The sequence below is a fragment of the Brachypodium distachyon genome, chromosome 2 (assembly GCF_000005505.3).
Source record: "Brachypodium distachyon strain Bd21 chromosome 2, Brachypodium_distachyon_v3.0, whole genome shotgun sequence".
NCBI classification, from domain to species: Eukaryota; Viridiplantae; Streptophyta; class Magnoliopsida; order Poales; family Poaceae; genus Brachypodium; species Brachypodium distachyon.
The window spans coordinates 49,291,156-49,403,412 of record NC_016132.3 but is presented as its reverse complement, the minus strand read 5'-3'; the positions used below and the strand labels follow the sequence as shown (position 1 = coordinate 49,403,412).

General features: G+C 46.1%; 13 protein-coding genes and 1 pseudogene across 30 annotated transcripts; 7 read left to right on the top strand and 7 right to left on the bottom strand.

The window, feature by feature from the left end:
* Positions 1-1,442: 1,442 nt before the first annotated feature.
* LOC100828495 (pseudo histidine-containing phosphotransfer protein 1) lies at positions 1,443-6,992 on the bottom strand. 2 transcript variants are annotated; one of them, XM_010234007.3, is made up of 7 exons: positions 6,500-6,992; positions 5,061-5,215; positions 3,093-3,223; positions 2,903-2,971; positions 2,279-2,350; positions 2,011-2,083; positions 1,443-1,910 (listed from the first exon to the last, which is right to left on the bottom strand). In XM_010234007.3, the coding sequence occupies exons 2-7, from the start codon at positions 5,139-5,141 to the stop codon at positions 1,860-1,862; spliced, it is 477 nt and encodes a 158-aa protein (XP_010232309.1). In that variant the 5' UTR covers positions 5,142-5,215; positions 6,500-6,992; the 3' UTR covers positions 1,443-1,859. The 2 variants fall into 2 exon arrangements, with proteins under 2 accessions (XP_010232309.1, XP_024314032.1); XM_024458264.1 differs by lacking the exons at positions 5,061-5,215; positions 6,500-6,992 and adding exons at positions 3,398-3,542; positions 3,643-5,037.
* A 203-nt stretch (positions 6,993-7,195) lies between these two features.
* Positions 7,196-12,634, top strand: LOC100828195 (protein cereblon). 4 transcript variants are annotated; one of them, XM_010234006.3, is made up of 11 exons: positions 7,196-7,498; positions 8,070-8,155; positions 8,263-8,340; positions 8,622-8,734; positions 8,805-8,870; positions 9,679-9,780; positions 9,906-9,984; positions 10,123-10,386; positions 10,554-10,759; positions 11,716-11,879; positions 12,246-12,634. In XM_010234006.3, the coding sequence occupies exons 1-11, from the start codon at positions 7,368-7,370 to the stop codon at positions 12,403-12,405; spliced, it is 1,449 nt and encodes a 482-aa protein (XP_010232308.1). In that variant the 5' UTR covers positions 7,196-7,367; the 3' UTR covers positions 12,406-12,634. The 4 variants fall into 4 exon arrangements, with proteins under 4 accessions (XP_010232308.1, XP_010232307.1, XP_003569786.1 ...); XM_010234005.3 differs by having other exon boundaries at positions 10,117-10,386; XM_003569738.4 differs by having other exon boundaries at positions 9,906-10,386.
* Positions 12,635-12,701: 67 nt separating this feature from the next.
* On the bottom strand, positions 12,702-16,901 carry LOC100827888 (NADP-dependent malic enzyme). The gene is made up of 18 exons (XM_003569737.4): positions 16,580-16,901; positions 16,288-16,483; positions 16,026-16,177; positions 15,800-15,905; positions 15,651-15,716; positions 15,469-15,564; positions 15,304-15,375; positions 15,120-15,203; positions 14,883-14,981; positions 14,468-14,515; positions 14,327-14,380; positions 14,144-14,242; positions 13,963-14,052; positions 13,777-13,854; positions 13,564-13,638; positions 13,383-13,473; positions 13,154-13,282; positions 12,702-13,020 (listed from the first exon to the last, which is right to left on the bottom strand). Exons 1-18 carry the CDS (start codon positions 16,843-16,845, stop codon positions 12,932-12,934), a joined length of 1,890 nt encoding a protein of 629 aa, XP_003569785.2. The 5' UTR covers positions 16,846-16,901; the 3' UTR covers positions 12,702-12,931.
* A 505-nt stretch (positions 16,902-17,406) lies between these two features.
* Positions 17,407-21,779, bottom strand: LOC100845894 (annotated as a pseudogene).
* Positions 21,780-21,906: 127 nt separating this feature from the next.
* LOC100826862 (tryptophan--tRNA ligase, chloroplastic/mitochondrial) lies at positions 21,907-27,116 on the top strand. The gene is made up of 15 exons (XM_003569734.4): positions 21,907-22,067; positions 22,190-22,312; positions 23,041-23,128; positions 23,400-23,441; positions 23,940-24,029; positions 24,124-24,246; positions 25,104-25,175; positions 25,323-25,435; positions 25,514-25,535; positions 25,640-25,705; positions 25,921-25,977; positions 26,088-26,134; positions 26,224-26,305; positions 26,476-26,565; positions 26,747-27,116. Exons 1-15 carry the CDS (start codon positions 22,018-22,020, stop codon positions 26,879-26,881), a joined length of 1,200 nt encoding a protein of 399 aa, XP_003569782.1. The 5' UTR covers positions 21,907-22,017; the 3' UTR covers positions 26,882-27,116.
* An 868-nt stretch (positions 27,117-27,984) lies between these two features.
* On the bottom strand, positions 27,985-37,443 carry LOC100825924 (probable glutamate carboxypeptidase LAMP1). Of its 2 annotated transcripts, XM_003569729.4 has the most exons (12): positions 36,318-37,442; positions 36,151-36,218; positions 35,012-35,093; positions 34,857-34,949; positions 34,614-34,766; positions 33,293-33,361; positions 33,016-33,103; positions 30,764-30,847; positions 28,999-29,087; positions 28,761-28,877; positions 28,535-28,675; positions 27,985-28,457 (listed from the first exon to the last, which is right to left on the bottom strand). In XM_003569729.4, exons 1-12 carry the CDS (start codon positions 37,323-37,325, stop codon positions 28,275-28,277), a joined length of 2,175 nt encoding a protein of 724 aa, XP_003569777.1. In that variant the 5' UTR covers positions 37,326-37,442; the 3' UTR covers positions 27,985-28,274. The 2 variants fall into 2 exon arrangements, with proteins under 2 accessions (XP_003569777.1, XP_024315416.1); XM_024459648.1 differs by lacking the exon at positions 30,764-30,847 and having other exon boundaries at positions 36,318-37,443.
* Positions 37,444-43,345: 5,902 nt separating this feature from the next.
* Positions 43,346-53,143, top strand: LOC100845585 (probable pectinesterase 53). Of its 2 annotated transcripts, XM_003567056.4 has the most exons (5): positions 43,358-43,998; positions 44,101-44,293; positions 44,418-44,624; positions 52,031-52,266; positions 52,859-53,143. In XM_003567056.4, the coding sequence occupies exons 1-5, from the start codon at positions 43,613-43,615 to the stop codon at positions 53,004-53,006; spliced, it is 1,170 nt and encodes a 389-aa protein (XP_003567104.1). In that variant the 5' UTR covers positions 43,358-43,612; the 3' UTR covers positions 53,007-53,143. The 2 variants fall into 2 exon arrangements, with proteins under 2 accessions (XP_024314006.1, XP_003567104.1); XM_024458238.1 differs by lacking the exon at positions 52,031-52,266 and having other exon boundaries at positions 43,346-43,998.
* A 3,782-nt stretch (positions 53,144-56,925) lies between these two features.
* On the bottom strand, positions 56,926-59,677 carry LOC100825609 (protein IQ-DOMAIN 14). Of its 6 annotated transcripts, none has more exons than XM_010233999.2 (5): positions 59,476-59,630; positions 59,218-59,340; positions 58,709-59,036; positions 57,938-58,111; positions 56,926-57,827 (listed from the first exon to the last, which is right to left on the bottom strand). In XM_010233999.2, the coding sequence occupies exons 1-5, from the start codon at positions 59,541-59,543 to the stop codon at positions 57,138-57,140; spliced, it is 1,383 nt and encodes a 460-aa protein (XP_010232301.1). In that variant the 5' UTR covers positions 59,544-59,630; the 3' UTR covers positions 56,926-57,137. The 6 variants fall into 6 exon arrangements, with proteins under 6 accessions (XP_010232301.1, XP_010232304.1, XP_024315961.1 ...); XM_010234002.3 differs by having other exon boundaries at positions 59,456-59,576; XM_024460193.1 differs by lacking the exons at positions 59,218-59,340; positions 59,476-59,630 and adding an exon at positions 59,659-59,677.
* An 8,457-nt stretch (positions 59,678-68,134) lies between these two features.
* Positions 68,135-70,098, top strand: LOC100824998. The gene is made up of 3 exons (XM_003569727.4): positions 68,135-68,289; positions 69,336-69,399; positions 69,502-70,098. Exons 1-3 carry the CDS (start codon positions 68,144-68,146, stop codon positions 69,685-69,687), a joined length of 396 nt encoding a protein of 131 aa, XP_003569775.2. The 5' UTR covers positions 68,135-68,143; the 3' UTR covers positions 69,688-70,098.
* An 807-nt stretch (positions 70,099-70,905) lies between these two features.
* Positions 70,906-77,544, top strand: LOC100824391 (hexokinase-6). Its single transcript, XM_003569725.4, has 9 exons — positions 70,906-71,414; positions 72,981-73,128; positions 73,223-73,405; positions 74,607-74,681; positions 74,913-75,068; positions 75,221-75,319; positions 75,390-75,520; positions 76,597-76,678; positions 76,772-77,544. The coding sequence occupies exons 1-9, from the start codon at positions 71,119-71,121 to the stop codon at positions 77,117-77,119; spliced, it is 1,518 nt and encodes a 505-aa protein (XP_003569773.1). The 5' UTR covers positions 70,906-71,118; the 3' UTR covers positions 77,120-77,544.
* On the bottom strand, positions 77,507-82,271 carry LOC100845283 (receptor-like protein kinase 5). Its single transcript, XM_010233998.3, has 2 exons — positions 78,268-82,271; positions 77,507-78,182 (listed from the first exon to the last, which is right to left on the bottom strand). The coding sequence occupies exons 1-2, from the start codon at positions 80,981-80,983 to the stop codon at positions 77,725-77,727; spliced, it is 3,174 nt and encodes a 1,057-aa protein (XP_010232300.1). The 5' UTR covers positions 80,984-82,271; the 3' UTR covers positions 77,507-77,724.
* A 2,472-nt stretch (positions 82,272-84,743) lies between these two features.
* LOC100824695 (probable 3-hydroxyisobutyrate dehydrogenase-like 1, mitochondrial) lies at positions 84,744-86,173 on the top strand. Its single transcript, XM_003569726.4, has one exon. The coding sequence runs from the start codon at positions 84,802-84,804 to the stop codon at positions 85,828-85,830; it is 1,029 nt and encodes a 342-aa protein (XP_003569774.1). The 5' UTR covers positions 84,744-84,801; the 3' UTR covers positions 85,831-86,173.
* Positions 86,174-87,644: 1,471 nt separating this feature from the next.
* LOC100825303 (rRNA methyltransferase 1, mitochondrial) lies at positions 87,645-89,424 on the top strand. Its single transcript, XM_010233997.3, has one exon. It carries the CDS (start codon positions 87,789-87,791, stop codon positions 89,307-89,309), a length of 1,521 nt encoding a protein of 506 aa, XP_010232299.1. The 5' UTR covers positions 87,645-87,788; the 3' UTR covers positions 89,310-89,424.
* A 5,548-nt stretch (positions 89,425-94,972) lies between these two features.
* LOC100823769 (auxin-responsive protein IAA6) lies at positions 94,973-98,484 on the bottom strand. 7 transcript variants are annotated; one of them, XM_024459129.1, is made up of 7 exons: positions 98,021-98,484; positions 97,120-97,579; positions 96,867-97,041; positions 96,012-96,274; positions 95,740-95,908; positions 95,580-95,643; positions 94,973-95,402 (listed from the first exon to the last, which is right to left on the bottom strand). In XM_024459129.1, exons 2-7 carry the CDS (start codon positions 97,451-97,453, stop codon positions 95,367-95,369), a joined length of 1,041 nt encoding a protein of 346 aa, XP_024314897.1. In that variant the 5' UTR covers positions 97,454-97,579; positions 98,021-98,484; the 3' UTR covers positions 94,973-95,366. The 7 variants fall into 7 exon arrangements, with proteins under 7 accessions (XP_024314897.1, XP_024314896.1, XP_024314898.1 ...); XM_024459128.1 differs by having other exon boundaries at positions 97,120-97,510; XM_024459130.1 differs by having other exon boundaries at positions 97,120-97,501; positions 98,151-98,484.
* Positions 98,485-112,257: the final 13,773 nt, after the last annotated feature.

The window sequence follows — 112,257 nt, the reverse complement described above, 5'->3', positions numbered from 1 at the left end:
AGGAGTCAGTTTGTACTATTAGTTTTTTTGGCAGGTTTGTACTACTAGTAGAATCACAAAGACGTCAATGGGCTACCCGGTCTACGGCCAAAGCTCTTTCGGACGCCGATGGAACGTGGCCTTTGTAGCTTTCTTGGGAGTGGGGACTTGATGCCCGAGCAGGAAGAAGGGCCTCGTGGTCCGAGAAGAAATTCCGGTCCGCGGACATGACGACATGTCAAGGTTTTGTGTGTAGCAGTGTTTTTCTCGGGATTTCAAACTTTATATTTCTAGCGGTACTGTCATTTTCCCGATTTTGATGCGTGAGCACATGGAAATGGGATTTGCCAACGCGTGGCTTTGGCTTGGTAGATGTCTCGCATGTGCGGGCGGGGCTTAATCGATTCATCGTGCTCACGCCTGCCAAGATCACAGTTCAGCCATGCCCATCGTCTGTATGGGCACCACGTTACTCCGTAGTCTGATCAAGGCCGATTCAAACGACTAATTCAATAAATGCCTGTTCCAACTCCACCAAAATATCACTACAAAAACCTACTTCGTACGTAGGCGGATAAAATCATGCACGCATATTAACGCAAGGCTAAGATTTTAATGAACCGCACAGCTAATCTTTCGCATGCAACTAGAATATAGCCACGGTTATGCAGCTACATGCAATCACACGATATGCATAAGTGAGTTTCCGATTTTTCTGGTCGTTCGGTGGACTCGAGTGGCCTGTAGAGATTCTCGCGCCTTACATTTAGAAAACCAAAAGAAATTTTTACACGCCCTACGTAAAAAAACCGGAGAGAGTACTTGTGAAAAAAATACCACTCCAGCTTTTGAGTACCTTAGAAATACCATACGGTCCAGCTCAGAAAAAGAAAAGAAAACGAAATACCAAACGGTCGTACCACTCGTCTATTTGAGCTTCGCATTTTCGCAGGGACAAAAAATGCATTTTGGTCCTTGATTCCGATCTCCCTAAAAAAATCTGGTTTCCCAATAGCTCAATCGATTCTTCCTGTTGTTCGCCTCTTCTACATGCTTGCCCGTCCCATGCAGGCACGATCCGACTACCCTTTTTTCACATGGCAGTGACTACACGTCACCTTGTTGCACGCCAGAGGATTCTAGTCCAAAATAGTTTCATGTAATCCCAGTTTTCTATGGATGCTATGTTTGGATTTGTAGAGTTTTGTTGGGCTGTCGACATGTTTCCTTGATGCCTCCTGAGTGTGATGTAAGAACAACTGTTTATGAGTTTCAGGAATGAAATTGGGAGCTGTGAACTCCTTAAGACAAAAAAAAGTCAGATTCAGAAACCAAGTGTTTTAGCATCCACGTCATGACGGGCATAGACGGAACTATTTCAGCATCCACGTCAAGACGGCAGAATAGAATCGATCCAATGCAAGCGCTGTGCAGATTATCGGGGATCAGCACTACTGCAGAAGAGCCATGCAAACATATAATATAGCTGTTCCCCCATGACTATGAGTATGACATGGCATTTCTGACCACCAATAAACACGGTACATCCAAAACAGAGGACATGATTTGCAGAAGAGCTCAGTACGCTGGATCTTTTAGAAACAAGAAAAATGATCTCATGTTTCATTCTCGTATTTACTTGCCGCTCAGCAGGACTCTCACACCTCTTATTACTTTTTATCATATATGTGAGCACAATATCTAGGGGTGCTATCTATTGTTGATTTGTTGTAGAAGCACAGGGTTCCGGGCGACGGACTGGACCTTTGTATGCTGGCCTAGTTACTCCAGCAGGACCAGCATTGTTGTAGAGGCTGGGAACCCTATTTCCAGAGTACCTCCATAATTAGTGTGCTTGCGAATGCGAAAAGTCGGTTCGCTTACATGACAGGCCTAGTGGCCGCTCCAGCAGGACCAGCTTGCCGTAGCAGCTGCATGGTAACCATATATCAATCAATACATGCATAGGTATAGGAGGGGAAGATCAGTTCTCATGATGCAACAATGGATTAGGTGGTGCGTGAATGTTACCTGGAAATAGGATTCTAGTTTCTGCCTCAGGAGAGCATGCTCCCTCTTCAATTTCTGGAGAGACCCCATGCAACTGCATACCAAAATGTAGCAGATGTATAAATAACGGCAGTTTTCATGGTGCATTTTGGTTTACGAGAATGATAATTGTGTGAAAAATGGCAAAGATTGACAAGCCAAAAATATATTTTCAATGCTAGAGATGAAGTCTACAAAGAACTAAACATAATATGGAGAGAGAGAGAGAGGGAGGGAGGGAGGGAGAGACCCTTCAACATTTCCTTGCCCACAGTTATCCCTAAATGACAGGCATTCGATCTTCATCCTAGAAGCACCGATACTGCATCAAGTTGTGAAATATCAATGATAAATCAAATACACATAAAAATTTAACTGTTCAGACTTCACAGTCATGCTTTCTTGTATCATGCCAAATGATCTCATAAACTTGAGATTTTGTGAAATGTTGATGGCTACACACTTTGAGCTTTTGGTTCGGAATGGCATGCACATTTAGTGGTCAATTATCCAAATAAAGCAAGATGAGTTTCTTGCATAATAATGCCTCCTTGAAGCAAGTAATTGTTTTACATGCATGTGGGTCCTTTTAGTAGAAAGGCATTCAACTGAGGTGTTTCACAAAAACTAACAGTGCTTAAGATGGAGAAGTAAAGACAAAATTCACTGCCAGCCTTCATCTGAAGAACAAAAAAAATGGTTCTTTTAAGGGTGTGTCAGCTTCCCTACATGCTTAGCTGATCTCATAGTCCCGCCAGTTCTCATGTTATGGTAACAATGAGCCAAAGGCCTACTTTCGTCAATCTTTCACACTGCATGTTTTTTCTCATCATATGCTAGTGTCAAACATATCTACAAGCAATTGTTGAACTACCTGGAACAGCTGCCTTTTAACTGCTGCATGTATGCATCCCACCTGTTGAAATCTCTGGGGTACTTCTCCCTGCAGTGTTTTCAAATCTTATTTAGTCAGGTCTAAATATCTAACATTACTGCTTGCCTGATCTAAATATGTTTCATTTTCATTCAGAGAAAGGAGCTCTCATTTCTATACTTGGACTTACAGAGCTTGCTCAAGGTTTGACATTAGCTTGGCCGAGTCTTTAAAAAATAACACAACAACTTCTTCCACAAAATTAGGACTAGCTTCATCCTGCAAATCTTCCACCTGACGAAATTGCTCATCAAGGTAACCCTGTCATAACAATATTACTTGCTGAATCAACATCCGATGTATCAAATACCGACAAATGGGACAAAATAATAGGAGGCTTCCTGAATAAGCATAAGCCATAATATGGTTGAAAGCTCCCCAAGCAAACATAAGATGTATTAGTGGGAGAGAAACAGCAGAGACTCGAGTACATGCCTGATCAAAGAGGCCCCTTTTCATGGATGCAGCTTGTCGCCGCAAATTAGAATAATCCATTTATATGAATGAACGAGTGAAAGTGGCAATGTGAAGTTGATACTGGTTGGAGCAAGCTTCAGAATGCACATATAACTTGTGGGAGCTACGGATACAAGAAAGTTGAACATGAGATGCATTTATATAGCCAAGGAGGCTGTTACCATTTGTCCACCAAACAGATGTGAAAACGCAGATATTCTAACCTCTTGATAGCAAAGGTTAGCATCTTGCATGCGTAGGTGATTTGGTTGCCACGGTGTGCAAAAGCTATCCACATTTTGGAGAGTGACTTGTATATATGCGGATTCTCGTGGGTTGTAGGCTTGTATCTCTTGATAAGATGTACGGCAGTTTAGGTAAAATAAATGTGAATAAACCATTAGGAGTTCAAATTTGAACCACTTTCTGTATTAGTTTTATCATTTCGACATCTCAAAGCATAAAAAAAAACATTGCCCTGTTTCATGGCATAAGGACTATCTTCCCAACAAACAAATCCAAACATATCTCAAAAAGTTAGCAGGAAGCACCTTTAACTGTACAGTAACATAGCATATTCACACCTAAAGCATGATATCTTATTGTTTTTGTGCTCCTCTACATGCAGTAAATAACATTTGATTACAGAGTGGAATTCAAACTTCCAATTTTAAAGCCTCTATTGCTATAGTTTCTCATGTTGAATTGCTAAGTCAGGAGAAAACATACCAATGTGTATTCAAAAAGAGAAGCCCCAAGTCACAACAGAAACAACACTTTAAACTTTCATTTGCCAACAATCTAGTAGCCCAACACAGGACCAACTCCCTATATGTCCTTGAAGATTTGGTACACGCAATTACTAAACTCACACATGAAAATCAGACAGTCAAAACTAAATATAGGGTAAACAGAACGTTCTTATTCGATCAACATCAAACTGGTGTTCAACTAATATCAACTGGGCAAGCCAACTAACATGAAAACCTGATTGACTCACATCAGTTCAGCATTTGATTAACTGCTTTGTGTGTAAATAATAGCAGAATGCTGTTACCTTCAGGTGAAAAGCTATCCTAAGATTTCGGGAAAAACTCTTTGTGCCTGACAAATTATGGGAGGTCATAATGCTACAGGACAACGGGGGAGAAGATAGAACAAGATATCTTTTTGTTCCCCTCAAAGTTCAAACATAATGTGGCGATAAAATCTGAGAGGACGACGCAGAATTAGAACATGTCCACAAGATGCTTACTTTCAGCCTCAGCCAAAGAAAAGTAGGACAAATAAATTGGAATAGTCCCTTCCAACTGTTATAGATAAAAACTCTCTCAACACACTGGACCACGTGGCAAACAAATAACTTTTTTGCAAAAGGAGTAAACTAGATTCATTCAATGATTGATCTGATGATTGCTTTTCACCCCTAGTCAACATCACAACTTGATAGGAGAATCTGACATGGATTTAAAAAAAAACAGAAGGCCTATACAGGGAATAGCTCAGAAAAATAATAATCTGGATTGATCATTGCCATGACTGCAAATGAATGAATTGCAAATATTGTCTACATGCAAGCTACGCAGTCAGTACCTTCCCTGAATGATGCTTACATTTACAAAAGTATAAGTTTCTTATATACCACTCGAACTTCTGCAAGTCCCTCATCGTGATGGGTCAAGATAGGTCCGAGGAGATCCCAAAGCAGTGTCTCACTATCCATCCCTTTCCCTTTCTCCAGTGAACATTCTTTTCACAACTTTTTTCCTTGTACAGGACCATAGCTCACCATGCTCACTGCAATGTTAACAAACAATCAAACGACATCTTGATTTTACTATCAATTACCACATCAGAAAGCACCTTCTTTTTTAAAATGCACACCGACGATTGCGCGCTTTTATGATAATATGGCATTGTTCATGACAACACTTTATACAATACATTTACCAAACATGTTAAATGTCCACAAAACATACATCAGGCGACTACTTTTTATGAGAAGACATACATTTAGGCAGGTACTCCCTAATTGACATCTATCTTCTTGCATACCATGTATGCCCTTACCTATGAGGAAAAACACTAGAACTTATACCTCTATAATCCATCAAATATATATATCATTAAATTCTATTAGTCTTTATGTTGGGTAATACCATGTATATCATGTTCATGTACAGATAGCTTACAGTTAAAGAAAAAATAAAACTTGCCACTCTGGCATTTTACCGAGCATATAGATGGGTGAACTGCAGTACAGATCTCAAGACAAAGCAATATGTAGAGTAAAACAATTGGAGGAAAAGAAACTTCTTATGCTGTAGTGTTTGCTACAAATGTTGAGCTTACATTCTGAGGTCTTTAGAAAATAGAATTAGCAAACAGAAAGCATGCAGGAAAAATGTAGATATCTCTGCACATCACATATATGATATATCTGCTTCCACGTATCAAGGTTATCCACCCTCTATGGTTTATGTGCAAGCAAGCCGTCAGAAATCCCTTTATAGCATCGACGTATGCACAGTTCATAGTCTAAAAGAAGCACACGTGTAGCACAACATGACCTAGATTTGTGCCAGTACCTTCAAAAGTGTGTTTATGTCTTTATCATCTATGGTCCATTGGCCTCCAAAAGGAGATGCTTTGTTGGTTTTGTTTTGCATATATCATCAGTTGCTTTTGAACCTCAGCTCATTTCTGTTCTAGGCTTCTCGGCTATGATTGTGTTGATTTGCCTCATTATCCTCTCACATTCAAAATCTACATTTATTTTAAGTTTTGTTTTTCCTGTATGGACAGTGAACTATGCTAACCTAGCAATGCACATCTTCCCTTGGCTCAAACAAATCTAGAGGCAAGCTTTGAGTTGAGACTATAATCTGAGGTCACCAAATCAACCAAACAGTTCCCTTGCTTTAATGATGCGTAATCAGAACGCCACAAGCAAAGCTACTCCTCTACATACATATATGTGTGTGAAAGATGGAACCCAATAACTTAATACGAGTAGAAGTTTAACCAAATATCTAAATGTGTGCGACCATTTTCATTCCAGTAGTGGAAAATAAAGCTCACCCGGTTGTTAGCCATCTTGCGTATTGCCGTTGATTGATTCAGTGTCACATACGAACCGATTCCTTCATGGCGACATCCATGAGGGGGCACAACTGGGCAAGCAAAGAAAAGCTCTGCACTGTGCGACGGGGAGCCTAGAGATCGACACGTTGATTCCTCGACAGCAACTTCGACGGTCGCTGCTGGCATCCAATCACGACCGGATGAGCGCGCCGACCCGCTCGACGCCAGTCGGAGCGCAGCCGCAGGTTCCTCATCCGGAATTGGCAAAAGCGGGGGTAGCAAGGGTAAAAACGACGCTCAGAAAAAGCGGCGACAGCGCGAGTGCTGTCGCTTATGCCCGGCTAGGGTCTGGGGGAGATGATTCGTGCAGATGGTGGAGCAGTTAGTGAGTTACCGCCGGCGGATGATTTGATGGCTCTTGCGGCGGGTGGTGCTGTGGAGGCTGGCGCACCGGCGGTGAGATGTCGGCGCGGTGGCAACAGGCGGCCGAAAGGGCAAGAAGGCACAGGGAAGGCCGCTTCGATTTGGGCTGGCTGTGTACTGAGCTAGGCCGGTCATTTGCGGGCTCGCATTTTTCGGGCCCATGTGCCACGAAACGGGCAGCCCACTGGAATGAATTCATTTGGGCTCCATCTCCCTCTGGGCTCTAGCCAGTACTCCATGAAATCCGCTTACCAGCCCTTCTTCGCCAGTTCCCCTCAAAAAAAAAAAGCCCTTCTTCGCCAGTCAGATCGAGTCTCCTTGCTGGCGACTCAACACAGGGCGCGGAGAAAACCAGCAAGCCTGAGAGGGGGAGAAGTGGAGAGCGCGGCGGAACTCATCGCCGTCGCTCCCACACCCTGAGGCCTCAGGCGGCGGTAGCCGAATGGCGGAGCAGCCGGCCTGGATGCGGAGGCAGATGGAGCAGATCCTGGAGCTGGACATGGAGGAGCTCGAAGTCGAAGAGGTCGACGACTCCGCCTCGTCCTCCTCCTCTGACGTCTCCACCTTCCTCAGGTCCCAGCACACCCCTCGCCCCTCGTCTACCACTTCCTTGTGCTCGATGCTTAAATTGGGTACTATTCATTCCATATTAGGTTGTGGAGAGGGTCTGTAATTATTGTTGGAAACACGTGTTTGCGTGTTGTACCTTATGCTTTTCTCAACATTCTGAACGGACGCGGTGGAATTGAGGTTGGGGGAAAGTTGGCCATATGCTTGAAATTAGGCTCGATTTTAGAATAGTTTAGAATAACTGAACTTTGGTTTGAGCAACGAATTGTTATCCTCATGCTTTTGCTTGTTCGGGGAATGGAACGAATTGGTGCATTACCAGTTCACCACACCAACCGTCATAGAATAAGACTAGTAAGACAATGGGGAATGCTGGAATAGGTCATCCCACTAAAAACATGGTATGAATAGGACGCAGTTTTTCAACAAACACACAATACATTATAGTCCACTGAAATTTTAGCTTGTTGTTCCGATTCTCTGGTGAATGGTAGAAGTAAATTGGGATCAGTTAGCTTCATCTGACATTTACAAGGAACCTTGCTTTGTTCTTTTTCCAATTCTTCTATCACAGAAATACTCACGGAGGTGGAGAGACTGGTACCTCTGAAGAGGTTACAATTAATACCTCTCGTGCTTCCCTGCACACATATGTTGGTGGTAAATACAATTAACGCTCATCTTAGCATGCCTTGCCTTTTTATATAATGTCTGCAGACTGCGTTTATCATGCTAGCTCAGAGTTTTGAAGTCTGTTTGTGTGACAGAGGTTGTTGATACCCGGAGCAGATTTGCTTTCTTGAATGGTGGTGAAGTCCTCAATTTACCTATGCTTTATCTTCAAGGTAGCATTCTTTCTTACTCTTCATTCGAATATACTAGGATATAGTGCTTATCTCAATTAATCTGGCTACACGGCCAGTAAGTTTCAAGGTGTTGTCTTTGTGAATAGCTGATCCATTTGTGCCTACCATTAACTGCATAACTTACTACATTATCTCATCTATTACAAATCAACAAAGTACAGTTCAAGATACCCACCTTGTCATCCTTCCACTTGTCGCTACAAAGTCACTCAACGACTGGCATGGCAATTTTATTCAATTTTGCGGGGATACTTTTGCAGGATTTGTTTTGTTTCCTGAAGCTACCCTGACTCTTAGAGTAATTCAGCCTAGATTTTTAGCAACTGTTGACAAGGCTATTAATCACGTTGACGCTCCATGTATGATAGGTGTGGTGAGTGCTACTCCCTGTTGTTCCACCGTGTCTTATTATAGTTTTATTGCTGACAGTTCTCCAACTTTAGGTTCACGTGTACCGACACATAAATGATGGACTTCATTCTGTTGCTTCAATTGGCACAACGGCAGAGGTGTTGTTTCTTTTTTCACTGAACCTCATTCGGTCTAGAGTCATAAGTTTTATATTAAGATCTAGTCTTTCATATTTGCTCGTTTCTGACTTTCTGTTATTTGTGTTATCTTTGATTTGCAAGTTTATCAGTTCATCAAACATATATTCTTATTGTTTTTTTTGTTGGTGAACTATTTTTCTGGAAGCACCCAGCTAAGCTATTCAATTAATGCTTCCATGTATAAATATTATACATGTCTACTCTTTTCTAAACGGCAACGCCAAGTCTTAGTTGCTGCATTCGTGGATACCCATGGCCCCATGCCATCTACAAGATATACATCAAATTAGCAAAAGGAAATGATGAATTGTCATAGGGCACATCCATTCATTACTCCCTCCTTCCCAGTTTAAACGTCGCCTTAGTTTTAACTCGAATACCAAGGAATCGTCGGGCGCGTGAAAAAAGGCTGAACAAATATTAATTGACTGACCCACATCGATTGAACCTACTAGATATCCCACATGGTAATGTAACAGTAACAGAGTTGACTGTACTCGCAAATGCCTTACTGGAGTATCATGTCATCACTAAATTTCAATCTGATTTGTGGGATTGTGTCGATCCGATGTTACCCAACATTCTCAAGTACAAGTATGCTCACATCAATACATCATTTTTTGTATAAAATTCCTTACCTTGTATTTATTAAAAAAAATCAAGCCAGAAAATTGTAGTACAAAATGCTATATTTTGTTGGGGTTAACTGTAATGTGATAGTTCTTCTGAATAATCAGGTCTCCTTATGCTTTATTTGCTAATGTAGATACATCAAGTTAGACAATCGGGTGATGGCACATCAAATGTTTCAACTAGAGGCCAGCAACGGTTTCGCCTTAGACGCAGTTGGATTGACGCTGATGAAGTAGTAAGTTTTTGACATTTACATATAAAACTGGTTATTCTGTAATGCTGAACCAGTGCCAAGAAGGTGCAACTTCTTTTTATTTTTATCCATTTTTTGACCGGATTTCTATTTTTATCCATTGGCAGCCATGGGGTGAAGTCCAAATCATTGAAGAAGATACACCTTCAAGAACTCCAAGAAATGCATTTGTACAGTTAGCTGCAAGTAATACTTTCAAGCAATGTGATTCATCAGTGTCCAGTTTTTGTGTGTCTTCTTTGAAGCAAAAAGATCTTATGGATTCTGATCTTGATTTGGATTCTCTATCATCCACTAGTAATCTAAGTGACCATTCAGTAACAGATACAGGAATGTGCTATTTCTCAAATGAAGACGAAGATCTGATGCGTGAACTGTCTTGGCAGAACCATGATTGTATAAACGAATTTGACGCGTCCGTCAATAAGACAAACATGGGAGACGACGATGATCTTCGCTTTGCAGAACGACAGAGACAGTACCGTGCCGCTTGTAATTCAAAGATGGCACTGGAGGCTCCACTATCATTTTGGCCTCGATGGGCTTACAAAATGTATGATTCATATTCCCTTGCGCGGAGAGCTGCAGGTACTGAGTTATTTCACCTCTTCTTTGTTGTCATGTAGTAAACCGTGTCTCTATTGTTCTATGTTCATATAAATTAACCAAATTGTACCCTTTTCCAATTTTTGTTAGTATGTTAACCTGTGATGAAAGTGGGCTGTATGCATGACCTTAGCTTATCTCCATGACAGATTTGTGGAGGCAGATAGTCGCAAACCCAAGCATGGATGATCATGTGAGGAAACCAGATCTGTTGTCGTTTTGTATTGGAAGCAAATTGCCCATATCAGGATCTGCGAGACAGGAATTGCTTGAGATTGATGGAATATCATACCGGCTACAGCGAGAGATTCAGCTACTCAAGGCCTTTAATCTCATGCGATGTAGAAATTGCCTGGTAATGCTTTGTTATCTTTATTTTGGTGGAGCTCTTCATCATAGTTTGACCTTCTTTTTCCAATTCTGTCTGATGTTCTGGTGTCTCAATCTTTGTTTCTTTAGTTCTGCTCATGTGGTTTCTTAATTTTCACTGCTAAGGTCATGCTTACATGACTTGGATTGTTGTTGAAGCAAGTTCATTTTACCCTCCTCAACTTATCACGAAGTCCAAAAACCACCTTGAACTTCAATTTTGTCTGGCTGGTTTGGTTCAGAGGTTGCCATGGTGGCGTGTTTGACTCCCTTGATCGCCACCTAAGCTGCCATGCTGGAGGCATGCCACCATGCATCCTCTGAACCGGGTTTCAGAGTTGAGATTTTTGTTTTGACCGATATTGAAGTTTAGGGTGTTTTTTGGACTTTGCGATAAGTTGAGGGGGGTAAAATTGACTTCATTGTTGTTTGGGCCTGTCCCTGGTTTGCAGTTACAACCACATGGTAGAGTTGCATCTAGCATGTTGCAGCATGCCGCAGCTGCATGATAAGAAACAGCGGCGACTTAAAACCAAGTTGTGTAGGTATCTGTTGGTTGTGGCCAGGGTTTTTGACAACCTTGCCGCCAAATTTGCTTTCTATAGATTCAATGTTTTGTCACCATGTAAAGACTGGGAAACAGTTGGTTCTTAAAACAAAAAAGAAGACTGGGAAACAGTTTCTGAACCACTGTTTTCTCTATCTATTCTCTAAATAACTAAAACTTGCTGGTTTGGATTTTCCTTAGTTAATTTTTGGAGTTAGCTTTGAAAATCCAGCCTGGTTGGAACCACTTAGTTCTTGTTCCTGGAATGATCTTGGGACCTTTAGACACTGGCAATCAAGTTGAGCAAAATGCATAACTAAACTTGATTGAGAAAAACAAGGTAGTTTTAACATTTAACTGATATGGTGATTTGACAAGTTGATTTCTTGTCGCAGGTTCTCATCGCAAGACGTAGTGACATGGTGGTGATCTCTAATGGTTGCCCAGTTGGTGCTTATGTCAAGCCTTTCGACGGCGCGCAGGAGATGATAACAGTGTACAATGCATCTGGGCTTGCACTTTATGGCAATCCTTCTGAAGTTCACAGCTGGTTCCCAGGGTATGATCTGATATGTCATGCTTGTATGCTACTACCTCGTTCCAAAGTATAAGATTTTCTAGCTTTGTCCCAAGTCAAATTTCTCAAAGTTTGATCAGTTTATAGAAAAATGTACTCATATTTACAATACTTATCAAATAAGTACAATATGAGCGTTATTGGTGTTGATAGACTTTTCCATAAACTTGGTCACACTTCTAGAAGTTTGACTTACACAAAGCTAAAATATCTTAGTAGTATTTGTTTTCAGTTTCTACCTAGCTTGAACCGGAAAACACAGCAGCCTCTACAGCCTATGCGCCTCTTGTAGATGCAACTTGCATGGCTGTGCTTTGTTTTCTTGTTACTGACTCTATTTTTTTGCAGATATACTTGGACGATTGCACTGTGTGCTGCCTGTGAGTCCAACATTGGCTGGCTGTTCAGCGCAGCCAAGAAGAATCTTGTTCCAAAATCCTTCTGGGGTATACGCAGTTCCCAAATTTTAGACGATACACAATCAGCACAGGACCGATCGTCCATGTAGGTCGTGGTCGCCTTTTGGAATGCAATTCTCATCACCCTTCTAACCTGACTTTTCTTCTAGAATCGACTTCTCTCATTCTGTAGTTTTGCCTCGGACAACTCCCAGTTGTGTTGGCATAGTAGTATCACCATAAAAGAATTTTGATCGACTGGGGCATCGTAAACGATCGAACTTTACATTGATCTCTTTTGTTGTAGCAAATATTGATGGCATCTGTCTTCCATTTTACTGGTAGTGTTCTCAAAGTTAAAAGATCATTGATCACCCAGGACAACCAACTCGATGTTGGCCAGATATTAACCCAGCGAAGAAGGGAAATTATTCAGCACGTGCTCACAATGGAAGTAAGCAAGGATCCCGCAGTCTGATCAGGTAACAACATTCCATACAAGCATCTTATACACGGCAAATCTCACAATAACAATTTAAACAAGCTCTTGTACAACGGAAGCGGCCTAAATCACAATCTGGCGCAGTCGTGCATTATTCCAAGTCAGACTCTGGCATATGCAGCACCATCATGGCTTCATCTGTAAGAACGGTAGATAGGGCTGTACATGCAGCTCTCGGCGTACTTCACCAAGTCTCTTGGGCGAGGAAGATGACTAGCCAGTCCTGCGTAGAGAAAAGCATGTGGGTTTGGTGTTCCGGGTGTTCCAGGTGTTCCTAGTGTGCTGGTAGACCAAGTTTCTGAGGGAAAAAAAAGTGCGACTGGTAAACTGCATCAAAATAAGATTTTCTTTTTTACCGAGGTCGTAGGCTTTCGCGGCAACACGAGCTGCAATGTTGGCTGATATCTTCCTGATGCTGGAGAAGGGTGGGTAGATCAGACCTTTGTCGAAATGCTCTGAGCTGACCTGCTCGGCCAGGCCTTCAGCTGGCCAAGGCCGAAAATGAAAGGAGCAAGCATGCAACATTAGCATGGTTCAACAGAGTTTCACACTTCAGTAATTGGAACAATACTCTGGTAGAATTACCGGCAGCAAGCACCATATCGTCTTTCACCCGTATCGCTCCGGAGATCACAACACCTAAACCGAAACCTGGGAAGATGTATGCATTGTTTGCCTGATGTTTTCACAAATTAAAGTTAGTAACTTCACACTGTCAGATACTAAGAGAGGGATTCATATATACACATTGACGCATTTTGCCAACCTGGGCAGGTACAAAAAGCTTCTCATTATATTTCACTGGATCAAATGGGCTTCCACTGCCAAATATTGCACGGCCCTACATGTGCACATTATCATCTGATTAGGCATGTACATTTGGACATGCTTTTCAAGGAGATGTAGGGTGCATGTAACCTAAAGTCCTAAACTTCAATTTCTCATGGATAGCATGAAACAAATTTTGATGGAATACCACCTGACTCCATGAGTATGCCTGTTCAGCGGTACATTCAGATCTTGATGTTGGGTTGGATAGCGCAAGGATGATTGGCCTCTGCATTTGATTGAAATTAGCTCTCAGTCATATGGGTAGCAAAACAATTAACAAGGCACACGGACAATGCAATCCTCTTTAAAAAACTAGAGAAGATTTTAGTGTTACCTTGTTGATCGATGACATGGCCTCAATCACCTCTTTTGTAAAACTCTGTCCCACACCAGCTGATCCTATTAGTGCAGTTGGTTTGATATCCTGAAAATTGGAAATCAGTGTGCTGTCTGATAAAGGAGGTATATAGTGAAACAATGTGTGTGTGCGTCTAAAGTACAGTTTAGTATTGCACCTTGATGGCACTTAAAAGATCTTTGACTGGTTCGTGCTCATGTGCATACAGCTTCTTAAAGGGCTGTATAGAATCTTTACGTGAACTCACGATCAATCCCTGCAACCCATGGTATATCAGTTTATGGTCTGGTTGTCAATCCCTGCAACTCATGTGCATTCGGTGTGTCTGGTAATTACGTACCTTTGAATCGACTAGCCAGATATTTTTGCGAGCATCTTCTTGTGAAACCTTGGACTTGAACATAACAAACAAAAACATTTTTTGAGAAATATGATAACACATTCTTCAAAGCCAATCTGATGAAGTTAACAAACTAACTACCTGCATTGATATCTCCAAAGCTACTAGTTCAGCAATCCCTGTGCCAGCCTGCCAAAACAGACAGTTAGGCTTTGATTACTTGCAAGGTTGGTAAACTCAAACAACTGTTTAATAATATACTTGGTGGAGATTCGGCACCATATGGCACGAAAAATCATCTTAGCATGTAAATTTATACTCCTCCGATCCATATTAATTGTCTCAAATTTGCTCAAATATGGATGTATCTATGCCTAAAAACATCTAGATGCATGTAATATTTCGACAATTAATATGGATCCGAGGGAGTAATAATAATGGCCTGTTCTAAAAAAACTGATGCAGCAGCAGCAGCACTGGTACATGCCTTTTGTAGCAGTCTGAAGTAATCATGAACAACTCAGAACCTGCCTTCTACAGAATAAGATCAACTGACCTCTCCAGCACCGAAGAACAAGAATGTGTGATCAGCTAAAGTTCCACCAACAAACTTCAGACCAGCAATGAGGCCTGCAAGAACCACCGCAGCCGTTCCCTGTGGATACCACGTTTTCCAAAAGTTAACTTCTAACAAGTAGCGCGATGCAACACATCAACAAATTCACTGGTTTTTGCTGAGAGAGATCATAATAGATCCAAGATACAGAAACAAAAATGAAATCTGGTCCACTACCTGAATATCATCATTGAAGGCAAGATGGGTTGGCCTGTACTTCTCAAGAAGGGTAAATGCATTATGATTAGCGAAGTCCTCAAACTGTAAAAAGTTGAAGGAGTTTTGTTTTAAGTGTCCATGATCGATAACAGCTCAATTGCAAAGCAAAATAAAGATTTTTCCTACTGTTGACTTCTCTAACCTGGACAAGAACCTTCTGCCCATAGTTCTGCTTAACGGCAGCCATGAACTCATCCAGAAGTTCAGCGTATTCCTAAATCAAGCAAGAAATGGAGACGAAATGTGAGAACTCATGACCATACTGTGAGAACTGAATGGGCATAGCCAAGGCATCAGAAGTTGGAACCTGGCCAGTGGCTCTTTTTTGCCGTAACCCAATGTAGAACTCATCATTCAGTAACTCTTCATTGTTTGTTCCCACATCAATGGTGATAGGTAAGCACTGGGACGCAAAACGGAAATATAGTTGCATAAAATTTATCAAGATGCCCATTGCAAACAGAACAGCACCAGATGTTGAGTACTTACAGCAGATGGCCTGACACCACCAAGGGCCGTGTACAGCGCAAGCTTACCCACCGGAATTCCCATGCCCTGAACTTGATTTCCATTCATCATGAGCAACAAGCTAACAGCTTAGTAAAAAAAAACAATAACCCGTTAGGCCATTGACTGACCTGGCAGCCAAGATCTCCAAGACCTAAAATGCGCTCCCCGTCCGTGACAACGATAACCTGAATACTCTTCTCCCGCCAGTTCCTCAGCACCTCCAGTACTCTCCCCCTAGGAAGAAGAGAGCACACATGAATTCCATTAGCTTAAATAAAAACGGTCTGCAGAGTGCAGAGTAACTGCAGGCCGTTTGAAAAATGAACCGATGAGGTGGGTTAGTTAGAAACGCACCTGTCTTTGAGACTGATGTACAGACCCTGCGACCGTCTGAAGATGGACCCGTACTTCTGGCACGCCTCGCCGACGGTCGGCGTGTACACGACGGGGAGCAGCTCCTCGACGTTGTCGATCATGAGCTTGTAGAAGAGCCTCTCGTTTCTCTCCTGGAAACAGGATCATCACCGCATCAACAGTAAGACAAAAATTCACACGATAAGCAAGTTTGCCGCCTGTGATTGTGAACGAGAAGACGAGGAACGGGCGGCGCGCTTACCTGAAGATCCATGAGGAACATGTAGCGCTGCAACGGGACCTGGAGCTCCCGCACGTTCTGCAGCAGCCGCTTCTCCTGGAGCTCCTGGGACAGGACCACCGGAGGCAGCAGGCCACGCAGGTAGTGCGCGTCACGCTCTTTCTCCGTGAAGGAGAGCCCCTTGTTGTGCCGCGGATCCCTCAGCAGGGAATGCCCACTGCGCAAACCCCAAAGAAATCAACGACCCATGGGGAAGCAATCGAACACCAGTTGAAAATTCTGGTCAGATTACTGCAGAATTTTAGTGTAGTACCTCGCGATGCAGACGGCCCAGGGAGTGACGGGCTGGTCCTCGGTGGCGCGGTCCTCGCCGTAGGCGTCCTCCACGCCGCCGGTGGCCACGCCCGCCATCGCGGCGTCGGACGACGGCGCTCCTTCCCCTGATCTTCCCGCCATAGTGCTGCTGCCGTACTGCTCTGCTCTCGCCCCTGCTGTTATAATCCTGCTGCTGCACCACCGTGAACAAGCCTCAACTCCGGTTGCAATGCGAGCCAAGGTGCTGCTTTGGAGCCCGCGCATAAAGGATGAAGAGGAGGTGAAGCGCCAGCTGCACCGCGGCGGACACCAAAGGCATGGTGACACCGTCGCGTATTTGTCCCGGGACACGTCGCAGGAGAGGTGGCGCCGCGTGCCCCCGACGGTAGGCCGTCTCTAGAATCTGTTCGGTGCCAGGCCGACCCGGGCCGAGAAGGGTCGGCGATTCGCCCACCTGGCAAAAAGATCGGCCATCTCACTCTTAGCCCGGCCCATCTTCCTCTGTCCAAGCAGAGCACCCGATGACTGGCCGCCTGACCTTGTAATGCAATTCTCCCGACTTCGCTTCTAGAATTGGCTTTTCTCACATTCTGCAGGGTTAACTCAGACAGTTCCCAGTTGTGATGGCTTGGTCTCTCTAAATGTTTCTGCTGTTGTGGTATGGCTTAGGTCAACGCATGATGTCATTTGTCGTCCGGTTTACTCTTAGCGTTCCCAAAGTGATAAGATCGCAAAGGACACCAACGCAATGTTCAGCAGATAATTTCCCAGCAAATAGGAAAATCGTGCAGCATGTTCTCTCACGTCAACAGCCAGGGTCACGCGTTTCATCAGGTAACATGTTCACCCCACATTATTTTATTACACGATTGCACAAATATGAACATGCGTATGAGCACACACGCGTGCTATAACAATTCTTTACATGATTACTGGGAAGATATGAATAAACAAGCACCTGTACAACGGAAGCAACCTAGTAAATCACAATCTAGGTCCAACCTTACATTATCCCTTGCCAGAGTGGAGCATATGCACCCACCATGGCTCCATCTGTAAGAACGGTAGATATGGCTGTACATGCAGCTCTCGGCGTACTTCGCCAAGTCTCTTGGGCGAGGGAGATGACTAGCCAGTCCTGCGTACAGAAAAGTATACGGGCTTGGTGTTTTTTGTTTTGCTAGTGTGCTAGTAATAAGTTCTCCACGGAGTAGTAAACTGCACCAAAATACGATTTTACCGAGGTCATAGGCTTTCGCAGCAACACGAGCTGCGATGTTGGCTGATATCTTCCTGATGCTGCAGAAGGGTGGGTATATCAGACCTTTGTCGAAATGCTCTGAGGTGACCTGTTCGGCCAGGCCTTCAGCTGTCCAAGGCCGAAAACGAAACAAGCAAGCATGCGGAATTAGCTCAGCAGTTCAACAGAGTAAAACACTTCAATGAAGTGGAACAATACTCCTGTGTTATCAGAATTACCAGCAGAAAGGACCATATCGTCTTTCACCCGTATTGCCCCGGAGATCACCACACCTAAACCAAACCCTGGGAAGATGTATGCGTTGTTTGCCTGATGTTTTTACAAATGAAAATTACTTACTTCACACTGTCAAATACTAAAAGAGGGACGGATCCATATATAGATGTAAACACAACCTGGGCAGGCACAAAAAGCTTCTTATTATATTTCACTGGATCAAATGGGCTTCCACTGCCAAATATTGCACGGCCCTACATTTATGCATTATCATTTTATTAGGCATGAATGTTTGGACATGCGTTTCAAGATATATAGGGTGCATATAACAAAATTTTGATTTCTCATGGATGCCATGAAATTATTTCAATGGAATACCACCTGACTCCATGAATATGCCTGCTCAGCGGTACATTCAGAACGCGACGTTGGGTCGGACAGTGCAAGGATGACCGGCCTCTGCATTTGATTGGAACTATGTTTCATCATATGGGTAACAAAACAATTATCAAGGCAGGCTGACAATTCTATGTTCTTTTGAAAACTATCGATGATGTTACTGTTAATCGAAGACATGGTCTCAATCACCTCCTTCGTAAAACTTTGTCCCACACCAGCTGATCCTATTAGCGCAGTTGGTTTTATATCCTTAAGAAAAGGGAATCAGTGTGCTGCCTGGTAAAAAAAATATATACTAAAACACCATGTGTGCCTCTCATGTACAGTTGAGGTTTGCACCTTTATTGCACTTAAAAGATCTTTGACTGGTTCATGTTCATGTGCATATAGCTTCTGAATGGGCTGTATAGAATATTTCCGTGAACTCACGATCAATCCCTGCAACCCACAGTGCATCAGTTTATGCCCCGCTTGTCAATACATGGAAAGGGCAGAGGGGATACTGGAATTACATCTATATCAACGAGCCATATATTTTTGCGAGCCTCTTCCGGTGAAACCTTGGACTGAAATATAACACACGGAATAACTTTTTGGGCAATATAATAACACATTCTTCAAAGCCCAATCCGGTTAACTTAACAAACTAACTGTCTAGTAACATGCTCGGTAGACAGTTCTCCAAAGCAACCAGTTCAGCAATACCTGTTCCAGCCTGCAAAAAACAGACAGTTGGGCTATTTGGTACCAATTCAAACAACTGTCTAGTAACATGCTCGGTAGAGTTTAGGCACGAAAAGTAATCTTAGCATGTAAATTATTGTTGTATACTGAGCTGTGTGTGTATGTGTTAGAGCTAGGCCAATAAAGCCCATGTATGTGAAATTGTATGTATAGCAAAGAAGAAGGAAGCAAAAGAGGGATTCTAGAATTTTCCCCAAAATACCACAATTAACAATAACAAGATGTTCTAAAAAAACTGGTAATGTGAGTTGTGATGTAATCCTGTTGCTATAAAAGTGGGTACACGTATTAGAATGAATCCACGGGAAAAAAAACCAAGAACCAGCTAGAACTAGTACAGTATCATACTACCAGCACTCCATTAATGCTTTTGAATAGAAAAGCACATGCCTAACAATTCTTCATCCAGTTTAGTAGCAATGTGAAGCAATCTGCGATACATCAGCACTGGTAGATGCTTAAGATACCTTTTTTTATGTCTGTTTGAAGTAACCACTAACCATGAGCAACACAGTTACACAGACAGAACCTGCCTTCAACAAAATTAGATGAACTGACCTCTCCTGCACCGAAGAATAAGAAATGGTGATCAGCTAAGTTCCACCAACAAACTTCAGACCAGCAATGAGGCCCGCAAGAACCACCGCAGCCGTTCCCTGTGGATACCACATTTTCCGAAGTTAACTTCTAACATTGCACAACGCAAGACATCAACAAATTCACTGGCTTTGCTGAGAGAAATTATAATAGACCCAAGATACAGAGACAAAAGAATTCCGGTCCACTACCTGAATATCATCATTGAAGACAAGATGGGTTGGCCTGTACTTCTCAAGAAGTGTAAATGCATTGTGATTCGCGAAGTCCTCAAACTGTAAAAAGGTCAATGGAATTTTGTTTAAGTGGCCATGATCCATAACAATCAGACCAAAATAAAAATTCTTCTGACTGTTCTCTTACCTGGACAAGAACCTTCTGCCCATAGTTCTGCTTAACGGCAGCCATGAACTCATCCAGAAGTTCAGCATATTCCTAATCAAGCAAGAAATGGAGACGAACTGTGAGGACTCGTGAGTATGACCATGCTGTGAGAACTGAATGGGCATATAGCCAAGGCATCAAAAGTTGAACCTGGCCAGTGGATCTTTTTTGCCGTAACCCAATGTAGAACTCATCATTCAGTAGCTCTTTGTTGTTTGTCCCCACATCGATGGTGATAGGTAAGCACTGGGACGCAAAATGGAACGTAGTTGCATCAAATCTGTCAAGTCGCCCATTAGAAACAGAACGGTACCCGATGCGAAGTACTTACAGCAGATGGCCTTACACCACCAAGGGCCGTGTACAGTGCCAGCTTCCCCACTGGAATTCCCATGCCCTGCACAGGATCTTCATCCATGATAAGATAATCAACAAGCAAACAGTTTAGTCAACAAATATTGATCCGTGAGGTAATTGACTGACCTGGCAGCCAAGATCTCCGAGGCCTAAAATGCGCTCCCCGTCAGTGACAACAATAACCTGAATACTCTTCTCCGGCCAGTTCCTCAGTACCTCCAATATTCTCCCCCTAGCAAGAAGAGAGTACACATTAATTCCATTAGCCTAAATAAAAACCGTCTGCAGACTGCAGGCCGTGTGAAAAATGAGGTGGGTTAACAAGAAACGCACTTGTCTCTGAGACTGATGTACAGACCCTGCGACCGTCTGAAGATGGACCCGTACTTCTGGCACGCCTCCCCGACGGTCGGCGTGTACACGACGGGGAGCAGCTCCTCGACGTTGTCGATCATGAGCTTGTAGAAGAGCCTCTCGTTTCTCTCCTAGAAACAGAATTTAGATAGCATCGACAGTAAAAACCAAAATCACCATCACATCGACATTAAAAAGACAAACCACATGATAATTAAGTTCTGTATCTGAAGAAGACGGGGGGCTAAGCTAAACCTGAAGATCCATGAGGAACATGTAGCGCTGCAACGGGTCCTTGAGATCCCGCACGTTCTGCAGCAACCGCTTCTCCTGGAGTTCCTGGGGCAGGACGGCCGGAGGCAGCAGGCCACGCAGGTAGTGCGCGTCCCGCTCTTTCTCCGTGAAGGAGAGCCCCTTGTTGTGCCCGGATCCCTCAGCAGGGAATGGCCACTGCGCAAACCCCAAGCAATCAACGATCATGGCGAGACGGCAGCGCGCGCGGTCTAGAACACCGCTGCTTCCCACGTTAAGCTGAAGAAAGCTACTCCAGTTTTACCTCGCGACGCAGACGGCCCACGGAGTGATGGGCTGGTCCTCGGTGGCACGGTCCTCGCCGTAGGCGTCCTCCACGCCGCCGCCGGCCACGCCCTCCATCATGGTCTCGGCGCCCTCCAAGCGGCCGTCCCCTCCTTCCCCTGGTCGTCCTGCCATGGTACCGTACGGCGCCGATTTTTGCTCCAACTATCCTCCTGCTGCTGCACCACCACCGCGAGGGCGCCTCTCCGGATGAAATGCGAGCCAAGCTGCGGCGTTGGAGCCCGCGCATAAAGGGTGCGCGAGGAGGTGGAGGCGTGCAGCGGCGCGGCGGGACACCGAAGACATGGTGACGCCGTCGCCTCTTTGTCGGGGGGCTCTAGAAGAAAACTCTGCGGGGTTCGGCGATTCGTCCATCTGGAAAATAAGCCGGGCCTTCTCAGCCCAGCCCGGCCCGGCCCGGCTCGCGTCTCCATCTAAAAACCCAACTCGGTCTTCCGCCTCTGCTTCCTTTCTTCCTCCATCCAAAGCCGCGCAGCCAAATCCGGAACAGAGCAGAGCAGAGCACGCGACGCCCGGGAAGGAACGCCATGAGCCGCGCGCTCCTCTCTCACCTCCTCCACCGCCCGCCTCTCCTCTCGTACGCACACTCTTTTTTCTGTCGTTCGCTGTGCTCCATCCCCTAAACGCTTCACCAGTTCACCTGTCGTCGCTGACGCTGAAACTTTTTTCCCCCTCCCTTCCGTTTGGCTTCGTGCGCAGGTCGAGGAGCGGTATCCGGGGAGTAGGAGCGCTGCATTCCCGCCTCCGCACCCTCCGTCTTAACTGTAGCGCGGCTGAAGCCACCGCCTCGGCCGATGAGACGCCTGCTCCTCCGGCAAGGAAGTAAGTCCCGCCCGTCCACTGCTCCTGTGGTGTTCGACGTAATGCGTCTTCTGGGCTTGCGCTTTGCTTTATGTTCGTGTAGTTCGGTGCGGACGCGCAGCGTGTTCACATCAGGGCTTACAAAGTTACATGGTTGTGTGCATTTTGTTGAAGGTTAGGTTACGTGATTGATTGCTTGAATTGTGAATGCAGTGCCGTGACGTTGTGTCTGTGGCTCTGTGCTAGGACCGTGCCACGACACTACCCCGGTATATGATGCAATGTGACATTACAGTATGCCAATCCCAGCGCATGCATTTTGCTAGCTCGTATAGTGTTGCAGAGGTGTTGGAAGGTTGGGAATGCCAACGCTACAACGCAGAACTGAGTTGTTCTTGCAGACCGTACTTTCTGCTAATCTTACGGTGAATGCTGATCTTAAGTTTAACAGAAAAATAAGACATGTTCGGTGAGCCAGTGCCAATTTTGCACGCTACATGAATACCATCATGAGTTCACTACTAAGAGGTTCCATTTAAGTTCTGAATAAAACTTTTCTTTTGTGACCAATATACAAACATGAGATCCATTTTCATGGAATTATTACTCATGGTTATGAGATGAATTTGTATTACCCTAAAAAATAATATTATGGAGTTATATAACAAGTTAGTGTTGTAGTCCTGTTAAATCTTTGCTTGTCTTGTTTTTGTAGTTTGAACAACAATTTATGTGTGTACCTACTGCAGGAAAAGAGTAGTTTCTGGTGTACAGCCAACAGGATTGGTGCACCTTGGAAATTATCTTGGCGCTATTAAGAATTGGGTTGCACTTCAGGTACTGCAGATTTTACTATGAAACTTTGTTGTTGTATCTAATTGGAGTGGAGGTGCTTTGGCTTGAAAGTTTATAAAGAAATGAAGGCAGGAAATAGGAATATAACAATAATTTGGTCAATTGCATGACTGGTTCAATTTTGGCGTTATTCCACTTCCGTCTAGTTGATATGTGTGCAAGAGCTAAGAGTCTAACTTATTCAGTCTAAACTGATATTCATTCTATTGATACTTCTGCATTTCCTTATTCTTTGTCTGGTAATTCCTTGCAGGATTTATACGAGACATTCTTTTTTATTGTGGACTTGCATGCGGTAAGCTATCTCACGGCCATCCTACAACAAAAACGCCATAAGTTTCCTTAGTTTTTCCTTGTTTGTGAATGTATTATTAATATAAGCAGCATCCCCTTTCCGGACAAATTGCGATGCTTTATTTTCCTTCCATGCTTAAATACTATTCTAACATAAGCCACAGCCGCATGATACCGGTGTCATACTTTGAGTTTCATCTCAGTGTCTAACCAGACCATATACTAAATTATATTGTTAACCAGATTTATCCTGTATATCTAAACTACGGTGTTACTACCTTACTAAACCAAGCATCTGTATTATGATGCTCCTGTTTCAATTGTTGCATAACTAATTCTGAAGATATTTATCTTCATGATTCATTTTCCGAGATTAACATTTTTAAATTTCATGTTTTAATTGTTGCATAACTGATTCTGAAGATATTTATCTTCATGATTCATTTTGCAAGATTAACATTTTTTTAATTTATATTACCGCTTTTTCCAACATTTCCAGATTACTTTGCCATATGAAGCACCACAGCTATCTAAATCTACAAGAAGTACTGCTGCAATATATCTGGCATGCGGCATTGATAGCTCCAAGGTCTGATTCACATAGTTATCTTATGCTTTATTTTTGTGTTTCTGTTGTGAGTACCTTCCTGTTGCTGAATGTTTTATGATGTTTTGTATTCCAGGCTTCTATTTTTGTACAGTCTCATGTCCGTGCTCATATTGAGCTGATGTGGCTACTGAGTTCTTCAACTCCTATTGGTTGGCTCAACAAAATGATCCAATTCAAAGAGAAGTCACGCAAGGCGGTGCGTCATTTGCTGTATGATAGCTTCACCGTCAACTTCTGTTTTAGCTGAATACATCATCAGCCTTCATAGCTGGAAGAGACTTAAAAAACAACAGCTTGGTTCACAAATATGCATGTCTCCTATGTTGTGGAGATCTGATATGTCATAATCAAATAATATCACCTTCATAGTTCATGATTGATATGAATATCTTGCCGTTAAAAGACTCTATATCAACAATATGAACTGATATCTGTTCCCAAGTGTTCTTTAAAATATCCTACTGAGCAATGGGAGGAAGGGAAAACGTTAAATTAAATACTTCCTTCAGTAATACCGATTAATGATTTGTTGTGCTTGTACTTTACAGGTGTATGAGTATGATCATATTTGTGTGACACCATTCTTGAGGCAGTAGTCATACTCGATGATAATCAAACCTTAGGTTATTATTTACACATGTGAATAATTTGAATTGATGCATTGTATTACAACATATTCTTCTTGCATTAGATTGTTTCCTTGGATCGGCATGTGTTGTGTCTTATGGTTCGCTTGTGTGCTCCGTTTGGTCACCAAGGTTGCTTACTTGACACCAAGGATGGAAGTACAGGCATGTCCTGGTCTGATTAATCATCAGACCACATGTGTGATGTCTTAAAGTGATATATGATTTCAGTACTTTGTCACAGTTATTAGCTTGAGCATTGCCATTTTACTAAAGGATTAGTTTCAGAATTTTAGTGACCAATTGAATCCAGGTTTTATTTTATGCATGCAAAATTAGTCCCTTTGCTCCTTTTATCGCACTGTTGAACTTGTTAGATTGCACTTCAAATTTATTTTATTGCTTATGTTCTTTTTTACATTACTAGGGTGATGAAAATGTTGGAGTGGCGCTTTTGACATATCCTGTTCTAATGGCTTCTGACATCCTTCTCTACCAGGTAAAGTTTGTATGTGGCTACCATAGCTTACTTAGGTCCAGTATAAAAAGCTCACATTAGTAACATATAATTAAACTTTTACCTTGTACTTTCTGTACTTCATTCTTTATGTTGATGTTAGCAATAGCTTATTTTCAATTATTGCAGTCCGATTTGGTACCTGTTGGTGAAGATCAGACACAACATTTGGAATTAACTCGTGAAATTGCTGAACGTGTAAACAATCTGTATGGTGGAAGAAAGTGGAAGAAAATGGGAGGGTGAGAAAAATAAATCATTTTGTGCATCTTTTGCCCATCCAGTAGCTGTCTGATAATGTTATATCTACATCCTTGCAGGAGAGGCGGTTCACTATTTAAGGTGTGTGTAGTCATGCATACACATGATTTAGCATCATTTAATTATTCAATACCTTCTGTGAAGGATGTTTTGCTTACTGAAATTTTTCCGGGTTGTTTATTTAGGTTCCTGAAGCCCTTATCCCTCCAGCAGGGGCCCGTGTTATGTCTCTAACTGATGGTCTTTCCAAGGTAATTAACCATACATTTAGCGTTTGATACCTGAACGCAAACTACGGTACTTTGCTGTGGTTATTATACTGCTAGTCTAGATGTTCATCCTTGGTCATATGCATCATGACTTGCAGAGCTGATTACATGCACATTTTAAAATACCTCCTCAATGTGCCTTTTGGTGATATGTATGTACTGTTCTGTTCTGATGTTCTTCTGTTTATTGGTGACAGATGTCGAAGTCCGCTCCTTCTGATCAATCCCGTATTAACCTTCTTGACCCAAAAGATGTAAGTGCAGAGTAATATGAATTGAATTGTGTGTTTTCATGTTCTTTTTTCCATCAACTGACCATGTTCATGCAATTGGATTTGTAGTCATAACTGTCTGACGCTTACAGGTGATCGTGAACAAGATCAAACGGTGCAAAACTGACTCGCTTCCTGGGTCTGTAGTGCCTCCCTCCTTTCTCACTCCAGCTTGAACTCATGTAGGCTTTGGTTATAAACTCATGTCATTGAATTTGTACACTCCAGCTTGGAATTTGACAACCCAGAGAGGCCGGAATGCAGCAATCTTCTCTCGGTCTACCAGATTATTACTGGGAAAACAAAAGAGGTACTTAACTTTTGCATGCTTGAATCCTACACCTGCACATCCAGAACGATGAAGCAGGATTCCCTGCCCACGGGTGATTTCATCTATGTTTGGCATCATGTTGTTGATTGATAACATAGTTTACGTGATTCAACACCCAAAATGATCTTGTTAATTATTTGGTCTCACAGGAAGTTGTTAATGAATGCCAAGATATGAACTGGGGGACATTCAAGGCTACCCTTACGGATGCTCTAATTGGTCATCTGCAACCTATTCAGGTCTGGTAAATCTCAGGGTTTGTGTGGTCTGGTCATGTTCAAATCCTTTGTTTACCCTATCCAGTTATAAATAATGATTATATACACTCCATTTTACTAACCAACACTAATATCGAGTATGATCAATTTCATCTTGCATTTGCCCCCTGGTTATCAAATTCCTCTTTTCACCTTTTTGTAGGTCCGCTATGAGGAGATAATGTCTGACCCAGGTTATTTGGATAATGTTCTGCTTGATGGAGCAGGGAAATCTTCTGAGATAGCAGATACCACCCTCAACAACGTATACCAAGCAATGGGTTTCTTGCGCAGATAGCATATGTTTCGCAACATTTCAGAACTACAAGTTCAGATTTTGTGTTCGAGCTGCAAGATAGTCAATACTAATCTTCTGCCACTTGTTGGCCCTTTTACATCTCCAATTAGATTAGCATGTTAATGCTGTTAATCATTTTGTTTGATGATACTTGGATTAACATTCTTCTTCTAATAGGATTGTTGATGAATTATTTATCTAAAATAAAGTGCCAACGTTCTTTATCTGGACCAAACTTTGACCAAAAGTTGCATTGGTAATATGAGATTATTGTGGCGCAAAAGATATATTGTCAGATTCGTATTGAAAAACTCTTTCTAATGGTATAACTTTTATATATATATCTATTACAATATATTAAATTGGAATCGGTGGTGATGGCTGGGTGCCGTTGGTCGGTCAACTTTGTTAAAATTACAATCAATATGCCACTGCCCCTTATTTTCTTTCCCTTTCGTCTTATTCACGATTTCAGTAGCAAAAATTCTACTGTTTAGATTTACCGAAAGTTATCGTACGGTCCAAATTTGTCACAACATAACGAACAGTCTTAAAATAAATCAATCTCTTTAGCATGAAATCCAAAATTCTTCGTATCCATCTCAGTATGGAAATCAATCCGAATCCAAACAAAAAATCTCGGTATTAATCTCAATATGAAAATCAATCCAATCAAAAAATCAATGTCCAGACTTCGCCTCCACCGGCTCGTGCTTGATACACTTTCCGTTGTTCCGTAGCATCGCGCGGGTCTTTTGCTAGTACTAAATATAATTTGAATAATTGTTGGTCAAACTGTGGCACGAACTTCAGTAGGAGCCTTATAAACCCAAACGCCGTGAGTACAATATCAAATGAGTAATACTACGAAGATATAGTATATAACAATAGATTTACTAAAACTATTTTGGAATTTAGATGTCGGTAGATGTTTCTATAAATTTAAAGTCACGGCTTATTATATTCAGGAACGGAGATGGTAATGGCGATTGCGAGCGTTTCAGGCCACTGAACGAACTAAAGAAGACTCAAAACGAGGCATTGAATCCGTTGAATCTTTGACGGTGCCATCTTTCCGTAAAATGCAAGGACGCCTGCAGATATGGTGTACCGCGCCTATACACGACTGGTGATAAATGCACTCAGATGAGGCTACATTTTGTATTTGCTTTTTATTTGAAACGACAATTTGCATAAGCTTGTTAGCCGTTGATGTAGCAGCGCACCCACAACAATTACCATTGCAGTTGTCCACACCTTCAACTACCAGCTCTAAATATAAGCATGGTCCTGCTAGCTGCAGCTGCGCCAACTTGCAACTTTGGGGAATGCGACGGTGTGAAGATTTTCACAAACCGTACGGTGGTTGATTGTATCAACAGGGCTAAAACAATCATGTCAATCCCCCACTTAGGACTAAAGCGGCCTGGTTGATAACTCTAGCAATCCTGTGAATCTCATGCTGTACAGATTGCCAGGACTCCGAAGTATTTGTTCTCTTTGCTGTCTGAATGGCATCGTCAGCACCTGGGTACACTTGTGCACCATAATCGTTGTACCGTGAAGGTGCATAAATCTGTGTGATTTCGTTTCTGTAAGCACAACGGTATGTAATGAACTGATAACATAATTTCCGAAACCACAGCAACTTACCATGTGTTTGTACCATGGTCTTCCAAACAGTCCTTCCCTATCTGTGAATGCCCGCTCAGTCATCATCAATCGGTCATTGAGATCTCTTACCCTCATAGGATTGTTTCTCCAAGGGGACCAAACTTTCCAAGTCTGTAGGACCTGATTAAGAAAAATAACTTAGAAAGCTCAAGGTTAAAACTAAGATCGAACAACAACAGGCAGCAATCAGAAGAACCAGATATACCTTAAGTTCAGAATCTACTTTTATAACTGCCCTGTTGAACTCTTTGATTGATTTGTGCAGGGGAGATACGCTGACAGGCATTCCTAGTACTCTCTCATTTATATCCACTGCACCATTCTGCTAAGCAAGAGCTACTGTGACGATCGTTCAAATTTAAACTTCTAATTACTGACAGACGATGTGCAGTTCCAAACAAGTTGGTCCATTATATATCTGAGAACTCTAATGGACAAGTTACCTCAAGCTCTGCAACATAAGAGCTGTAGTTGAAGGGTAGGATCTCCTCATCTGAAAGCTTCAAAGCAACAAGTCCCCATATGCTTGCCGCTACAAAGAGAGATGGTGTTAATTTGGGCGCAGGCTCATGCAAGTTGAGAGAACTCAGATGCCGCCTAACCGCGCTGCGCGGTCAAACGCATGGGCACGCAGTCGCATGTGATCGATGTTTGGTAGCCTAACCTAATACAGTCCTTTTTTCAGGTAAGCCCGATTCAGTCCATCTCAGTCTATTCCAGAAATTTGAAAGTTCCCAGAAATTTGAAAGTTTGTCAAAAATAAATAGGAAATCTGTCCCCGAAAATTTGAAAGTTAAAAAATGGAAGCCCATCTGAAAATTTTGAAAGTGCGTCCAAAACAAATGGAAGTTCCATCCTAGAAAAAATTGGAAGTTTGTCCAAAAGCATTTAGAAGTCCATCCCAGAAATTTGAAATTTTTTCGAGAAAAGAACAGAAAGTTCCTGAAAGTTTGTCAAGATTTGTTGAAAGCTCATCTACAATTTTGCAACTTCACTCTTCTTCAAAAATATTGAAAGTCTGTCTCAAATTTTGAAAGGTCGTCCATATCTTCCTCATAAAACTGAAAGCTCATTTCTTGGTTAGCATTTTCAGGGAGTTGGTTAGATAAAAACTGAAAGCTGCATGGGGTGAATGTTGTCCGAAACTGGCCGCATGGGATTTCCCATGCGGTAGTCCATGAACTAACAAGCCCCCATGAAAGTATTCTGCAAACGAAACAAAATTTAGCACAACACATTTAAAATGATGAACTCAAGCAAAAGTAGATATGAATCATATGATAGACAGTGCATATTTCATTTTATATAGATAAGGAGTCTCTCAACATATGTGCTCTAGGACAACTCTCGAAGTAGATCACTACAAGGTTTGGACCGCAACAAAGAAGAGAATGGTTCGATGCTTACCATGTTTCTTCTTGGTTAAACAGTTGAAGAAGCATTCTTGTGATGATGTCAATATATCATAACACATGCATCACTAAGGGCGCAGACACAAGGGTTGACACAAGGGGGGTGGGGGGGTGGGGGGTAGGGTGACTCCTAGTCCTCCAGTATTTTATGTTTGTTGGATCACTTATTCACTATATGGTTAGATTTGTGCTTGTCCCATTTTAGCAATGTCCCACGAGCCTCGGTTATTGTTTTTGTTATGTGCCTGCTACTGGATAGATCATAGATTGCCATGACAAATGTACATTTGTTATGGGCAGAGGAGCCCGCGGAGGCATATGCTGGCATGAGTATAAGGCCATCTTTTTATCACAAAAAAGAGAGGATAAGGGCCAGTGCAACAAATAAAAGAGCAGCTCGAGGGAAATCTGCTTGTGGAGAGGGGTTAATGTAATGGGGAGGGTAAGCTGCTTTCGAGAGGGGTTACTGTCATTGGCAGAGTTTGTGGGCCCTCCTACAAAGGAGGAAAGTGTCAAAGATAAATTTTGTTAGCAAAGTGGTGATTTTATTCTTTATATGGTCAAGTCAAGTCTTCCCAAATCCCAGCGAAGGGACAACATGTACTCATTATCAATGGGAAGAATAAACTAGTAAAGATCTAATCTCGACCTCTCCCTTCTAACCCTCTCAATCCCCAGCACCATAGTTGGCCTACCGTCGCATAGACCCAACCTTGTGGCACTCATGGATCTTAGGACCGATACCAATTTTAGCACTTGGCAAGTGGCAACCATGTAGGTAGAGCAAAGGGGGTACCTGCGACATGTCTGCGGAACAAAGGATCTCCAAACTTTTCCATCCACGCGAAGTCATCATACAAGCTATGGTACACCGCATATCCTGCAAACAAGTAGCACTCTTATTCGATTCAATAGAACAAGAAATAAGTCCATTTTACCCCCCTCAACTAATCGAGAAGTTCAAAAAACACCCTAAACTATGAAACCGGGTATTTAACCCCCCCCCCCCCCGAACTTTCAAAACCGGACGCCCGACCCCCCGGGCCTGTTTCCGCCTGGTCTGGGCGGTTTTGACTGGGTTGACCGCCACATTGGCTGCCTCTCTGGCACTGCAACGTTGGCTTCAAGAGGCACACATGAACTACAGCAAGTGTAATAGCAACAGTCACAACATACATGAACTTCTTGCTCATCTCTTCTAGTTCAACTCGCAGGCCATTGACCACCTTTTCCAGCTCTTCAATCCTCGGGTCCTGTGAAGCCAATTCAAACTCCAGCTTCAACTTCTCTTCTTCAATCCTCCTCAGTTCATTCTTCAGGCCATGCTCCTATGTCTTCTTCCTGAAACCACCGCAGAGACTGTTGGAATTTTGGGTTAGGCCCAAGGCCCAATCTGAAATTAATTCCTGGAAAATCTCAAAAGCCCATTCATGGAGTGGGATGAGGAAGTGGGAATAGTCCCACCTTGCTAGTTTAGGGGGAGTTGGACCAATATATAAGGTATGTTGGTTCTCACCTCTTGAGCAAGTGAGCAAGGGAAATCCCCACGCGCGCTCCTCCTGCTCCTCCTCCTCCACTCGCCTCGCCTCGCCACGACGCGCGCGCGCCGCGTTTCGTGGATCAATTTCGATTTCGAGTTCGAGTTCGAGCCGTGCCGGGTCAGTGCGGGGTGGGGTCGTGCTTATCTTTTTGGCAGTCGGAATCCGTTGCGGACGCGTAACAAATCCCGATAATTGCGGAGTCGGTTTTGGTTTCCTAAACCGAACCGAAGTCCGCCTGCGTGCCTATATAATAAGACGACCGCGGCCTCCGGACGTACCACGCCACAACCCTAGCCGTCACGCCCACGATCCAATCTCGCTGTTCGCCGCCAACTGCTACTCCATCCCGTCGACTGCGTGCACGGATCGCCGGGAGAGCAGGCCTCCGAAACCCCGACCTTCGAGATCCTGCCCGGGAGACGGTCGATAAGATTTTTGGGGAGCGTTCTCACGCGACTGCTCGCTTCTTCACGTCCCTGTTTCATTGGCATCTTCATCACCAATGGCCGACGACCTCGGAGATCCTGTGACTCAGGCTGCCGCTCTAGCTCAGCAGCAGCAGGCTGCCCAACTCCAAGCCCAGGCAACTGCCGCTGCACAGGCGCAAGCGCAGGCGCTGGCCGCTGCACAGGAGGTAGTCAAGGCTGCTGCTGCTGCCGGCGTGAACATCGACGCCGCCGGACTCGTCACCGACCTCAACAAACAAACACAAGAAAAGAGTACAGCACCGTACGTAATCTGCTCTTTCTTGTTGATTTTGATTAGTTCTATTATTCATGCCGTGAAATTAGATGAGTTTTATTGATGTGCGTTGCTATTTAATTTGTCTAGTTTGCATGATATAATATGCTACATGTTTTACACATTGTTTTTCTGGATTAAATATTCATCGAAATTACCTAATTATTCAACAGAGACGCTCGTCCATCATCTGAAATACCCCAGCTCCAGGCCAATCTTCCCCCTCTTCAAGGAAGTCAGGCATCTACCCGCAAATCAAATCGATTACATACAAATCAGAGGGGAAACCAGCAGAGGAAAGAGAAGGAAAACCAAATCGAATAACGGCGACGAACAAGGGTTCCTCTGGGCGACGGAGCTAAAGAACAGAATTGAGCGAGAGAGAAGACAGAGACGGGCTTGGGCGCGGGGGTGTGTGTGTGGGGGGGGGGGTAAGACAGGCTCAAATAGCCCGCCTGCCAGCATGGCAGTGCCAGAGAGGCAGCCAACGTGGCGGTCAACCCGGTCAAAACCGCCCAGACCAGGCGGAAACAGGCCCAGGGGGGTCAGGTGTCTAGTTTTGAAAGTTCGAGGGGGTTAAATACCCGGTTTCATAGTTTAGGGTGTTTTCTAAACTTCTCGATTAGTTGAGGGGGGTAAAATGGATTTATTTCATATGACAAAATAGGTTCTCAATCATTCAAGAGGAATGCAAATAAGAAATCATTTCAAGGAAAGTACCTTAATGAACATAGGTAGATAAGAAGAGAAAAAACTTAGAACAAACCTGACCCAATAGAGATGTCGATTGAAGGAATACCAATATGTTGAACAAAGGCAGAATAATCTGATCCTCCACCTCCTAACCTTCCAATCTTAATATACAAGTGTGTCATTAGCACTCTTGAATTTCATCAGAAATCTTAAACTTGCATCAACTAGAACAAAACGAAATAGAACTATGCCTAAACTACACGTAATATTTCCTGTACATGCTGAGTGCTCAGAATACTGAAAGAACAAGTTCCTGTGACATGTGTAGCTAAACATTAATAAATGCATACCAGAGGAGAACCATCAGAAGCCATCCACAAGTCATACAGACTTTCTGTTCCATTATCAGGATTTTGAACCTTCCTCAAAAAGAAAGAAACAAAAGAGCATTAAGAGAACTCCATCACTGATTATCTCTTTGATTTTAGTAGACACTCCTACTGAATTACACTACCAGCTCGTTTGGCATCCATCCAAATGAAATGAAATCCAATTTTTGATAGGATTTCATTTGGTTGAATTTGAATTCCGGGCTCAAAAATCATGTTTGTCTACCACATGGATTTGTAGAGTGCGAGACAATTTCAGAGAAATGATGGCTTTTAGAGAGGAATTGGGGTTAGTTATAGTGTGATTATAGTGTGATTCCATGGAATTTGAGATAGAATTCCTGTGGCCAATTCCGTGCCAACCGAACAAGTTGGTTTTTGGAATTCAAAATGAATTCCAGAATTCTAGGCCCAAATGATGGGTGCCAAATGAGCTGTACACAGTAAACAATTCCTTCTTGCAAATGTACCAATAAAAAGCAATGGAATAACAAACTGAGTCATGCAATTGCTAACTGCTAGATAGAAAAGAATTTACATAATTAGTTGCTCGACTCTCCCCCCTGGAATAATTGCATGAGCCCCGCAATTTGGGTCCCTCGTAACTTTGGTCAAATACAACATAATTGGTTTGTGCCTAACTGTGCCAAAACTAAGGACACGTTGGTTCATCTTTACTCCTAGACAGCAGTCTGTTCATGTTCAGGACATGCCACCTGTTAATCTGGCACAAACGATTGACATGAGAGCAGGCATACGTGGTTTCATCTCAGACAAATGGTAGTAACAATTTTCTATTATTTTTAAATATCAACAATTTTATATTTCATACCCTTTTTAAATATGTACAGCAATTTTATAATTCATAGTTCATACCCTCGCATGGTATTATACTAGTAAATTAAACTCGCCAAAGTTTGGCACATTTTCTTTTGCCTTGCCTTAAGGTTAGGTCACCAAAATTTGAACCTCTTTAGTTAGTATAAGAGATGTGCCACGTTTTTGTAAGTTATTGGCATGTGGGACCAGGTTCTATAAAGGGAATCTTGTCGCATGTGAGGCTACAGACCAAATAGACACAGTACCTAACTAGGGTGTGGCAAGGTTTACGAAAGAGGCCTTGGCCAAATTGTGGTTTCGCACAAAATCCTCTAGACCTTATCCACCTTAATTATATAGCACCTGGAAACAAACGGCCCTAGGCTGGTTGGATCAGACCAACATTACTGTATATCTTTGCTATTGATAGACAGACATGTTTTATTTCAAACAAGGATGATACCTGCTTACTCGCTTGCTTAAGCAACTGATCAAGTTGAGGAGTGGCCGACACATCAAATCCAGAACTAGATACCGCGATATCAACATTCAGGTAAGCAACAGTTCTCAAAGTTAGCATTGCCCTGTTCTCTTCAACCCATTCAGTGGATCCTATCTGCATTTTATATATAAAATTAGTATAAAAAGGGCAGGTAAATTGCTTGAAAATAGTCGGGGGGGGGGGGGGGGGGATTGAGAGAGAGACCAGTCCGTACTCTTCGGCATCCCAATTACACAAGATGATGGTCCGACGAGGTCTCCAACCCTTCTTTTGCAGCTCAGACAACCTTTGAGCTAGCTACATTCAATGACAGTTAACAAGCAGAAGGGGTGACAATAGGACAACCGAAAATGTCATACCTCAAGCAAGGTTGCCGTTCCGCTGTTCGGGTCAGCTGCCCCAAATGTCCATGCATCACGATGGTTACCAAGGATAACATACCTGTATGTGCATAATAGTTATCTGTAAAATGCATGTATGTACTATTGTTGCCGGGGTGTCAAGTTAGTCGTAGTTTGTTTTTACATAACAGCTCTGCGAGACATAAACAGCTCTCCACCGCAAGTCATAAACGGCTCCACAAGATGCTGACACGCCAACATGTTGCTTTGGTCATAGACATGTCATCATGTCGGCCCATATGGGATAGCCGTATCACTAAACAATAGGCAGAAAACCAACCTAGTAATGACCACAATCCCAATCGACTGCCAATCTCAGTGAAGCACCTAACCGATTGGTAGCCTGAGCTAACCGCTGTCTAGCTCTGCTCGCCGGGGCAGCAGCCCTTGCTGCCAGTAAATGCGATTGCCAAGTGCTGCCACGAGAACACATGTGGGGAAAAGAGGAAGGGGCCGTGAAGGAGATTGAGGACATCACTCAGGGGTTTTCTGCATATCGTTCAGAGACTTCAGTCATTCCGTTATCCCATGTGGGCCCTTGTGCCGATGTATTCTCAGTCAAATCACCACGGTAAGTATTCAGCACCTCGCGGGCTGGTTAGGGCTGCGATGAACAACTTAAATAATATTGAGACTCAAATATGCAGTTTTCTATAATTAGGACTAACTTGACACCCCAACAATAATAATAGGAATGTGCATGCATTTTACTCTTTAGTTTACAGGGCATGCATTTCTGTACTGAATTTCATTTACTTGTAAAATCAACAGTGCTAGTAAATGGATGAATTATTATGGAGGAACATGTTCACATCAGAATTTATCTAATCAAGTACCCAAAGGATGAAGTCTGAGTCTGCGTAGTTCAATTCAGAAGACTGGAAGTCATAAATTTGTTGAATGTTAATCCAGGGTGCTAACGCTGTAGCTTTATGCACGGATTTGGGTTAGTCATAGCCAGAGGGCACAGTGCTGTCGAGACTCGAGAGTAGGGGGCAAGTTTGTGGGGGCGCTGAAGAGTACGGTGAATGGTGGGCGGTTTGGCCATTTGGGGATACTGACAATGACAATTCCAACCAGAAACGTGGAGAGTTTACCTATCAGGTTCTTCTTTCCCTTCAATCACCGAAATAACATTCTGAATAGTAGCCATCGTCTCATTCCCCTACAAAGCACTCCACAAAAGGATCACTCTCTGGACTCTTGATGTAAGGATGTAGAACAATAAAGAGCAAAAGAAGATCTCATTTCCACAGCAACTTACTATATATGTCAAATTGAGTACTGCTGGACCGGGGCCGAGGCGATAAACCGGGGCGCCATCACTGCCCTGCCAATCCTCGGGCGCGACATCTCCGCCGATGAGCTGTAGTATCTCCTGCCCGTCCCTTCCCGACACCGGCAGCGCCGGTATGCCGGGCATGTCGTCGGTGGCCATCGCCTCCGCGACGCTGACGCGCTCGCACCCTTCCGACGACGCCCACAACGGCGTCGTGGGATCCCCAACCCCTTTGAATGTGCTCCCCACCTGCACGCCGGTCGGCGGCATCCATGGTCCATCCGGGAAGGTCTTTCCCAGCGCGTAGTCCTTGGCATCTGTGTATATCACCGCTGCCGCCGCACCAGCTTCATGGGCGTTTTTCACGATATCGCCACGGTACACCTTGCCGTAGCGCGCAAGGGCGACCTTTCCAGTGACGTTTACCCCGCGGGAGGCAAGATCGGCATAGTCCTCCGTGCGGCCGTAGTTGGCGTAGACGACCTCGGCGGCGGCCGAGCCAGAAGCGGCGTAGGCGAGGAAGGTGGGGACTGCCTCCGCCGAGGCCGCAGCGGAGGGGTCGTCGGGGTAGGCGTCCTGCACCAACGCGAAGGCGGTGGTGGCGCGGCCTGGCGCGGAGAGGGAGAGGGAGCGGTGGACGGGGTAGGAGAGCAGGACGGAGTAGGGCGTGACGCGGGTGGGGAAGGAGAGGGAGGAGAGCGTGGAGACGACGTGCTCGGCGGCGAGGGCGTTGGCCGGGGTGCCCGCTAGGTGGGGGCGGATGGTGAGCGCGCGAAGGTGCGCGGCAGCGGTGTCGTTGGAGCCGAGGGAGAGGAAGAGGGATTGGTAGTAGGACGGGGCGGGCGCGGCGACGAGGTGGTAGTAGGCGGCGAAGGTCGCGGCGACGAGGAGGGGGAACAGGTGGAGCCTCGCGGTCGCCCGGCGAGGAAGAGGAGGTGGCGGGATGAGCGGGGTATGCGCGTAGGATTCGTCGTCGCCGTGGGGCGGCGGCATGGCGGCGTAGGGAGGCGAGATGGTGCCTCCGGGGATGGCTGGTGACTGGTGAGTAGAGACGAGCCGGAGACGCCGGCCGGGACCGTTTCTGGTTCTGTACTACAGTACCTTTTGGCTGACGCTGCGGGCCCGGGAGCTATGCCGTCGTAGGTCGTCCCGTCGTAGCCTATGCGACGTTTACGTTATCCGTCGCTGTCGTCGGGACAGCGTGGTGTGAGATTCGTCGTATACTCTAAAATCGGAATATATTTCTCAAGAAAACAATTTGGAATATATTTTTCTCTCCTTTCCGTAGAGTGGGCCTGGCGGAGTTGGTGGAGACGTGGATTGATTCCGGTTGGGCCTTTGTTTAGTATATTTTCGTTTTGTACGTGGGGCTGTAGACTTCTAGTGACGTCCTGACGTGGACCTGAACATTTTGTTTGTGTAGGTTATGAAATGTTGTGAGTTGGCTGGGCTTGCCAGCCCTTATTCAGATGGTCTTTCTTTGAACTTCTGTCGCCTGATGTGGGCTGCACGGGCTGAGATTCTGTTGAGACGGTACTGCTCGGCCTGCTACATGTTACTTTTTTTTTTACAGCATGTTACTTAGCTTGATAGCAGACCCTAAAAAGAAAAACTACAGGAAAGAAACCAACGTTTCGATCTTACTCCCAGTTGATTCCCCTTGCATCCAACACCCAACCTGTAGTTTGTGTGGAGTCGAAAGGAGAGACGCCGGGTAGTTTTGATACGTTTTTGTAATAAGGGTTTTCCGTTTTCCATGATGGTGATAGGGTCATACATGTATTGATGTAAGGTTTCTTGGCTCCTTTCCCATCATGGTTTATTCGGTGGTCTTATTGCTTTTCACAGCTTCTATTCTCGTAGTTTTGATCTTTTTTCACCCTCTCCACACCAAGGGTGCGTCCGGAGATGCCTCATGCACGCCTCCCCCTTCATGGTGGCCATGGACGATCTGATCATGGATCGAATCAGTTTCGCTGGTCCACTTCTTCCACCTCCGACCAAGAAGCACCCACCCGTCCCCGCTTGCTAGTTACTAATTCATTCCGCAGTGCAGTGCAGATTGGTGGTACTAGATGTTTAGGCCGTGCGACTCGATGGCGGTAGATGGGAAGAGCTCGGTGGCGGTGGGTGGCGTCCGACCTATCAGAGACGAGGAGAACTGGAATCGATCAAAACAGAAAGGGCAGAGGCAATCTCGCCCTGAAAAAACCGGCACGTGGGTCGAGATGGAAAAATGAGTTTAAAAATAAGAAAGTCAAAGTCACAAAGAAAAGAGTGTTATTTTGTCTAAGGCAAGGGAAGGTGTGCTTCTCGGGAAAAGACCGAACAAAATTGTGGCATTTTGTCAAATTTCCCAATGAATCGAAGATGGAACATGGATAGTATTTATGCATGCCGCTTTGGCTCGGAATTGTGAACAGAAGAAAATGACAGGAGAAAGATCTGTAACGGCGCTCATTTGTCCCCAATTTACGATCTGTCGGTGCTACGGTTTCAACCTTTTTTTCTGAAAAAATGCTTGAATTTGCATGCGGGCAAACAACACTGACCTGTCTAAAGAAATGTAAACATTGACGACGCACTGAATTAAGTACTACAAAACATGTGACTTTGAGTTGCTGGTCAAAGGAAGCCACGGAACAAAAACACTGATGATCTTACAGTACTCTATAGGTCGGACTGACAGATGAACGCGAGGCGTACGGTGAGCTAAGAGCGGCTTTGATTACCCCAATCAGCGCGGCCGATGACTCGAGTAAGCATCCAGTACGACAGATTAACCAGATCCAGTGGATTGCTTCGTAGTACTACTACGACCAGCAACTCAGTGTTAGAGCGATTATTACATCTAGCATGTACATACACCAGCAAGACCGCCACCCTGAACTGACGCGTTTAATTGATTTCTCTTGTGGTTAGGAAAGGTTGCCATGGACGGGCATTGTCCTGCTCGCGCATAAATTAACTGAAGTACGCACGGGCAAGGCGAAAAAAGGGTTTCATCAATCAAACAGCAATGGCTCAACAGATGCTTAAGAAACACAGAAAGGTTCCACACTTCCACTCCATATTCTAGAGCATCTGAACTCTGAAGCGGCGAACAGCATATGACAGGTACAGCAGCACGAATGAGTAGTCAAGAGCCATCTTGGGGGGCGCCCAACCGTTAATTGATTATCCTTGCATTTACTTAAGCTAATTAACTGACATCGCGTACGTTAGGTAGACGAGAATGGGGGCAAGCGCGGTGCAAATTCGAGCTGGAATCGAACCAGAACTACCCGCTCCAGTACACATCCACGATGTGCCGCTGCCGTGTAACCCCGAATTAGTGCACGGTGCATGATCGACACGGCCGCACTACTGTCCCGTATCCACGTAGTAGCAGCGGCGACACGCGGCTGGTGGGTGGGCCGCTGTCCTCTTGCTGAAAGCTGAATAGACGACAACCTGTAGCAAAGGCGGTCGAGTTTGGCCGGTATTGACTCGCCGGCCGTGATCGTAAAAGCGGCAGCAGATCTGTCGAAGCGCGGCAGTGCGGTCCCGGCCGGAGCTGCTTCGGAAACCGCGACGTTTGGGTTTTAGCCCAGAGGGGACGAGCATAGCGGTGGTCACGGGCGCGGCGGCAAAGACGAGCAGAGCTTTAGATCCGGGCGGTAGACCTAGACGCATCGACGGGTGACGACTGACGACTGGGCAAACATGAACGGGACAGAAATTGAAAGGATGTCGCGTTTGCAATTTAGCATCCCTGCGTTGCCTGACTATTTCATGGTGTACAGGCCATTTTTTTTGCGAATTACAGGAGATAAAGATTGATAAAATGCGTCAACTTAAATGCGCTCTCCAACAAAATTTCACCACTTATATCAATAAAATCTCCAATAAAGACTGATACAAAACGTCACACGTTTGGTTAGTGAACAAGGATTTCATTGCCATGTTTTCATAAATGCGTTTGAAATGATTAGAGATTTCATCGATCTTTCATCTGATGCGTTTATTTGAGATTTCATGAATACAACTTAAAGTTTTCAAGTCTTTACTCCCTCCGTTCCTAATTAATTGACGCTGGCCATTTTCTAAAAAAAAAACCAATTAATTTACGAAATCAACATGCAGTACACATCTTTAATTGAACGTGGATTGTGCGTTGACTTCAAAAAACTACAGGTTTTTTATGCAAAAGTTCTGGTAGAACGTGAACTGCAGGTCGATTTCAGAAAATAGCAATGTTTCTTTTTTGTAAAATTTCCGGCACCAATTAATTAGGAATAGAGGGAGTAGTGAAAAGAGATTTTTATCGTACGTCACTCCAAATAAACCTTTTATTTTGGGAACCTTCAGTTTCTTTAAAACAGCTTCTTCTATTTCGAAGTCAATCGGAAACTTGTTTATATCTGAACAACGTTTTTTTTTCAACAAAAAATATATGTTCTGCAATTTAAACATCAGAAGGTGCGATTTGATTGACTTAGAAAAAACTAATTTTCATGTGACTTGAGTACCAGATCAGTTCTTTCATCAAAAGCTACACTTTATTTTTTGCAGGAAAAACTTACTTGAGTAAACTCACAAAATCTCCATCGATGTTACTATGCTTGGCATCTTGATCCAATATTAAGCAAATGATTAGACATTCAGAAATCAAATGTCGTTTTTCAGGTTTGCAATGTAAGGTTAAATTTGGGTAGCTCGCGATTGGAAAAAACATGAATATGTACACAACCAAAATTGACAATTCACGAAAAACATATCAAATTTTGTATGGCAGTGAGCAAAGTTCGATGGAGTTTTAGCATTCATTTTGGTGACAGGGGTATTGTGAACATTTCATCATGCAGCTCGAGAAATAAGCTCCAATTAAGAACAGAAACAAAGACAATTGGACAACAAATTTTCAGAGACTTTTTGGCGTATTTTCTGTAAGTAGAAAAATGAGGAAATTGCACCGCTGGTCCATGAACTTGGCTGGCGGGTTCACTTTAGTCCATCAACTTGTAAACGGTGCACCGTTATTCCAAATCTCGCTTAGCTCACGGTTCTGGGCGTTAAGATGCCACGTGGCAGCTCACGTGGACGGGGGCAAGTTGCTAGTTTATGGTTTCGGACAGATTCATGTTTCAAACAATTTAACAGTTCAAGGGAAAGATTGTACACCCTGCTATTTGGGGATGATGAGACTTTGATAGACAATGAAGCAGATGAAGATCCTCATGTCATCAATAACACCCAGGGGGCTCCAATGGACAACATGACTCAGCAATGATCAGGTATGTCAAGTTCTGTAATGTGATATGCTAGGTTTAAAACTTTATTTTGATGCTCATGTGGTTTCAGACTTGTATGGGCCATGAAGAAATGCTTATTTTGTTGTTGGTTTATGGTTTCAGACAAATTCATGTTTCAAACAATTTATCAAGTTGTTCGAACCTGTTTATGCTTATTTTGCTGATCATGTCATGTCAGGTTTTCTTTAATTTGCCATGCCAGTTCAGTTAATAACAAGCCAACATTCAACATTCCAGTTCATTAGTTCATAACATGCCAAAATTCCAGCTCATTAGTTCATAACAGGCACACGCACATTCCAGTCAGAGAACTACATCATAATTCCAATTCACATTTCAGGATTCTAAACCTCAATTTACAGAACAGAACCTTACATCTTAGGATACATAAGCCGCACTACTGATGCAACAAAGGCAACCGACACAGAAATTACAACAATCTTCTTCATCTCCTGCATCTCTAATTCAAGCTTCTCTTTCTTTCTCTTCTCTACCTCAAGATCATCTTCCAGGTCAGTGATGACCATGTCCTGGAATGCAAATTCAAATTCCAGCTTTAACATTTCTGCTTCTTGCCTGCTATGCTCAGCCATCGCCTTCTTGCACCCAAAGCATCCACTACTCTCCATCACATCTTCTAGGTCAACATCCTAAGTTTCAATTTGTATTTGAATTCATAATTCAAAATGACAATTTGTAGTCGAATTGAAATGTCAAAAAAATCAATTTGTATTCGAATGGAGAAATCATCAGTCACTGACCTGTGGCTTCCAAATGATTTCTTGCTCACCATCACCGTACTCCACTTCTTCTTCTGATGGTTCTTGGGATGGGCCAAACTGAACCAAATCCAGACCAGAAAACCAAAAAATCAGGCAAATCCAAAAGGGGAGAAAGAGGAGGGAATGCGTGAGGACAGGACAAGCTCGTCACTTACCTGAATGTTCGCAGAGCTGTATCCATCATCGTGGAGCCAGGAGAACATCGATTCCGCCCCGTCGTCCGTGAATCCGCTGCGGCCAGGCATCCTCGATGCTGCGGCGCCGATGAGAACAGGATGCACGATGGGGGAAGAGGGAACGCTCGGGGGGGGGGGGGGGGGGGAGAGGGAAAGCTCACGACCGGCGACGGAGACCCAACTGAGGAAGAGGAACCGCGACGGGTAGGGATTTGAGGGTGGGGAATTAGACCAATATGAGGATTTTGCAGAAAAATAATGAACTCAAGGGGCAGAACGCGAAAAGCATTTTGCAGAAACCCCCTCCCGCAACTTGCCCTCGACCACTTCAACTGCCACGTGGCATCTTAACGCACAGAACCGTGAGCTAACCGAGATTTGGACTAACGGTGCACCGTTTACATGTTGATGGACTAAAGTGAACCCGTCAGCCAAGTTCATGGACCGGTGCAATTTCCTCTAGAAAAACTGAAGCGTAAAATCTGGACTAATAGCGGGCACAAAAGCCCCGATTTCCTGAAAGTCGAAGCACGAAGTTCGCCCTTGGAGCTGGGATGTCCGGAAGGAAGAGCGAGGGGGGTAGATGCGCGAGAACACGGAGAGAACGGCGATGGCTAACACGCATTGCCTATACTTTCGCAGTATGTAGAACGTGCGTTCACCAACTCACGTAGGCAGAGCGTAGAGCCGTAGAGCGGCGCGCGAGCTGCGAACACGCGCCATAAACAACAAACGTACCAACTGCGCTCGGCAGCTCGTGAACCGCGAAATCGCTCAAGTTGTGTCGTGTCACTCCACTCCACAATTCCCTTTCCATTCTATCCTTGCCCGTGATCGATCGATCGATCGATCCTCCTTAAATTCCCCCTCCCTTTTCGCCTGCTCTCGCGCACCAAAACCCCCCGCGCCACGCCTGTCCAGCAGTCCAGCTACCCGGCCGACTGTTCAATCGCCACGCCGGCCGGCGCGGCATTAATAACTAGCTGTGCTGGCATCGGCGCCGCTGCAGTGCGCCGTTTCCACCCGCGATGTCCGCGCCACGCGCCCGGCTCCTCGCCTGCATTGGCATTGCCGTGGCCACGGCGCTCGCCGTCGTGCTGCCAGACGGCGTGGCGGGACACACGCGGGGCGTGCGGCCGGGGGAGGTGGCGAAGAACCAGCCGCCGTTCCCGGAGAACGCGACGCGGGCGGAGGAGCTGGAGCGGCTCTTCTTGCGGTGGGTGCGCTACGTCGGCGGCCTCCAGCACACCACGTTCCGGCACGCGCCGCTCGCCCGCGTGTTCCCTTCCTACTCGCTCGTCGTCGACAAGAACCCTTCGTCCGGCGACTTCACGTCCATCCAGGCCGCCGTCGACTCTCTCCCGCCCATCAACCTCGTCCGCGTCGTCATCAAGGTCAACGCCGGCACCTACACGTACGTCTTAGTTCACCTGGCTGCATTGTATTACCTCTCGTGTACGTTCTGGTCTCGATCGACCCGATGATTATCGCGTCTGCGTGTGGCCTGTTGTCGCAGGGAGAAGGTGAACATATCGCCGATGCGCGCCTTCATCACCCTGGAGGGCGCCGGCGCCGACAGGACGGTCGTGCAGTGGGGCGACACCGCCGATACGCCGGCCGGGCCGAGGGGCCGCCCCCTCGGCACGTACGGCTCCGCGTCGTTCGCCGTGAACGCGCAGTACTTCCTCGCCAGGAACATCACTTTCAAGGTACTTGCTGGTTGCTGCTGGCGTGTCTTAGCTCCATGTTGGCGGGTATGCCGCCGCGGCTTGGCGTACGTTCTCCTAAATTTCATTTCGGGCGCACGCCCGCATTGGGCTTAATTACATACAGAACACGTCGCCGGTGCCGAAGGCGGGGGCGTCGGGGAAGCAGGCGGTGGCTCTGCGGGTGTCGGCGGACAACGCGGCGTTCGTCGGGTGCAAGTTCCTGGGCGCGCAGGACACGCTCTACGATCACACGGGACGGCACTACTACAAGGACTGCTACATCGAAGGCTCCATTGACTTCATCTTCGGCAATGCGCTCTCGCTCTACGAGGTATGTATGTCCCTGTTCTCTTCGTCAAGTGTCAATTTTTCGACAATTCTGGATTTCATTTGTTATAAGCTTGTTTTCGTTAAATGCGAAACTGAAAGGAAGGTGCCATTGGCTTTGCCCCTGCTGAATACGAACTGGGCGCCAAAACAGAGCATACGATCGAACAGTCTCTAACAAGATGAGGCTAGTTCGGACTTCGGAAATACTAATGTGAGGTTGGACTACGAGAGTAATCCTAACTTGTTTCACGTCACGGACTACTAATAAAAGGCACGAACTAGCTTAATTAGAGTTTTTCTTTCCGTACGTCCTTCCATGTCGGTTTGCAATGACCATATCGTGGACACGCGCGCGTACGACGTCCGCGAGTATTTAGACACATTTCGTTTCTCCCTGACGTCCGCGCGCCCATGCATCAATCGCTACGTACAGGAGCGAATCAAGCGTGATATGTGGCACGGGACCGCTCTGAAGCACACTTCAATGCCGCACCAACATGAGGTCCTTTGCTTGCCGTGAGCACAGTACATGGAGGGCGCTGGCTGCTGAAAAATTAGGTATTTTTGATGAATATTTAATTCAGAAAATCATGACTAAAAACATGTAGCATATTATGTCATGCAAACTAGACAAACTAAACAACAACGCAGCACGATAAAAGTCGTCTAATTCCACAGCATGCATAATATAACTACTGAATAAAATCAATAAGAAAAAGCAAATTACGTACGGTAAGGTGCCCTTCTCCTGAGTTGGTTCCTTGTTGATGAATTTGTTGAAGTCAGTGACGAGTCTAGCGGCGTCGATGTTCACGCCGGCTGCAACAACCGGCCTGGCAACCTCCTGGGCAGCTGCGAGTGCCTGTGCTTGCATCTGGACAGCAGCAGTCGCCCGTTGTTTGATCTGCTGTTGTGCTTGGAGTTGAGCAGCCTGCTGCTGCTGAGCTTGAGCGGCAGCCAGAGCCGCAGAATCACCGTTGTTGGCCATGGTTACGAAGAAGCCGACGAGTAAGGCACGTGATGAAGCGAGCTAAGAATGCTTCCCAAAAAGCTTATCGACCGTCTCCCGGGCAGGATCTCGAAGGTCGGAATTCTGGAGGCTTGCTCTCCCGGCGAGCTGTGCACGCAGTCGGCGGGATGGAGTAGCAGAAGGCAGCGAACAACGAGATTGGATCGTGGGTGCAACGACGGATTTTTGGCGTATTCGTTCTGAGGCCGGGAACGTCTTATTATATAGACACGCATGCGGACGTCGGTTTAGGAAACCATCAATTTAGGAAACTTTCGGTTTAGCAAACCAACCGAGTTGATTTAGGAAACCTTCGGTTTAGAAAACCAACCGACGTTCATTTAGGAAACCTACGGTTTAGGAAACCAAAGTCGACTCCGCAATTATCGGGATTTGTTACGCGTCCGCAAAGTATTCCAACTGCCAAAAGAATAAGCAACGATCCGGACCGACCGACTCCATGAATGGGCTTTTGAGATTTTCCAGGAATTTAATTTAGTTTAGGCGTTTACCTTATCCTAAATTCCAACAATCCCCACAATATCTCATAAGCAGATAAGAATGCCGTTGATCCAAAACTCTGTTTTTGATATACCAGCGGTTAAGGTTGAACATCCACCTAAAAAAATAGCTACACTCATGCACAACTGAACAATGGACAAGACCTTGAATTGTCAGTTTTCTGTGTTAGAGCTTCACTGTGTTGTTGTCTGGTATTGGGCTGCCGAAAGCTACCCCGCGGTGTGGAGCATATAAGTCATTTCTCCAGGCTTTTTCATGAGCTTACTAGAGACCACCCGAATCTCATAAACTGTGACCAACAGTCAGGCTCATATAGGTGTTCTTTCGAGACTACTATATAGGACAGTATCTCTTTTGCAAATTAATGCAACGCATCAGAACACATTAAGTTGAACAACCTACCATACAACATACGAGAGTAATGCATCGTCAATGGAGTGGGATAAGGAATGTACACGCTGCTCAGTTATCCTATGACTTGTTTCCCAGGTCCTACTTCACGGGATCTCCGATCACATAGGCTCGTTTACCGCCATGGTAACTCACATGGGTCGCAACCCCATCTCCCTTGATGTAGATTCTATCACATTCCTTGATAGACCCTTCGTAAAGAGATCTGACAGATTTTTATCCGTTGGGATATACCCCAATGCTATTATTCCGGAATTTCTCATTGCTCTGACAGATTTCAGACGTCTTCTGACGTGTCCTAATGACTTCATGTTGTCTTTAGAACTGTTCACTTTGACTATCACAGTTTGATTGTCACAATTCATAAGAATTGCCGGTACAGGTTTTTTGAACAATAGGCAAGTCCATCAAGAGCTCTCGAAGCCAGTCGGCTTCAATCGTGGATGTATCTAACACCGAAAGTTCTGCTTCCATTGTTGATCTGGTTAATACCGTTTGCTTGCAAGACTTTCAGGAAACAGCGCCCCCTCCGAGTGTGAACACATAGCCACTCGTGGCCTTTAGTTCATCAACATCAGATATCCAGTTTGAATCACTATAGCCCTCAAGTACCATGGGGTACCCAGTATAGTGTATACCGTAGCTCATTGTACCCTTTAGGTAGCGCATTACCCTCTCGAGTGCACTCCAGTGATCATCTCTCGGATTCTTAGTGAACCGACTCAGTTTGCTCACAGCAAAAGAGATGTCAGGTCTAGTTGCGCTAGCTAAATACATGAGCGAGCCAATAATCTGAGAATATCTCAGTTGGTCTCTTCCAATTATGTGATATTGCGAAGCAGAACACTTCGATCGTAAGGAGTTGGAGAAGGTTTACAATCAGCATAGCCGAAACGGCTCAATATCTTCTCCACATATTGAGATTGCAACAGAGTGATCTCACCATTGTCGCCCCTCACAAGCTTGATGTTTAAAATGACATCAGCTACATCAAGATCTTTCATGTCAAAGCACTTCGACAAGAAAGTCTTAACCTCTTCAATCACTTCGAGATTAGTCCCAAATATTAGTACATACAAGCAGAGTATAACTCCCTCACCCCCACCATGGCGGTAGTATACACATTTGTCAGCTTCGTTAACAACAAAGCTGGCAGATGTCAAAGTTTTGTCAAACTTCTCATGCCATTGCTTACGAGCTTGTTTCAGGCCATATAGAGACTTTAATAACTTACACACTTTGTCCTCATGACCCTTTATTACAAATCCATCTGGTTGTTTCATGTAAATTTTCTCGTCCAACTCTCCATTAAGGAAAGCTGTCTTGACGTCCATTTGATGGACGATCAGACCATATGAGACAGCCAGTGACAGTAATACTCTGATTGTGGTCAATCGAGCTACAGGTGAGTAAGTATCAAAAAAATCCTCACTTTCTTTCTGGGTAAAACTCTTGGCCACAAGCCGTGCTTTGTACTTCTCAATAGCACCATCGGGCCTTTTTCTTAAATATCCACTTGCATCCTACGGGTTTGCACCCGTACGATCGGTCAACGACTTCCCAAGTATCATTAGCCATGATGGAATCCATCTCACTACGAATGGCTTCCTTCCAATAGTCCGCATCCGGAGATGCAAATGCCTCATTAATGATTTTAAGAGTGTCTTCCACAAGGTACACAATGAAAACATCACCAAAGGATTTTGCAATTCTTTGTCGTTTACTCCTCGTAGGAGTTTCATTGTCATCCTCCTCAGGAATCTCAACAAGTATTTGTTCAAGATTTTCAATTGGGATGGCGGGTTCAGGAGCTACATCATGATCTTGATGCTCCTCTGAACTGTCGGGTTCAACAGGTATATCATGATCCTCTCTAGATGTGCTATTCATATCTCTCATGGGAAATATGTCCTCAAAAAATGTAGCAAGAATCTATAGCCGACACTCATGTCGGGTACTCCGGAATTTACAACCAAGAATCTATAGCCGACACTCCTAGGATCGTAGCCAAGAAAGACACAATCAATGGCTTTGGGTCAAACCTTACGTTTCTTGGTAATTGGCACATTGACTTTCGCCAAACAACCCCAAGTCCGGAAGTAAGAAAGTGTGAGTCCCTTTTTTTCCCCATAGCTCGTAAGGTGCAATCTCTTTATCTTTTGTGGGAACACGATTTAGGACATGACATGAAGTCAATAGACCTCTCCCCACCATGCTTTGGATAAACCCGCAGTGTCTAACATGGCGTTAACCAAGTCAGTCAGCGTGCGGTTTTTTCTCTCAGCAACTCCGTTTGATTGGGGTGAACAGGGAGGCGTCCTCTCATGGACGATGCCATGTTCCTCACAGAATGAATTAAACTCACTGGAGAAATATTCTCCACCGCAGTCAGACCGCAACCGTTTGATTTTCTTCTCAAGTTGATTCTCGACTTCAGCTTTATAGATCTTAAAATAATGTAATGCTTCATCTTTGATTTTAATAAATACACATAGCAAAATCTTGTCGCATCATCAATGAAAGTCATAAAGTAACGTTTTCCACCTTTGGTTAATACATTTTTCATCTCACAAAGATCATAATGTATGAGTTCTAACGGTGCTAGTTTCCTCTCCTCCGCAGCCTTGTGTGGCTTGCGAGGTTGCTTCGCTTGCACACAAATTTGGCACTTCGAACCTTTAGCCACTGTGATTTTAGGGATTAAATTCCGATTTGCTAACCGTGTCATGCAACCAAAATTAATGTGACAAAGTCGTGAATGCCAAACATTAGACTCATTGTTAATAGAATTGACGGTGTTCACGACCTTATTACAAAAATCCGAAAGGGATAAGCGGAACAAGCCTCCGCACTCATAACCTTACCAATAAATTGTCCATACTTAGACACAATAACTTTATTGGACTCAAACACTAACTTAAATCCCCCCTTGCAAAGGAGGGATCCACTAACAAGATTCTTCTGAATAGAGAACACATGCTGCACGTTCCTCAGCTGCACGATCTTCCCCGAAGTAAACTTCAGATCCACCGAGCCAACACCATGAACAGAAGCATGAGCGTCGTTCCCCATCGTCACTGAGGACCTGATGGCCTGATATGAAGAAAACAAGGAAATATCAGCACACACATGAATAGTTGCACTTGTATCAACCCACCAATCGGTGGATTGACATAAAAAAATACAATAAATGAATTACCATACCCGCCTGCATTTTCATTGTTGCCAATAGTCAGATTGGCAAACTTTTGCCGTATCTGTCCTCCTTTGCGCTCTTTGCAGTTACTCGCCCAATGGCCGAGTCCTTCGCACACAAAGCAAGGATCATTGTCCTTGATGCCTCCTTTCTTCTTCTTCTTGAAAGTGGTAGTGTTCTTGGGACCACGCATGCTGAATCTCTTTCCCTTTCCCTTGTTGTTACTGTTGTTGTGGTTACGGTTGTTCCTTGAACCATGTTGGCAGTGGACGTACCCTCCACGGGATTGTCTTTGGGGCCAACATCTTTTGCTCTCGCCTTCTCCTCAACATCAAGAGTCCCAATCAGGTTCTCCACAAAGATTTCCTGTCTCTTGTGTTTTAGAAAAGTAGCAAAGTTCCTCCACGAGGGAGGAAGCTAGGCGATGATGCCCCCGGCAACAAATTTGTCGGGCAATGGACACTTGAATTGCTCAAGTTCCTTAGCCATAGTCAGTAGCTCATGAGCTTGTTCGACTACAGATCGGTTTGCAACCATTTTATAGTCAAAGAACCGCTCCATGACGTACAGCTCACTGCCAGCATCAGATACGCCAAATTTTGCGTTGAGCGCATCCCATAACTCTTTGGCATCCTGAATGTGCGGATAAGCATCAACGAGCTTATCTCCCAGCACACTTAGGATCGCGCCGACGACTACAACACAAGCCTTTTTATACAACTGCTCGAGAGCAACCGTTTGAATCTTCCAGTGTTGTACCGCCCACCATGCGCCCATAGCCACAAGCCACATGTGACATTTATACTGCCACCTCTTAAAGTGCAGTCCAGTAAACATAGGTGGTTTCAAAGTAGCAGCAAATTGAGCCATCAAAAATTGCCTACACATATAAGGTTTTTGGATTGTTGAAAAATTATGTATTTTCGATGAATATTTAATCCAGAAAATCATGGCTAAAAACATGTAGCATATTATGTCATGCAAACTAGACAAACTAAACAGCAACGCAACACGATAAAACTCGTCTAATTCCACAGCATGCATAATATAACTACTGAATAAAATCAACAAGAAAAAGCAGATTACGTACGGTAAGTTGCCCTTTTCCTGAGTTGGTTCCTTGTTGATGAATTTGTTGAAGTAGGTGACGAGTCCAGCGGCGTCGATGTTCACGCCGGCTGCAGCAGCCGGCCTGGCAACCTCCTGGGCAGCTGCGAACGTCTGTGCTTGCATCTGGGCAGCAGCAGTCGCCCGTTGTTCGATCTGCTGCTGTGCTTGGAGTTGAGTAGCCTGCTGCTGCTGAGCTTGAGCGGCAGCCAGAGCCGCAGGATCACCGTTGTTGACCATGGTGACGAAGAAGCCGACGAGGAAGGGACGTGATGAAGCGAGCAATCGCGCAAGAACACTCCCCAAAAAGCTTATCAACCGTCTCCCGGGCAGGATCTCGAAGGTCGGGGTTCCGGAGGCCTGCTCTTCCGGCGAGCTGTGCACGCAGCCGGCGGGATGGAGTAGCAGAAGGCAGCGAAAAGCGAGATTGGATCGTGGGTGCAACGACGGATTTTTGGCGTATTCGTTCTGAGGCCGGGAACGTCATATTATATAGGCACGCATGCGGACGTCGGTTTAGGAAACCTTCGGTTTAGGAAACCAACCAACGGACGTTGATTTAGGAAACCAAAGTCGACTCCGCAATTATCGGGATTTATTACGCGTCCGCAACATATTCCAACTGTCAAAAGAACAAGCAACGATCCGGACCGACCGACTCGATGAATAGGCTTTTGAGATTTTTCAAAAATTTAATTTAGTTTAGGTGTTTGACTTATCCTAAATTCCCACACTGGCTGCCAAGCAAATGCACACCGGTCGTAACACGTTCTGTCCAAACGTTTATCTGGACGGATTGCACGCAGCCCAACTGAGCCGGCAACATCTCTAGCACAGGAGGCTTCAGGCTAGGCTTTTGTTTTGTTGCAATGCCAGTCCGCGGCTTGGCATTTCCGATCAACTCGTCACGAGGCACTGATCCTGCACACGGCCGGCCTCTTGTTGCCGTCCATTTGTGCGCCCAAACTGACCCTGCGACCGGCGGCCCCGCGGCCCTACACTCACGAGCAGGAATAACGTCAAATAATTTGATCTTGACTCTCGTGCCCAATTGCCAATACGGAGTACATACATAAGCATGTTGATCCCCATATTTAGTATTTTTTGTTTCAAAAATTCAACACATACCAATATGCGATGAGAAGTGTGATTTTGTGCGCAGGGTTGCCACGTGCACGCGATCGCGCGGGACTACGGCGCGCTGACGGCGCAGAACCGGCAGAGCATGCTGGAGGACACGGGGTTCTCCTTCGTCAACTGCCGGGTGACGGGGTCCGGAGCGCTCTACCTCGGCCGCGCCTGGGGCACCTTCTCCCGCGTCGTCTTCGCCTACACTTACATGGACGACATCATCATCCCCCGTGGCTGGTACAACTGGGGCGACCCCAGCCGCGAGCTGTACGTGTGCAATCTTCCTCGATCCCGTCTTTCGATCTGCATACTAGCATTCGGTTGCGCTTCACTTTGGCATTTCGAATGCAACTGCACGCTCCTAGAAACGGTGTCTTATTTTGAACGGAATCAACGGATGTTCCACTGCACTGAAAAACTACGACGCTTGTTGCTCTTCTGTTGATGGCAAAAGCTCCTAGAAACAGCATAATGCACTGGTGCCCAAACAAAGAAAGTAGGCATAATACAGATAGGTATAAGGAGGTTGCCTCTCAGTCGAAGATTCCTTGGTCAATAATGCACTGGTGTCCAAACAAAGGACGCACTTATTTGCTCCCATTCTCTGCACACGGCCAATCGAACAATGGCTTCGCACGGGTGCGCCTGTTCTTGTGACTTCTTTGGGAACGAAGGAGCTCTTGTAAGATTCGACGTCCATGGGCCATAAACATAATATAGTTGCGTTGCGTCCGTGATCGATCAACACTGTGGCTCGGAGCGTCGTGTCCATGTTGCCTGTTGCTAACCATGCGCCAAAAATAACCTGAGCGTTTTCTGATGCCCGGCGTTGATCGGTTTGTTGCTGCTGTTGTTGCAGGACGGTGTTCTACGGGCAGTACAAGTGCACGGGTCCCGGCGCGAGCTACTCCGGCAGGGTGTCGTGGTCGCGCGAGCTCACCGACGAGGAGGCCAAGCCCTTCATCTCGCTCAGCTTCATCGACGGCACGGAGTGGGTCAGATTGTGAGACCGGGCTCGATATAGCTGTCGTAACACACACGGCCCGCACATCATCATGTAAAAAAGGAAGGACAAAAGTTAACAGAGGGAAGTTATACAGACTCGTTTATTCGGGGTCGGCTTTTTGGCGATTGTGTTTCTTCAGCTCAAAGGGATTCCGTACGTGCATGGTGCTCGATCTGAAACACATGGCGCATATATGGGCTTCACCGTCGGCCGGGGGTACGGTGCTCGATATATCTCCGCCGAAAGAAGGCTGTGGGTTTATAAAGACGGACCGATTACGTTACGTTCCTTACCTAAAGCACGCTTCTGCTCGTGCAGGGTGCGCAGAAGATGCCAAAAAGTCCTGTCAGCCCGAGTAATTAACCGGTGTCCTGCGATTATCTAACCATCATGATCAAGTCATGCACGGTGATGTCCCGTGCCCGGTGATCCATCGGGCTGGAACGAACCGAAAGGAAGAAACACCCTCGCGTCGTCCTCCTAGCTTCCTAGCTTATTCACTCTGTCGCCGAAGTACCACATTACCGGCCATATGCCCATATACCACCACGGCAGCACCTGAGTCCTCACTAGTCTACGTCAGCTTGAGTAACTTGATTTGGCTGCTGGACACGTGAACTTCGACGTTTCTTGGAGCCCTTCTTCACACATGCACCCTGGATCTCGTAAAAGAAAGAGTACTCTAAAAGAAAACAGACTCTTCCGAGGCACATTCTTTTCTTCTTCTTCTTTTTTTTAAAAAAACATGCACGGTGATGCTTGAGACGATTTCATCAATCGTATAAACACCATAATGCCGAGAAAAAACGACATATGCCAACAAAAAAAAAGCTTAGAAACTTGCAGTTCGATCCCATGGCCCATTGATCCTGTCACGGAGACTTGGTCCGCTGAATAAAAAGTGCATTTCACCAAAGGCCTGGTAAATTCTCAGAGGAAAAAAAAAGGCTAATTACAAATCTGGGATACCAGCCCAATCAAATGCAGCAACGGGGAATTCGCCAATTCGTACATATAGGCCCGTCACGACAAAGTCCAAACTGTTGTGAGAAATTTTCAATCGAGATTCTCTCTTCATTAGATAGGCGTCATTATTGTTTCTCAAAAAAAAAGATAGGCGTCATGATTAGATTGTCACGGACTCACGCCGGTGCCATTAAGCACTTGTGAACTGCTGGTGTAAGTTGTACGCACGTAGCTTTTTTTTAAAGGGAGCGACTATTTTTTGATCGATTTAGAAATAGTTATTTCTCAGTTAACAATCATAACCATCTAACGAAGATTTTCTTTTCGATCGATTTAGAAATAGTTATTTCTCAGTTAACAATCATAACCATCTAACGAAGATTTTCTCATCATGTCTACTTACATCAATCTTGCACAAATATCATGATTGGATCAAATCTCATGATTGGATCCGACGGTTGTTATCATCGACTGAGAAACAATTCGATGAAGATTTTCTCATCATGTGTACATACATCGATCTTGCACAAATCTCATGATTGGATCTGACGGTTGTTAATATCGACTTAAAATAACAATACCATTTTTCTAATAGTCAAAAGTTTTACCTCATAGGGGTAGCGTGTCTGTTGGTGCGTCCAAAGGGGTGAGTGTGCGTGCATATTTGTGAGCGTCTGTGTCTGTAATGTGTTTTTCAAAAAAAAAAGCTTTCCCTCATCTCATTAATTATGAAGTTTTGATGTGTGCTTAATTAACGCAAAACAGGGCAACATCGTTACAACACTTAAGAATCGTAAATGACAACCCATAGGACACCACAAGCCAACCTGGTTACCAAATGTGCTTCACACGACTGTCGAGGGGGGAAGACCGTCGTCGAGGTTGTTTGCAGATGTCATCGTCATCACACATCACTCCTCGAACCGGCAACTCTGACATGACCGCAAATGACCACCAATGAAACATGCGCCGTAACAGTCGCCTGAAGCTCGCGCCGCTGTTGCCAAACAATGGGCCCATATACACTGAGGCCAAAGCGGATCTAAATCTGGCGACAAGCTTCACGGAGAGAAAGGTCAGGCCTTGCGCTCGAGATAGTGGCACATCAAGCCCACGAATCGCAAGACACCATTGCTACCATGTCAGAAGAAACACCCATCTCAACCGCCATAGTGGCATCGTCATCAACACAGTCTCTCATACGGGCGACTCCGACTTCATCACAAACGGACACAAAAGAGGCCCCACAACACTACAATTCCAACCACACCGTTGCATGGTAGAATCATGCAGCTGTAGTAAACCCATGCATCAACGCACCACCACCCCGACCCAGACTGGGCCTGAGCAACATCAAGCAACACCTATCCACCACATTTGCGACACTCCATCATCAGCGTACCCCGCAATACGCCACTGCCCGATCGACCCGAGCATCACCTGCCCTAGCAACACCTCCACATCAACAGCTTCACCAATCACCATCGACGACCTCCACGCCGATGACCACCCACCACAAGCAACCTGAGTCTGACGCGCAAATGCGGCCTACTGAGCCCAGATCTGGCCCATATGAGGCTGAGATCCAGTCCACTACCGCCTCCTCGAACCAAGGAGCGGCGCCTCCATATTCTCCACAAAAAAAAAGGAGTAGCACAGCCACCAGCCCTCGCACCACTGCACGCCACACCCCAAGTACGACGCGGGCATTTTTTTTTAGAGAAAAGGTTTTTTCAGCCCGGCTTTATTTAGAAAGCCTAGAGGTTCTGCTGGGAATACCAGCGACAACGAGAATTCACCGCACCAATGCAGTTCCACAACAACAATGGAAAGTCTCAAGGAGAACACGCCCCAAACAACCTAACAACCGATACTGCTACCAAAAGAGGAACTAGCCCACCCCGGCGCGAGCTTCTCCCTGCTGAGCGTGATGCGAAGCAAGGACTGTGCCGATTCTTTCCGAAACTCCATCCATCATCGACGCGGGCATTGGTTTCATTTTTTTCAGATTTCAGTCTTCAGATGGGTTATAATGGTAGGCATACCGCATACAGTGGCCTTGATGTTTGTATTCTGTGCATACCGAGACGGCGAGACCCCCCCGAAAGATGCAGTTCTCACCTCCTGGCGAACGGCGACTGTTCCAATTTGCGAACATATTTTGAACAAATATGGTTCTCGCGGTTCTCTGGCATAAACAGTACGGACTTATGGCCCGAACTTCCTGGCGAGCGGCGACTGTTCCAATTTGTGAACATATTTTGAACAAATATGGTTCTCGCGGTTCTCTGGCATAAACAATACGGACTCATGGCCCGAACTTTTCAAACTTGACTACGGAACTGACGGGCCAATGACATTTGCATAAGGTTATCAGTTTATCACTAGTCTCCACAGACCATTGTCGGATCATGCGGCGATCTGCTTCGATGCCTCACATCAGATCACTCAGTGTCGTTGTAATTTGTTGGAGCAGATAACTCGAGGCGCGTCAAATCATTCCTGATGCATGTCCCTTTTGGAAACAACATATATTTAGCACGTAACTACACGTTTGTCTTCACCGAGGTAGAACAAAAACATCAATGCGGGCACTGCCAAGCCACTGTGTGTCTGTGCACTGGATTTCATTTACCCCATTGTGTTATGTGCAGCCTGATCCATAAGTAAATCTATGAAAAGGAAAGGTTAAAAAAAAAGTAAATTTCACGAAACCACAGTTTTTAGGGCTATCTTCTCCCGCAACCCCACTTTTGCTATTTTGTCCGAAGACCACAGTTTTCGGTTACGCTCTAACAACCAGTCCAAATAACAAGTTTACGCCATTTGACCATTTCTCTTACTGACCGGGCCCACATGTAAGAGGACATGTCGGAGGTCGGGTTTGTCCGACGTGCCATAAGAAAAACTATCAAATGACCTAAACTCGTTATTTTGGGCTTACTGTTATAGTGTGACTGAAAAATTTGGTTTCCGGACAAATTAAGTAAAAGTGGGGTTGCGTGAGAAGTTTGACATGAAAACTGCGGTGGTGTGAAATTTACTCAAGAAAAAACCAACTTGTGACTCACGTACTTATGCCTTGACTTTATAACACTTTAGCACCTAAGCATGTACAGATTTTGGAGACTATCTTACACCAACCATCGTCTGATATATCGGCCGATCACCACATCCTGTCCAAGTAGTAATCCCTGGCCGCCTCGTCGCTGACATCGGAACAGCCGGTGTGGGTGGCGGCTTCCGAGCAGTGTAAGCAGAAGCCACCGGCCTGCATGTGCGTGCACGCCGACTTCCTCGACCCGGCCAGCTGCGTCAGGCTCGCCCTTGGCCCCTCGCCGCCCTGGCCCTGGAGCTGCCGCTGCCTGGGCGCGCTCTGGCACCGCATCCTCGCCGCAGATGATGCCGTGCCCGCCATGTACCGCGGGCTGACGAGCAGGTCCCGGTGCGAGATAAGCAGCCGCGACGGCGTCGTCAGCCCGCCGCCGCCGTCGACGCTCTTGGCGGGCGAGTCGTACTCGTACGCCGGGGGGCCGTGCCCGAAGAGGAAGCGCGGCGTGTTCTGCGCCGTCTTGGCGTGCCTGGCGGGGTAGTCGCGCTCCCGCTCATGGTGCCGCGTGGAGAGCCGTGGGGGCTGCTTGATGACGGACTGCGGCGAGAACGAGGAGCGATCCGGGGTGGTGTTGTGCGCGTGCCGGCCGCTCGTCGTGATCCTGGTGGACCTGGAGCGGAGCTGGCACGTGTCCATCTCCACGATCCGCGGGCTCCCGCGCTGCTCGTAGTTGGAGTCCGTGCTGTCCGACAGCCTCCGCCGGTGCGACGGCTTCGTCCGAGCATCTTGCGCCACGATCCTCTCCTGTGCATTTCGAAACTCGAGAAATCAAAATTCAAGATCCATTTCGTCGACGCTTGATCGGTCGACACCAAGATTTTAAATGTGCGTTGTAGGGTAAACTGGCTACGTACTTGTTCTGTGGATTTCCGGTAGGAGTCTCGCTTGACGGCGTAGGTATCGGCCTGCAGTCGCATGAGCGCCTGCAGCCTGTGCAGAGTCGTGGTTGCTTGCTTCCTCACGAGGTAGCCCCTGACCAGAGCCTGCAGCTTCACCAGTGATCTGAGAGCGCGGAGCGCCTTCCTAGCCTGAAGTGATACAAAACTCAAATAAAACAGACAACTTGAATTCATCATGTAAAAGAAAAAGAAGACAACTTGCGACGGATAAATGACTAAACAACTGTTGTTGGTAACAAGCATATGTCACGCTGCGTAATCAGTACCCACTACTCTCTACACTGACACGAAACAACAAGTTTATTATACAGACAGGTCTCCGCCGAGTAAACAACTGCAACCGATTCCCTAAAAAACCAAATGCGCAGGCCATGAACGTGCAGATTCTGAACAGTTGTTAAAAGAATTAACAACTCTCCGTCATTCATGTACAAGACCATGACCAGCAATGACATCATTTGCAGAAAAGTCTAGCCTACTCTAGCCAAATATATAGTACAAGAAGGAACAGACAAATCTAGGTGCAAACAGTGTGAAATTATCCACCACAATAAAAGATAGGTTCAGAGGAGAATCTGCATCGTTACAAGAACGATCAAGTACAGACTTATAAACTGTTTAAACCGTTTGAGCTGATTGATCACGCAGAAATAACAAGAAACAGTATGAAGATATCGAAACTAGAAAGATGAAATGTTTGGGGCGATTGATGGATCAAGATCATACCAGGTAACCTCTGAAGGCTTTCTGAATCACGAGAGCCGCCATCTCCTCGCGCGCTCTCACCTCCACTCCACCGGCACAACGGCACAACCTCCCCTGCGATGGCTCCGCCACGGCGACGGGGGCCTGATCTGAAGATCGCTTCCCGCCGTCGACTCCGCTCTTCCTCTGCTTCACGAAGCTCCACCTCCCGGTCGTCTCCTTCTCGGCCGCGCCACGCAAGTCGGTCGCGGCATGGATCTCCTTGAGGCCCCTGTGCCCTTCCTTCCTGCCTGTCAGCACCTTCTTGAGCCATCTCATGGCACGCCCCATGGCCGGCCGCACGGATTCTCTGCCGACACGAACGAAATGAAGAAACGGGTCAACGGAACGTTACTAAGACAAAAAATCTCGGAAGGAAAAAGAAAGAAGCATCACGCTTTGGACGACAGAAAGAACCGCGCGCTCCGACCGGAGAAAAAGAACTTTCGAATACAATCAATCGAAGGAGTGAACTAGAATGAGGAACGCACAGCAGCCTATATACACAGCTTGACCTCCGTACGCGGGTGTCACGGCTCACGGCTAAAGAAGGAAGGGCGGTTTGTACGCGAAATCCAGAAGAAATGACCGTGGTCCGGTCCGGAAACCGCAAGCTTCAAACAAGGCAAATGTCCACTATTTAGCTTTCAGAAAGGCACGAGATTAAAGCAAGAAACTTTGCAGCAGGGCAGGTAGCACAGCAAAAGAAGAAGCAGCAGTATCGGTTGCCTGGAAGCGGCGAAGTTTACGTGAATCCAGCCCAGAAGAGGAAAGGCGGAGGTTGCGCTGAAAACTTTGGGCGAAGGCACGCACGCATCAACCTCGAACGGATAACTCCCGAACCGCAGCGGCGGCGAGGCGGATTAGCGGCAGATAGGGATAGGTAGCAGGAGGGCCGACCGAACTGACGCGTGGTGGGTTCCCTTCCCTACCTCGGCAGTGGGCGCGGCGGTCGAACCGGCTGACCAAAGATTCCCCCTCCGGCCTGGCTAGCGCGCACGCAAGCCAACCAAACCAAGGCCCAAAGACTATACGCCCTGTCTGCACGACGAGAATACCGGACCCTCTGTCTGCACGACAGAGACGACAGCACGAGTAAAACGATGCAGCGGCGGATCAGGCAACCACTCGCTCGATCCCGACCTCGAAATGTATGGGCACAATGCATGCGGTCAGGGTGGGCGTTCGGGTATAACTGAAATTTCGGTTCGGTTTCTCGGATTTTTGTGAAATTCGGTTTTTCAAAACTGAGAACCGAAATCATCTCGAAATTTTTGAGAACCGAATTCGGTTCTCGATTCTGAACCGAACTAACCGAACATAATTGATTGAGTAAAAACAGTATTGAATACAGATTTAGCAACATCGCATAGGTTCAAGTCTTACAAAGTTGTCCCTTAAAAAAAAAGTCGTACAAAGTTGAACGCAAAAATAAAGACATAATCTTGTGTCAGTCACGGTTGGGCTAGGTGTGTCTTGTCTAGACGAGGAAATTATTTAGGAAATCATGGGTAACGGTTGGTCTAGGGGCCGCTATGCACGCGGCACATGAATACTTCATGTTTTTCGGTTAACCGAGACCAGAAACCGAACTGACCGGAAAAACTTTGGTTTTCTGAGTTTTCTGGTCGAAGTTTCATACGGTTCTTCGGTTTCGGTCTAATCAGCTTTGGTTCTCGGTTTTTCGATGATCCGTCTCGGTTTCTCAGTTTTTTTGCCCACCCTGACATGCGGGGACGCACATTACATACATGAATAGCAAGATGTGAGCTCCATGCGAGCAATCGCCCCCGGATCTGCTGGTGTGTTAGCTAGGTGGTTTCGGTTTCTTGGAAGCTAGACGTCGGCGCTGGGTGCTCTCTGCTTCGGTGCTTTACCTCCTGGGTACAGTACACTTCATTGGCTACTTATATACTCCACCGCATTAATCGTGTGACCGGGGATGAAGCACGGGGGCGGAAAGCCACCACGGGAAGAGTGGATAAAATATCGTGGTTAGACGAGATACCGAACTGGGATGGCCCGATCTCAGTATTCAGTTTTGGAACAAAAAAATGGCTTGATCAGCAACCGAAAACTGGCTTGGTTCGGAAAAAAAAATTTGGGGAACCGAAATGCCACCTCCGAAGCACGTATATCTACGGCTCAGAGGGGGCTTTTCGGTTCCCAATACGAACGCAGCGCCGCCACGAAACCCCCTCCGCCACCGCCACGCCCATCTCCGATGACCTAGACCGAAGAAATGGAGGCTCAAGACTCCTCTCCCCACCCCGTAGCCCCCGCCGCCTCCGTCGTCTCCACCATTTCCGACAACCCTAGATCGGCGGAGATGCTGCCATCGGCTGACGGCGACAACTCCTCCTGGGACATCAGTTCGTCGGAAGATGAACTGATGTCCGACGAGGACGAGGACGAGGACCCCATCGAGCGGGCCAAGAAGAATTCTTGGATCACCCTCGTCCTCGACGACGTACGCCGAGAAACTCAGGACCGAGCGAGGGTGGAGACAGTTGTCAATCTGTCGCTCTTCCGCGAGAGCGACGAGGCGGTCATCGAGGCCCTGGCGAGGTCCAAGAGGACGGAGTTTCCGGAAGATCTGCGCCGAGCGGAGTAGTTCACCATCGACATGTGTGAGGCCGTCCCCGACAAGTAGGCCGGGCGTCGTATGTATCTTGACTGGTGCTCGGCTCGTTCTCTTGTGCTCTTTCACTATTTGCCGGACAGAACGGAGCAGAGATCCTCATGTGAACGGAAGGGGCCCGTGCTCAACGGTTGCCGTCAGCATCACTGCTCGATCTGGATGAACTCACTCTTGGGACCACGGACGAATTTTGAAGTCCCAGTGGCAGTAGTCACTAAGCTAGTATCATTACTATTTACACTGGACAGCGCATGAATATCAGTGTACCACTAACGGTTTGCACTACAGACCACGATTTAATTCGTGGCTGTAACGTGCGAGATGTAGCTAGTCTTGCCACCACTGTAACGCATGGATCAGCATTCTCAGTCAATCGGTCTCTTTTGTGTTGTCGATCGGATCTTCAGACTTCAGTTCCAGATCGAGTGCGTAGAGATTAGAGATAGCAACCAGCTCATCCTTATCAATCTTCTTCCTCTGCAGCATTAATAGTTTTTTTCGGGAAAAAGCCCCGGCCCTGCAGCATTAATAGTGAGATTGATGCGCCGTCGTGCCGACGTTTTATCACAACTATACGTACTCTCTCTATTTCTAAATATCTGCATATACAACCATAGGTGGAGCCAGCCTAAGACTTTAGCCTGGGCACTTAAGCTTAATCTTCAGGATTGGTGTCATATATAGCCATTAGATGTCTTTAATTCTCATTGGATGAGCCACTGGGGAGCCTGGGCACATGCCCGTGGTGCCCCCACGGTGGATTTGCCGGTGTATACAACCATTTTCAGACCAAATAAGCTAAAGTGACAAAATGTTGTTTGGTCTTCCACTTTATCGTTCAATCAATCCTCGTCCAATATGTTTTCTTCTCCACCACCCGCCCAATAGAATGATTATTAGGCTTTGAAAGTTTGATATCATATTCCATATTTGCCTCGAGTCACACTCAAAATTAATACTCCCTCCGTCACATATTAAGTGTCGAAATATTACATGTATTTAAACGTATTTTAGTATATAAATACGTCCATATTTAGACAAATTTGAGCCACTTAATATGAGACGAAGGGAGTATCATTAATTAACGATATGTACCGTAGTCTAATAATTGTTCAAAGTTTGACTTCATACTCCATATTGTCTTTATATGCTGTTTAACAGTAACTAAAATACAACTAATCACTAGACTTTAATTGGTCTGGTTGTAGTTGCAACTTTCTTAGCATTGTCTTGGGTCTTTTTATTAAGGCAAAGTGTTTGCTCAATTCATTGATTAAGAAGAAGTGTAAAAAAAAGCCTGAAGAGACCACTTGGAGCATATACAAAGGATTACCGTGATGAGCATGTTGCGAAAGACGTGTGCATTTCTTAATATGAGACGGAGGGAGTATGATCATCACCGTGAATACAATGGACATGTTGCGAAAGTGGGAACGCAAATGGAAAGAAATGCACACGTCTTCCCACACCACAAACATAATCGTCAGGGCCACGGCCTCCCTGTTTAATTAGGCTCCCCGTAAGATACCGTTTTCCTAAAAAGTTTTGACAAAAGATACGCTATGTTGATGTGTGAAAACTATGAAAGACCGAGCCAACCGGGATGGAAGTCCAAATACATCTAGAGATGCGACAATAAAAAAAAGAGGTGGTGTTGCTATTGAGAAGTTGACCGATTAATAGTTAGAGATAAGTTGGCGTGTTTGAACGTCGGGTCTTAATCCAACGATAACACGTGGGAAATGAGAGAGCGGTGATGATTCTCAAATCTTAATCCAACGGATCTGATTCGTCAACTTTGTTTAAGATCAAGCAACTGAGAAATACACCCTAAAAATTGAGATGAGTTGCCCTCTCAAGTTCGGAGTTTCACAATCTACATAAAATATTTTGAAAAAAAAATCTACATAAACCACATTAAGATATAACTGTGTTTATTGTTTCCTATTGCACAATTGTTCTATTTTAGTCATGACCATTCAAATTGAAATGCCAGGGCAACTTATAAAACATGATATTTCGTGCAAAGTTTCTATAATTATCCGGAGGCTTTCCCTGGACACGTTCTCTTCTCGGCCTTAAGTCAGAGAATCCACGCCGGTTCTCTTCACCCTGCCAGGAGTAGTGCCGTAGTACTACTAGTACCCTGCTACAGTTTTGTAGGGAGAGGCCAGCCAGCTCGCCGCTGTAGACGCTGACTGTAGCCACCTTCCTTCGCGGCCAGCAGGTGACTGGAGTTGTCTGCCGCCGAGGAGTGGAACTGTGGAGGAGCAGCGAATAAATGAAACAAGGCGTGGACGCAGCAGTTCGCAAGGCTGTAGCCAGAGTCCATAGAGTACTCGATCTAGACTCTAGACCACTGTGGTTGCATTAATACCACCAGATCGACTACCAGTGCGCAGTAGTACTGATGTGCTAGCCGCACCTATTCATGGGTCCTGGAGTGGCGGAGCGAAGCTGCCAGTTTGCGGAGGCCAAAACAGTCACCTCGGGTAACTGGCGACAGCAGCTTCTGCAAGCAAGTCTAGCTCGCCGGGCGCTGGTTGATGTGATACCCGCCGCGTGACTTGCAGTGCAGGTAAATTACATTACCTTGTTCCTGCAGTCCTGCTGCACGGCCAGTAGTATGCGCGGGATGCGACATCTTTGGTGTCTACCACGGTGGGCGCACGCGCGATTTGTATGATGTGCGTGAAATTCGACCATGGCATCTTGTAGTGATTCGAACGTGCATGCTTACCAACCTTCGCTCGATGCGATCCTCGGCGGCATGACTGAGCGCCCACAGTACGATATAAACCACCGTGTTGTTCCTGCGGCCGCGTGCAGCCGAAATGAGACGCGCAAGGGACAGAAATGGGAGCGGCGGCAACAGCAGTGGGACTGACCGAAAGGCGCGACCGATCCATCGTCTGATGCGCTATCTCCCCTACGACTACGAGTAGCTGTGCTGGCTAGGTGCGACGACGTGCACGTCTGCACGAGTCTCGTACGTACGCCGGCGGCGGGTGACAGACAGCTGACATGCAGCGGAAGCGACAGGCCGGCTCCACAGGCGGTTCCTGTTCAGAAGAACCCCACCCCAGCTCAACTCTTTCAATCTACTCCGTACTCCGTATCTCTTGACTGGTCGACGCGCGGCGCACGGCACGCAACGGCCATGCCCTGCGCCGCTCGGCCGTTGGTTTTTCTTTGCCTAGCTCGATCTTCCCAGACTCTCTGGATCGCCGCGGCAGCACAGGCTTTCTGAGTTCTGAATTCTGATAGACCGAGAGAGGGCGGAATACGCCGTCAGAAAGTACATGTGCACTTGTGTAAACTGCACGATATGGGAAACCAGCTGGAAGGCAAGTTCTCTCGAGTTTCAACTGCTGCAGCTCACGAGGACCCGTACCGTACCGTACATGCATGTTGACTCTAGAAGAATAATACGGAGTAATTATCTATCGGCTAGGACTCATTCTCGAATCCTTGACAGTGATTTATAGCTGGGTGCGAGACAAAGTACTTTGTTGCTCTTAGGTCCTGCCGGGTTAAGTTTAAATATTGTTTTTGAATTTTGACTTCTAAGTCAAAAAAAACATCTAATTATGTGTTTTTCGCTTTAGCTTTTTGCGTATCTCATCATCTAACAGTGAAGTCCCAAGTCAAAAGTCACATTAAGCCTAACCAAACATGTCCTTTGTAAAAGTCGTCTGAGTGTTTTGCTAGTTTTCCAACTGAAAAGGTCGAAGGATAAAAAAAATGAGACCACCTACTCCAATATATTCATGAAGTCCCGGAAAACTTCTTTTCCAGCCTCTTATTGAGAAAATCGAAGGCCGCTTGGCCGGGTATAAATCCAAAATGCTTAGCAAGGGGGTATGATTGTTATCCTCAAATCGGTTCTCTCCACAATGTCCATCTTTCACCTCACTGTCTTCGAGTTTTTTGTCTGGCTCCGGGAACGAATTGTGAAACTTCTTCGTGGCTGGCTTTGGCGTGGAGAGCCTAGTTGCAATGGCGGCAGCTGCCTGGTTCGTTGGTCCACGGTGTGCTCTCCTAAGTGTTTTGGAGGGCTTGGTGTGCTTGACTTGGACAAATTTGGCCGCGCTCTGCGCTTGAGATGGGAGCGGCTATGCTGGACTCAGCCAAGCAAGCCTTGGACTTGTGTCGCCACCCCCCTTAATGATCTTGATCTCAGTGTGTTTGCCGCTGCCACCTCCATAACTGTTCGTGATGGCCGTTTCGCCAACTTTTGGCATGATGCTTGGCTGTTTGGGCAGCGACCCATGGACATTGCTCCAGATTTGTTCAAGATCGCGCGACGGAAAAACAGAAATGTCCGATCTGCTCGATGGCAATTCCGTTGGGTCAGTGACATTGCCCATGGCGTTACCCCCCTGAACCTTGGGCAGTTCACTCGCCTCTTCTCTATGCTCGATAATGCCCCTCCTCTGGCTCCTGGCAGTGATAGTATACGCTGGAACCTCACTTCCGATGGCACCTATTCTGCGAAGAGCGCGTACCTTGCCCAATTTCATGGCCTGACTCGTGTCCCTTTTGATCGTTTTTTCTGGCGCGTTTGGGCACCTGAGAAATGCCGCTTCTTTGGCTGGCTGCTGGCCCTTCAGAGAGTGCCCACCGCTGACTTTCTGGAGCGTCGTGGTATCCCGAATGATAAACGGTGTCCCTTCTGTCACACCGTTGAAGAATCCGCTGTGCACATCCTCCTTGATTGCTCCTTTGCTAGGGACATATGGTCTTTGATTGCTTCTCGCTATGACTATCCTTTGCTCAGCCCCCTTAGCTGGGTGGACACCTCCTCGATCAGATCGTGGTGGTCTGATCGCTCTGATGCTTCTCAGGCGCTGGGGAAGACTCGGGCCAAGGCCATGGCGTCTACCATCCTTCTCACCTTCTGGGAGACTTGGAAGGAGCGAATCGGCGCATTTTTCAGCACAAGCATCTCCGACCATCTACGGTTTTCGCCCTCATTAAGGAGGAAGGGGCTCTTTGGATCAAGGCTGGCGCCGGTATTGGAGAGCTGATCTCTGGACCTGATGATGTTCCTTGAATTCTTGTATTTCACGTTTACCTTGTATCTCCCTCCTTCTTGTTCATCTTTTCTGTATTTAACTGTGTAATTTTCTCCGCGGGTTGATTCTCTCAACCCTTCTATTGGCAATAAATAGCTCGTTGCGGCTGTTTCGTCAAAAAAAAATAGATTCATGAAGTTATGAACACAAGGAAGTTTGAGTAACTGGAGTACCTTTAGTAAAACAAAGTACTTCTTCCGTTCCAAAATACACCTCATATAGATTTGTGCACTTGAACGAATGCAGCTCTCTTTTCTAGTGCCTGACCACTCATGTTGGGTTAATAATAAATGGATGTGAGTAGTTATTGGCCGGATGCGGGTACCAAGAGAAAAATGAGGTGTATTGCGGAACAAATGAGAAAAATCTATACACGTTGTATTGTGGAATGGAGGGAGTAATTGGGAGTAAACTAGACTTATTTCAATCATGTGTCCACCATGTGCTCACAAAAGTAAATGAAATTTTGGAACTCATATGAATAAGATGCCCACAAGCTCATACTAATTTTGAGAGATATGTAATGAAAAACATGTAGTTTAGGAATGAATAATCTACCTAATTTAGGTTAGGTAGGCTTACAAGTTACATCGTAGCCTCAGGAGAATGCCTGAGGATGAGACAAAGAAAGACGTAGACCGTGTGGGGGATCGGAATTAGGTCAACAACAATGAAGCAATGGTGGCCTTGAAAACAACGATGGACACATATAATGAGCTCCCAACATGGCACCCTGATTTCATCCGACGGTGACAATAGATCAAGAAAATAAGGGCGGTGAGGTGAAGTTGCGGTAATGGGGCGAGATGAGGAAGAGAAGGAACGAACATTGGTGAGCATCGAGAAGGGAAGCAATGAAGGAGTATAAAGATACTCCCTCCGTCCATATTAAGTGTTTCAAATTTGTCCAAATATGAATATATCTATACCTAAAATGCGTCGGGATACACGTAATATTTCGGGGCGGAGGGAGCATGAGACACGTGGCACCAACCTTCATGCTGAAAGCTAGAGGGCGAATGTTTGCATTGTAGAACTGGAGACTCAAAAGTTTGGGGCTTGGTAGAAGTATTTGCAAGAAGTATACTCTACCTAAAAAGGTGTTGGCTTGATTGAACAGTCAAGGCATGTACAACGAGGCGATGCTGATCTTTTTTTTAGCAAATATATATAAGGTAATTGTTGATGCAGAATGGAGAATTATGAAAACAATGTGAGAGGCTTCTCATAATTAATACTCCCTCCGTTCTGAAATAAGTGACGTGGATTTGTATTGATTCTTATATAAATTCACGTTAATTATTTTGGGACGGAGGGAGTAGATGACATCTTACTGCTCGAGAATTCGAGATAATAGACAGGATGCCATCTTTCACATATTTCTTTGTTAAAATTCAGTGACTATATACTTCTAGAGGCATGCAACCATTATTTGTGAGATATAGCATCATTTATTCATTTTATTTTATTGTCATCTGTAGATTTTTTTGTGTGGCTGGGTCTGGGTGTGTGAATCCTCCGTATTTTTTTTTTGTTGAGATGAAGTTTTTTTTTTTAGAGGACCTCCGTTTTTTTTTCTGAGAAAAAGGAAAGCTCGGGCGTCTTTAGTGGGCTGGGCCGTCTGGCCCAGCAGTGTTTGTTATTACTGGATACACGAATAAGCGTGAAATAAGGGAGCACGTCCGTTTGGGCCCAACGATGCCCGAATTACCCGAGCTACATCTGGGCTCAGGCCCGAGAGGCGGCAGCGACATGGCGATGGCGGCCGAGAGATCGGAGGTTGGTTCCCCCACGCCGGCGCAGCCGCCGGCACCGAAGCGGCGGAAGATCGAACCGACGCGGAGGTATCAACCACTTCACGCCTTCTTGCTATCCTTCCAATTATGTTCCGTGTGATTTTTCCCCTTTCGTGCTTCCAACTCTCCAATTTAGCGGATGTTTTACCTGATCTCTCAAGATTGCAAAGGCTTAGACCTTGGTCGCTAGTGGAGTGGCGGCGTGCCAGTGGTCGGATTTGGCTACAGGTGTAGGGTTCTTTTAGGTAAAGATTCCGTACTAGGCGTTAGGCGATCCTCTGAGCATCTCTATACGTTAGGTTTTGGTGTTCTTCTAAAGGGGCTTTGGAATGTGGCCGTGTGCCTGTTTATCTACATTTTGGCATTTTGGCAAAAGTCTCGATATTCCCGTGGAACCTTGTTGATTGAGGCGAATCATGAGCCCTTTTGCATTTCTGTCCCAGACAGATATTTTTCAGGCATGATTCGGGGCTCGTTGGTTTGCGGTATCGACCACAATTGAGTTGCGGAGTGGGTAATGTGATCACATAAACTATAACTTTCATGGTCCTGGCGGTAAATACTTTGGGGCAGTTGCTGTCTATCACTCTTTTGCTCTTGACTCTGTTCATCTAACTCCAACCAAATACTGCGTATAGCTCATAAGCTCATAATTGAAAGGCAATTTAACATACCAGATCTTTCGTGGACAGCTATGACAAGTCATTACCACCATTAAATCATTGAACAAAACTAGCTATTCTGTTGGTTATCTTTACATTTGTGTCTATATCTGATTGTCAGTGTTAGGTTTAATGACTTATCAACCTAAATGCACTGGAAGGGCACCTCCTAATTTGCCTGAATTGAGAGTAGCACAAATCATCTAGTCGATAACTTCATGCACTGACTGCAAGCGAGAACAATCTATGGTATCTTACAGTCAATTATACATTTCAGGTCCTACCTCCTACTTATTCTTTGTTACAATTCTATGGATATTATAGTCAAATGTCTGCTGTTGATTCCTGCAACCATGCTTAGCTACTTATTTCAATTTGGCTCAAACTACTTTCATGTATAGTAAATATTTTGTGTTGTCCTTTGGAACACAGGGATAGACCTTCTTCTCAAGTTTCTCTTGATAAGGACAAGACGGCAGCGTCATCTAATTCATTGGTATGCCCTAATCCCTGACACGTCGATTGGCAATTGATACCTTCTCTCCTCCTTTTTGATTTGTCCTAACATCCTTTCTTGATGTGAACACCACTTTTGCAGGTTGCAGGTACCGCGCCAGCGAGAGTGGATATCAACAAAGTTAGAGAGGCAAAGAGATTTGCTGTCCTTCAAGCACAGCACGAGGGATGCCTGGGAAGCTATAAAAGCTTTGATTCTTTTTTCGGTAATTATCTTGTCCCTGTTACCCCAAGCAATGAATTCTTCGAGCAAATTGTGAAGAAGTGAACCAACAACTTCAATGATTGTGAACGGCCATGAGGATGATTCTGCTCTACGGTGCTGCCTGGTATTTTAACAATGCAGAGTTCTGCCCGATGAGATGTATACTACTAAGAGCGTAGCAGTTCAGACTTCCAGAGAAACTTAGAGAGTTTTTTCTTTTCTTTTAGAAGTGTTTGGAGAAACTGACTTCCAACTGATAAGTTTCATGTACTGCTGTAAATACTCCTGCCTTGTAAGTTCTTCACACTAGCAAAAGGTTAGAAAATACTGATGCTGGAAAAGCGTTGGCATTCTGGCAAGCATTTTACAGTGTCACCTTCTTTTCCCCAGTGGGAATTTTCTCAGGCCTATCCTTCCAGCCCCCCAAGAGAATGTATATCTGGAGTTCCGCACTGGAATCATTTTATTCTCCTAGTCTCCCATCACCTAACCATCCTTCCAATAATTGATGTTGTTCTTTTTCCTACCAGTTCAATAAATATCTCGGGAGCAAAGAGACTCGATGTAAAATAGTTCAATTCCTACATAAACTAGGTAACAACTCGCATGCCAAATTTGGGACTCACATTTGCGTCAGTCACGTTCTCGTGCTGAGTGAAGCAGCCCCCAAGACACTGCTGGCACTTGCTTGTAGGACACTATTTTTGTTCTATCTCAGACTCATCAGTAGCTAAACGCAAAGTTAGTTGGTATCTTAATCTTTATAATCTTTGGATTGTCTGACATGCGGAGGGTGCTCTTCGTTTGCGGCGGCGCATCCACCGTCCATCCCCACATGCGGCGTGGGGGAGGCGTCTTCCCCGTCGCCGTCCGCGTGTCGGCCACGCTGACGCGGTGACGCCGTCGATAGGTAGGGTGCGAACACCGAGGCGCTATTCCGTTTACGTATCCTGCATTCGTGCCGCCGCTTTCTCTTCTCCCATCTCTCGGTCGCTTCTGCTTAACTAATCACCTCCTTTCTTCTGAGCGGTGGGCCTCCTTGCTTCAGTTTTGACAGAAATATTGTTCGTCAGCAACTCAGCATGTTCTTTTGACACATAAAACCTCGTAAAACTTGCGATATTCTTACACCCGACAAATCCACGGACCCAGAAAAGTCATGCACCAGGACCACCCCGCTGAGGGCAATCTATCCCGTCCAGTTGCACATTGGCACAATCATGTCCGTTCACGTGGAAGGGTACATCCGTAAAAACGTTCCAAAGACGAGGGTATTTAATTCGGCTGCAAAACGTCCAACTCGTGGCCCTCGTCCGACTGCCACGCTTGCGCAAGCGAGGAAAGAGCAAGGACAGAGGAGAGAGAGCGAGAGACGGGGGGAGGAAGGGAGAGGCTGTGGTGAGTGGCACAGGCCCCCCCGATACGGAAGCCGGTCCTGTTCTGGTGTCCGGGCGTGTGGGGGTGCGGGTTTCGGTCGTGGAGAGAGTGCGATCGATGGGGAAGGAGACGACGGTCGTGGGGACGGCGGTGGCCGTGTGCGCCGCGGCCGCGGCGGCGGTAGGCGTGGCGGTGGCCGTGTCGCGGAGGAAGAGCAGGCGGGGCGCCAAGGCGGAGAGGCGGAAGAAGGCCGCCGATGTGATTGAGGAGGTGGACCGGGCGTTCGCGACGCCGACGCCGATGCTGCGCGACATCGCCGACGCCATGGTGGAGGAGATGGAGCGCGGGCTGCGCGCCGACCCCCACGCCCCGATCAAGATGCTCATCAGCTACGTCGACAACCTCCCCACCGGGTAAGGCCTCCCCTGCTTCTTCGGTTTTGTCGTCATTTGTGACTGAGTGAGACGAGTGCTTGCTAGTACGTTTCTTCTCGTGTCAGTGTGTGTGCACGCGCGCGGGGCGCGTGTGTCTTGCCGTGAATTGGTCGGAATTTCGCCTTCTTTTTGTCGCGTCATTTTGAGGCGTGGATTCGATGAAAAATGTACCAGTAGTATGTTGTACGTATTAGTGTTGAGGTGGAGAAGTCCGATTGTGTCTTCTTGGTATTGGCAGGACCGTGACTTGGCCCTGAGGTGGCCTGGAGCATGACACTTCTTGATTATATTCCCCCACTACGTGCTGCCGACGGCCAAACGTGTTGGCTGATCTCTAACTAAGAGAAACACGTGACTTTTTAATAGCAAAACCGTTTTTAAAAAGGCAGTTTCAAACAGAATTGAGGAAATACGGTTGGATATTTGTTACAACTTGCTATGATTCATATTGATTTTGGAAGAAGGATGTGACCTTTTGTTTTCACACTGCATTGTTTAGTCCTATGTGTGCACCTTGAACGATTTGTGTGATATCTTCAAAAGGACACCTCAATTTAAAATCTGGATTATATACTGACCTGCATGAAGAATCACGATATGGGGTCAGGACATCAGTAGTTAAATAAAGCATTACGTGTTGTTGGGGTATAATGTTGGAATGTTCATCGCTAATTTGTGTGATTGTGTCTACCCTAGAGTAGAGATATGTGTACCCACATGTCTGCTCTAGTTCTGTTAATCAGTGGACCATTTGTGGCTTGCCTTCAAGGATCAAGCAACGAGCGATGATTTTTTTCTCACAAGGTAGGATATTTGATTGTCTGGTCACGGTTTTCTTTTTTCTGGCATCGCAATTTTCTATATGGATAATTCGAAGCGATCACATACTTTAGCGTAGTACTCCTCTATTTCATTATATTTGTTCCTGGCCTCAGCAAATTCCATTTCAATATGTCTATCCATTGAGGAAATTAAGAGTGTACTTATTGCATCTTCTTTGCATTTTTTTTCCCACCTGTATCCCTATTTAATTGCTTCATAAAGTCTGATCGGTTGCAGTATGTTATTTAAGATTATTTTATCAAATTATTCTTCAATTTAGTGCTTCCTTGGTCTGCGTGCATAGTGAGCTGAGGATAGGTAAAGTGAAACATCGGGAGTATTATTTAATATGTTGTCAAACATTTAAATTTCTGGACAGTATATTTTTTCTAATTATCTACATTGGTTTCATAAAAATTATATTGTTATTTTTCTGGAAAAATGTACTTTGAGAACCTTTTATTTTGCAATTTATTGAGGACCGAAAAATCTGGAGCGGGAAGCATTTGATGACAAATGGAGTATTACGAAAATCCCATGAAGAACTTAGCGAGAGAATATCTAGGACTTAGAAGACATGTTTGAGCCATGAGATTTTTGTATCTCATGCACATGTGACATGTCTAAAGATGAAATATGTCTTGCCTACCCCTTTCTGAAATCCTGTTTTCTTGTTTGCTCTGCTATTACTTTACTATTTAATGGTCTGTCCTGCTTCTTCAGGGACGAGCATGGACTGTTCTATGCACTCGATCTTGGTGGGACCAACTTTCGTGTTATAAGGGTTCAGCTTGGAGGAAAGGAGAAGCGTGTTGTCCAACAATATGAAGAGGTGGCCATTCCACCTCATCTGATGGTTGGGACTTCTATCGTAAGTTCTTTTGTTTGCTCTTTTAAAGTCCCCTGTATCAGATTTCTTTTTCTTTTTGCATGGTTCACTCACTTTTCGGAAAGCACGAATACAGGAACTATTTGATTTCATCGCCGCTGAGCTGGAAAGATTTGTTGCGACTGAAGGGGATGATTTCTACTTACCGGAGGGCAGACAGAGAGAACTGGGTTTCACCTTTTCTTTCCCAGTAAACCAGACCTCAATATCTTCAGGGACCCTTATTAAGTGGACAAAGGGATTTTCCATCAATGGCACGGTAAAAATCAAATGATCTTATACATACGTCACTAAAAAATGAGATACTAATATTTGTTCTATTACCTTTACAATCAAGTTGATCATGAGTGAAATTTCTCATCAAACACGTGATTTCTTGCTATGAGATTTCCATGTTCATTTTGATGTGGAAATTAAACTTCTCTCATTTCGTTCCCCTGAAGAGACTTATTATTAATTAGACAAAGGACCCCGGTTTCTTTTGACTTTTGTCCCCAACAAGTTGTTATCTGCCATCCTGCATTGTTCTTCATAATATTAGAAAGTTTCTAGTATATAATATTTATTGTTAATTTTAAAAATGTACTTCAAACTTAGAGCATGTTTAGACTTACTCAATAGCTATTCTGCTCAGGAGTCATGATATTTCTGCCCACTGTCAACTACCGTATAACTAGCCAGTAAGTCTCGCACATTTGCATGGCTAGGTGCTAAAATGCATACTTTTATATTTAAAAGTATATTTGTATCTTTTATGCTACAAATCTGTAGCCAAAAGACAACTATAATATTCATCTGCAGTCTCATAGTCTGTACCAACAAATAAGACCTCTCTTCGTTTCTCCCTATTAGTATGGCAACCAATTGCCTTTTAGAGAAAATGTGGTGTTACTTTAAGCATTGTTGTAACGGTATAACTAGCCGAATTGTCATCGCTATTGTGCTGCTAGATACTGAAATGCATATATTTATCCCTGAACGAGAGTCCTATTTGATACATGACTATATACCAGTTCTTATATGTTTATATTCAACTGCACTATTATAATCTGGACACACCGCATAAGCAATATAATTTTTTCTCTATTTCCTTTCTATACGACTAATTTGGGGGTTTATATCCTCTTCGTGAACCTAGAGCCTCCTTTAACCTTGTTTTTTCAATCATATAACTAGTTGAATTGTCTAACAATACATACCCAGAAGCTCAAAGTAGAGTTGTATTTGAATGCAATTATAATGCTTATCATTGGCGATTTATATGCTCAAAGTAGAGACATAGCACTTAGCATGCAATCTTGACCCACCTAAATAAGCCACTGCTGAACTTTCTCACTTTTTCTCCAACTGATGTGGGAAATTACGTGGAAGCTCCTTTAACCTTGTTTTCATATATATATCACTGGTAACAGATAATAGATGGATGTAGTGTTGCATATGATTGATTGCTGTGAACTCAGGTTGGGGACGACGTTGTGGCTGAATTGAGCAGGGCTATGGAGCGGCAGGGGCTTGATATGAAAGTTACAGCTCTGGTAAGTAAAGCTCAGTTCATTTCAAAAAAAAAAAGTAAAGCTCATTTGTTCCTTAAATAATTTAGCATCTTCAGCAGTCCAAGGCCTGTCTTTGAGACGTCACTTTCTATGCATTCTGATGCTTGCATTGATTTTTGAAATTCTCTATGAACACCAAGGTCGTCCACTTGTTATATCACCAGGTACTTTCAAGTTTCAACCTCATGAAATCTTGCCACATTTTTTGCACAGGTTAATGATACTGTAGGCACATTGGCTGGCGGGATATATGATGATAAGGATGTCGTTGCTGCTGTGATATTGGGAACTGGCACAAATGCAGCGTATGTGGAGCATGCAAATGCAATTCCAAAATGGAACGGACTACTACCTAGATCAGGAAACATGGTTAGTGTCTGACTTCCGTTGTATGCTTCTAATGCTGAAGGTTCTTGGATCTTGTCCAGTCGTGTATATCCAATGGAACTTTTATGACGTATGATTTTGGATTTTAGGTGTGTTATGTAAAATTTTGATTTCAAAACTTCGATATGCTGCAGGTAATCAACATGGAATGGGGAAACTTTAAGTCAGACAAGCTTCCTCATTCCGAGTACGATAGGGCCTTGGATTTTGAAAGTTTGAACCCTGGGGAGCAGGTATCCGTTTATCTATTCTAGTTGTTCCCAACTATGTGTAGGTTTCTGATTTTGTCCCTTCCTTTTACAGATATATGAGAAGATGATTTCTGGCATGTATCTTGGAGAGATTGTGCGAAGAATCTTGCTTAAGCTGGCTCATGATGCTTCATTATTTGGAGATGTTGTTCCTCCAAAATTGGAGCACCTATTTGCACTGAGGTGCACTTCCACGTCCCACCTATTAAACGTCTACTTTTTCTTTATTCGTAAGAATAAATTAAAATAGGATTGAATAAATTTATATAGTGTGACATGCATACTCTTAAATATTTTGTTGATTATGTTTGTGTATTTTCCTACTCTGGGACTCTCGGTTGCATTTTACATATGAGGTTCGAAACCAGGAATCAAAATGTCAACTGTTAAGAATTTGACGGTGTTTGGACGGTACGTCTTAACTCTATAGTTTGCTTACAAAGTTAATAATACACTCAAAATTTAGAGGCAAATATGATTTAGTGTTTCAGACACTAAAACAATATGATTTTCACTGTGTGCCTTGGTATCACCCCTTCCAGCTAGCCAACTTACTCTAGCCCCAACCCCAAAGTTAATCATTAACTTTGCAGATCACAACTCCTGCCAAGTATGACCATTGTGAGTTTGGTACTACTGGACTTGGACCTCGGCGCTCCCAGCCTCTCACCGCCCAAAAAACAATCGGTTCTCTTTGAAAAGTCAAAAAACTGAAAAGAAAATCGGTGATCACTGCCCCCTTAAGAAGTGAGGAAGAAGTGACGATTCGTTCCATCTTTTAATGAAAATGGAATGGGGTTTCCCTTGTTTGAGAAGAACGAAGTGATAGTGTGATTATTAGATGGCAATTTATGTCCTTGGAATGAGTCGTCAGTTATATACAGTGAGCAGAAGAAAGTATCTTAACCTTTTTGACTATCAGCATATTAACAAATGATGCTGTGCTCACTTTTGCTTGAATAGCTTAAAGGCCTAATGAAAGAGGTAAATTTAAAGCTTGAACATGTATATGATATTTTAATGAAGAAATATTACAATATCGTGATTCATTATTAGTTTAATTATTTCTTGTGTTTGTTAGTCATCAGTGCTTCTTTCCAGAAACTAATGTATCCTGTAGATGCTTTCTTAAGTAGCGTCTAATCACTTGTCCTCCGCTTTAAATAAGTTTCGGCTGTGTGCATCATCTAGATGCAGAGGCCAGGAGATAGTGAAATTGTTCCTTTTTCGAAAAGTAGCTTCTAATCCCGGTATTGCAGGACACCGGATATGTCAGCCATGCATCATGACACCTCACATGATCTCAGATTCATGCTGTCTAAACTGAAGGATATCCTGGGGGTATGACGATACACACACTCAAAAGCAGATATTGTCAAATTTGATCTTCAACAACCAATGATTCCTTATGCTGTGCTTGAATTGTTTTTTTAGGTTGCTGATATTTCGCTGGAAGCAAGATACATTACTCTTCACATCTGCGACAAGGTCGCAGAGAGAGGTGCACGCTTAGCTGCTGCTGGTATATATGGCATTCTAAAGAAGCTGGGCAGGGACAGAGTGCCGAGTGATGGTAGTCCAAAGAAAAGGACAGTCGTTGCTGTAGATGGTGGTCTGTTCGAGCACTACAAGAAGTTCAGCTCCTGCGTAGAAGCGACACTAGCAGACTTGCTCGGCAAGGAGGCTGCCTCATCTGTTGTCGTCAAGATGGCCAATGATGGCTCTGGCATTGGTGCTGCACTTCTTGCAGCCTCGCATTCCCAATATGCTATTGCCGAGTAGTCCTAGGAGAGGGACTGAGCTCCTTGCGCAGCTTCTTGTTTTCCTCCTTTATTTTGCCGTTTCTCTCTACTGAGAGTTCTTCCCCTCTTGCGGTTCGCGTCTTCTTTTGCTATTCTGCAGACACATAAGGACATAATCAGAGCCTGTGCAGCGGGATATATATAACTAGTATAGAGCCAATGAGTTCCAGAATTCGGAGCTTGGAGTATGTCAAATGGAAAAGGCGTTTGCAACTGCATGAAAGTGGAAAAGGAGGTCAGAACGATGTCGTTCTTTTCCTGCCAATTCTTTTTCCCCTAAACCTGTAATTTTCTATTGCGATGCGGTATCGCAAACTAATATCAGATCTGCATGTAATCTTTTGTAATTCAGAATAAGAGGGCTGTATAATCCAATACTTGGTATTTCTTCTGCTCAATTGGTCATATATGTGTACATGTCTGTCTAGGTGTCAAAACAAGGTAGGCAGTGTATACAATAACGACTCTGAAGCAAAATTGAGACTATTAATCCTCTGGTAATAGTATTGCCAATTCTGCACTGGAGTACAAATGCACTGTCCTGGGTCATCATAGCTGTTGTGCTAACTAAGTGCACTCCTTAATTCAGACAATGGAGTCGAAGTCGCTCTTCTCCTCGCTGTCGGATCCTGAAGAGTCGGAAAGCTGCTTCCGACGGCTGCCGCGCTGTGGCAGCAAGAGCGGAGCTGCCTCGTGCTCTCGGCGATGCCCCGTCTTGCCTTTCTGTAGCGTCTGTTCCGAGCACTTGAGTAAGATCTGCAGCACGTCCTTCATCGTCGGCCGCGAGGAGGGCGAGGCTCCGGTGCACATCACGGCTAGCCTGAACACGGCCTCGATCTCCTCCGAGCACCCCGCGTATCTGATGCGGGTATCTGTAGCGTCGGGGATGCTTCCTCCTGACTGGTAATGGAGCCGCGCCCATTCCGCCAGGGACCCGTGCTCGCCGCCTTCGTTGGCCGCCCTGCCGGTGGTGAGCTCCAGGAGCACGACGCCGAAGCTGTACACGTCCACCTTCTCTGTCACTTTCCTCGTGTAAGCGCACTCTGCAGACAAGCAGAGGACAGTGTTAAGAACTTGGAAAGTTTGCCCTGTAAAATTTCAGAACAGAGGATATGGTTGATTGCTTACCAGGAGCCATGTAGCCGAACGACCCGGCAACGGCGGACATGGTGTCGAGCGTGCCGACCTGGACCAGCATCCTGGCCAGCCCGAAATCCGCGACCTTAGCCCGGAACTCGGAATCCAGCAGGATGTTGCTGGTCTTGACGTCCCGGTGCACGATGGGCGGGGAGCACTCGTGGTGCATGTAGCACAGCCCCTGCGCGGCGCCGACGGCGACTCTGATCCTCGTCGGCCAGTCCAGGTTAGCCTCCCGCCGCGCGGACATGGCCCTCGCCGTAATGGCCGCGTGGGGGAGGCCTTGGCCGTGGCCGTGGAGCCACACGTCCAGGCTGCCGTTCTCCATGTAGTCGTAGACGAGGAGCTTGTTGGCGGAGTCGGCGCGGGAGAGGCAGCACAGCAGCCTGACGATGTTCTTGTGCCGGATGCCGCCGAGGATGCCGGCCTCCGACTCGAACTCGCGCTCCAGCTTCTCGTCCACCTTCCCGGCGCTCCGTATCTGCTTCACGGCCACCGCGCCCGCGCTGCCGTTGTACCGGTTGGTGTACGCCACGCGGTACACGCGCCCCGACCCGCCGCTGCCGACGAGGTTCTCCTCGTTGAGCGCCCGGAGTACGTTCTCCTCCCTGAAACCCAGGTCGGTCTGGAACGGTGTCATCTTCCATCCACCGTCCCGTGCCGCGCGCTTCTTGTTCTTGATTTCGCGGACCACGAAGAAGGCGAAGGCCACTATGAGGAGCAGGAGCGCGCCGCCTGCGGCAAGGAGCCCAGTGCGGAGCGCGGGCGAGACGCCCCCGGAGGAGGAAGCGTCGGCTTTTGATCCCGCGTAGCAAGAGCGCACGCCCGCGAGGTAGCCGGACCCTAGACTGCCGGCGGTGCAGAGGCCGGGGTTGTCGAGGAAGCTCCGATCGTAGGCGGCGATGGCGAGCCCGGCCGGCACCCTGCCGCCGAGCTGGTTCGATGACAGATTGAGCGAGTTAAGCTGTAGCCTGGCAAGCGGTGGCGGTATGTCGCCGGAGAGCGTGTTCGACGACAGGTCAAGCGCGTTGAGCACCCTCATGGCGCCCAATTCCGCCGGTATCTCGCCCGTGAGCTGGTTTCTGCTCAGGTCCAGCTGCGTCAGCGATCCGAGCTTGGCCACGCTCCTCGGCATCCCGCCAGAGAGCCGGTTGCCGGACAAGTTCAGTGTCTGCAGCAGCGGCATGCCACTGCCGAAATTGGCCGGCATCTCTCCAGAGAAATTGTTGTTCCCGGCGGAGAACTCCCGGATCCCAACCGCCGCCGCTGGGATGTTTCCACCAAACTGATTGTTCTCTATGCGTAAAATGGCGAGGTTGTCGTACATGGTGGCCGGCAGACTCCCGCTGAGCCGGTTATTCCGCAAGAACACGTACCAAAGCTTTGCCGCCGTCCACAGCGCTTCAGGGACCTCGCCGGAGAGCTGGTTATTGTCGAGCTGCAGGTTTACGAGCGTGGCGCAACCGGCGAGGCCTGTCGGGATGGAGCCGCTCAGGCGGTTGTTTTTGGCGGTGAGCGACTGGAACTTGCCGTTGTCGCACAGCCCCTCCGGTATCATGCCAGTGAGCTCGTTGTCGTCGAATTCAATGGACAACAACGCCGACGAGTTCTTCTTGCCGAGGTCTGGAGGGAGCGTGCCGTTGAGACGATTACCGAACAATTTCAGCGTTTCCAATGACTGCAGCCGGCCGATGCTCGCGGGAATCTCGCCGGAGAAGTTGTTGGAGTACAAGTTCAAGGTCACAAGGCTCTGCAAGCGACCGAAGCCTTCCGGAATCCGCCCGCTTAGCCTGTGATTCGAAGAAAGGTCAATCGTGACCAAATTCAGCGCGCCGAAGGCACCATCGACGACGACGTCGGTGAGGTTGTTGCCATAGATGGTCAGAATTTGCAACTTGGGGAGGCTCCAAATCCCCGGAGGTATGCTCCCGGTCAAAGCGTTGACCGAGAGGTCGAGCATCTCCAGCTCCGGCATGTCCGCCACGTAGCTCGGGAAATCCCCAACGAGGTTGCACCACGCCGCCCAGAAGGTTGTCAGCTTGGTCAGCTTCTTGAACGACGACGGCAGCTCGCCCGCGGCGAACGAGTTGTTCGCGAGCTCCAATCTCCAGAGGCTCGTCAGGTCGCCGAGCTCGGCCGGGACGGTGCCGGCGAAGTTGTTGTTATCCAGCGAGAGCCGCTGCAGGTTCCGTAACCGGGACAGCGAGGTGGGGATGGTACCGTTGAAGGAGTTGCCGCTGAGGATGAGAAAAGTGAGGTTCTGCCCGATGTCGCGGCCGATGCCGGCGGGGAGCTCGCCTGCGAGGTAGTTCTGGGACAGGTCGAGGTGCCGCAGCGAAGCGCAGCGGTATAGAACGCTGGTCGGGAAGGCGCCGCTGATGCTGTTGTTGTAGAGGTCGAGGTGCGCGAGGCTGGAGAGGCCGCCAATGGCGTCCGGGACCGGGCCGGTGATGTCGGTGTTGGCGAGCGAGAGGTTCGTGACGCGCCCCGACGACGCGTCGCACGTCACGTAGGGCCAGGTGCAGTGGTCGCCCGAGCCGCTCCATGCCGCGAGCGCCGGCGGTTTGTTCCATGCGTCCTTGATCTGGATGAGCAGCTGCCTCTCGTACGCCGCCGTAGTGGTGGCGGGTTGGGCGGCCGCGCTGTGCAGGAGGCAGCAGAGGAGGAGGAAGAGAGGGAGGGACGCGCGGCATGGCAAGGTTGCCATGTTTTTCGGTCGGTATCGTGGTGTTCTGCTCTGATGTCCCGCCGCCGCGGTGGACGCGGGCAGAGGAGTGGAGTACTCCGCATATATATATGGTAAGCAAATGTGGGCGGGAACGTGACTTGACCCTTATAATTATGTGCTTGGCGACGTGCTTGCTCGGAAGCTTCAAACTACTAGGGGCTTCGGAGTTCGGACTGACGCCGTGGTTTCTTGGGATTTATGATTCGAGTGGACTGGCCTTGTCCGGAGCAAATGTCCGAACTTCAGACTGGTGATATGACTAGCGCTTTCTGCCACACTGCTCGTCTTTCTAACGGCCTGGTTTGCGTCCGGAGACCGAAACGCGCACGCACAACGGTAGCTGCGTTCAAACGGGGAAAAGTCCTGGATGGAGATGTTATCGTGCATGCCCTTGGTGGGAGACTAGTCAAGCTTCTAGTCAGTCGTACTTAGGCCACTTTTGTTTGGCTCAGCTTTTGGTTTATTAATTTTAAAAACACTTCTCCTGTTTACACATGAAGCTGAGAATCACTTCCGGACGTGTGTTTTTGGTGCTTCTAGCTGAGAAGCACGTCCGGAGATGCTTCTCAGTTTCATGTGTAAACAGTAGAAGTGCTTTTGAGATTACTAGAAGCACCGAAAACTGAAATAGAAGTCCAAACAAACAGGCCTGGTTCAAAGGTAAAGCGAAATGAAGTATGTGCTAAGTATAGACCGTATGTACTGTGCACGTGTGGTGTGACTGCAATGCCGCACAAGGTCAGGATAGAATAACTGTACTTCGTCACCGTGCATCAGTGCATGCCAGACTAGTCAGTCTTCTGGTTGCTCATACCTCAAAGACAGCAGTAAATCAAAATGAAGCGTACTACGTACCCTACTAAGTAAAAGGTGCAGCGGCCGTGCAGGTGTAGTTGTAGGTGCCGTGCTGCACCAACCACCAAGTCGCGAACACCAGTTGTACATGCAATATCTAGCAGCGCGCGGAGCAATTTCTCAAGCGCTAAGCACTAATCCAAGTATGCCGTACGCTAGAGAGCCAGAGGTACCGGTGGCGTCAAGTGTTAAATTGGTGACACGTATCACCTATGCGCATCCCCGTGATGGCGTGATACGGACCGTGATGATGCCTCCGCAAGAAGGAAACAACGAAGAAATTTCGCCCGAAGACCGTTTCGGCTGGCGATAGTTGACCGAGGATTCGTTGACTCGCTTTTGACGTGCAAAGTAGCGAATCCTCGTCACGCTCCCGCCAGCCCACCCTGCACCTGCACGAACACGCCGCACTCCTCCCGCGCCCCGCTCCTCGACGCCCCCAACTTGCCGTCCCGCCCCGCTGCTCGACGCCCCCACCGTGCCGCCACGCCCATGCCCGCTGCTCGCTCACTGCCGCTGCGCCGCCCCCCTCGCACGTCGTACCCGCACACGCCGCCCACCCTGCACCTGCACGAGCACACCGCCCACCTCGCGCCCGCACGGAACAAATCGACGGCTAATTCGGTGGGAGCACGGAGAAATTGAAGAAGAGGAGGGGTCGGGGAGGTAGAGAAGGCCGCGGCGGAGCCCCTCGATGCGGCGGCGGCACGAATTGACAGCAGCGCCGGCCAAATTGATGGTAGCAGCAGGCGTCGCCGGGTGCGGGATGGCCTCATCGCTGGCATGATTGAGCCAAGAGATGGGGCAGGTTCATGGCGGCATAGGGTGGTTGCGGATGAGTTTGTGAAGAAGAGGAATATGTGTGGGACAATGACGCCAGTGGGTGTAATTAGAGCTGCTAATAATACCGACCAGGATTCCCGGACTGCCAAACGAATCAAAGGTTATATTTGACCGGGATTAATAAGTTTAGGGTGCCAACTTCAGGAATTTAGAAATGGGGATTTGATTTGGACAAGTTCTACAAGCACAGGGTTTAAAATGAACTTTACTCATCGGGGATTCATTCCGTTCCCGCGATCCAGATGGATAGTGTCTGATGCAAAGAAGATGTTGTTGCTGGCCGACTTTGAAGCTGGGCTGTTATTCGGCCATCTTGGAGATTCATGGCCATGGGCAGTAGTACAGTGCTACAGGCGTGAGGTGTTGTTTATGTTAACCAAGGAACAAGGCACTCGGGCTGATTCGACCGCATGAGTGAGACACGTAATTGACGAAAATCCTCGAAGTTCCGCATTTGTGCGCTCGACGGTGGCGGATCCAGCACAAAAGCCATGGTACTTGAGTCACATTGTTCCTATAAATTTATTTATTTTTATTGTTTTATCCTCTTTGTCATGGCATACCTAAGGAATAAAAAACCCAGGATGATTCATCGACTACCCTGTCCACCCTATGGATCCGCCACTGGCACTCGAGGACGTTTTGAATGAATACCGTTTGGCTGGCGTTGTGCTCACACTCTTTCGAGAAAGGATGCCATCATCAACAGTACTAAAAAAGTTTTAGAAAAGTTTTAAAAATAATAAAAATTACAAAGAGGTTCTTGCACCACCTAACAACGGCGACAAACACTTTATAACAAGCCGAAGATGTGCCACCGTCCTTACCCTTTCATCACCGGAGTCAGACAGAGCTTGCCAGCCAAAAGAGAGCTTGTGATAGTAGACGATGGGTTAGTCGTCCTGCTAAGGTCCCAAAAGACCAACGCACCGGAACAACAACCATCGTCAAAGATAATAACCATAAATAGAAAGAGCCTGACCTAAAACCACATAAACAAACACGAAAGCTGATCAAAACCCAAGGGATTCGCTAGACACACAACTCCAGGGAGTTCGCGAGAAAGGATGATATTTGCCTTGTGAAATTTTTTTGCTCATAGGTTGTGCATGCAAACTTTGGTACGGAAGAAATATGAAAATTCTAAAGGAAGACGAACTAAGGAAGGCATGAGAAAAATGGAGAGAAGAGAGAAAATAAGAGCAAATGCAAGAGGATAGAAATCGGAGAGGCAAAGATATGGTGGTCGTGGAGTTGATTAGCACCTTGATGGTGATCACCATGATGGCCAAAGGGGCAAGTTGACGTCCTACTAGTTTAGACGAGTGTTTGATTGGGACTTTAGCGGCGTCTGCATCACCAACGGAGGCAATATAGGATGGACAGAGCAGTGAGTCAGAGAGTAATAGCAGCGATGTACTCTGTAGATGTGTAGGAGCAAGAGCAGAGACATCGGAGAGCATATTTGAGCATTCTCACTTTAGTTTGTAGTTTGATTATTTGTGTGACTTACATGTGAATCGGTGAGAAAGTAGCAACAATGTACTCAATAGTTGTATAGGAGCAAGAGTGGAGACAAAGGAAGACATATTTGATCATTTTCATTTTAGTTTGCACTATGATGATTAACGTCACTTACATGTGGAGTCTGAAGCCACTTGTTAACTAGACAAGATGGAGCAAATAATCAAAATCTAAAGTGTAATGGTATATGACCAAATCTTCTGACAGATGAGAAAGTAGTCGGGCGAAGAGGGAAGGAGCGGTGAGAGAAGAAGAAAAGATAAGCCCAGACAATAAAATGAACACAAGGACAACTATGTGTTATTTTTTAATTTGTGACGTTCTGCAGTTGCTCTATATGTCTGTTTCTACAAGTAAAACATTATGCTTTTATCTCAGTAAAAATGAATAAAAGAAAAATGCAACCTATTGTTCGAGGAAAAATGGACATACCGTGACAAGGGACGGGAGGCGCATGTACACCTGGGCCTGGCCGCTGTTCACCTCACGCTCCCCTCCCTTATCGGCATCAGAGGGCATTTCTGACAATTCACGGCACATCCAGACAATTTATCCGGCCGGTACTCTGCCCCCAAATGCTCGCCTCCATCTCTCGATCCCTCAGTCGCCGCCGCCCGCACCTACCGCTTGCCGTCGCCGCCGCAACAGCAGCCATGTCGTCGTCCGACACCAGCGCAAACGTCTCCGACCGTCCGATCTCCCCGGACACCACGCGCATAGCATGGGTCGGGACGGGCGTGATGGGCCAGTCCATGGCCGGCCACCTGCTCGCCGCCGGCTACGCGCTCACCGTTTACAACCGCACGCCCTCCAAGGCCCAGGGCCTCGTCTCCAGCGGCGCTCGCCTCGCGGACAGCCCGCGGGCCGCCGCGGCTTCCGCCGATGTTATCTTCCTCATGGTGGGCTTTCCCTCCGACGTCCGCACCACGACCCTCGACCCCTCCACCGGCGCCCTCGCCGGCCTCGCCCCAGGCGGCGTCCTCGTCGACATGACCACCTCCGACCCCATCCTCGCCGCCGAGATAGCCGCAGCCGCGGCGGGCAACGGCTGCGCAGCGATCGACGCCCCCGTATCAGGCGGCGACCGCGGGGCCCGCAACGCCTGCCTCTCGATCTTCGCCGGCGGCGACGCGGGCATCGTGGCCCGCCTCGCGCCCCTCTTCAAGCTGATGGGCACCGCGCTGTACATGGGCGGGCCGGGCGCGGGGCAGCGCGCGAAGCTGGGCAACCAGATCGCCATCGCGTCCACCATGGTGGGCCTCGTGGAAGGCATGGTGTACGCGCACAAGGCCGGGCTGGACGTGGGCAGGTGGCTGGAGGCCATCTCCAGTGGCGCGGCGGGGTCCAAGTCGCTGGAGCTGTACGGGAAGCGGATGCTGGAGCGCGACATGGCGGCCGGGTTCTACGTCCGGCACTTCGTCAAGGACCTCGGGATCTGCCTGTCGGAATGCCAGACCATGGGGCTGGCGCTGCCGGGGCTCGCACTCGCCCACCAGCTCTACGTGTCGCTGCTCGCCCATGGCGAGGGCGGGCTTGGCACGCAGGCGCTGATACTTGCCATTGAGCGTCTCAACAACACTTGCCTTGAGAAGAAAGGGGAGTGAATCGAGTGATTTGGTGATGCGACCTGAGAATGTTGGTGATGTTTCAGTTGTTCACTTGGTATATCAATCTGTCTACACTTTACAGTGGCTAATGGTTCAAATAAGATTGGAAGACCGGACTGTTCCCTTGCATTGACGATACTCAAATTTTTGGCAGTCAACCTGTAAGGAATGTCTATCAACCCTGGCAATCAAACTAGCATATTCAAGCTTAATTTTAAGCGTGGTCATGGTTAGTTTTTTTTGGAGTTCGCTGTGATATGTGTGTGCTGCCTCAAATCGCACATCCCTACAATATCAGACTGACGCTGTAAATGACGAGACCTCTATTGCACAAGTGAAATCATTTTGCTGAATGCCTGAATGCCTGAATGGTCTTTCGATAGTTGGAACAATAAAATTTCCATTGATTAACCATGCAGCACCTGAGTTTGACACACCACTACACTGACATAACAAGCCACATGTATCTACCGTGATTAAAAAAAACTTTCAAATTCAAATTTGATTCACATCTTGACAAAGAAAATAATAATAATCCCTCCGACCCATATTACTTGTCTCAAATTTGCCCAAATATGAATGTATCTATGTTTAAAAAGTGTATAGATACATGTAATATTTCGACAAGTAATATGGGTCAGAGAGAGTAACACAAATTCCATGTTAACAGCGATAATGGGTGGAATTCACACCTAGATTTGAAACTTTTTTTTACACTCACCTAGATTTGAACTTGATACTCCATTCGTTTCATAGAACACCTCATATAGATTTGTGCACTTGGATCAAGACATCCCATGTTTCTAGTGTTTGAGCATTCATATTGCATTAAGAATACATGATTGTGAGCAGTTATTGGATGAGAACGGGAGCCAAGAGAAAAATGAGACATATTATGAAACAAACAAGAAAAAAATTATATGATGTGTTTTGTGGAACGGAGGGAGTGGTATTTACATAAGTTTATCTTTTTTCTCTCTCCATGGGCCAAATTTTACTCGAACCCAACCTTCTTTAATTACTACTCCATGGAGGGAGTAGTATAGTGACCGTGTTTAGCTACGGAATCATAAAAAAGAACTATGGATAAATTATAGTTACCTTGCCGTCCAATGCAATTAAAACCTGCTGACACATTTTGTTTGGATTTGAACTATAAAATCTTTATTTTTCAAAAAGGAGGATGAACACCAGGCCTCTGCATCAAAATGATGCACACATCCTTTTTTATTATATTATTCAACAAATCTGACAAACAAATACATTGATCAACCCAAAGCCACCTTTTTGAGAACAATTATTGAAACACCTACAAACTTGATGAAGGAGGTGACCATGATCGGGACCTCATGCCCTGATCACACACCGACGCACATCATCTAAATCCGTTGGCCGCCACAGGGCACAACCGCAGATCTAGGGTTTAAGCGAGTGGGTGAGAACTGCAGGAACGATGCCTTCGACAAGGTAACGGTGCATGGACGCCGCCATCGTTGCCCATGATCAAGGTCGGCTCGGTTTTCACCGGCAGTCACGCCTTCCCAAATGCATATATCAAGACCGGAGTAGACGGAAGGGATGGACGGCCGAGCATCGTGTTAGGGATACCGACGACGGGACGAACGACGTGCCCAACAACTACAAGACGCCACGTGGATGTGAGAAGGATGTGATCCTCCCTCCCCCCACCCCCCCCCATCGGCGGCGGCCGACTTTGCCCGGCCACGGCCTCAGGGGACGGCTAGATGGAGGAGGATGGAGCGCTGTGGACATCGGCCAGCCAGATCTGATAATTGAGTAGTCAATCGAACGAATGGTGAACCGTGGGGGCTCGGTCAAAACTCCTTCCTCATCTCAACGCGTCATCCTCGACGAAACATTTCGCCGAACGAGTGCCGCGCGCCGCCCAAAACCCCCAATCCCAACCAAAACCCTACGCTCTCCCCCGCCGCGCCATGCTCCACTCCGGCCTCTCCAAATCCCAGCCCCTACCGCTCCTCGCGGCAGCGTCTTCACCTCGCCGCGCTCTCCTCGCCGGCCTCCTCCGCGCCGGGTACTTCTCTAAGTCCGTTACCTCCTCACCCACGCATCGTCCGACTACAACGGCCGCCACCCGTACACTGGGAGGTCACTCGCGCTTCGGGCTGGGATCTAGGGCTTCGTTCTCCACTGTACCGGATGGTTCTGATTCGGTCAGCGGCGGGAGGGCACTTCCTTGGCTTGCGGCCACCAGTGTAGATAGCAGCGCCCCCAGTGCGAGGGCTAGCGCAGGTCGCTCCTCTTCGTGGGAGAGTTCTGCTGATAAGTTCTTCTCCAAAGGCAACCAAATTGAGCAAATAGAGGCATCGGAAGATAGGGTTTCGTACAGAGAGGGGGCAATTAGAGTGGAGAACGAGACAATCGACAATCCGAAGTGGGGCAGGATTAAGGACAAGTTTCGGAGAAACGTTGCAAGGGATGGAGGACCCCGTGGCCGTGGTGAGAGGTTTAGAGGGGAGAGGTTCGACAAGCCGGATGTGAGGCGGTGGAACAAGCAAGAGGACTGGGGGAGGAAGACATGGAAGGAGGCAGGGGAATCGACTGTGCCGAAGATGGTCGGGGAGGGGGTTTACGGAGTCGGTCCAGTACTTGCGGCTCTCATGGCCGGGAGGAGGGAGTTTTATGCATTGTACACACAAGAAGGGATGGATTTGAGCAGGAGCAACAAGAAGAAGAAGGACAAGAAGGGGGTCGAGAAGGTGCTGCTTATGGCAGAGACAATGGGGCTTAAAGTTATTGAGGCGTCAAAGCATGACCTCAACATGGTGGTAGACAACCGACCACATCAAGGCCTGGTGCTTGATGCATCACCCTTAGAAATGGTGTATACTAAGGAGTTGGAGCCAATCAGGGTGGATGGTGGAAAGGCACCTGTCTGGATAGCCTTGGATGAGGTTATGGATCCTCAGAACTTGGGCGCCATAATTAGATCTGCCTACTTCTTTGGTGCCGAGGGTGTTGTGTTGTGCGCTAAGAATTCCGCTCCATTAAGTGGAGTAGTGAGCAAAGCTAGTGCAGGCTCGCTTGAGTTGATCGAGCTGCTTTCCTGTAGGAACATGATGCAGTTTTTGTCTTCATCTGCTGAAAATGGGTGGCGAGTTATTGGTGGTACCGTTGCTCCTAAAGCAATACCTCTCTCTGAAGTTGCCACAGGGGAGCCAACAATTCTTGTATTGGGCAGTGAAGGCACTGGTCTGAGGCCCCTGGTTGAGCGATCCTGCACGCATTTGGTCAAAATTGCTGGTAATGTCGATGGATTTGTTGTAGAGGAAGATACAGATGCCACGGATGCAGATATAGGGGAACAAGGTGATAATTATTCAGGTAATCAAGATATGAAATCGTTCCTCGCGGTAGAGAGCTTGAATGTCAGCGTCGCGGCAGGAGTTTTGCTTTATCATCTTGCTGGAAAGAATGTCCGTCCTGTAAGTGATTAGCCTAGCATCTCTCTTATGTAAGGATGTTCCATATTTCATCCATACCATGATTATTGATGTTTGTTCTTCTTTACTCCCACTAAGAATTGACTTTATTTCTATTTGATGCTTTGAATTTTCTGGTTCCATAAACTATTTCTTGCATAGGTGTGACTTGTGATGACAACTTTGTGAAGCGCCTTATCTCACCAGTCTGAGTCGGATTCTATGCTGCATTAACTATAGACGTAGACTGGTCTATTCTACGTACATAATTCCCAAGCATAGGTTGACATGACCAGCTAACTTGCTCGTTTTGCAGTAATCCAAACAAACAATAAATAAAATGTGATTTACTGCTATCAATCATATCTGTATTTATGTATATCAATCTAGTTTGTTGTATCACTGAAAGTCTGGAGCATCTCTCTGTTCGGAGTAAATCAATCTATTTTATCGAAGTATTCTGCATTACCTGTTAGAGTTCATATCACGTATCGTCCTTTGTTTCCAGACATACTTTCACCGATCCTGTTGTGCTTTGAAACTTCCAAGTGCATTGTAATGCACTTTGAGCCATCAAAGCTATTTTATATGGTGTGGGCATATGGGGTAGGTAATATTTAGCGATGTGACACACTCCCAACTACATTTGCAGTTCTGAACCTTAGAAACTAACTTGCTGCTTCCTTGGAGAACTTATAAATGACCTGATTTAATTGAGCGCATCAAAATGTTACTTTACAGTCCTACGGTGCTATTCGCAAAATATCTTCTTATATTCTGATGCTAACTATAACTGTTTTTGTGCAATTTTTATGATGAAAGCCAGTTTGGTAGCAATACTAATAGAAAGCTTGAAATGAGGCAATTAGTTATTGCAAAACCCTACTTAGAGTCAAACTATGTTCTGGATTAGCATGCAAAGGGTAGCGGTACATTTAAATCAGAGGCCTGATAGATCCATCTTTATGTATTTAGAAATTAGAACTGTAAAAAGCATAAAAGTTTTGCTCAGGTTATCAGTGACAAGAGTATGAACACACCAAAAAGCACTAGGGAGTATTATCAACTCTTCAGCCACCAAAATCAAACAAGGTAATGCCAAAAGTTGGACAAGAGGCTTACAAACGTCAGCGAGGCATCACAAAATGTAATCGAACACATTGAAAACACAGGGAGGGAGACTAAATCATCCCACAGTCCAAGTGTCCACACCATCTCTCTCCAGAGAGTCTTCAGAAGGTAGCTGATGCAGTGTTGCTCTGAGATACCCTATGATATCTTCCACCTTGTGATATAATGATCATTCGTTGCTGCTTAAACGACTGACTTGATTAGCCGCAAAAGTAGGAGGTGAACTAAAACAGTTTTGGAACACAATATCATTTCATGCCAGCTATAAAGGGTAGGGTTATAGGTAGAAATAGTTTTCAGATGAATCTTCAGTGTTTTGGAGCTACACGATGGATCTAACACTCTTGCTATAAACTGCTTAGTCAATCGAGCTTTACCTTTCCGTACCTGTATATACCTATTGTGGTGTTATTTCTCAGGTGCAAATCTCTCACTAATGCTGGAAAGATCATTCATGTTGGAAAATAACAGTTGTGTATAAGTGACAACCAGGCACCACATGTCATACTCAGTTACTCACGTTGGATATTATTTTCCAATTTACGCATCCTTAAATGCTAGTGAACTAATCTTTCCTACTAAATATGATTACATTGTATCTGTATACATTTTTAGTCTTTTAGCCACCAATCTATTGTAGTGTATCTTTACATAAACTGAACTGAGTGAAAACCCTTGGAAGGATATCAACCTTCTACTGAACCCTGCTAACGGATCAATTGATTGGGGATGGCTATAGTTCGATACTTCATGATTGCCATGGACAGATGGGCCCAAGCCTTGGCTTGTTGAGGCAATTGGGCCAACATTTATGTAGTATATGCATGACTGTCCTTGTTATAAAGGTTATATAATCTCGAGTTAAGCCTTCCTTTTCCACGTCAGGTTCTTTTGGCAAAATTGTTTTTAGTGACCTAGTCACTGATGGTGGTCTTGAAATCCTTTTGCTTTCTGTTGCCTCCGGAGAGAAGTATATGAACAACATCATTCAGCTCCTCAGTTACTTCACTCTGTTAGCTCATTAGCAAGAAAGATTGAGCCCAATCACCAAGACCAGAAAGAGTCAATGGCTCAATACAGACCTAAATATCCGAAGAGACCCATATTTGGAAAGTGACTAACAGGCACTTGAAAGTTGTAGGTGATGATTAGAGATGACTGTTTGAATTATGCTGAGAGGCCCATGACAAACCTGAAAATTCATCTTCAGTTTCTTCATAATACATAGCAACCTAAATCTGTATTGCAGTTCTACCACTCTGGTATTTAATCTCAACAAAATGGATGAAGCTTAATGTGCAATTTTTTGTGTGGCTCCAACCAATTGACCTAACTGACATCTTCCGTTTCCATAATGCATAGCAGCCTCAGTTAGTGTTGCACTGTGGTATTAATCTCGACAAATTGGATGAAGCTTAAATGTGCAACTCTTAGTTGCTCCAGTCACTTGACCTAATTGAGATGTTAGTTCACCACTCTGTAATTACTGTTAAGAATCACATGCTTCGTGTGCCTGGTCATCTTTTTTCTTTTCTTTTTTATGACTGCAGCCCTGTCCTTGGATAGAAAAATTAGCAGTAACCACTCCTCCAGGTGAGGACCTAAAGGTACTGTATCTCAAGAATATAACTATTATTTCGTGTTATTTTGGAAGAAATGGGGATTTACTGAGTACTATAGGAGTACATGTTGCTGAAAGTTATGAACTAAAGAAAAACGAGATGAAAACTTCAGCAGAACCACCAGGATTCACTTTGGCTATTTTACTGGCTCCAGTTTTCTCTTCGCGAATATGCCATGTATCTCTTCTTCTTTCAGCTCCATCTAGATTTCAACACCATTACAGGTTAGAAAGTTAAAGCAAAACATCATGGTAGTTAGCTGGCTACTAGCAAGCTTGCGATATGACTATAGTTTCACATCTCTTCGGACATATTCATGCACTAGATTGTCTTCATTTTTCTGTGATGATCGGTATTCTTCTGGCAAACTTTACTTGCTTTCTGGTTCTCTTGGAAATTGGAATGTTATACAAGTGGTCTGTCCATTCTTATGGCACATGAAGGTGTACTAACACACTGTAACTTCACTTTTTTCTTCTCAAAGAAAGAGCATAACTGCGCTGTCAATCGTCAATAACTGTTTGATATGATAGATCATAAGGAGATCAATCTAATATTCCTGGACAGGTCATACTTGGCTAGAGAGAATAGGAGATGAGGACACGATGACAGTAGAAGAAATAGCAACCTAATATTTCATCCGAAACTGGACAACCCATTAAATAGAATATTCTACATGTTGGTGCACATGGATAAAGTGGAGATCTATTTCTGCCTTTTGTCGGCCAGGCAGAGGTAAGGATTGAGAGTTTTTTAAAGTATGGTTTAAGAAACTATATTAAGTATTGTTTACTTCGCTACACGCCGATCCTATTCTATAGACCAGGTGTCGCAATCAGGTTGGATCAACCAAGAGTTGCCCTAAGAGGGGCGGTGGCCTTTGATGTAGTTTTGAACTGTAAAATTTGTCAACCTTTTAATTTTGCAAGAGTTTTTCTTCTACATTATGGCATATCTTTTACACCATTATCTTGTAAATAAGTTTTTCTGTTCCTGTTGTTGGATTCAGCACCAATGGAATCATTACACATTTTTGTGTGGGTTTTTACTTATTTATTTGTTCTTTGAACAGCTGGTACCTGCAGTTTTGTAAGTAAGATGTTAGGTGAATTCATGCTAGGGCCTTCTTGCCACCCATCAAGCTGACCCAAATGGCTTTTACTGGTACAGTCATTCCGTGCCTTTTGACAAGGTACATATTTTCACACCCTTTTATCAATGTTTGTTGTCTTATGTGATCCATCCCATCCGAATAATTACTTTTGATGAACGATGGTGATTGCATCGTAGCGGTGCAGTTCATCAATACATCATGCACACATCTGCAGCGTACACATGGAATTGTGAACCCATCCACTTGGAATCAGGATTAGTTAGTTTTGATACTGAAGATGAATCAGCACTGTCTTCCTACAACTACACAGTCTCGACGCATGAGCCCCTTGTGGGCCGAAGGCGGGTCTATGACTATGGGATGTTCACATGACCCACGGTAACTGTAACATTGGGAATTACTAGTGCACAGTTTACAAGATGTATGGCATTGCTCACGTATTCCCAACATGTGAAACTGTTGATGTCCTCAGTTATATGTAGACTTTAATATTCATATTTTGCATATTGCCATAGTCTGTTTGATAGGCGGATCGATTTTCGGTACTCCCTCCGATCCATATTAGTTGTCAAAATATTACAAGTATCTAGACGCTTTTTAGGCATAGATACATCCATATTTGGGCAAATTTGAGACAATTAATATGGATAGGAGGGAGTACTAGAATTAAACAGCTTGTAGTGAAGTAGTGAACTAGAAAATTTGTGGTTGGTGGGTACTTGAAATAAGGTGGCTTTGTCATTCTGGATTATCTTAACACCTTCTATGGCTTTCACCGACAGAAGTGGTACCATCTTTTAGTCCATATTGGTAAAATATAAAGTTGTACATTGCATATGGCAGCACATGAGTGCACAACACGGTGGGGATAAAGATGTCTGGTAAGGACATTACAAAAGGGCCCAAGATTCTTTCGTAAATCCACCCCGTCTCTGCTACTTTTCCTACTGTCCGGAATATAGGGATGGTCCAATGACAAAGACTCCATCTCCAATTTCAAGGTTCGGAAGCATCAAGATGAATATTCCCTTTTACCATAAATATATCTCTCAGCTTGTTTGGTGCTCATATGCTTCATTTATCTCAACACAAATACAGGTGTTAGTAATCTGCCGGATCAGCTGCCAATACCTGCATAGTTTTTTTTTTCATGGCTACATCCTGCATTGAAGGCAGAAAGTTAACAGAAACTAGTCTGCAAATTTACTTCCAGGTATGCCTCATAACCACCAAACACAAATGTCTTATTGTTGTCTTCATACTGTATGGGGTTATCTTGTTAGTCTACCGTATAGAAGTAATTCAATTTGCCTTTTGTCATATTTGCCTCTCCTATTTGGGCATTGCTAAAATCCACTCAGGTTCATGCATGAACTGTTGAAACCAATGTAATGTTATTATCACCGGAAAAGAACCAATGCCAACTTTTGTTAATCTTGACTTCTTCAAGAGCCTTGTGATATGATCACCAAGGCCGCAAGGCGGCATAGAGATAACTTCCAGGTTTGGTAAGTGGTGCTATCAGATGGGTTTAATCACTAACACACCTAGATCATGTTCAACAGCAGTACATACTGTTGATGCTTAGCATCACAAGCAAAAAAGGATGAAAAAGTTGTCCCTGTTGTGTGTAGTACCCATTAAGTATCATGGTCAAGCCTTTCTCATGGTGCTTGTGACAAAAATTTAGAAAGTGGTGAGGTTGGAAAGATAACAATAAATTAACAACTAGCCTAGTGGACCCTTCTGCCTTTTTTATGTTCCAGTAGCAAGTTCATGTGGAATATGCTAGTCCATAGATGTAGACGGTGTGATGCAATCAGGACGGCCTAGGTGCTGGCCTCTATGTCCTGAACATTATATTTGTATGTCAGGTTACAGCAGGAGCGAATGCAAATTTATCAGACATAAGAGGCACTTTACAGGGGTGAGCCGTTGATCTACTTATGCAGCTCACCCCTGTAAACTCCAAATTCATGTAATTCAAATCAAGAACCGTAGCATTAAAATTACAAGGTAGCCTAATTTACAAAATAGGCAGGACATCGCCATACATCTGCAGTATGCTAATTCATCTCTCTACAAGCAAAAATAGAGGGTAGTAATCCCAAAAAAGGATTTTTGTTTTTCAAACAATCTGAACAGGATGATGACGTACTGGCTTCAGTGAGCTACAATCCGAATGGTTGAAAAGCTGATGCTGTTTTAGCATTTTTCTTCTCTCTCAGACGCAGATCCAATCTGGAATAAAAAGAAAATCAGAAATTGGAAGTTACTGGTGGCTCAATTTGGGAAACCAAACATGTACCTGAAATAAGCACTAGTAACAGAAAACCAACTGCAGCTGGTTTCATCCAAAAGCTAAATTTCTACTAGAAGACAAAAATTTGTAGTAAATTGAAGTGGTGTTGTACTTACCAGGGCACGGGAAAGCTCTGAGCTCCTCAAAACCCTCAGCCTTTTAGCAGTTGAGACGAACACACTGGGAATTATATATACAAAAGGATTTTAGATCCTGTGGATGAGCTTAATATAGATCACATGATAAAACTGTACATGAAGGATAAAACAAACTTACTTCCAAGGGACGTCACCAACCAGCATCCTGTCTCCTTCATTGTCTTCGTAAACTAGGGTATATTCACCGGACCCGTCCAGCAATTGCGAAAATATTTTTCTGTCTGCCCCTTGCTGTGCACTTTCAGCACTAGATGGTTCCCTTTGTGCTGCAGCATGGTCATACATAACTTTGATGACAAAGATATCAACTTGGTTTTGTTTAGGCAGATGATTTAACATTTTGAAACTGAATGGAAGTACTTATTTTTACGGATCGTTGTTAATTCCTACCTTCAAGAAAACCATGGAAGAGCTCTTTGACAGCCAATGAAAGTCTCTCGTAGCTGTCACATCCTGCAAGATCTACTTTCCTTCCAATGGGGATCCCATCCATGTTAATTTTTACGAGGGGGCTTTTGTTGCAGTTCAGCTTCACCTTTGCATCCGCTTCACCATTTTGTTGTTCAGGGGGCTGTTTGGATGAAGTACTTGTAGCAAGGTTTCGCCTGAATGATCGGATTGGAGGCCAACCAACCACTGGAACTGCAGCCCCTCTGTGTCAGATTAGAGCATGGTGAGTTAGTTGGTGACAGACAGGCCAGTCAACTAAATACTTTGCATGCTAGTATTAGTGAACCAAAATAGCTGAATATATGATGAGGCGATAAACAGCATCATGGTTCATACGAATATTCACTTTTCTATTAGTAGTTTAGTACTGCACTTGTTTCCAAGAAATTAAACTATTATGATGCTCTTAATCCAAAGGTAATACAGTATATATAGAATTGAGCGAAAAAGAGGATCATATTTAAATAAAAACTATTATAAAGTAAGTGAGCTTTTTGTTTTTTAAACGAGTAAAGTGATATTTTGGAAAGATTAACTTTGATCCTTAGAGCAGAGTCTCATGTTGACCAACTAAGAAAAACTAAACTTCATCATAATTGCACGGCAGCTGAAACTCAAAAGATGGGAAAGATACTTTTTTAAGGTCCGCGGGAAGGAAATTTGGACACTGCAATTTCTGGAAAGCTGTTAAGAGCGTGAAAGAGCAATCCTTGAATGAACTATATAAATGATGACAGGAGCAACCATTTTGATATCTTCCCTTGCTGAGAGAAGGAAAGATGGCAAAATCATTACCTTCCTCGCGCTGGTGGTCTGTTGCCGTTGTTGCGCGCAGGTGTAGCAGGAGGGGCATGCGATGGTGGTGGGGGACAGCACCCTTTCTTCCTCTCACTCGCGGCTGCTGTATTTTCCTCCACTGTCAGTTCCTTCCCACATGCTGCTCTTGCCTGCTGCTTCTGCTCGTTATAACCTTAAAAGGCAGAACAAAGATCATTTTAAGTTCAGTGGTTCTATATGTTAACAAGAGAACTGAAAAGCTGCTTCTTACCTTCTGCTTTGGCCTCAACTGTGTCTAGGAATCCCCTCTTTGCTCCGGTTGTCGTAGTGCTGGCCGTGGTCATGGAGTGTAGAGGGAGGTATCCAAGGGAGAGAGCTGGGCGCTCTTGGTGTATCATGTTCTCTCTTGAGGTAGCTGGTGTCTCCTCTTCTGCGAGACCAGGAAGACCAAGCTTCAGCTCCAGTTTATCGTCCTCATCACCTCCGAAACCTGTGTTTCTTGATCTGCCCGGCCCTGGTGCTCCTCTCAGACTCCATTCTTTCCTGTCTGGGATAAGATCTAGGAGTTGAGGAAGTACTTCTCTTTTCATGGAGCTTTCTTCCATAGGACTTGTTCTTGGTGAGCTAATTCAAAGGCTTGAAGACTCCAAATACTACACCAACTAGAATAATACTAATAAGAATTGATGGCAAATGAGAGGTGTCCGGCCAACTCCCTGAAAAGTTTAGTTCTACACTCAACTTAGGCTGGCTGGAGAAAGTGCCAAGGCAACGGAAACGTATGTTGAGGTCAAAGCGAACATACGAAAGAGAAAGAAGAGAAAACGGGGACTTGAGATCAAATCTACGTACTCACTTCAAGCAACAAAAATAGAACGTGGAACTTGTTTGTGCAACAAGACAAGCACTGGACATTTTATTGCAGTTTCCATGATAGAAAAAAACTTATCCTGAAACTTGAAACGGAACCATCTTGTGGCTAAAACAGAAGAATGGCAAAGCGTGTGTGTGATATCACAAGATTCGAAGCAGTCAAGTCACAAATCATATCAGCTCATGTCAAAAACCATTTCAGGCAAGAAAAGAACAACCTGCAACCTCATAAACCGGCAAGCGACAGAAACAACTAAACCATAGCTAGCAGTAGTAGTACAGTTAGCAACAGAACTCACCACGAGATGATTATGACCACAGGTGCATCAAAAAGCCTTAGCCCAAGGAACGAGCTCCAGAACCAGGATATGGGAAAATGGCCAAGTGGAATGAAGCTTGTTGCTATAGCTAGAGCTCGCGAAATCGCACCTTGGTTCTTTGTAGTGTACTAGCAAGCAGCGCGGTGCCCCGAGCTCCCCTGGCACGCTGTTGTGTGCCTTTATAGGCTTTCTTCTCTCGCTTCTTTTGTCCCCCCCTAGAGCTAAAGCTCTCCTTTTTATCCCGCTTTTCCCTCGCCGCGCGCCGTTCTGGAGGAGAAGAGCGTGCACGCACGCACGCGCGTTGGCCAGCGACCTATAGGTAGGTGTATGGCTGGGATATTACCATGTGACCATATTTAGAGATTCCATTTGCAAAAGGGTGAGGAGGGATGATGATCTGGTCACGGGAGTTTGCGTGTCCCTGTGCTCATGTCCCGTTCTTCTTGTGCCTGCATATACATCGCGGATGATGAGATGAGATGATGGTGGTGCGGTGGGCGGGGGCGAGGGAGGCGTGCGTGTGCGTCCTCCAGGACAGGAACAGCGCTGGCCGGCCGGGGCACGCTTATCCCCCTGCAAGTGGGGTGATGCGACGGGTGTCTCTCACAATACTATCTGTGTGTTGGAACTTGGACGTGTGGTTGTGTTGGATCGCCGCAGCTCGATCAGCTCGCAAGGCCAAACAGGGTGGTGGCGTATCCGTATGGAATGGCTCCACTTCCCATTCACACCGGGGCCACGCCGGCCGGCCGACCGCAGGGGGGACCGCTGTGGATGAGGATCGCGTGCAGCCACTTGGACTTGGAGGTCCTGGAGGCTGGAGTGGAGCTCCTGCTTAATTCCTCCTAGCTACTCATCAGCTAAAGACTCTCAAATTCATGTTTCTCTGGAGCAGCTGACTGCCTGATTGGAGTTGGTTTATGGGTTCATTTTATTAGTTGACGAAACTCTACTTGTTGATCAGTTACTCTCATATCATTGGCTCTCTCTTTTTCTTTTTCTTAAGAATATTGACTCTTTACCGGCACATGCACTGTCATAGGCTCGTGTGGAAGGGGAGGGGAAGATAATGCTTACTTATTGTGCCAAGTCGTTGACGATCAGATTTTCAACTGTTCAGTATCCATCAATCGTGCAAGTTGATTAGGATGCTTGGAAGCATTTTGACTCGGGCGTCTGAGCTCTGAAGAGCATCCGTGCTCCCGTTTTTTCTTGCCTTCCCCCATATGCAAAGTTAATATGAGAGTAGTAAAATAAGATTGCTTGTATCACAGTCTTGATAAGGGCATAAATCACTTCCAGCATGACTGAACAAACAGCACGGATTCTGCCCAGTGTATAGATGTAGTATGTCTCTTTCCTCTGAAAAATACCCGAAATTCTTAAGTCTTCACTTGTGTCATGGTCTCCCTCTGCCGTACTCTGCATATCATCCAGCTGCTAGGTCTGCAAATCTGCATGCATGCAGTGCCTGCAGTATAGCACATGTACTTTTCTTGGCCATCGTCAGGAAAATGGACCGGAGTTACTTTTCTTTATCCCAAGGCAGGTCAATACGACAAAACATTAACTCCCTAATATAGCTCCAGCAGCGCTGCCTCTGATCTGTGATCTAATCATTTGCAGTCTGGTCACCTGCACGCCAGCTCCTCTATTGAGAATTGCTTGAGAATTGCAATTAAGCCTACTGCGTACTGCTTGAGAATTGCAATTAAGCCTACTGCGTACTGCTTGAGAATTGCAAGGCTCATAAATCTGCCACGCACGCGTACCGAATTATTGCGACAAACAAGTGCGGCTACCAACCCCCTGGCCGGCCCCGGGACGGCCGATCATATACCTCCCTAAACTGCGTTGTCAACAGATGAATGTAGAGATGTGTATTTATAGTTTCAAGAAACGGTAGCATTCCCAGTAAGGCCTTGTTCTCGGTTAGACAAATCCCTGCAGGAATTGGAGAGGATTGAAGGACATTTGAGTTGAAATCTTGTTAATCCCTCCCAATCCCCATCGGGATGGGAGTAACCGAACGGGCCTAAAAGAAAACGACATTCCGTTTTGAGAAGAAACAATATCACAAAAAAATAATACGTGCGAGTCCTCACCTCATATGTAGGCTGTGTGATGTTAGAAACCCGCATACGTGCGCACATAGAAAACCCACACTCACTATCTCTCTGATCTGCACGATTGATTTGAATCCAATAGGGTTGTAATTGCGTCAAAATTTATTTGTTTGAACATAGGAAAAACAAAGATATTCTAACAAGAGGTTTGCTTGGATGGGATTTTTTTAATATAAAATCTAGTGCAAATGTGGTGGTTGCATCCTCTTCCCACCAAGGGTCAAACCCCAGGTTTGAGAGTCAGCGTGTCCCATTATAGGCGCATTATCCTTTCAGTAATATAGGCGTCATATGCCTTGACGGCGATGTGCCATTGGTGCTTTGTCAATCTCAATGCTCTGTGACTCTTTTTCTATAAATGTTGTGTGATTGCATCGTGTGGTGGCATATTTTGGTGTGTGTGCATATCTACTATGGAATGGGTGTTTTTCGATTTTGTTATGCCAAGTTGCTTGATTTTTAGTTAGAGATTAGTCATTGAATCTAGTTTGTGCTTTAAGATAAGATTCGGAATGAAGTATGGCGAGATGGCAGTGAAAACAGTGGAGTGGGGATGCCGAATACTAATTCGACGGTTCTGATATATCGACTGAGATTTAAAACTTCTTTTACATGAGAAAAGCCCCTCAACCGTGACTCCGTGAGCGCCCTATTGGAGGTTGAAGTGACCATATGCAATTCGCTGCTACTACCTCCGTCCGGATTTATCAGGTCTCTATTGGGTTTTGTGCCAAGCTTTGACCAACAATTGTACAATATCATTTAAGATGTGTATATACTAGTTATACCATTAGAAAGTGTTTTTCAATACGGATCCAACAATATATTTTTTGTGTCATGATAAACTTGTATTACTAATATAATTTTGGGTCAAAAGTTTGTCATAAAATTCCGGCCTTACATACCCTAACACAGGAAGTAGCTTGCGATGCATGCGTCACCCAGGGGCGGAGCGCCCTGTATGGAATGCTATGGCTAATGCCATACCTCAATTTGGCCTCTTTCTATACCTTGTCTTAGCTATTTGAACTAGCTCAATATAATGATGACTGCTTGAGTTTAGTTCTCTGCATGTAATTTGTGGTTTTCTCAGTAATTCATTTCATTTCGGATCAAGATTTAGCAATTTCACTTAGTATTTTCATGACGCATTGAATTAAATTATTCTCATGTTGATTATAACTTTTCAACAATAAGTATTTTATTGATTATCACCGTCATGTTCAGCAAATACAACTCACGCGTGAGTTCAATGGCCTCTCCATAACTAGATACACAACTAAGAAAGGCCGCTCAAGCGTAAAAAAAAGGATAGGGAGACAAGTACAACATTCGTAGGTCAGCACGCCACCCTACCACGCTCCAGCTATGTCAGGCTATACAATAGCCAAAACCCGGTCCTCTGTTGATTATACTTGATGGCTTCGCGCCTCCGTGTTATATACAAAAATTATTTTTATGTGCATTTCTTTTTTGCACCTTTGAACTTAGCAGTGTACTCCGCCACACCAAAATTTTGGTTCGTCCTGCGCCACTGGCATCACCTATATACTCCCTCCATTAGTTAAAAAATGTCATTAGATTTCATTAAGACAAGACTTTGATCACAAATTTACTATGTTAAAAAGTGATTTATATGACATGAAACCACAAGTATCATGAAGTCAGCCCCCCCCTCTATAAAAATTGTTTTTGCTTAATATGTACTAATTAGCTCATTAAGAATATCTTAAAATAGGTTAGCTCTCTAATTTCGCCCTCCTAAGCCCAAATCGTCCTCCTCATGTTGAATTTCTGGCTCCGTCCATGCATGAAGTACTTTTGATAATGAATCTAACGATACTAATTTCATGTCATATAAACCACACCTTGACATAGTAATTTGTGGTCAACATATTGTCTTGATGAAGCCTAATGTATGACATCTCTGGAGAAATGGAGTGAGTATCTATCAGTCAGACACGTGTGACATTGCTTTTTTTGTGCATCTTAATTAGCCGGGTGGTCCGGCCGTTGTCGTTTGCATACTACGGCCAGGCGATACTACTGGCCAGCAGTCATCGTCGTGACGTATGCGTGCAGGCGCGCGGTCCGGCAGCTGACGAGCGCAGAAAGATCTGCGCATCAAACAAACGTACGGCATATCCGCACAGATATTACGATGGCTATGTTATTAATTGGCGGTGCTTCTCAACGGCAACGCACGCTAGCCGGCACGGCCAGGGGCCTAATTGATGGGCACGGGACAAACTGGAGATCGGTCAGCTGTTGTTGGGTTGGGGGGTGCGATCGCATCGGCCTCCGCGCTGCCCTGAGCCCTGCACTGGCCTGACGGCCTGACCTGATCGCATGCATGCACGCGTCCTGGCACCTGCGCTGCTGCGCATCTCGTCAACAGCATCGTCCCCACGGTTTGGAGTTTCGCCGTTTCGGTGTTTTTTTACGGTGGAGTCCCTGACCGATGGGCGATGGCTGCGGTCCAAGAACCAGAACAGGGTGAAAGTTTGCTCTGCAACCAAAGCGCGACCACTTCGGTTTCCTGCATTAACACGAGCGGGCGCGTCCTGGTCCTGGACTCCCTGGTCAGTAGGACAACGCTCCAGGCCATGTTTTTTTTTCTTCTGTTCCGCCGAAGAATAATCAAGAGAAAATAAACACGACCAACATGAAAAAAGACATGCCCAACTGGGCTTGAATTTGCATGCGGATCAAACAAACTGGGCTTGTCTTTTTTTTCGAACCCATTGATCAAGATGAAGAGAGCTGCCCGGTTAATTACGAAAAACCGGTCAAAACCCGTTACAAACGTCCATTGTGCAAACCGCACGTAGGACACACTGACCGACCTGACTACCCACACTCACTCCACGCTCAAGCCTGACTCCACGCATGCTATTGAAAGAAAGTTGCCGTTGAGTTCACCCGCAGAAGTCATTGTCATCACACAAACACTCCTCCTGAGCTGGCGACTTCGACTTCCCCCACCAACGACCAAGAACAGGGTCCCTGCCACAGCAGGCACGCAAGCTAGCGTTGGCCCATGCCAAACAGTCGGCCACTTTGCAAGCGACCAAGAGGCAACAATTCTGATGATAAGCGTCAAAGGGGCAATATGCAAGGCTTGCACCCAACAAGACCCCAAGGCCGGATCACCTATCCTCAAGTTATCGTCATCACGCAAACACTCTTTTGAGCTGGTGACTCCGACTTCCCAACGACAAAGCAAACCAAGTCCTCGAGAGCCAGCGGACACGTCAGAAGGACCAACTACAAAGACCATCGCCGCAGCCCGAACTCTGCTCAACACCGCCGTCAATGCCACAAAAGACGTCCACGAACACCCGCCGCACATCACGACCCCAAGCCTCCAAACCAACGGCCCCACCAACCGGCGTCAGCTCCAAAAACGATGCCTCCAACAAGGGGAACGCCGCCGAACGCCGCCATCGTCTGGTCCAAAAGAACCTAGAGTTTGCCCCGGAGCTCACCTTGGGAATGGATGGAGAGAACAGCACCACGACAACGCCTCAAAGAAGGTGATGGCGCCCGCGGACGTCACCGTCGTCGGCTTCAGTCGGCAACTGAAAGCATAGATTTCGCCCGGCATTGCCACGCTACCCACCACCCAAAACCAATTGGCCCGCCTGCAAGCCACTAGCAGCAACCTCCCCCCAGCAGGTTCGCGATGCTCCATTGCCCGCCAAGGCCCAAATCGGGCCGTAGCGACAACAACAACAGCACCGCCGGAGGCCCCCTCGTCGCTCTCCCAGCCGCAAACCACGTGGACTAGGCCCAGATCTCGGCCCGAAGGGGCTAGATCCAAGCCGCAGCCACGGCCTCGAGCACCTCCCGCAGGCGGCCGCTCCATTCCGCCCCGCAGGCTGACCTCACGCGCCGCCAGCACCGCCTCGCAGGCCATCACGCCGCACCCCGCCAGCAGCAGCCTGCGTCGCTCCCCGCCGCCGCATGCGCCGTCGGATGCAAGCCTCGCCGCCACCATCGTCGGCCACGGCCAGGGCTTTGCCAGCGGCAACCTCAGGTGGCGGCAAGGGGGGGAGAGGGGAGGGATGTGTGGTGGCGCCGGCGCTAGGGTGTCCTCAAGCCGTCCACGGGAGAGGCGACGCGAGGGAGAAACTAGGCTTGTCGAGACAACATGTCAAGTTTTCTTTAACGCCCGCTAAAGCGGCAGAGGACAGAAATACTTGGTTTCCTCTCCGTGCTAAACAAAGTTGCAATACTTAATAGTACTCGGTATGAGACGAAGAGAGTACAAAACGAAAAAAAAGCAACGTTCTACCTAAAGCAAAACGAGTAGTGAAGTGAAATACTCCGTAGGCAGCCTATAATCTACGGCTAGAAGGACATAGCGACCATCTCAGGCACCACGCACACATTACTAAAAAGTCAAAAACTTCGTCATCGTCATCATTCCTTTTTTTTTACGAAAACGGCAGCGCCGATTCAATTAATTAAGAGTTGGAATTTACAGAAGCGCTTTCGTGCAGAAAAAATAAACAAGACGAGTAGATAAGGAGAACATCAAGAACTGAGAAAACTAGAGAGGCTAGAGTGACCAGAAGAAATTAGAAGAAAACGTAAAGGAATTCGCAGCACTTGTCTGAGCTTCCTCTGGTTGCAACTGCTTATCTGGCTCCCTGCGTGAATCGTGTAAGAGGCCTTGTAGCTAGCTAGGTACACATATTTCTCAGTACGTAACGTACGTAGCATTTGGAACTGGAGAAACGTACGTACCAGTACGAGGTCGTCTACTTATCAGTTTTCTGATCTATTTGTAATCGAAGCATGTCAGCATCAACAGTCCTATCAGCGGATTCGCCATGTCCTGATCCCCAGCCGCTAGAACGCTGGCCGTCTCAACCAGCGTCATCCCACCCGCCATGGCTTGGCCCTCATCTGCTGGATGCGCATCTGCAGGCTTCTCTTCTTCTTCTTGCACAGCCTCCGGCGATGCTTCCCTCTCCGTCTCATGTACCGGCAGCGCACGCTTCGTCCTCTTATTTTTCTTGCTGCTGCGGCGGCAGATGTTTCTTCTCTCCTCCTCGCAGTTATTTGATTCCTCGCCGACGTATCTTTTCCCCTCGTAGAGCACGAAGGCTATCCCGAGTTCGCCGTCCGGATGGGCCTCGTCCTGGAGCTGCTCTAAATCACCGTATACATCCTCTAGTTCCACGTATTTCTGTTCTTTGGCATCCGCGGGTTGGAGCGGCGGCAACTCGGGCAACTGCCGAGACCTGAACGCCCACACCTCGATGTGAACGTCCCGAGACAAGACATTCTCCTGGTCCGGGTGCAGGTTGTTGGCGTCAAGGAAGGCGCGCCACTGCTGGCCGATGAACCGGTACCCGCCGTTGGAGGTCAGGTACCTGAGCTTGACCCTGTACTGTCCTCCTCGGCCGTCGAAGGCGCTCACGGTCAGGCCGGCATCGCCGTTACGCTTGGGCTTGCCTTGCTGGTCAAGCACGGGCTCCCCGTTCTCGTCACGCTTCACGGTCGGGACGTTCCGCAGGAGGTAGCGCATCTCCCTGGCGGTGAAGATCTCGGTGATGCGGTGAGTAAAGATGATCTCGGGCTTGCAGGAAAACAGCAGCCGGTTCTGGTTGCGGTCCACGTCGCTAACGTGGAGTTCCTTCCAGTACACGAACCCCGGCTCCGTGGCGCCGTGGGCCGACATCAGGTGCTCCCGCAGCCGCGCCGGCATTCCGGCGTGTGGCGTGGCGTGGATGTCCTCCTGCCCCGCCGCCTTGCTCTCCTTCCTGTTTTTGTTCCTGTTGGCATTCTTCTTCCCCGCTTCCTCCATGCCATTGCCCCGGCTGGTGCTCTCGGGTGCGCCGTTGTTGCTGGCAGGCGCCAGCCGTCGCCTCCGTACCGCGTCCATGAAGAGATGTTCGACGGCCGGGGGGGCGCCGCTCGGGATCGCGTCTTGCATGAGTTTGATCTCCTGGGGCTGCTCGGAGGACGTCGATGCTACGGTGATCGCGTTCGAATTGGACGTGCTGTCGTGTTGGATTTGAACTTCCGGAACTTCCATCCAACTCTTCTTATTTGGTGGAATCAAGGACGCCGAGCCGACTCCGTCGGTACTGTGGTCGCTGGCTGCCCTCTTCTTGGGCGGCAAGAGCCTGTTTCTTCCGCCGATGTCTCCCCCCGCCCTCGCGTTCGCCTCACGCGCCAGACTGGACATGAGCTGCAAGGGACGCGGCGACGGCGCGACGGCCGACCTTGCGGTTCCACCTTCTGCCGTCGGGATTGGCTTCCATGGCACGAAAGCTGCCCCACTGTCGTGCCAGGGAACGTCGGGGTGTCGGAAACTCGGAACTTCTGGGGTTGGCGTCATCATTGTGAAGATGCGAAATATGGCCTTGCTTGCAGCCCATAGGTCTCCCCCCTCCCGAGTATATAATGGCCTGGTCCAGGTAGAAGTCGAATTGAGATTTGGAGTTCTCATCGGATACGATACGAGACTACCAGAGGGATTAGAAGACCGGAGAGAAGCCACCGCCATCTGACTTTGAAGAGAAGGGACAATCGGGATGAGAGGAGAGGTTGGGCCGTTCAGATCTTTTTACAGATATTGGGCTGGGCCACTGGGTGGGTCGGCCCGAGTGGTCGAAAGCTGGTCTTTTATTATTTTCTTCAGTTATTTCGGGCCAAAACCAAACCAACCGAAATGAATTCGGTCTTCTAAAATTAGTGACCGAACCAGCAGAGATGTCCGTGCGTTGCAACGAAACAACAAAATAAGATGATGCACTCAAAGACATGCATCAAAACATTCTCTATTTGGTCTTCTTTGACGACGACCACCAAACATTCCTTTAAAAAAATGTTTCTTCCCAATATTTTGTCTCTATAGCCGAAATGTGTCGTGCGTTCGTATTTCCAGGAATTGCAACTTAATTCGTCTTGCCTAGGAAAGCCTATGCATAGTAACTTCAATTTATATTGCACGAAATTTAATATGCGGAACCGATAAAGATTGTTATTTTATTGGCATATGTAGTTGTTATTTTATTTTACTGCAATTTTTATTGTGACCAGTTCGGCTTCCTGACGCTAGTTCTAATTACATATGGACTTTTTATTTGTCAAATTAATCTTGACCCAACGATAACTTTGATTGCATGGCTAGACTTTTGTAATTTGTTCATTTTGTAGGTTACATATTTTGTTTATCACTTGCTGCAGATAATTTTAGAAGTTTTTTAGGTAATAGATTTTTGATTCCTTAATTATATGCACTGATAATTCAGTAAGAATTCATATTCGTCGTGTATCTAAATTGGTTTGTAAATTTAAATTTTGTTAATTATTATTGTTAAGGTTTCTATACTTCAGTGTATAAAAAATTCCACCTATACGATGCAAATTCCGCTTTACATATGTTTGTACCTAGGGATACCGGCCGGCAGGTGTTTTGCACCATACAACCTCATCTATTATCGATACCCTATCACTCACACTCTGCTTCCATCCTGCATGCTGTCGCTTCCGCCTCTCCTCGCCGTGCTCTGTCAGCCGCGGCCCGCTTCTTCGTCTCCTCTCATGCATGCTGCGCATGTCCCACATATTAATGAGTCATCTATTTTTTTTCCTTCCTTCTCCTCTCACGCCTGCTGCACTGCTTCCTCCTCCCATGCCTGCTGCGTCCTGCGCGCGCACGTTGCTTTTATTTGCGCAAAATCATGCGTTCTCACGCCCGCCGCGAGCTCGTCTGCGCGTCGCTCCATCGGCCTGCCGGATATCTTCCCGCGTGGCTGCCTTCTCGTCCTGACGCCGATCGCCGATCTTCACGTACGTCTGCCTCGCGGGTCTTCACGCGCCCCGCCTGCCTGTTTGCACGCCGTGCCGCCGGACACAGGAGCGTTCGCCGGCCGCTTAGGTCCACGAACGAATCTCATCTAGATCTTTGGGTTATACCACATACCGAGATATCCCGTGATATGTTATATATAGCAGTCACGTTTGATTTCCAAACCGATTGTAATCATGGTAGTTTGATTTCCAATTGGATTGTAACGCATACCATGATTACAGTTTTTTTGTTGTACGGTTGCCTTTTTATCTTGGGTATTACCAAATTGATTTCCATGTGTAGCAATGGGTTTGGACTGTATACATACCGAGTTTGTTTTGATATCGATTTATTTGTTTGTCTCCGTAGCAGTCCGATTGGATTTCCATACTCCTGCAAAAAAGTGATTGATTTGTTTCCGTAGCTGTCGGTTGTGAAATCTGGACTACAGAACAAACCTAGACCGATAACTTTTACAAAATCTAGACCGTAAAATTTTTGCTACTTTAATATGGAAAGTTTGACAGATGATGGTGAAGAGAATGGTCCGTTCTGGACTATAAACAAACCTAGACCGATAACTTTTACAAAATCTAGACTGTAAAATTTCTGCTATTTTAATATGGAAAGTTTGACAGACGACGGTGAAGGGAACGGTTTCTGTTACTTCAATATGGAAAGTTTGACAGACGACGGTGAAGAGAATGGTCCGTTTTGGACTATAAAACAAACCTAGACTGATAACATTTACAAAATTTAGACCGTAAAATTTCTGCTACTTTAATATGGAAAGTTTGACAGATGACGGTGAAGAGAACGGTCCGTACTTTTTAGATAGGTATAGATTAGGTATCGAAAATTTCAGTTTCGGTTTTCAGTCCCGGTCATTTTGGTTCGCTATTTAAGTTTTCGGTTAAAATGTGTGTGTTCTTTTCCTATCTGAAAATTGATTCCCATTGCGTTAGAACTATATACGTTACTCAATACTAATCAGTACTACTATCTGGTAATATTCTTGTTAGTGAAAAACTTCGGCACTCTATTTCCACTTTTCCATGTAAGGTCATTTAATTGCCGGTTTTGCTATTGATAAGTCGTCCGTTTTTCAGTTAAAGATCAATCGACATATTAGCCATTGGATCTTAATCCAACGATAGCAAGTGAAAGATAAGAGAATGAGGATAACCCTTAGATCTTTTAATCCAACGGATTTGAAACGTCGACTGTTATTTAAGGCTCATTTCTTAAAAAACGGGCGACTTAGAAATCGCCACACCCTTTAATTGCAGGTTCAGTACTTCAGATACAACAGGGTAGCAAACAGAATAGGATGCTTAGCGTCTTTTCTTAGTTGACACTTGACAATACGAAATGTCTTAGTGACTACGTACCGAACACATGAGTGGAGTCACTAACGCCAAGCTGGACAAGGGGCAGTGCAGCACTATCTGCCTGCCTGCCTGCCGATATAACCCAACCACTCATCACTGCCCTCGCTTTTCTAGTTTTGTACTTGTGTGTCTCCCGAACATGGCATAGAGCATATCTCAAGCGAGCACGTAGCAGTGGTGCCATGGTCACGCAACCAGGAAAATGGCAGCCAGTCAATCTCACACGACGTATATGGTCGCTACAGCAATGAGCTCTGTGCTACACAAACGGGGGATCATCTTTGCGCAAAGCGGCCTGCGTGTTAAGCCTAAAGTACAAGCCGCATAGTCCAAGTAAGACCCCTGGACCAGGTCCAACTCGGATAAACGTGGACACCGACTGCAATGTTTGGAACTTTGGATGGTCCACGTCTCGGTCGCGCGCGCCCACCTCGGTTCGGTTGGGGTTGGGGCGCTAGTACGTTTTACTCCGCTTTTATTTGGACATGGTGTGCCCTCCTCCGGCCCATCACCCCCATTATTGCATGAAGTTTGCATCGCATCGATCATGCAAGCCATGTTCTCCAAATATAGCGACATGTGCCGAGCGGTTTAATGGAATCCGTCGCGCGTAGTACTACTCATTTCTGGTGTTTAATGCTTATTATCGGCCGGTGGACATGTCCTGGGCGTAATCTAGTCTTGGTGTTCAATGCTTAATTATTGTCCGCCCTTGGCCCCCTTGCATTTGCACTACGGTTCGTGTCGCGCTTCTCGATCTGCGCCTCTACAGAGAACGGACTACGGCGGCGCCAAACCCCAATGATAAAGCGAGCCAGCGCGGAGAATCGGCCAGGGCCAAGTGGGATTTCGGGTGCAAGTGCTGTAAAGCACCGGCGGCAAACGTGGCGCGGGGGGACGGATGCTGGCTGCGCTGGGAGGCACGTGAAATGCGAACAAGTGCGTGAGGCAGACGGCCGGTGTCCGCTAGTCCTCTACGGTAGCGGTGTTGCCCTGCCTGTCGCGAGCGGCATGGCTGCTCGGCTAGAAACGCAGGCCTAGCGGCAAAAATAGGCATTGAAGGCTGATGTCGGGGCGCAGGAAGCCGGAACCCCCGGAACGGTGCTCTCGTGGACGGTGGACGACACAGCGGACGAGATGTGCATGCATGTTGCATAGGCAGCATAGCGCCCGGAGCAGCGATTCGATCGTGCTTGAGTAGGGTGAATGGGTGAACGGGGGTGATGGCAATAAAAAAGAGTTCTTACTAGTACTAGTATATACTGCCCATCACTCCCGACAGTTGAGTAATCCAAGAGCCTGCACGCGCAATGATCCCGGGAGGAACGAACTTGCCTACTACTCATTACTGCTTGCTGATTAGTGGCGGCAGAGCAAGTTATTGGTCCTAATGCTCCGCTAGTTTGCTGCGGGTATTCATAACGTGGTCTGCCAAGCATGAAACTTGTCACCGCATTTGTGTATTTATACTCCATGTGATGCATTATGCATCTGATGTTACCGTTTCTGGGACATCAGGATAGTTGGAGCCATCTAAAAAAAGGATAGTTGGAGATATTCGGACAAGAGGTACACACCAATGGCCGTATAAAAACATCAGGTAAAGCAGATGCACGTAAGGTGGCAGCTTTAGCTCCGAGACGTTGAGCCAATTAACGTTAGATCTGAGTTGGATATGTGCGTACGGATCAACGCGTGCATAGGCAACTCAGCGTAAGACTACTTACTCCGTTTCATAATTTTTGTCAAATATTACATGTATCTAAAGACATTTTAAAAATAGATACATTTACTTTTAGATAAATTTGAGATAAAAATTATGATACAGAGGGAGGATTCATAATTTTTGTCAAATATTACATGTACCTAAAGACATTTTAAAAATAAAAACATTTATTTTTAGACAAATTTGAGATAAGAATTACGAAAGTAAACGAGAAAACGAAAATGTCGCAACTTTTCTTTTCCTGTTGGTCTGTGCCGAGTGCCGACGCTGGCAGTGGCGTGGCAATGCGCCGCTCCACCTCCTCGGGGCTCCGCTCTGCTCGTGGAATCAAGCTGTCGGCAAATCCCACGTGCGGTTGCCTTTGGCCGCATCCTCATCCCCGTGCCGTGCAGGAATACCCCAGAATCCAGTCCCGGCCGCTTTGCTAGAGTGATTGCTCTCCATCGAATGGCCGTGAAAAGATAATATCCTGCAGTAATCATCGATTAATTACTCAAAGCGCCATAAAATTCCGTACGTGTACGTACCGGTGTGTCTCGGATGCTGGGCACGACATGGCTAAATGTGACAATATAAGTGGCACAAACCCAGTAATTTCAACGAGGAAACACGGTATGTGTTGATTTTTTTTTTTCATATATGCTTAGTCAAACTTTACAGTCAACAAAAGCTATAAGTTCTACATTTTGGACTGTCGGCAGGAGCAGGCAGGAGCTCCGCCTCAAAACAACACCTTCAGAAGGAGAAGAACGTGTGACCGTCATCACGCTCAACCGGCACTTGCCACGCTAGCATGGTCTTTTTTTCTTCTTCTTCTTCTTCTCTGCGAAGAGCCACGCTAGTTAGGCCCTTGCATGACTATCGACATGCTACCGTATCTTGAACAAACATTCTTAAATGCAACATGTGATGACTCACTCCCAATGTCATATAAGCCCTTGCGTGACCTATCCACATCCTTTGGAGGCCGTCGCATAGCTCTGCAGACCATACCATGATGTCACCAACAGCGCTCCTATCCACAGTAAGGACACATGGGGTCTAGGCACGTCGATCCATGGTGCACGAGAGTTGTTGGCGCACTACCAGGAGCAACATACAAGCATCATCTACATCATCGTCGTCAATGGCCGGAGGGGAAGAGCCGATGGTGGTCAACA

What these genes read in the sequence shown, in the direction of transcription:
- LOC100828495 (XM_010234007.3), bottom strand. Translation starts at nt 5,141, where the DNA reads ATGGATAGTGAGACACTGCTTTGGGATCTCCTCGGACCTATCTTGACC. An exon ending in TCAAACCTTGAGCAAGCTCT is followed by an intron (nt 2,972 to 3,092) that starts GTAAGTCCAAGT and finishes AAAACACTGCAG; the next exon opens with GGAGAAGTACCCCAGAGATT. An exon ending in AACTAGAATCCTATTTCCAG is followed by an intron (nt 1,911 to 2,010) that starts GTAACATTCACG and finishes GTTACCATGCAG; the next exon opens with CTGCTACGGCAAGCTGGTCC.
- LOC100828195 (XM_003569738.4), top strand. Translation starts at nt 7,368, where the DNA reads ATGGCGGAGCAGCCGGCCTGGATGCGGAGGCAGATGGAGCAGATCCTG. An exon ending in GACGTCTCCACCTTCCTCAG is followed by an intron (nt 7,499 to 8,069) that starts GTCCCAGCACAC and finishes CTTCTATCACAG; the next exon opens with AAATACTCACGGAGGTGGAG. An exon ending in TGCGATGTAGAAATTGCCTG is followed by an intron (nt 10,760 to 11,715) that starts GTAATGCTTTGT and finishes TTCTTGTCGCAG; the next exon opens with GTTCTCATCGCAAGACGTAG.
- LOC100827888 (XM_003569737.4), bottom strand. Translation starts at nt 16,845, where the DNA reads ATGCGCGGGCTCCAAAGCAGCACCTTGGCTCGCATTGCAACCGGAGTT. An exon ending in CCATGTCATCGATCAACAAG is followed by an intron (nt 13,855 to 13,962) that starts GTAACACTAAAA and finishes AATCAAATGCAG; the next exon opens with AGGCCAATCATCCTTGCGCT. An exon ending in AGGCATACTCATGGAGTCAG is followed by an intron (nt 13,639 to 13,776) that starts GTGGTATTCCAT and finishes GTGCACATGTAG; the next exon opens with GGCCGTGCAATATTTGGCAG.
- LOC100826862 (XM_003569734.4), top strand. Translation starts at nt 22,018, where the DNA reads ATGAGCCGCGCGCTCCTCTCTCACCTCCTCCACCGCCCGCCTCTCCTC. An exon ending in CTGACATCCTTCTCTACCAG is followed by an intron (nt 25,176 to 25,322) that starts GTAAAGTTTGTA and finishes CAATTATTGCAG; the next exon opens with TCCGATTTGGTACCTGTTGG. An exon ending in TAACTGATGGTCTTTCCAAG is followed by an intron (nt 25,706 to 25,920) that starts GTAATTAACCAT and finishes TATTGGTGACAG; the next exon opens with ATGTCGAAGTCCGCTCCTTC.
- LOC100825924 (XM_003569729.4), bottom strand. Translation starts at nt 37,325, where the DNA reads ATGCCGCCGCCCCACGGCGACGACGAATCCTACGCGCATACCCCGCTC. An exon ending in CTTCTGATGGTTCTCCTCTG is followed by an intron (nt 33,104 to 33,292) that starts GTATGCATTTAT and finishes TTGTATATTAAG; the next exon opens with ATTGGAAGGTTAGGAGGTGG. An exon ending in GTTCCGCAGACATGTCGCAG is followed by an intron (nt 29,088 to 30,763) that starts GTACCCCCTTTG and finishes CTCTCTTTGTAG; the next exon opens with CGGCAAGCATATGGGGACTT.
- LOC100845585 (XM_003567056.4), top strand. Translation starts at nt 43,613, where the DNA reads ATGTCCGCGCCACGCGCCCGGCTCCTCGCCTGCATTGGCATTGCCGTG. An exon ending in ATGCGCTCTCGCTCTACGAG is followed by an intron (nt 44,625 to 52,030) that starts GTATGTATGTCC and finishes TTTTGTGCGCAG; the next exon opens with GGTTGCCACGTGCACGCGAT. An exon ending in GGCGACCCCAGCCGCGAGCT is followed by an intron (nt 52,267 to 52,858) that starts GTACGTGTGCAA and finishes CTGTTGTTGCAG; the next exon opens with GACGGTGTTCTACGGGCAGT.
- LOC100825609 (XM_010233999.2), bottom strand. Translation starts at nt 59,543, where the DNA reads ATGCGTGCGTGCCTTCGCCCAAAGTTTTCAGCGCAACCTCCGCCTTTC. An exon ending in AGCTGTGTATATAGGCTGCT is followed by an intron (nt 59,037 to 59,217) that starts GTGCGTTCCTCA and finishes TCGTGTCGGCAG; the next exon opens with AGAATCCGTGCGGCCGGCCA. An exon ending in ACCGGAAATCCACAGAACAA is followed by an intron (nt 57,828 to 57,937) that starts GTACGTAGCCAG and finishes CGAAATGCACAG; the next exon opens with GAGAGGATCGTGGCGCAAGA.
- LOC100824998 (XM_003569727.4), top strand. Translation starts at nt 68,144, where the DNA reads ATGCCCGAATTACCCGAGCTACATCTGGGCTCAGGCCCGAGAGGCGGC. An exon ending in AAGATCGAACCGACGCGGAG is followed by an intron (nt 68,290 to 69,335) that starts GTATCAACCACT and finishes TTTGGAACACAG; the next exon opens with GGATAGACCTTCTTCTCAAG. An exon ending in CAGCGTCATCTAATTCATTG is followed by an intron (nt 69,400 to 69,501) that starts GTATGCCCTAAT and finishes CCACTTTTGCAG; the next exon opens with GTTGCAGGTACCGCGCCAGC.
- LOC100824391 (XM_003569725.4), top strand. Translation starts at nt 71,119, where the DNA reads ATGGGGAAGGAGACGACGGTCGTGGGGACGGCGGTGGCCGTGTGCGCC. An exon ending in GTCGACAACCTCCCCACCGG is followed by an intron (nt 71,415 to 72,980) that starts GTAAGGCCTCCC and finishes CTGCTTCTTCAG; the next exon opens with GGACGAGCATGGACTGTTCT. An exon ending in ATATGAAAGTTACAGCTCTG is followed by an intron (nt 74,682 to 74,912) that starts GTAAGTAAAGCT and finishes TTTTTTGCACAG; the next exon opens with GTTAATGATACTGTAGGCAC.
- LOC100845283 (XM_010233998.3), bottom strand. Translation starts at nt 80,983, where the DNA reads ATGGCAACCTTGCCATGCCGCGCGTCCCTCCCTCTCTTCCTCCTCCTC. An exon ending in GTTCGGCTACATGGCTCCTG is followed by an intron (nt 78,183 to 78,267) that starts GTAAGCAATCAA and finishes GCTTGTCTGCAG; the next exon opens with AGTGCGCTTACACGAGGAAA.
- LOC100824695 (XM_003569726.4), top strand. Translation starts at nt 84,802, where the DNA reads ATGCTCGCCTCCATCTCTCGATCCCTCAGTCGCCGCCGCCCGCACCTA.
- LOC100825303 (XM_010233997.3), top strand. Translation starts at nt 87,789, where the DNA reads ATGCTCCACTCCGGCCTCTCCAAATCCCAGCCCCTACCGCTCCTCGCG.
- LOC100823769 (XM_024459129.1), bottom strand. Translation starts at nt 97,453, where the DNA reads ATGGAAGAAAGCTCCATGAAAAGAGAAGTACTTCCTCAACTCCTAGAT. An exon ending in AGTTGAGGCCAAAGCAGAAG is followed by an intron (nt 97,042 to 97,119) that starts GTAAGAAGCAGC and finishes CTGCCTTTTAAG; the next exon opens with GTTATAACGAGCAGAAGCAG. An exon ending in GTTGGTGACGTCCCTTGGAA is followed by an intron (nt 95,644 to 95,739) that starts GTAAGTTTGTTT and finishes TATAATTCCCAG; the next exon opens with TGTGTTCGTCTCAACTGCTA.